The sequence below is a fragment of the Ursus americanus genome, chromosome 15, assembly GCF_024610735.1.
Source record: "Ursus americanus isolate L20-20 chromosome 15, mUrsAme1.1.p, whole genome shotgun sequence".
In the NCBI taxonomy this organism is placed as follows: Eukaryota; Metazoa; Chordata; class Mammalia; order Carnivora; family Ursidae; genus Ursus; species Ursus americanus.
Genome location: NC_142141.1, coordinates 18344689 through 18466584, shown reverse-complemented (window position 1 = coordinate 18466584; position 121896 = coordinate 18344689). Strand labels below are relative to the sequence as shown.

The 121896-nt window shown below is 46.3% G+C and overlaps 2 protein-coding genes across 3 annotated transcripts; one reads left to right on the top strand and one right to left on the bottom strand.

The window, feature by feature from the left end:
- The first annotated feature begins 1524 nt into the window (after positions 1–1524).
- NIPAL4 (NIPA like domain containing 4) lies at positions 1525–14557 on the top strand. The gene is made up of 6 exons (XM_045792143.2): positions 1525–1657; positions 4882–5121; positions 8017–8073; positions 9171–9261; positions 11236–11396; positions 12188–14557. Exons 1-6 carry the CDS (start codon positions 1621–1623, stop codon positions 12814–12816), a joined length of 1215 nt encoding a protein of 404 aa, XP_045648099.2. The 5' UTR covers positions 1525–1620; the 3' UTR covers positions 12817–14557.
- Positions 14558–16294: 1737 nt separating this feature from the next.
- On the bottom strand, positions 16295–94338 carry ADAM19 (ADAM metallopeptidase domain 19). Of its 2 annotated transcripts, XM_045791996.2 has the most exons (23): positions 94139–94338; positions 91375–91457; positions 86673–86743; positions 65311–65389; positions 59513–59589; positions 51828–52020; positions 51089–51154; positions 46313–46384; positions 42575–42741; positions 40211–40295; positions 39386–39525; positions 37267–37444; positions 34575–34664; positions 31702–31897; positions 30273–30381; positions 28327–28531; positions 27512–27589; positions 27289–27397; positions 26082–26226; positions 25135–25219; positions 24657–24881; positions 20666–20818; positions 16295–19906 (listed from the first exon to the last, which is right to left on the bottom strand). In XM_045791996.2, the coding sequence occupies exons 1-23, from the start codon at positions 94203–94205 to the stop codon at positions 19853–19855; spliced, it is 2727 nt and encodes a 908-aa protein (XP_045647952.2). In that variant the 5' UTR covers positions 94206–94338; the 3' UTR covers positions 16295–19852. The 2 variants fall into 2 exon arrangements, with proteins under 2 accessions (XP_045647952.2, XP_087723953.1); XM_087867827.1 differs by lacking the exons at positions 59513–59589; positions 65311–65389; positions 86673–86743; positions 91375–91457; positions 94139–94338 and adding an exon at positions 59166–59226.
- Positions 94339–121896: the final 27558 nt, after the last annotated feature.

The following is a 121896-nucleotide window of genomic DNA, read 5'->3' as shown; positions in this document are numbered from 1 at the left end:
TCTCATCTGTACCATGGAGACGGTCATGGTACCTACCAAATGAGATAATGTCTGTATAGGGTTTAAAGATTTTATTTATTTATTTGAGAGAGAGAGAAAGAGAGAACAAGCAGGGGGAGGAGCGGAGGGGAGGGAGAGGGAGAGGGAGAAAGAGAATCTCTCAAGTGGACTCCGTGCTGATCACGAAGCCTGAACCGGGGCTCGATTTCACAACCCTGAGTGCATGACCTGAGCCAAAACCAAGAGTAGGACACTCAACCAACTGAGCCACCCAGGCGCCCCCCCCCCCCCAGTAGGGTTTAGTACAGGGTCTGTCCCATAGTGAAGACTCCATAAGGAACTATTTTTAAAAGCTACCTCCTCCAGGAGGTCAGTGACCACGATTACGGGAACTGGCCACTGCTTTCTTGGTGGTCCCATGGCTTCACTCCCCAGGAGCGGGAGTGTATTTCTGTCTAAAATGCCAGGCGTGTTAGTGTGGCCACTGGGAACATGCACGTGATCGTCCCTCTTCCATTTCCTAGCTGGGAAAGCCGGCAAGCTACTTGATCGCTCTGTGCCTCAGTTTCCTTTCTTTGAATAATAAAAGTATGTACTGCATATGGTTGTCGTGAGGGTTAAGTGAATGGGGATTTTTCAGCACTAATGACAGTGCCTGGCCTATAGCAAGCCCTGCACAAGAGTTTTTATGGTCCAAGATAGTGCTTCTCTAATTTATTTTTACTATTACCCATAGTAGCAAATACACTTTCCATAGCCACGGTTTTTTTTTTTCATGGTGATTTGAAAGACAACAGTTTCTAGATAGTAAATCCCATTTTGTTTCTCTCATTAATATACAAGTTTCTCCAGGGACAGAGAATATGTCTAATTCATTTTGGTCTCCAATCGCTTGGAAGAAGAAATGTACTTTCCTCATTCATTATCAAGAGTCTATCATCCACTCATTCCACATGGACGTATCGACCATTTGGGGGCACTTCCTTACTATGTGCCTGTGGTGTACTAGTGCCCAGCACAGATCAGACCTATGCTGAATGAATGAATGAATGAATGAGGCCCGGAGGCAGGGAAGTAGGAAGCCAGGAAGGCAGGTGGGAAGGAAAAAACCCAGGGTCTCGGACACCACTCCCGCCTGGGAGGGCTCCAACTGGCAACAGTGCCGTTTCCAACTCCCACGTTCCCACTTCCACTTCGGCCAGAAAATGTCCCCCTCTCCCACCCCTCGGGACTCAACTCTGTCCTGGGGACGCAACTGGGTGCACTCCGGGCTTCCGGAGCGGAGGCTCCGGGGGACCCGCCCCCTTGCCTCCTACCGGGGGCGCGACGCGGTGACTCCCTTTCGGGGAGCCCGGCAGCCTCCGCATCCCGGGAGGGCGTGCGCCCCTCTGCGGGCAGCTGGAGCCCTGGGCCCCCGACCCAGGGAGTTGCCCGAGATGCCGGGTGACTCCTCCCCGGGGACCGTCCCCCTCTGGGGCGCGTCATTCTCTCCACCCCTGGGGCCGACCCCGGCAGCTTCTCGCACGCCGGCCACGCCGCGACGAGTCTCGGCCACCTGCTCCGGAGCCGGGGAGCCCGGGGCGCCAGCCGCCCGCGCGTCGGTCCGTGCGCGCAGGGCCCATGGAGCTGCGGGCCAGCAACGCCAGCTGCCAGAACGGTGCGTGCGGGCCCCCCAGGGGCCCCGGGTGCGCCCTGCGCTTCGCGCCTTCCCTTCCCCGCCGCGCCTTTCCCTCTCGTCCTCTCCTGCGGTGGCCCAAACAGGGGAGGGCTGGGCCAGCGCGACTTGTGGTCAGGCCCGTCTTGGGGGGAGGAGCAGGGATCTGGCTGACTTCCCCTTCCTCCAGAGCTGGGGAGCTGAGAGGGGGATCCGGAGGAACGCGGACGCGTGGGGAGGGAGGAGGCGGAGGCGGCGAAATTGATTGGAGCTGGTCAGCCAGAGGTGGGGCGGGGGGAGGTGGGGGTTCCCGGGGGTTTCTTAGGTATAGTTGCTTCGGGCTCTAGTACCTGCCCAGGTCTGGTTATCTCCCTGAGGCCCACCGAAGACAAGGGAGGGGGCACAGACACTCACCACCGCCCAACCCACACACACCTTGTAGGAAAAGGAGGGAAAGAACAACCCAGGAAGGGGTAAGGAAAGACCCCGAGCTCTACCGTTGAGTTCTTACCAGGACCCGGGTGGTAGACGAGGCCCTTTACCTGCGTTATCTCATTTAACTCTTAACTCTGGAGGGCGAGTAGGAATTATTACCTTGCTGTCTCCTTTCAGGAGAGAAACAAATGGAGGCTCTGAAAAGCCTGATAATTTGCTCAAGCTCCTGCGGTGGGGGAGGGGAATATAAAACTAGGGCTCTTGGATCCTCAAACCTGTACTCACACTACTATACTCGATCTCTCCATTTTCCTATCTCCTCTTGCAATGGCAGCCTGTCGCATAGCCCTGTTTCTCTAACTTCTCTTGCCCAGTGAAGTGTTCAAAGCCAGCTCTGTGGGTGTTGGCTGGCTTTGGTTTCCTGACCAACAGTGCAGTCCATTTTCAGCCTCACCTTCCCCTGGGAAAGAATATGCTCCCTGGTCCTAGCACGTTCTGGAAGAGAAGTGGGATTACCAGGCCCAACACCCCTTTGTCTAATGAGCATCCTCCTCAGATTTAGATTTTCTTTGGTCATCAGCCCTCTCTCTTTTTCTTGTTGTCCTTATGGGAAAACTTAATTCAGCGCAGGCTGCTGTGTCTTGGGGTGCTTCAGGCCTCCCCAAAACAGGTAAGCTCACCCTTTGGCTCCACCTCCTGGAGATGTACCTTCAGGAGGGCCGGTGAAGGGGGTGGGAATGGGATTGGCCTTCTTGGGAGTCACCTTCCTTGGCCCATGTCCTGGCTCTGGCTCATTTCCTGTGTTCAGGGAACTCCCCAGACTTGACTGTCAGAGCTGAGGAACAGGAGTGAGAGGTCAGACCGAATCTGAGTAGGGATGGAGATGGCTTCTTGTCTCACCTTCTCTTGATTGTGACACAGGCGTCAGGGAAACAGATCTCCTCCCATTGCACAAGACACCTGGATGTCCCCTGGTGGGTTGCAGGCCCAGCTCTGCCGCTAGGTTATTTTGAGACTCAAGCCAGTCCTTCCCCTTCCCATGGCCTCAGTTTTCCTGGCTGCAAGAGGGTTAGGCAGGCTGTCTTCTCAGGGCTCTCCCAGAGCCATTGTTCTATGCGTCTGTGGAAAGGTCAACATCGCCCTTACTTTATTCCACCGAGATGCCACTCTAAGATTCAGATACACCAATGCCAGAGCTGCATCACCTTGGACTTTGAGGCCCATCTACTGCTGGCCTGTAGTTCTCCCTGCTCTGAGGAGAAGGGCCTGGCCCAGGCTTACATCCTTGGCAGGAGCCTGGAGTTTTGTGCCCCACAGTTTGAAAAAGACCTTTTACAACCAAAAGTCACAAACTCAAATGCCTGCGGGGGCTGAGCACATAACCAAAATGACTGAAGGGAAGCAGATACGGACTCTGGGGGATTGCAAAGAACATGTCCTAAGGGGCCACCTGCTCTCAGCTGCCGTCAGTGGTCAGCTCTGGGAAGGCGTGCTCGATAAGGTAAACAGAGGCAGCTCGAAAGCTGAATTTTCATGGGAAATCTGATAGTAAATCTTAGTAATGAATTCATAGTTTAAAACAACCCTCAAGAGGCCAAACGAAACCCGAGCCTGCCCTTGCTGCCTGCTCAGGGGGCGTCAGTGGCAGTTAAGAGCATGGCTTTGGCATCACATGGACTTGGGGGACAACTTGCTTTCACTACGTACCACCAGTGTCTTACTCAGCTTACCGAACTTATCAGGGCCCCAGTTTCTTCCGCTAAAACCCTGGACATGATCACTGCGCCATTTCCATGGTAGGAATGCTCATGGAAAGCCCCAGAGTGGACGAGTGTGAGACTCCTGGCACTGGGGGATTACGTGGCTGTGCTTTACGTGGTTTTACTGAACTTGGCAGCTTAGCTGTCCTGACGGAGGGTCTGCCCCTCAGGCCCAAGTTTGTCCTATTGTCCTTGGCGTTTGTGCCAGAAGGACAAGCAAGTGTTGGTGGGCTCTGGGGCATGAGGGCTGATTCTGACTCCCAGGATCTCTAGGACTTGGAAGGCAAACTGAAGAGACGCGCCATGGGGCGTCAAGGACACCAATCCCTCTGAGGCATGAAGGAGGCCCCTGCCGCTGACCACAGGCACCGGAGGTCTTAGACGAAGGCCGGGAATGGTCGGTTCTAACCATCAGGCTGCTTCTATTTAGTTATCTTCGGGCCGAGAAGGGACTGCGTGCTCTCTAGCCTCACTCCCTCAGGTTAACTGTCAGGAGTCTCCACTGTGGCTGGAGGTGGGGGTATGGAAGTGACGAGGCCTCTTGGAGGGGAAGATCCCTGTGTGATCGCGAGATGTGGGAGGTCCAGAGGCTGGGAGGGGAAGCTAAGAAGTGTGGGAGGTTGGATTCAGTGATTCCCGAGAGCTTGGAGGACCCTGCTTGGTGTGGGGGGCATCAGTACACCTTAGTGGTTATGTGGTTGCGTTCTGGAGTCAGTCTGTGTTCTTCGGCAAGGTGCTTGACCTCTCGTGGCCTCTACTTCCCATCTGTGAAATGGGAACTCAAGGCGGTGCTTACCTGACAGACGGTATAAAAATTGGATGAGTTCATGCAAATAAGACCCCTCACCAGGAGGAAGCACTCAGTGAATGTTATCTGTTATTGTTCGGTTGAGGCCCACGGTGCGGATGGAGGCCCGCGGATGGAGGCCCGCTGCAGCTGAACCGTGGGGTCTGAAACAGTAGCCGGTCCAGTCTTTTGAAAGCATGCAGATGTCCCCAGCGTGACTCTCTTATCGTGGTCTTCCCGTCCAGGTTCCCTGATCAGCCTCTACTGCTCCTCCCACGAAGTGCTGTGCCAGATCGTCAGGGACCTCAGCCCCCAGGTGCCCAGCAATGTCACCTCTCACGGCTGGAAGGAGAGGTTCCGGCAGAACTACAGCTTCTACGTTGGTCTGGGCCTGGCCTTCCTGTCCAGCCTCCTCATCGGCAGCAGTGTCATCCTCAAGAAGAAAGGCCTTCAGCGACTGGTGGCCTCCGGGGCCACACGGGCCGGTAGGGTCCTGGCGGGGAGGGCGGGCGTGGGGTGCTAGGCAGCTGAGCCCCCAGCCAGCCCCGTGAACAGGGGGGTCCTGCGGCCGTTGGAGAGCCTGGCCTACAGGGTCAGGAAAGGCTCATCGTCAACCCCCCTGGGAATCCAATCCACCCACAGGAGACTTCCCTTTAAGATCTCACATTTCTGGAGAACTTCAAGATAAGTTAACTGGGGTACACGTAAGGAAACGTCTCAGGGCCCAGAAACCAAAACCGCAGATCTAGTCCAGTTTTATTTCTTTCCAGCTCTGGCATCCTGGGAATGCCACGACTTCCTTGCCAAATGGGACACAAATACCTCTGCCCGTAGCAGTGTCACACACTACTGTGCCTTCCTGGCCTCTCAGATGGGGGCCCCTCCCAGGCCACAAAAGAATTATTGAGTCTCTGTCCACAAGGGATTTGTTTGCTTGGAAATAAGGGGCATATCTATGAACCCATTCTGGAGAAAAGGAATCATGTGTAAAAGAGTTCGTTCATCTAATTATCATTCACTGCTTACCTGCAGTGCCAGGTCCCACGCTGGACATGGGGACCCAGCGCCCCGTAAGGCATTGAGTGGAGTGGGAGACATGGGCAACTGTTCCACAGTGTATGACATGCTCTTCATCATGGAGAAAATACAGGACGCTTTGGGAATATTTTGGAAGGGCGTGTAAAGCCCAGGCTTGGAAGGTTAGGGGAGGTTTTCTATAAGAGGTGATCTGGAAGCTGGGACCTGAACATGAGATGGCCAGGTGAAGGGTAAAAGAGGAGGACGTGGTGTTTCAGGCAGAAAGAACAGCGTGTGCAAAGGCTCAGAGGTGAGAGAGCATGAGTGATGTTAGAAGCTGAAAGTAGCTCAGGATGGCTGGAGTATGGGGCCGGGGGCGGGGGGGGGGGGCGGTAAGAGATGAGGGAAGGGCCAGATCGTGAAGGGTCTTATAAACTGGGCCGTAGAGTTTCGGTGTAGTTGTAAATGACAAAGTTTTTAGGCAGGGGAGAGACATAGTTCAGTTTACTATTTTAAAGGGTTCCTGGCTGCTGGGTGGACAATGGATTAGGGGACAAGCTTGGTACCTAGGACACCAGTTAGGGGAGAGAGACAGCTCAGAACTCAGGCCAGGGGAATTGCAGTGGGAACGGAGACTGTGGTGCAGTCCAGAGATAGCTTTCGAAGGTAGAACTTACTGGGTTTAGTGTTGAGCGGCTCCAAGGAGAGGGTAAAACAGAGTCGAGACTGACTCAGCTTTCTGACTTGAGCAACTGGGGAGAAGAGGGTGCTGTTCTCTGAGATGAAGAATGCAGGACGAGCAGGTTTATGGGATCATGATGGTCCAAGTTCAGACATGCTCAAGGTAGTGTTCTGCGGGACACTGTGCTTTGGAAGCAGAGTCCTGGGGTTCCAATTCCAGCTCTTCCATCCCTGGTGATGTGATCCTGGGCAAGGGAAGTGGTTTCTTTCTTTCTTTCTTTTTTTTTTTTTTGCCTCCTCATCTGTACAATGGGGTTGAGAACAGTTCCATCCGCTGGGATTCTTTTGAAGATAGGTAGTGTGTTTACAAAGAGGCTTGGCCCAGAGTCAGCAGGAGTACTGGCATTACTGTTATCTAAGTAGGAGGGCCCGGCAGGCCGTTTGGACCCCCAGGTCTAGAGCCAGGTGCCCTCTGAAATGGAGAGCTGTGAGGTGTGGGGAGGAAGATGGGAGCAATGGTCTTTGCTGCTCTACCCTGTACTTCTGGACAAGTGTTCAAAAGTCCACCATGTGAACTAAAAAAACACAATTCCGGGCATCATAGTGTCTCCATTTTAGTGGGAGAAATGCCAGAAAATAAATACATTAACTCAAATTATAAATAAGTATCACGAAGGAGAAGAGCTGGGTGTGATGAAAGAGAATCCCAAGGGGGAAATAAAAGAGATAAGGGGTAGAGGGAGGGCATCTTAGGAGAAGCAACATTCAAGCAAAGTCCTGAAGAATGAGTGTAGGTATAAGCCAATATCGCTAAGAAGACTGTTCCTGACATGGAAAAGCAAAGGTCTTAAGACCAAAAAGAGCTCATCGTTTTGGAGGGACTAAGCGAAAGCCTGATTGGCTAGACAGTAAGAAGAGTGGCAGGAGATGCCTTTGGACATGTGAACTTGGTCAAAGCTATGAACTGGCTTGTTTAGGAATTTGGTCTTTTATAGAGTATCTGGAAGCCATTGGCCTGTTACAAGCTGAGGAGTGACAGTATGATTCACAGTCTTTAAAGACCATCGGCTGCTATGAGGGAGAGCGTTATAAGGGATGATGGGAGTGGCACTGGATGAACTTGGGAGGCTGTTGGCTCACCCCGGGCCAGAGAGGGTAGTGCCCTGGAGTCGGGTGGCAGTGGCGGAGTGGGCCAGGCGAGATGCTTTTTGGAGAGGGCAACAGCAGGTTGGATGGAACCCAGAAGGTGAAGGAGTGGGAGAGTCGAGGGTGATTTCCTGGTTTCTGGCTTAAGCAACCAGGTACATGGAGGTACCACTGACTGAGTTTCCTTTGGTAGGTGGGTGGGTGTGGAGCATTTAAAATCAAGAGTTCTATTTAGGACAGTTTGGAATGCCTATGAGAGATCCAAGAGACGTCAGGTAAGCAATTGGACATTCATGTGGGCTGAGAAGAAAGGCTCAGTATACATACATATATGAGGTCAGGACACCAGCGTAGATGGTGTATAAAACTTTGGGAGTGGATAAAGGCACCCAGGAGGGGACCCAGAGGCACGCCCAGAGGACTAACCACAGGGCACATAGGTTGAACCCTTCAAGACTGGGGAGCGAAGGTAGAGATGGGAAAAGTGCCTGAGAAAGCATGGCAAGCTCTCACTTTGTGTCCATTCCTTTCTACAGTGGATGGCGGCTATGGCTACCTGAAGGATGCCATGTGGTGGGCTGGATTTCTCACCAGTAAGTGGGCTCTTTCCTAACAACACTGACCCATTGATGGCAGAGCTGGAGATGAAAGGAAGGGTGGATGAGGGCATTTCTATCTTCACTGTGCAAAGTGTGAATCTCAAGGGGGAAACCCTTGGCCATCTTCGTAGGTGGAACACCTTCCCTGCATTTCAGATCACATTTTCCACCCAAAGTCAGTCCTTCCTCCAGGGAACACGTGTCCCCAGAGAGGCTTGTAGAGAGCTGCTGCTAATGATAGAGGTGTCGTTTCTCAACTTCCCTTGAAACAGAGAGAGTCATCACTGCCAGTTGGAGTCTCTTGGGGCTCCTCCGCCAGTTTTCCCATTCCCCAGGCAGTGTGTTGGCTCACTCAGAGCGTGGCTGGTCTGCCACTGAGAGTTTGCCCGGATTTGCACATTCACACATTTCCCCCGCTCACCACCCACCTTCGCTGTCTTTCAAACCCTAATTCTTTAAATGGAAAATCAGCCAGCTTTCCATTTGTGAGTCAGGTTTTGATCCCAGTCTTAACCAGGGCTATCCCATTCATCCTCTCTTTTCAAAGTGCAGACCCAGGTCATTCTCTCCCAGCAGAGACAGAAAATGCACTTGTAGGGGTCTACAAACTAGAAACTCAAATGTGGAGAATTAGGTGCGGTGGGGACGTCAGACTTTCTAACCACTTGCCCATAGTTCCTCTGGGACGGATGGCTTCACGACCCACTGGGACCTGGAGAATCAATAACTTTTCTAACTGTTCCTGTTTTGGTAATTAACACTTTCTAGAATGTACCTTATAGATACAGACCAAACATCTGCAGCCCCTGAGGTACGCTTAACTGTGGCCTGCACTAGAAGCCGAGGGGCCTCGAGAACAGCAAGGTGTCCTTCCACAAACATGTCATGTGACCTTGGACTCTGGGCCTTTAAAATGGAAGGATTTGATCAGGGGAGTCCGGGCCTGACCTTCTGATCAGATGCGCTAGGGGGAAAGCATACGATTCTGTGAATGGTTGATCACTAAATGAAGCTATCTCCACCCGGGTTAATTTGGGCTGGACCTGGTGCCTCGAAGCCACACTAGCCTGTTTTCTCCCTTCATTTCCTAGTGGCTGCTGGTGAAGTTGCCAACTTTGGGGCCTACGCATTTGCTCCTGCGACAGTCGTCACGCCTCTGGGAGCGCTGAGCGTCCTCATAAGGTTATTGTCCCCTCTCTTGCTGTCTCTGCCTCCTTCCTATTTTCAGTTTGTCGAGATCTGGAACTGCTAAGTGGGGTCGCCTGCCACTTGCAATCAGGGACCTGGGTCAGTCCCAGCTCCCAGGAAGAGGCACTGGGCTGGTCAGAGCCCCTGAGCCTCGGATGGTTTGCTGCCTCTTGTGCCAGCATCCCCTCAAATGACTGGCCACTAGAGGGGCAGGCCAAGCCCAGACCTGTTGGCAGGGCTTCCAGGGCCACCAAGTTGAACGTCTCACGTCCGCGTTTCTGGTGTGTCGAGAGGAGCAGCGTTCAAGTTGAAAAGCACGAGCTTGAGAGCAGCTTTCCCTGAGCTCTCACCTTGAGCTCTGCCTCTTAGTAGCTGCATTACCATGGGCCAGTCACTTAACTACCCTAAGCCTCAGTTTCCCCATCTGCTCAATGGGGAAGCTAATCTTCCCTACCCGAAGGCATTGCTTCAAGGACTAACTATGTAGGCTTCCCGTTGCCACATTCCTCTTGAACTAACTGCGTAGTTCCTCCGTGGGGGTCTTAGAGCCCCATGTGAAGCTGGCTGTGATTATTGGCTTAACCTGGGAGCCTTGGTAAATCCCAGCGAACCACGCCCAGTGCCCACAGTTTCCTCTGTTTTGTTTTACCCTCTTGATGACAATTTTGTAACATCGACACAATCAAAAGCAAACAGAGGGATGACTCACTTTACACAGCTGGCGGACGTAGCTGTGACGGCACTATCGCATATCTGATTAATGTACAAATTCCACTTCCCAGGAAGTTGGGAGAGGTAGGGAATCCTCCACCGTGTGACCTCTGCCTATGGAAATGCCCCAGACTCTCTTGAATGCAAATGTTTTTGGTAGTTTTAGAGGAGAGATGAAAGACATTCAAAGGAGCTTGGACATCAATCCCCTCTCTCTTGATACCTTAAACCAGAATTTTGGGGAGGAATTCAATCCTAGATCAGCTAACTGCTTTTTACCCTAAGTTCATGTTACCTTCGTAAAGAAACAGAAACCTGCCCTGCGATCACACCTGTCTTGCCCAGTTTCCCGCCCTCTTCCCTCACCTCTGCCACCGCATCTGAGGATGTGAAGGGAATGAAAATCATGTCACCAAGAAATAGCAAGAAACTGATGGTGTTTTGTCCAGGAAAGAGAAAACTCAGGGAAGTCACGGGATTCTCTTTAATAAAGTGTAGAGGGAAAAAGCATAGGTTTTATAATTTGACGGAAATTTAGGTAAAATCCTGGCCCTGCTACTTACCAGTTGTATGACCTGACCAAGTTATTTTCACTTCTAGGAGACTCCGTTTTCTCATCTATAAAATGGGGATAGTATATTTTACTTCTCCAAGTGCTGTGAGATGTTAATGAGCTATAGTAAGTAGAAAATTCCTAGCATCATACCTAGTACATGATACATGCCCAAGACGTAGTGCCCGCAGTTGTCATCGTGGTGGTTTATATTGGCATATACAAACGGAAGAAGGAATAGATCTGTTCTGTACAACTCAAGGAATAGAAATAGGACAATGAGTAGACACCACCATGTTTTTGGTAATTAGAATGAACCTACGATAGATTCCTTTGCCTTGTGAAGGGGTGAGTTGCTTGCCATCAGAAGTATACAAGCCAAGCCTGAAAGCAGCCTGTTCCTAATGTTAAGGGAAGATGTGCTCATTGGATAGAAGTTAGACAAGAATGCCTTGAAGGGCTTTTCTGACTCTTCTGTTCGGGGATCCTTTCAGTCTCTAAAGCGAAAGAAATCCACACGTATGCCGATTCCTCCAGCACACACTGTAACCCTCCCAAAAATACGTTCCTATTTCAAACGTTTTGGGGGGAGAGTACTGAGTCCTGTCTCTTCTTCTCCATGAATGCTTGCTCAGCCCCCACTTTCCTTCAGGACGCTGGGACAGGCCTGGCTGCTAATCCCTCTCTCCCATGTTCACATGCAGTGCCATCCTGTCCTCGTACTTCCTGGGAGAGAGTCTGAACCTGCTGGGGAAGCTGGGCTGTGTGATCTGTGTGGCCGGCAGCACGGTGATGGTGATACACGCCCCCGAGGAAGAGAAGGTCGCCACCGTCGTCGAGATGGCTGCCAAGATGAAAGACACAGGTAGGCTCCCAGCCCCCTTGAGCAGGAAGGCCCTGGGGGATGAACCCCGGGGAAGGTCTAACTGGGTGCTGACCATGCCAGGTGCTGCCACCTGGAGGAGAAGGAGGCGAAAGCAGGAAAGTCGGGGGGCTGGTCCTGGGGTTAGCTCACAGGCTTCCCAGCCCCCTGTATATTGATGTCATTTATTACGTGTTTATTATGTTCCAGGCACGGTTCTAAGTACGTTCTGTGCATTGTCCGGGTGTGTTCAGCTGCCATGACAACACTGCAGCCTGGGGGGCTTATAAACAACAGAAATGTATTTCATACGGTTCTGGAGGCTGAGAAGTCCAAGAGGAAGGCCCTGGTAGATTTTGTTCATAAGTGGCCATCTCTCTGTGTCCTCGTGTGGTGGAAGGGGCGAGGGAGCTCTTGGGGCCTCTCTTACAGGGACACTAATCCCGTTCATGAGGGCGCACCCTCATGACTTAATCCCCTTCCAAAGGCCTCATCACACTGGGGACTAGTGAGGGGGTGGAGGGGACGGCACAGTCTTGTAGCATGCATTTTCTCATTTAACCCCACAAATTATTAGCTGTGTTTTACAAATAGGGGAACAGCGGTCTTGCCGTTTAATTAATAACCTGCCCAAATTATTAAGAAGCTGTGACGTGGGCCTGGAACCCGCGTCTGTCTGCCTTTAGAGCCCAAGTTCTTAGCGCTATATCCCGTGACCACGGGTAGAGGGCTCCAGAAACGACCTGGTCTTCTGCAGCTCAGGTTGTCTCTCCCCACCCGCACCCCTCCCGAAGGGTACATCGTGTTTGCCGTGCTTCTGCTGGTGGTCTGCCTCATCCTCATCTTCGTCGTCGCCCCACGCTACGGACAGAGGAATATCCTCATATACATCCTCATCTGCTCTGTGATCGGGGCCTTCTCCGTGTCCGCCGTCAAGGGTCTGGGCATCACCATTAAGAACTTCTTCCAGGGGATGCCCGTGGTGCGGCACCCCCTCCCCTACATCCTGTCCCTCATCCTGGCACTTTCTCTCAGCACGCAGGTCAACTTCCTCAACAGGGCCCTGGACATTTTTAATACCTCGCTGGTGTTCCCCATCTACTATGTGTTCTTCACCACGGTGGTGGTTACCTCCTCCGTCATCCTCTTCAAGGAATGGTACAGCATGTCGGCCGTGGACATTGTAGGCACCCTCGCTGGCTTTGTCACCATCATTCTGGGTGTGTTCATGCTTCACGCCTTCAAAGACCTGGACATCAGCCAGACCAGCTTGCCCCACATGCACAAAACCCCAATCCCCTCTCCCACCCCTGAGCCCACTGCCATTAGACTAGAAGATAAGAATGTCCTTGTGGACAATATAGAACTCTCCAGCACCCCATCACCAGAAGAGAAGCCCAAAGTATTTATCATCCACTCTTAAAGCTTGGAATACATGAGTGAGAAGTGAGCTCCATGGTACAGCCTGACCTCTCCATTTCAGAGGCACCTGGTTATTTTCACCACCACAGTTACCCATGGGCTCTCTTTTCTTGAGATGTTCATTTATACCTCATCACTGTTTCCAGAAGAAAAAGCCCCACCCAGCGAGCAGTGGTGGCAGAACTTCGTGGAAACAGCCTCAGTGACCAAATACATCGGTGCCAGCAGGTCCCCGGACCTCTCTTCCCACTTGCTTCCTCGGTGCTGTCGCTGTGTTGCTGGGAAGAAGCGAGCATCTGACCCGTTGAATGTAGCACAGGCCAAGACCTTCCCAGCGATGCTGGTTGTCGGGAAGTCCTCAGCACCAGCTCTCCTGAGACTGAATCCCATTCCTCGGCCCAAGGATGAGTGCGGCGCATTCCCAGAGGCCCAGACAGCAGTTCATCTTGCCTCCCCATCCAGCGCCGACAGCTCATGTGAGACGTCCTGCTGCGTTCGCCGCTTCATCTTTGGAGACAAAAGCATGACCTCAGCTGACCTTCTCACTGTGAAAACCACCTGATGTCTCAGGGAACATTTCCACCAGCCCCATTCCCCGAGCGCTCCAGCCTGGAGGTCAGCACCTTCGTTTCCGTCCACTCTACCCCCAGCCCCGCCCCCTCCGTCCCCCTCTCTCTCTAGCCTAAGGAGTCGTCACTGAGACATTCGGGCAATTACCTTAGAACTCAAAACAAAATGGCAAGAACAACGACAACGAAAGATACTCCACAGCCAAGCCCTGCTGGCGCTGCCCGGTGTTTCGTTTTGCCTCGCTCTGGAAAGAGAACAGCGTTTGCACTGCTCTTAAAAGTAGTCTGGCTGTCAAGACAGAATTTGGCAGAATGCACTTTCCTTTTCCCCAAGGAGTCAACCAAAATATGATTTGGGGAGATGGGGAGAAAGAGGAGCAATGTCAGGATTTGGCAGAAAGCAGCCCTAGGCCCTCTAGAAACCTGGGGCTAACTTTTGTGTTTACTCTGGTGCCCAACTAAGAGCCCAGGTAGAAGGGGTGCTGGGTAATTTCTGGGCAGGTAGCCTTAGAGGCCTGAGCAGTGGGATCAGCTTTGAACTTCAGTGACCAGTGGGGTGTAGGCTTGGCGTGGGGTGCCTTCTGGCTGTTGATCAGATGGCCACCAAGCCCCCAGTGCCACTGACGAGCTCCCCGCCCTGGGAAGCAGCAGGTCATGACTGTTCCAACACCACCTCCTTTGGGGACTGCCTTTAGTCCCCTCATATTTGACCAGAAGCATTCAAAAAACCAGAGCAGCTGGAGAGAGAGATAATATCCTTCCTGTCTTCTTTCTAGCTCCAAGAGTATGGGAGTTGGTGGAAGGACCATTGGAAGGAAGTGAGAGAGCCAGTATATCTAGAAAGAGGGAAGGCTTGATCCTCAGCCCCCAGGTGGGCGCAAAGCCTCCCCTATGTAACCCCGTACCTGTGTCCTTTTTTGACGTCCCATGCCCTAAGCACAGCCAAACCCGGGCCCGACTCTTGCTGGCCTTGAAGCTCCAAAGGCTCAGCTCACCAACGGACTGGCCCCCTGCACCTCCAGCCTTGAATCCCCGGGTTTTAATGAACGTGGATGTCTGTCTGTAACTGAAATCAATGCCACATGTTGGATCTTGAGAATGGCAGTCATCTAAGGGCCCTGAGAGTATGGTCTGCAGGGTCAAGAATAAAGACTTCTGAGTGTGTTTACTCGATACTTGCGTCTTGGCCTTCTTTGGACGCGGAACAATTAAACTGGTTTGTCTGGTGCTGGGGGGCTGGTCCCCAATCTCTGGAGGGTTGTGGCTGCCAAGTGAGTCCCTGCGGTAGCTTTCGCGGCCACACCCTCACTGCAGTGGGAAAGGCCGTTTGGGAAGAGTCGGTTGACGATATTCATCCCTTGTTAATGCCTGAGCCCGTACTGGGAGCCAGGCACAGTACTAAGAGCTTCATGGGAATTCGTTAAGTCCTCACAAATCCCTAAGGTACATACATTGTTGAATCCCCATTTTATAGATGAGGAAAGGATCTCAGGGAGGTTAAGTAATTGCCCAGGGTCACACAGCCGGGATGAATCAAAGTTGCTATCTGGCTCCAAGCCTAGAGGCGTAACCACCAGACAGTGTCTCTCCAAAGAGCTAAACGAAAGCTCATATCTCTTTGTTCTTTTCTTTCCTAGTGATCTGTGCTGTCTCCCTTGTCTGGACAGAAGCCCCATGAGAGTTGGTCTTTATTTGCTGCTTATTCTCACTGCCCAACACATAGTTAGCACTCATAAAAACATTTATTGAATGAAGGAACAAAACTGTTCCAATCGTCCTTCTTTGCCCAGACTCTCTCAGGGGCCAGCTCTCGATCCAGAGCAGGTGTTCATGAACCCCTGGCATGTCCCGCAGAGCAACTCTAAAACTACCGTAGTCTCCAGTTTCTGAGCACCTGGCTTGTGCGGGGGACAGGTGGGTGCTGTCACGTGGACCATTTCCAGTGATCACGACACTTTTGAGGGTGGTGTTATTCCCACTGCGTAGCAAAAAGAAGCTCAGGGTTCTGGAATTCATCCGCTCTCATGCATCTAGTAAGCAGCAGAGACCGGCTGGCAGAGGCCACACAGCGGCAAGTTCAGATGGTGGGGGTAAGCGGGCAGGGGTGTTTGGACAAGGGCTGATGTCACAAGCAGGCATTGTAGTAGTCAAAGCATTTGTGTTTGATGCCTTTGAAATCCTTAGGCAATCTCAAAACCCTGAGAAGTTAGAAAGATAAAATCAGATACCAAAGACCTCCCAGGGCTTTTGTGAAGATTAAATGAGATCATTCACATAAAGAAAGTAGGATACAATGCCAGCATATGTTAAATACTCAGTAGATGTTACCTCCTCTCATGGTTATTATGATTCTCTCTTGGAGAACCTTAGAATTGAGATGGGGATCAAATGAGAGAATAAGGGTGAAGTCCTTTTGCGGACTAAGAGGCGCTAATGGATGGGAGCTGTTATCACACAGGGCTCTGGAGTCCAAAAGCCTACCCAACCCTAGCTTTGGCTCTGTACCTGTCCACCCAGCCCAACAGACCTGGAGCAAGTCTCTCCCCACTTTGAAGTGCATCTTACCTAGCAGTAAGATGAGGAGGTGAACACGGGATCTTGGTTGTCTCCTAAACACTATAGTGTAGCAGGAGAAGAAACATAGCAGAGAATCCCAGGATCATTCATGGCTTTAGTGACCCAAGACCTAACTGAAATAGACCATCCCGGGTCAGGTGCAAAGACAAACAGCCCCCTCGACTGGTCATGGGCAAACCCAGGCTTTTCTGCAGCTTCAGGTCTTCTGTTATGGCCTGGACGGTGGACTGCGGGCTTTGTGGGAACTCTCATGAGGAGTCCTCGTGGGATGGATCTTATCCAGGCGGAGCAGTGGGAGATTAAAGCAAACAAAAAAGAATGGCCAAACCAGACAACATTTCAAATGACAATTTATTTTAATTAAATACAAACAAGGAAAAAGGCACCATGGCCCATTCAAGTATTTTGCATAGATGTACAAATATTGTAAACAATTAATAGGAGGACAAGAGAGGAGAGGATCTGTTTTCCGTGAACGATCTCCAAATAAAAAGAAAATTCACATTGCCCCAGATCCCAGACGTACACACAGTGGATGGTGTGAGAGGATGCACAGAAGGGTGACTTGGGGGACACTGGCTTGGGTTCTGCAGAACCCCTCTTAGCAAGCTTCCCTAGGGATGGGGCACCTTTCCAGTCGGCATTCCCTTGGGTGTCCAGCAGAGCTGTTATACACATATTTAACACAATCGTGACTTTAGAACTGGTCCCCAATGTAAAATATGCAAGCCTCCCATACCCTTTGCCAAATAAGAACAAATTTGGACATAGGCAAGGGGAGGTTTTATTCAAAAAGATTAATGCAGGAGATAGCAAGGGGCTCCTGCAGTATGGAGGAGGGGCTCCCCCAATCCTGTAAGATCTGAGAACATTTCAGAGCTGGGGCAGAAAAGAGCCTTTATAGGGAGAAGTAAACAAGGCTAAAAAGAACAGATGGCAAGCAGGTACTTACAACTTGGAGCCAGGCACCTGGGATAAAACTCCCACTGAGACGGGGAGACAGGGAGATAGGGTGCTAGCTCCCTTGAGGTTTACATTTCAGAGATGGCTCCCAGGTTCTTAAGAAAAACATTTCCAGGGCTGTAAACCTGGCAGGCTAAGTTAGCTTTTAAAAAGATTTATATCCAGCTCCGTCTGAACAAAGGGCTGGTTCACTCCACCAAGCTTTAGTTGGGCTCCTCTCCTGCCTGCCCGACTCTGAACTTGGACCCACACTCAGCCTGAGCCAGCATACAGCCCTCCGCAGCAGCCCCTTCCCAAGGAGGCTGAGCGCAAGGACGCCCCAGTTGCGGTTCTCTCTAGCCAAGTCCACTCTGTCGATCAAAGAAAAGGCCCTTCCTTTCTGAGCTTTGAGATGCTCGCAGATCTTGTAGGAGCTCACCTGAACATTCTCCCTGCTGCTACAGCCCCTGCCCGGACTGCAGATTCCCTTTCCCCGCCTTGCAGTAATCCTTTCCAATAAAGTCCCTCCTAAGGCCCTATTTGCTTTTACTTGTCACCTCAAAGCAGCACTTGGGCGCAGGAGGGAAAAGGAGCACTTGGTCGCTCTTGCTCCCGGGGAGCCTAACTGGCCTGCCAAAACGGCGACTCCTGGTCCCTGAACACAGCCAGAAGTGAAACCGGAAATAGAACCGGCTGCCAAAAGTCTCCATCAAATTTTAAAAATTCAACCTTCTTCCAGTTCACAGTACAATTTTATGGGATGGAGGTGGGAATAACATAACAGAAGACAAAAACAGAAAAACAAGAAAATACAACCCAGGGCTCTTTCTGGTATGGGTGCAGGGAGGGTGGATTTCATGTTCAAAAGGCTCATGCAACCACAATGGCTGTGGCATTTTCACTTCGGAGCCTTCGACCTCCTCCTGTATGGGAGACAAGCTGCAAGTACCACAGGAACGTCTGTGAGGCACGCGGGTGGGTACGAGTGATTTTTTTTTTTTTTTTTTTTTTTTTTGCCAGGGTGTTTTCACCTTTATTTTCCTGGGACCCAACCTTGTGGCCTGGGACATCTGGAGTAACGCAATTACACGGAAGGCTGTCCTCTGACCTCATCAGGCAGCAAGGAAGGTGGAACCTGGCTATGGGGACCAGCCAGGGCCCATGTCTGGGAGACAGAGGCATGGATATCAGACTACCTGAGGGAAAAGAGCCTCATTTTCCTGAGATCTTTCTAAATCCACGCCATGTGTGTCCCCAGGTGCATTTGCCAAATCTCCCACTTGTCTAAAACCCGAGAACATCTATTGAGCACCTGTCGTATTCAGAGAATTGTAAGGGGGCCCTGGGTTGGTGGTTGGGAGTGAAAGCTCAAGCTTCTTCCTTGCGTTGAGGTTTTCAAGAGCGAACAATGGCTCACTGCAGGAGGTGGGGACGGCACAGCACCCTTCTGGGGACGGGAGACCATCACCAGAGGACATGTCCAGTGACAAGTCGTCCACTTTAGCAGAGCACCACATAGCCTTCCTTCCCGGCTCCGGGGCGGGGGTTGGGGGGGTAGTACCCATTGGAGTGGCATTTCCCCAGCTGCTCCAAGTTCTTTCTGTAAAGGTCAGATAAGGGCAGTGACCAGAAGAAAGAACACAAGGAAGTGGACGATAAAAAGCCTGGTGTGCCCAGCTCAGACTCTGTTCCGTCAAGACCGTTGACTGCTCCTTCTCTATGGATCTCTAGAGACAGGTCAGCTCTCGCTCAGAGGGCAATGATCGTGCCTCAAATCAGTGACCAGACCTAGGGACAGACGAGGGTTCTGCCCCCTTTGCTGCCATCCCTGAGGACCTACCTTAGATTTCCATCAGGGAGTAGAGGGTAAGACCTTCGCCCTGCCGAGGTCACAAACACAATGGCAAATAAAGCTTCGACGCTCTTACGACACTCTTGAGAACCACAGAGGAAATCCAGTGGCCGACACTTAAAGCAGGATTCTCACGTGTAGGTCACAAGCACCAGGTCTCCAAGAGGCTGGAACTGCTGAAAACCCACTCACCACAGCACCACACATTAGGTAGGTCTGAGCGGGGAAGAAGAAATTTCTGAGGGAGAAATCAAAAGTGCTGAGCACTTGGAAAGAGAAGAAAACAAAAGGCAACCAAGAATGATTCCGAGTTGAGAGCCGCAACCTTTGGCATTGGCTCAGAGGAGGCCCAAGCTTGGTGCTCCCTCTGCTGTCTACACTGCCCACAAATAGTACCTGTCAGAGTCAGGGGGACCCGTGTGAACAAGGGGCGGTAGGGGCTTGGGGAGGGGAAGGGACTTCTCTTGGTCACATGTGGTCACAGACCCAGGAGTGGTGACGTCAACCAAGCCCTGGGCGGGGCCACAGTGGAGGCTGGTTTGACCCCTCTCAATCTCAGAGCTAGAAGGGATGAGTAAACGTCCAGCCTCTGTCTAGCTTGGGGCCTTCGAGGAAGACAGAAGCAATGGAAAGCTCTGATGCATGCCCTCCACCATAGGACATGGATGGATGGCTTCTCCAAGCTAAGTCCTGGGCTGATGGACTGAAGAGGCCCTCTCCCGAAGCTGGCTTACCAGCTCAGACAGCCCAGACCATCGCCACTGGCACCTCTGAGGAGACAGGCCAGCCGAAGGGAGGTTGGAGAAGAAGCCACCCTTCATCCTCTTCCATGCTCTCTCCTCCCTTCCCTGGGGCAGTATATTGCACAAAACAACACTTTGATGCCGTTGGATAGTAGTCTCTCTGGGCCTCCCAGGAAGCCAAGGAGGCACTGAGTCAAAAAAGAGATTTTCAGAGATGCGGTGGTTCTGGGAGGAGGGAACGAGGGGGGGAAGGACTTGGAGGTGGCCAGACATGCTTGTTCCAGACTTCATGGCCACGGATCCTCTGGGGAGTTCAGAGTCCTCAAGGAAAGGCAGAAGCCCCTGTAGAGGGGTCTAGGTCTTCGAGCCAATCATCCCCCTGGCCCTCTGTGATCTGTATTCAGGAAACTGTGGAAAGAAAGGGAAGAGAGCAAGAGAGAGGTCAGCTAAACGCTGACCGGTGGCGTCAATGGGGGCTGTCCTCTTACTTACGACAGGTCAGAAAGACCATTGGCTGAGAAGGGTTTCCCTCAGAAGTCTGTCGCCACATCTGTGCGTCCAGACTATCAACTCCCCAGGAAGAGGCAAGGTGGGGCCCCCAACTCGAGCTGCCGCTCAACCCACAGAGTTCCCAGGCCTGGTGGGAACGGAGGGCCGTCAGCCAACTTCCTCGCCTCCTTCCTTCTGCCTCAACTCCCGGACGGCAGCCGGAAAACATCAACCCCAGGGAAGAGGAAAGAAGAGGGGCCATTTGTAAATAGCCTCCCATAGGCCGGCAGTTTCTAGAAACTAACTGCCTGGACCTTCACAGCAGCCTGATGGGGCTGACTATTGCCGCTGCTTACTGCCTCTTTCCAGAGAAGGAAGTCAAGACTCGAGAGTGATTTGCTCAGAGTCGTTCAGTGGGTGAGCTGTAGACCCAGGTTGGAAGCCACCATATTCAGACTCCCAAGCATCACCTTTCAGAGGAAACCCAAAAACTCCAACCCTAACTCACAGGGATAGTCATGCAAGCACCAAGAAACACTCAGCTTTCGTCCTTGGCTTTTGTTCTGGAAATTCACCCCTGCCAAAAGACGCGTGAATTGGTCTGTTTTCTCAACCACATTCTTGCCTCCTGAAGGCCCGTGGCCCTGGCTTACACCCTGAGGGCTTCCAAGGACTCACCTTTGGGACAGGTGCTGCCAGAGGCCGGGGCTGAAGAGGGGTAGTGGCAGTGGGCTGCAGGAGGGACGTGCCACCCGGCCTGGGGAGGCTCTTGCGGCCTGGCACCGGGTTGGCCGGGAGCGCCTTCTGCGGGGGCCGGGGCCTGGAGAAATCCTGGGGAGAGAGCCACAAGCCTCACTCAAAGGCCAGAGGGGCCTGTTTGAAAGAAAATGCTCCCAATATATTACCGATCCAAATCAGAGGAGAAAAGGGGTAGACTGCAGGGTCCTATTGAAAAACAAATTGTGTGTGCATGTGTTTACGTGCTCAGGAAAAGGCCTTTCTGGAGAGCAAGCTGGCTTTATCTGTTAAAATGAGAAATGGTCATTCTCCAATCTGATCATTCTACTTCTTACTATTTGCATAGGGGCACAAAAACGAAATTGGAAGGATGTTCCTTGCAACCCTGTTTGTGACAGCAAAGGCAATTAGAAACAACCAAAGTGTCCGTCAGTAGACAAGTTAGTAAGGTCCTATAGTGACAAATGAAATGGTATTTAAAAAGAATAAAGTAGGGCATCCAAGGTGGAATAATCGAGAGTCACTGCAAGCTGACACGCAGGTTGTAAAGGATGGTTTATGTAGAATAAGTCACCACCTTGCCCCTGCGGCCGCACAAGTGTAAGTGCAAGTGTGCAGAAGAAAGTCAGGAAGGATAAAGAGCAAACTGATAACGGAGGTTAGGGATGGGGTGTGAGTGGGGAGGGGGTCATCCAGGGGACAGTCAACTATTTTTAACATGAGCATACATGTGTGTTACTTGAGTAAATAAAAAAAAATTTTTTTTAACAGAAGAAACCACATTTTCCACATTGGTTTTCTCTGAGTGGCGCTGTTAAAGGGATTCTTCCCTTTGTGCTTTTATATCGTCTTGTCACCAACTCAATAAGGTCTTCCCCGACCTTGCTTAAAATGACAACACCCCCCACCCTGGCATTCAGCATTCCCAGACCCTTTTATCCCAATCTACTTTTTTTTTTTTTGGAGGGGGGATATACATCACTTACCCCCCTCCAAAATACCATACAACCTACTTATTTCTTCTTTTCTACCTCTCCACCCCCCAAGAGACCAGAAGCAGGGGCAGAGGTCCTTGTCTATTTGGCTCACTAAGAGAGATCAAGCTTCCAGAACAGTGCCTAGGACACAGTAAGCACCCAACACATATTAGTTGAATAAATAAATTTCTGAGGGGCACCTGGGTGGCTCACTCAGTTAAGCATCTGCCTTTGGGTCAGGTCATGATCCCAGGGTCCTGGGATAGAGCCCCACATCCGGGCTCCCTCTCCCTCTTTCCCACTCCCTGCTCACGTGCTCTCTCTCTCATGAATAAATTTTAAAAATCTTTAAAAAAATAAATTTCCGAGCTAGTCAAAATTCTTCAAATATGTATTTCTTCTTCTTCTTCTTTTTTTTGAACAGGGCAAAGAATGGACCATACCACCACGCACAGATCCCTAAGGCCATGAGGTGGGAGACAGAAGCCAATTCCAGGCGCTGGGAGTTCCAGGGCCTGCAGTGCTTGATTGTTCCCCTTCCTGAGGTCACTAGCAGACCTAACAATGGCCAAAAAGCAAGCATAGGGAGAGGGCAGGAGCAAATCAGAGAAGTGGGATTTGGGGAAAGAAGCTTCTCAGACGTCAGCAAACTGAGAACAGAAACTAAAGCTCAACGAAGAGAAGAATAGCAGACACTTGTGACCAAAAAGCCCCCAAGGACAACGCAATCCCCCACCCTTCCAGCCCAGACAGCTGCCAAATGGCGGTGTCTGCTGGAGGCCAGGCCAGAGACCTTCTGAGGGAGGCAACAGCTGGGAGCAGACGTCAGGTTGCTGTGGGGAAATGCTATGTTCCCAAGCCGCTTGCTGTGCAAAATGAGCAGGGGTGGGGGGGGCGGGTCTCTGGGTAGGAGCCTTATGGGCATGGCAGCACCGGGCGTCCCAGAGCAGTACCCTGCTACGGGCCACGTGGCAGGGACCCAGCTGGGCTCGACCAGGGGCCTCAGCCAGCACTGTTTTCCAGAGGCAGAAACAGACCCTGAGGCGCTCTGGCCCACTGCTCACCCGGGACGGCACCTCCATCAGCCAGGCTGCACGGGCCAGACACTGGGGGCGTCGGCAATTGTTCCCCAAGTCCCATCTGTTTTCTCTCGTACACGTCTCCCGTCAGCTTCGATGCAGCACTCCTGCCACCCCCTGCTCCAGGCTACCATCATCTCTGCTCTGGGAAGCATGTAAGCCTCTGCCCAGTATGTCCACGCACCCAGTCTCAGCCCCTCGGATCAGTGATTCACACTGCGGCTGGAGTGAACCTTCCATTTTTTTAAACCAGTGTTTTAAAGTTGAAGTGTCATATGCATATAAAAATGTGAATCATGAATATACAACTAGATGAATAATCACGAAGTGAACACACCTATGTAATCCCTGCTCAGGGCCTGAGAGAAGAGGAACAGTCCCAGAAACATCTGTGGGCCCCTCCCAGCCCCTGCACCCTGCTTTGGCCTACAATGTAGCCCAAAGAGCAATCCTCATAAATGGCAAAGTGGATCATGTCACCATGCCCCACCACTGCCCCTTTCCCAAGGAATGCAGAGCAAAGCCCTGACTGGAGTCTGCGGCACAGTCTAGCCCCTCCTGATTCTCCAGCCTCATCTCATAGCTCCTCCGGCCCCAGGGAGCTCCCTTTCAGCAGGTCCTGGACCAGGAACACTCTCTCCTCCCCCACCCCTCACAGCCTGCTAATTCCTACTCATCCCTCAGCCGTCAGCTTAAATGTCACCTCCTCAGGGAAGCCTTCCTAGATTTCCCAGAATAGGTCAAGTCCTCCTATAACTCTCTTTCTGAGAACCCTGAAACTCTCCTTCACAGCACTGATCCCCAGTGTAACTACACATATTGAGGTCTCTTGCCCAGCAGAATGTGAGCCCTGTGATACAGAGCCGGTGTTGGCTTCGCTCACCATTGCCTGGTAGGGAGTAGAACAGAGAATACAAAGCTTCACTACCACCTCCCCAGGGTGGTCCCATCACTGAGCTAGCAAGTGGTGGAGCAGAGATCTGGACCCTGAATGCCCCCAAGACAGGTGGTGTCTCATTCAGCTCAGGGGACCCCAAGCCCTAAACCAGGAGCTGGCACACAGGGTGGTAAATGGTCTGGAGTCAGACCTGGGTTGAAATCCTAGCTCTTCCGATTCCTATGCTACAGCCCTAAGCCCCTGGACCTCAGCATGTGACTGTATTTGGAGACAGGGACTTTGATGAGGCAATTAAGTTAAAATGAAGCCATGAGGGTGGGCCCTCAGCCAACCTGACTGGTGTTGTGAGAAGAGGAAATCTGGACACAGAGACTCCGAGGCACAAAGGAAGGACTGACAGAAGCTATCCGAGCACAGACAGGCCAGGTGAACAGGTTGCCGACAGGTGGCTCCCACCTCCCAGGGGCCCCTGCCCCTTGACCTGCCCTCGAATTAGCATCCCCCATTAGACTTCCTGACTAGTAGAAGTTACAATTTGGTGGGACAGGTGCTACGATGAGAGAAGTACAGAGGCACTGAACTCAGGCTTGGGGGAAGTGGCCTCTAGGAGGAGATCTGAGGATGAATAGGAGCTGGCCATGCAGAAAGAGGAAAGGGGGTACCAGGCAGAAGACAAAGCATTTGCCAAGACCGAGAGGAGCACAGGGAACGGATAGAAGTTCACTGGGGCAGAAGGAGTGGCCTGTCATAAAATAGGCCAACCCAGAAGGAAATCCTCTGTAGTTTGGGGGCCGCCTGGGGAGTCAGGTTCTCCACATTCGCCGGTCTCATGCTCTGTGTGCTCCCTGCATTTACCAGAACGCAGGGAAGGCGGTCCGCTCCAGACGCAGAGTCCCATCCTCACAGCCTCTGTCGCTCCCCATGGCCTGCGCCTTGAGAGCACAGCCCTCGTCCTGGGTTGCCAAGAATCCGCTTACCTGGGAGAGGATGCAGCTTGGGGCTGGGGGAACTGGCCGGCTTGGAGGAGGCCTCCTGGATGACTCCTTCCTCTCTACTTGGGACCCAGCCCCTGGGGAGTTCCTAGCAGTCCTGCTGAGGTGCACGGGCAATGGCGCAGGTGGGGACCCAAGGTGCAGATAGTCTGGAGGGGGCCGAGGAGGAGGCTGGGAGGGCTTCCGTGGGGTTTCAGGGGTGTTGGTCATCTGTATGCATAAGACAAGGAATGCCTGAGAAACAGGAATCCTCAATATACTGCAAACCCAGAGGCCAAAGGGAGGACGTGCTGACCTGTCAATTCCCCAGGTGCCCAGGGGTCAGGGACAAGAATCTCTCTCAAGCCAAGGAAGTGGCTTTTATTACCAATCCCACAGGCCCACAGAAGCTCTTAGGAAAATCCAACAGGGTCCTGGGGGATAGAAGAAATGCCTCAAAGTGCAATGATGCCAAAGCCCTTACCTTTCGCTTGCCCTGGGGTGTCTGCAGCTTAAACGTTGGGTTGGCGTGGCCAGTTCCACTGTTCTGAGACACCCTGAAGGGACAGCTAGTAACAAGAATGGGGGAGAAGGAAGAGGGAGGTGTTCATCAAGGGTCGGTGCCTGAGTTGCCTCTGGCCCAGCACAGCCAGCAAGCAGCTAAATCCCCTCCACCGAGTCTGCTCTGGACAAAGTGGGATTAGTCCCCCTGAATCCTGGCTCCCTACCTGTAGAGACACTGTATGGCCAGTGGAGAACTCTCAAGGAAAGAGAGCTGCCCTTTCCAAAACAGTTTTCCTCAGCACCTTCTCTTTACCCTTTTGAGAACTTTCTCCCTCAAGGAGATGCATGGATGTCACCATCTATCCACCAAGTCCCTTCAGGCTTCGATCCAGGTAAGCTCGGGATTTAAAATCCTCTCCAGAACAGGCGTAATTTAATAGGGGACTCAGAAGCTACACAATCCCAGGATCCAAAGGAATGAATCGCTGGGAAAGAGAAAAAAAAAAGCCTTTGTCTTGAGTGGCTGTCCAGCTACCGCTGTGACTGACTTAGGCCGGTTGGTCCATCTGGGTTGCCTCAGGTTCCTGCTCTTTGAAATGGAAATCCAGACAATTACAAAGAGGATGGCAAATTTCATCTTGTATTCCAACTTGAATTGGTGAGAGGCATTCTTCTGGTGATTCTGAAGTGACCACCGTAGAGAGTACTTCCAGTAAGATCAACTAGTAATGTTTGCCATGGTGGTAAAAAGCAGGGCAGAAGGGAAGATGGCGGCATGGACAGCTCACCTGCCTTCTCTGAATTAGACCCACTACCATCAGGGTTTTTTTTTGTGTGTGTTGTTTTTTTGTTTTTTACCAGGTTCTGCTTACAGAAAGCTTTATGACCCATAAGTAGACCCAAGTCCTTCACGGCACCCCATCATACCTGAACTGTTGCCTCAATTTGGAAGGGAGGGCTAAGGGCTTGAGTTGGCCCAGTTTGTACTTCTGTTTACAGCAGTAGTAGACCAGCAAAAGGACCGCCAGCACAAACATGGCCGTGAACACTCCGGCTATCACAGGACCAACACCTTCCAGAGACAGAACCCAAGTGAGAAATTCAGAAGCTGTTCAGGCCACAGCAGTGGAGTTCAAACACTGTATTCCTGATTCTTCTTCAGATATTTGATTTACATTTAATTTGTGTTATTTATTTTAACTAAGAAGTATAATGAAACACACACGTTAGGTACCACTGGGAAACCACTAATATTAGCTTCCACAGTCAGGTCAACTTGCTTTGCACAGACCTCATAATGAAGCTTCTCCAGCCACTTCTGTTTCATTGAAGAGTCCCTTCTGAGACAAGGAGCTCAAGATCTATTATTACTTACCACCACTTTTCAGCCCGAATATGATTTTTCTGGACACAAAGCAACCAACCCACAATGCTGAGAGGCTGAGACTGGTCTAAGATTACGAGTCTCACAAATAATCCACAGTTTCGTATCTGGCTTCATCAGCACTGACTCAGTGTTCTCACAAATGACAAATTTAAATGTACAAAATATATATACACCAGTGGCACACGACTTTTATCTGTTTTATATGTTGGGGTTTCTTCTCTAAAAGATTTCATTCAAATAAAAGTACCTTGTTGTTAAAAAAAAAAGAGAGAAAAAAAGCTTGGAAACCAAAGGGCTAGAATCTCCGTGATTTACACTAAAAACTGTACATTTTTCCACATGTCTGTCTTCATTTTAAGCTTTGTTCATCCAAGGAATCTGAACCACTATTATGTGTCCCAGGTTCATGGTTCTTTTTATGTGCTCGGAAGGGCTGGTCACCACCCCACTGTCCAAAACTAGATGGGATTAGTCAGTAACCTGTGATCTCTCTTAATCTCTCCCTCGCCCAAGGTGTGTCACCCTCCTCCGTAGAAATGATAAGAGGAAGAGCAACTGAGATGAGCCCCACACCAGCCAGCCAGCCTCGGCCGCTCTCCCTCTTAGCCGCCCCCTGCCCACCACCGCCTTTTTGTTCCCTCATCTACAAAATCATGACAGTGGAGTGGACTCACTCTCTGTCTACACCATGCCACCCACCCCTCCTCACAAGAGTGGGCAGAGGCCCTGAGCAGGCCAGACACTCACTGTCAGGGGGCATGGGCCCACTGTCGAGGCTGCCCCCCTGGCCGGGCGTGTTGCAGAAGGGCGGGGCCCAGCCCCGGAAGCAGTGGCAGTTCTGGTTGTTGTTGCAGACCTGGAGCGAGGGAAGGGCACGGGTGTCAGCCCGCCAGAGGGCTCTGCCCGCCCCCCAGGGCCCGTCCCCACCGACATGGGCGCAGAGGAGCCCCAGGACCCCGGGCACACGCACCCCGTGGCCGTTGCACTTCTTTCCGCAGCCTTCCGTCTCAAAGAAGGAGGTGTTCCTGCACTGCCCCTCGAAGCAGATCTGTAGTGAGGAGGAAACCAAACTGTCAGTCCAATGGAAGGACACTGTCTGGCCGACAGGAGGCTGCGGTTCTAAGAACATATGGGACTCAGAAATGCAACTCCGTTCCGGTTATTTATTACAGCGAAAAACTGAAAATGGCCAAAAAAGCCAGGACGGGATGATAGTTGACTAAATTCTGCCATTCCTTTCATGACCGGGGAGAAAAATAGCAAACATTATATTATTAAAATTTATATTTAATATAGTAAATGTGTTATTACGTTCTATATTAATGTGTTGGTTATATGTTAGTTACTTCACTGTTTATTAATATGCACTAATTTTAATATTATCCTTAAAAATAATGATGGTGACAGCAGTCTACTCTATGCCAGGTCCTATACCAAGGGTTTCACATGTTTTTTATAATTTTGTTCTCAGTTAACCCTGAGATAGGTGCCCTATTTTCCCTAGGCTTCTGGACTAGCATCTAGTTTATTTCATAAGTCATATAATAATGCATGATGAGGACAAAAGGGATAATAGCAAGCCCCTCTAAGTGGTTTACACGGATCCTCTCATTTAATCCTTACGACATTTCTATGGGGTGGGTCACGCTATTGCTAACATGCTTTATAAAGGAAGGCACTGAGGCTTGGGGTGGCTGGGAAGGTGGGATTGGAGCCCAGGCACCTTCCCTCCAGAGCTCACATTTGTCAGTCACTCCCTCTCCCCCGAGTGAGGCAGGGACTCACATGGTTGTAGCCACACTTGGTCCCGGTCATCACCAGGCCTGGGTCCAGCATGTCTCCCTCCTCCTCGGGACCACGGTAGACATGCGTGCCCCGGCACCGGATCTGCCTCCCGTTCAAGATGATGGTGGTGTCGATGGGTACCGCGTTGGACTCCAGCGGCCGGGCCTCAGAACTCTGACATTGGATCTTCCCACACTTGGCATCTCTGAGCCAGAGAGAGAGAAGGAGAGAGGGAGGGAGGGAAGGAGGTGGAATTAGAGGCAGGGGAAGAGCTGGGTTACAGAAGAGCTTAGGTCTTTCTCGACCAGGAGAGCAGGTTTGGATGGCGGAGGGCCAGGGAGCCACGAGTGTGCTCTAGGGACCCAGCAGGAGAGATCTCATGTGAACTTAGACTAAGGATAGGAAATAAGATCCTCGTCCCCAAGTAGATCTAGGCCAGAGAACAGGCCTGGGGAAGCCCTCTTTACTGCAGGGACAACTGCCTGACCTGAGCAACGGCCCCCTTATGCTCCATCCAGCCCCATGCACCCAAGGGCTGCAGCCAGAAGCCTGGTGTCAGCCCCAATGCCCCATTCTCCCTCACTCTTTTTTTTTTTTTTTAAGATTTTATTTATTTATTCGACAGGATAGAGACAGCCAGCTAGAGAGGGAGCACAAGCAGGGGGAGTGGGAGAGGAAGAAGCAGGCTCATACCGAAGGAGCCTGATGTGGGGCTCGATCCCATAACGCCGGGATCATGCCCTGAGCCGAAGGCAGACGCTTAACCGCTGTGCCACCCAGGCGCCCCTCTCCCTCACTCCTGAGTTCAAATGATTTTTTTTTTTAAGATTTTATTTATTTATTTGACAGAGACAGCCAGCAAGAGAGGGAGCACAAGCAGGGGGAGTGGGAGAGGAAGAAGCAGGCTCATAGCGGAGGAGCCTGATGTGGGGCTATATCCCATAACGCCGGGATCACGCCCTGAGCCGAAGGCATTAACCGCTGTGCCACCAGGCACCCCTCAAATGATTTTTGATCCCTGCCAATCCTCCCTCGTATACATTAACCCTAAATCACCATACCATCCTTCTTTACCCGGACACCAGGAAATGGCTCTCCCTGCTTCCTGTCCTGCCTCCACTGGAGTCTCATTTCTAAACTCCTCTCAACCAAAGTCCAAACTGCCCTAGTCATGCCTTCAAGGCTTTTCATGATCTGGTCCCTGCTCAGCCGTCCAGGCTCATTTCCCAGCAGTCCCCTCTCCACTGAACCCCAACATCGTACTTTAACTACATCAAACTGTTATCAGCTACACCCACCACCAGTTTTTCTCTACTTATCTATCTACTCTCCCGTGTACCTGCACCATTCCCCGTCCTGTTCTACTAGATAATTTCTCCAGATCTCACTGTAGGCCTAATTTCCCTTGGGGCACCACCTTGACCTACTAAGCCAGGTTGGGTGGCTTTCTCCACCGTTCTGTTATCACATGGTATTGTTAATTAAAAGTTCCATGGACTCGGTATCGTATCTGGTACACGGCTAACACTCAACAGATAGTACCTGGATGGGTGGGTGGATGGTGGATGAATAGATGGGTGGATGGGTGGATGGCTGGTTGAAATGAATGAATGAATGAATGAATGAATGAATGAATGAATGAACAGGCTATTTGGGTGAGGGTATAATTAGCATTCCACAGAAACGACCCAAGAGAGCTGATTCCCTGCCCAACTGTAAGATCCCAAAAGGAAGTCTGGCCAGCTTTCTAGGAAGCATTGCCATCCACACCCTCCCTTTGACTTCCTTGGACTGAATGGTATATTGTCTCACAAGGGGCCTGGAATAGGTGACTGACTCTGACAATATATTTAAAGCCCCAGGCGGCTGATCTGGGTAGGCATGAGGACGGAGCAGAAGTTGCCCTGTGACCCTTCATCTTATGGGATTAGCCCTACGGTCATCACCTCATGTTGCACTTCTTGTGTTCCCCGTTCATGTCCTTCCCACAGTTTCCAAAGGTGTCCCCTGCCACATTCACCTTCTCGAAGCAGAGATCAGGAGCAGGCCGGGCTCCTGGGTGGGCAAGAAACAGTTATCAGCACACTAGCCAACTTTAGGAGAAGTCAGAAGCCCCCAAAATGCAAAGTTAGCCCTTGGTAAAGTCATGAGGTTAGAAACATTTTGGGGGCAGGAATGGTCAGCTTTTTCTTCCTGTACCCCCACCAGGTTGTTCCACCCCCAACTTCTCGTCAAGACCTACTCATAGAAAAACGTTTTATGTCAGTTCTTTATACCTTACTGAGGTATCATATCTGCGGGAGGTGTGTGTGCTGAAGCCTTCTCCGTAATGACAAAGCCCTGTCTCATTTCAGATTTTGAAACAGGTAATATATGCACAACATTTTAAGGAAATAAAGTATGTCTTTATTTTTCTAAGTAGCCATTCCAGTTTCTACTTCCCCACAACCTGGAGAAGCAATCACGACTGACAATGTGCCTTCTAAAGGTAACTGTATCTCTCTATCTTCTAGATACAATTCTTGTATATCTTCTAGAGATAATCTACCTAATGAAGAATGGCAGCAATTCTACTCACTGTTCTGCCTCTTGCATTTTTCACTTTATTGTAGGAGATGATTTTATAAGGTACACACAGAGTTGCCTCCTTCTTTCACTTTGCTGCAGAGGGGTCCATGACATGAGTGTACCAGGATTAATATAATCGGTCCCTACTGAAGGGTATCTAGGTTGCTATTGCTATCACTAACACTGCGCCGTGAATATCCTTATAAATCTATCTTCACATACATGTGCAAATAGAAAAGGAGGATACACTCCTAAGTAGTGGAATGGACGGGTCCAACGAGAAGTTCACATGAATTTTGATATCTTCAAATCGCTTTGCATAGGGGTTGTACCTGTATGTTTCCCCACATTCTCCACACTACACTACTACCACTCTTATTGTTACAGTTATGGTATTATAATTATTATTATATTATCTTTTTCAGTCTTTGTCAATCTGATATATGAGAAATCCCATCTCACAGTAGTTATAATTTGCTTCCACTTAATATAAGTGAGGTTAAATATCTTTTCATAGCTAAGGGTCATCTGCATTTCCTTTTCTGTCTCCATGCTCTGCCCATTTTTCTATTGGATTATTCTTATCCATTTACCCACTCTGAGGATTTCAAGCATCAAGGGCCTGGGAAGAATACTGTTCACTGTCTCTCTCTCTCTGAAGGTCTACCCAGAATCAAGGGGAAGTAGAAAGGATCTGGAGATGCCATTTGGAAGCCAAGGATCTAAGCTACAACAAGGGCCTGAAGAGGGAGGCTGGCTTGGAAGCGGTGAGGCAGGAGGAGGGCCGTTCTGTAGGACAGTCCTTACCAGGCCCCCACAGTTGCTGGCACTGCTCCTGGTAGGTGAGGCACATGCCATTGTAGCAGTAGGCCTGGCCACCCTCACAGGGGGTGCCGTCCATCTGGTAGAAGTTGGTGGGGCAATGGGGAGACTTGCCCGTGCAGAATTCTGGAAGGTCGCACTGCCGTGCCTGCTCACGGCACAGGGTCCCTGGGGCCAGCAGCTGAACCGAGAAAACGAGAGGGGAAAAAACTGTCAATCTCCCACATGCCCTCAACCCTACCTGCAAAGGACCTGTGAGCATCCCTCTCATGGAACAGAGTTTCCCATGTCCATTATTCCAGAGACCTCATTAGCTTAAACCCCCATCAGCCTTCTAATGTGAATAATGACTTAGAGGTTTTCAAGGTGTTTTCACAAATGCTAACTCATTTCCTCTTCTTAGCAATTTTAAGAAGTAGGTAAGAATAATATTTATGCAACAATTCACAGTTTACTAAGTCCTTTAGTAATAATGGCTACTTTTATGGAACTCCCACTTAAGTGCCCGGGACAAATATTACCTCATTTACTTTTCATGAGAGTCCTAGGTAAGTAATTATCCCTATTTTACAGATGATGAAACCAGAGGCAGAAGAGGTTAAGCAAGGTATCAAAAGTCTGGTGGTCAGTAAGTGGCTGAAGAGCCAGGCCCACTAATATACACACACACATGTGCCTGCATATATGCACACACACACTATTCACACAACAGCCCTGAGTTTCCAAAGCACCTTAGCAATACTATATCCCCACTACTGAGCCAAGCACTGGGCTAAGTTACACATACTGATCCCATGTGAGCCTCACAATATCCATGAGGCAGATGCTGTTATTTGCCTCTTTCTGGAGCTAAAATAACCTGACCAATAGCACAACAGTGGGCAATGGTGAAGACTAGGTTTCCCATTTGAGTCCTCCAATCTCCCTGGATGGGTAGTGGGTCAGGGTTAGTAACACTCTTCCCATTTTACAGATAAGGAATCTAGACTCAGATGGTTAGTAGGCTGCCCCAAATCTCACTACAGGGCTTGAACTGCAGGTCTCAGGCTCCAAGCCTCATGTTTCTGCACGCACTTCTCTCTGGAGAATTCTTTCTCAGAACCAAACCGAACGGACCTTGTCCATGCTTAGTCTCAGGCCATGGTCCAAGCCTCAAAGGACCCCACCCAGCACAACCTCCACGGGAAGATGTCAAGTCGACCCTAGAGTCAAACCAGATGGTGAGTTTCCCCAGGCCCGTAAGGAAAGCTACATCTGAAAATAGTGCCCTCCCTACTCCCAGGAGACCCCACACCACCCACAAGGTCCCCCCAGGAGAGAAGCAGAGAATGGGCCCAGCTGGGCAGCCAGCTGAAAGCATGAGGCCTCAGTTGCAAGGGCGGGCAAGGGCCGTGTGTGGAGGAGGAAGACGCAGGTCACGTCTCTACCCCCAAGGAGCAGGATAGAGGTGGAGAGGCCACACGTGGAGCCAGCCTGCCTGAGTTCAAATCCCAGCTCCTTAACCAGCAGTGGGGCTGGGGCAGCCACTTAGCCTCTCTGGGTTAGCACAGAGGAAACAGGGATAATAACCTTCTCATGGGATTGTTCAAGGACTGCGTTCAAGCAGAGCACCTGAACAGTATCTAGCACATAACGAGCCCTTAGCAAGTGGAAGATGGAAGCACAGGTCCAGAATTCCTCCCCAAAACTGTGGGGACTTTTCAGATTTCAGGAAGCAGACATTACACATGTTTGCATACATACGTATGTATATACATTCATGCATTACGTATGTATATTATATGACCCCTTCCCCAGCAAGGTCTGGGGTTATATACTTTATAATCAAATTAATTTTTCTGCAACAAAACAGAAATATTCACTTTAAGTGTGTCTTTAAAAAAGACTATCATTATGTCAATTCAGGTAAAATTTGCCACCAAACGAGTTAAGAAATTTTGTTTCCGGTTTTTAGAATTTTTTGAATTTCAGAATTATAGATAAGAGATTGTAAAGCTATAGTAAGATTAGTAGCAATATCTTCCACATCAGTACTAGAAGTGTAGGCTCCAGAGACAGGGAAACATGGTTCAGCCCCCTCCTGACTGTGTGATCGGGGGTAAGCCACTTACCCCCTCTGAGCTCCAGTTTACTCATCTTAAAGTGAGGATGTTAATATACGTCTCATTAATATACGTCCTTTTGTGAGGATTGAATGAGATAATATATATAAAATTCTCTGCATAGTGCCTGGCATCTAATAAGAAGTCCATTAACATTAATCAGAATTATGATGATTATTGTTATGAACTCCAAATAAAATCAAGCCTACTCTCCCTGGACACTTCTTTAAAAAAAAAAAAAAGTCTTCCATGAGACAAAATCAGAGAGGGAGACAAACCATAAGAGTCTCTAAACTATAGGAAACAAACTGAGGGTTGCTGGAGGGGAGGTGGGTTGGGGGATGGGGTAACTGGGTGATAGGCATTAAGGAGGGCATGTGATGTGATGAGCACTGGGTGTTGTGTGCACCTGATGAATCACTGACCTCTACCTCTGAAACTAATAATACACTATATGTTAATTAATTGAATTTATAAATAAAGTAAAATTTTAATAAATTAATAAATAAAGTCTTCCATCTTCCAGGTGGCACAGACCTCTGGGATGATCTGAAGCCAGTGGGGCATGGTATAGAAAATAGTAAACTTCATCCAAGGGGCCAGCCCAGCTGCATGTTTCCGAAACTTTGCTGCTATCACTTCCCCGGGATGGAGCCTGAAGCCTGGCCATCAGCTCCCAGCAGAGCCCTGGGCTGTCAGGTCAGAATTCTGGGATTCTGGGGGAGTCGGCGGGGGTGGGAGGAAAAGGCCTCTTACCTTACACTGGTGACAGCAGGCGCCATGGGCACACTCGGCCCCTTCCCTCAGGGTGCAATTCGAGGCATTGCAGCATGGGTTATTACATTCCTGCAGAGACAGAGGGAAAGGCCATGAGCCTCCGGGGCAGGGAGTCCGGGAGACAGGAGTCGGGGTGGGATGAAGCCCCCCCCCCCCCACTTCCTCACCCCTGCCCCACATGCCCCTGGGGCCCAAGCTCCCCAGAAAATCTTTATAAAAAATTCACTTTATAGGTTTATTATGAAGGTCATGTACATTTATCAGAGAAAATATACAAATGCACAATCCTCAGTAACACCACAACATAGACACAACTACATTTTGAGTGTGAATATTAGCCAGGCATTTTCCCTTTCACATACGTAGATACAATTTTTTTTTTACAAAATCATAGTATCCATGCTGCTTTTTAATTTAATCGAATTTGTACATTTTCCCCTGTAGTCCTGTATTCTTCAAAAACAGGTTTAGCGTAATATTACACTATATAGGAATTCTGGGGTTTGTTTTTCTCATCCCCAATAGGACGTCCAGAGACCATGCCTTCTACTCCTGCCCCCTGCCCCCACACTCCCAGGCCTTTTATCCCAGAAGACAAGGCCATCAAAAGCAAAGGTCAGGCTGGAACAACATCTGAACACAGTTTGTATCAGTCCTGAGGCCTGCTTCCTCAGACTGCTCTCACTACCTGCTGCTCTTCCTCACTCTTCACTGGCCTAGACCTATCTGGAACAGAAGGCCTTCAGGGATTCCATGCTCTCCTCTCTTCCTTCCTGCCTTATGGGCCCTGACTCGCTGATGTACAGCATGGATTTAAAAAGATGATGAGTGTCTTTATCACTCTCCTATTATGTTCATAGGCCTATTCTAAACCATTTCTTGACAATGTGCCAGACCCCATGCATAGGTCCATCACAGCCTGTGAGGCAGGATTACTCCCATTTCACAGATGGGAAAATGGAGTTCAGACAAGTCCTCTGCTGGTCAAGGCACACACCCAGCAAGTGCTGGAGCTGAATGCGAGCCATGTCTGCCTGGGGCCTGTCCCAAGCTTACGAACCATATCATAACCTTAACTGTCCCGGTCTGGCATGTTGGAGAGATACATGGCATGCCCGACTACGGATGCCCATCCACCTGTTTCCCCTAAGAGAAGGGAAAGGACACTTTCCTTCCATTAATCTCCCATTGTCCTGGGCTCCAGGCAGACCGTGTTTCCTCCCATTTCAGGGTGTGGTTCCTTCTCTAGCTGAAATGTGCTTTCTCTCCTTGTGCTGCTCAGTAACTCCTAACTTAGCCTTCAGATATGGGGTCAGAAGCCACACTCCCGCCTGTGTGGGGCAGCTCCTTTCATACTGCAAATGCTCACAACACAACATCACTGGCCCTCCTAACCCTTTACCACAGATTGTACTCACATGTTTTTGCAATTATTTGGTCAATGTGTGTTTCCCCTCATAGATGATATGCTCCACAAGGACAGGAACCACGTCTACTTTTGCCAACATAGTGCCCCACACTCAGGAAATATTTGCTGAACATAAGCCAACCGGCCGAGCCCACTCACAGACTGCTCCCCAACTCCATGAGACCCTCCATGGTAAAAGGGACAACTCCTTCCTTTCTGATGGGTCTGGACTGATCTCTTTGAACTCATGGTGGTGGAGGTGGCAGAGACTTTAACTAGTTTTTGTTTTATTATGAAAGTTACATGTTGACATTAAAGATAAAAATCAGGGGTGCTTGGGTGGCTCAGTCAGTTGAGCATCCGACTCTTGGTTTCGGCTCCGGTCATGATCTCAGGGTCATGAGGTTGAGCCCTGCATCAGGCTCTGCATTGAGCCTGGAGCCTGCTTAAGACTCTCTCTTTTCCCCTGCTCCTCCCCTACTCTCTCTCTCTCTCTCAAAAACAAAACAAAACAAAACAAAAACAAAAAACAAAAAATCAAACCACAGAGAAGGTTATAAAATCAAATAGTCTTATACAGACCTTTAGTCTCCCCTTCACATAATTGGCTGTTTTGCATATGTTAACGTACATATTTCATCCTTCAGAAAATAGACATGAAACTATCTAGTTCTGCTTTTCACAGAACAACACACATCTGCCAAAAATGACAGCGCCACGCTGCATGCCCACCACTCATTTTGAAGATCGGAAGGAAGGAAAGAGCTTGAACACAAACAGTTCTGTTCCTTCTTCCTGCAGCAGCCCTTTCCAGACCTAACAGTACTTCCTACATCCTCTTTCAATCATCTCTTCTCAGCCTAAATAGCACAAGTGTGTTATTTTAAGCATCCTCAAGGCCCAGGTTCAAGTTCATATATCCAGCTGTGTGGCCTCCGGAATAAACTCTGTGCAGCTGGAGGACCAGGGAGGCTGTCTGTAACTCCACTGGGGAGGAGATTATGGGTCTGGGGTTAGACCAGACACTCACAAGAACTCCACCCTGACCTGGACGCCAATGGAGCCAACCTCAAACTGAAAGAGTCAATGGTCCATATTGAAGGCCTGCTCGCCACACCTGATCTGTGATGGCGTCTTTCATAGCCGTGCGTATGTGGGAGATGCCTAAGACTAAGAAAGGTTCCGTTGCATTCTCTTTGAATTTAAGATTTTGAAATCAGTGCACATTCTTCCCTTCCCACGAGCACTACCATGACACCTTACCTCTTCCTCCCCACAGTCACATTCTTCCCCATCTTCCAGGTACCCATTCCCACACCTCCGGCCTCCATACAGCGTCCTGGTGTCGGGCATATTGGAGAGACACATCCCGCCGCCTGACTGCAGATATCTGTCCAGCTCCTTCCTGTTGCATCCATTGAAGACTCTTGGAAAAGGATGCCTGGCAGAGCGTAAGGTTGGAGTTAGTTGGACATCTGAGCATTAAGCAGCCAGAACAGTCTTAATCCTGCCGCCCATGAGGCTGATTCCACCTAGACTCAGACCCCCACAGTCCCATGCACACACATTCTGTCCCCTTAGAACATCACCGATACATTATCTTACAATTCTTTCTAAGCGCCCATGATGTTCTTTTTTCCCCTCACCGTGCATGGAAGAGGTATTTGAGAATCACAAGCAGCAATTTCTGCCCTTCATAGGAAGGGGTTGAAATAAATAAAGGGTAATTGAATATGTTACAATAGGTTTCCTGAGTTTTAGAGCTGAATAAAATACTAGCCAACCCAAACTTTTCCTGAAGCTGATATTAGATGGAGATTTTCTTGGAATAGAAGACCAGGCCAAAGAAAGCCAAGATCATGGGTTTAATTGCTTCACTGGGCCAGAGATCTTATGACCTCTATTCTAAGGATACACACAGCACTCCAAACTCAACCAGCAATTCATAAATGCATAATTTTATCACAACATTATGAAAGGTCCTGAGTCTTGCTATTGGAAAAAAAGAATCAGAAGTCATACGTTCTCTACCAGCAGGTCAATAACACAATTTGGGTCTGTAAAGGAAGAGCTATCCTGTTCCCAATGCTGTAAACCAACTAAAAGTTAAACACTGGAGGGTCCCCTTCAGTTGTATGGTCTTTCACAAGGAATTTGTTGCCAACAATTTTTTAGCTACTTTAGTAGTTTTTATTTGCGTATAGTTTAAAAACAAAATGGAGTAGTAATTAATATAACTCTCAACCATATGACTATAAATATGCTTTTTAGATTGAGAGAGAAAGGGATGGACTTAACCATGAGCTCTTAGGGATGTGAGCGTGACCCATGGAGTTGTACCCCGCATGTCAGTATCATCCTTTCTATGTCACAGCCAAGAAGCGACGGACAAACACTGGACACTGGAACTCCAAGAAAGTTGCCTTTCCTCCAAGAGACACTGAAACACCATTCCCTCAGAAGCATAAGCAGGCTCTAACGGTTTGGAGTAGAGGGAACACAAACTCCCACCATGATGCCTTTCCAAAGAGTGACTCAGGTCTTGGAAGGACCCAATGCTCTTTGCTGTATGAGTTCAGATACTAAATATTAAGAGTTGTGACTAAGAGTTGTGGCTGTTACCAGAATTCTCTTTCAAAGGCTCTGGTTTAAAAAAAAATCCCCTCACAGGGGCACCTGGGTGGCTTAGTCGTTAAGCGTCTACCTTCCGCTCAGGGCGTGATCCCAGGGTCCTGGGATTGAGCCCCTCATCAGGCTCCCTGCTCTGCTGTGAGCCTGCTTCTTCCTCTCCCACTCCCCCTGCTTGTGTTCCCTCTCTTGCTGGCTGTCTCTCTCTCTGTCGAATAAATAAATAAAATCTTTAAATAAAAAAATAAAAATAAAAAAAATCCCCTCACAGATACAGGGAGATGTAGCTGGCTTGTTCTTATTCCTCGTGGTAAATGCAACCTATAAATTCCCTGAGGAGTCACTCTGTGGCCATGGATGTTCCCTGTCCTTTTCCTTGTTGTGCAGCCTATGTCAGAACTTTGAATCAGCACTGACCAAAATCCCTTGGGTTGGAGGGACTTAAGGGTTGGGGTTGTTCAAAATGGGTTCTCTTCAAAAATTCATGAAGTGAAAAAGACACATGTGGTCAGGCCAATTTTATAGCTGAAGACCCTAAGACAGAAATTAAGTATATCTAGGGTTCCACCACCACCAAACCACCCACTACAAACCTAGAGCTCCTTGCACACATTTGCTTTCTTGGTTCTCTTCCTATTTCTTTATTGTCAACCTCATTTCTCTCCAAGGCCCCCACTGGAGGATTAACAGAGGCTCCTAGGGCTAATGGAGAGGAACGCTTGGGTTGTACCGTCCTCACACACTCTTGACTCACCCAGTGGCAGCCGCCATGATGCACCCGCCATCAGCCGCACTGGCCGAGCAACAATCCGCAGAATCATGGCTCATTCCGAAGTTGTGGCCCATCTCGTGGGCCATGGTGGCAGCCACGCCAATGGCATTCTCAGAGTGGTCCTGCCCAAGGAGAGAGTTCAGGTCAAGAAGACAGCTCTCCCTACTCCCTGTTTCTGTCTTTTCTTAGCCAGGCCTCACAGCTGTCCACCGATTCCATGATCAGCGCACACAGACTCCGTGATGAAAGCCTGTGCTTTTAACCGTCATGCTACATCTGTGGATAAATACAGGATAAAGGGGTGGACAGACAGATGGAGAGCAGACCGCCCTGACATCTACTTCACGGGTTAGAAACGAATAATCAACACAGTCCCACAAAGCCAGAGAGAATTTCAAAAGAAGGCAGTAATTTCCTAACCATGACTTTGAGACAAGCTCTTGTTTCACAATGATATGCATGATAACATAAACCAAGGATGAAAAATATTTTTTTATCTCTATTATCCTACTATTCTCCAGACCCTGGTCTGGAACACATGAGAGATCCAGTGACATCACTAGATGTAATGTAATCACTTCCAGGGGTCTCCTGAGCTTGAAAATTGGGGATAAACTATAATAAATGAAAATTCCCCCTTGGGTACCTCCATCTCTTAGAACTTACTGACTTCATTTTAAACAACTGCCCTACTTGATGTCAAGGTTTTTTCCTTGCAATAATAAATATTAATTTTTTTTTTCACAAGATGACCTCCTATCCTGTGAGGCAGTTTTCTGCCTTCTGCACAGAGAAGTGGCGACTCACCATGTTGACTCCTCCAGACTGGTACACGGAGCACATGGCCATGAGGGGGGCCAGCCCGATGGTAGTGCCGTGGAAAGACATGCCCCTGCAGGAAGGAACAAGAGAAGGTCATTCAGATGGCAGCTGTGAGGGCTCTTCCGCTGTGCCCGGGAGCAGGTGGCCATCATGGTGTTCCTTGACCCCGCTGACATTCCCAGATCATTCCCAAGGAGAGAGACCCTGGCGTTCTAGGCCAAATGGACAACTTCCAGGTCACCACACCTCTCACTTCCTCTCACCTACTCTCTCACTGCTCCAGAGAAACAGAAAGGGCGAAAGGTCACTTTTTCCCACAGTATGCCCAGAGCTCCATTCCCTGGAAGGAAATGGGCAGGGCTCATAAAGCTGCCTCCCATTCCTGCTGCAGAGGAAAAGGCCAGAGGGAGGGGCTGAGGGAAGAGTGGCACAGGCTCTGATGCTGCGGTGACTCATGACCACTTCTGCCAGCTGCCAGGGTCCCGGGCCACAAGCCGGGCTCTGTGGTATGCATGTTGGGGGCGGGGCGGGGGTACTGGGCAGCAGCTGTGGGGGCTGATGCTTCATTTCCACATCATTGTGGGCCCAAGGAAACAGATGTGTCCCATCAGGAACCTCACCAAGTGCAGCCGGGTGCAAAGATGAGCTGTTTCTGCCTTTGTTTGGCAATTGTGATGCAAATCTGCCAACAGCCCCCTACATTCGCGCAGTTCAATCCACCCTCTCTCAGCCGCATCCATCCAGGGCGGGGGAGAGGGGCTGAGTAAAACAGTACTCTCCCGCATGCCACTAACATGGGATTTATTTAAAGGATCTATCTACATGGAAATTCATGATGCAGTGCTTTCACAGCTCCCTGTTTGTCTTCTCATCTAGAACACGAGACCTCTGAGAGCCAAGATGGCCTTATTTATTGGGTGGTCACCAGAACTTAGCATAGTATCTGACACATAGGGGCACTTAATAAATGTTTGCTGAATTGAAGGCAGATTCTTCTTCAGAGAAACAACAGTCTGCAAGAGGACACATAAAATATACGCAAATCTCCATGAAGCCCCACAGGTTGTTTGATACACTTAGTCATGGCCTTGAGGAAGTCCTACTAGACACCTGGACTCAAGGTCTTGCCCAAAGCAGGACACCAGGCTTCCAAATTTTGGGGCAAAACCCAAAAACTTCCTAGGTGAATGTACCGTTGCGAAATACACATAGCCCAGATTTTTGGTACAGTTATTTCCCCATTTCTTTAAAGATTTTTTTTTATTTGAGAGAGAGAGAGTACACACAAGCAGGGGGAGCAGCAGAGGGGCAGGGAGAAGCAGGGTTCCCACGTGGGGTTCCCAGGACCATGGGATCAGGGCCTTAGCCAAAGGCAGATGCTTAACCAACTGAGCCACCCAGGCGCCCCTCCCCATTTCTTTTATTTTTTTTTCTTTTAAGATTTTTTTTTTGACAGAGAGAGACAGCTAAAGAGGGAACACAGCAGGGGGAGTAGGAGAAGGAGAAGCTGGCTCCCTGCTCAGCAGGCTCTATCCCAGAACCCCACTGATCATGACCTGAGCCGAAGGCAGATGCTTAATGACTGAGGCACCCAAGTGTCCCTCCCCATATCTTTTAAAGAGTGAACAAATGTTTAATGATTCAGAAAGACTTTTTAGGGAACAAAAGGAAAATAGTTTTACTATGTATGTGCCTTTTGTAATAACTGCCTCAGAATACCTTTGGAAATCAACACTAAAAATACCAGATATTCACCCCCTCATCCCCCGGGGGACTTCAGGTGCCATCATGACCCCCAACACTATCTATTCTTTTCTCTCTGGGATTGAAGAAATTCTGGCACAACTCCCTCCACCCCCAAATTCTCCCTGCCTCCCAACACATGGTTCCGGCACTATTTGCCACTCGAACTGGCTCAGGCTCTCAGCGCTGATCTAAGGAGGCTACTGCTTTGGGAGATGAGCATGTGTCCTACAACCAGGCACCACCAAGACCAAAATGAGGCCCTCAGAAAGTCTGTTTGAAAGCAGCCCCTGACGGTCGGTCACTTCCCAAACACACACCCAACTGTTTCAGATGTTCAACAGAATAGGTGTTAAGTCTCAGCTTCTCATCTAGACTGTCAACGCTTCCTGGGGTTGTTATGACTCTTAGGGTTTTAGTATTTTCCTGGGTGCACTGGGGCAGAGCACATGTCTGAGAGCTAAGGGATTATTTGGACCAGAGAGGCGGGATAGCTGGTCCCACCCACACTGAGCCCCGGGGGGGAAAGGGCAGGGAGGGCACACACAGCAGGCAGGGGCTGGGCAGCCAGGCCCGAGGAGACACACATGCACAAAGGCCACGTACGTGATTAACTGTGCGTTGTCATGGTTCTTCTGGGCGAGCAGCTTGCGCCTCCAGCTGAGAAATGACCAGAGAGTAGAGTAGGGGTTCTCTGAGACTTCACACATATTCCCATGCGTCCAGACTTCCAAGCCCACGAGGGCAATCCGGATGTTCAAGGATCGGTAGAACTGAAAGTGCACACGAGAGCCACAGCATCATCTGTCAGCACCACCTGACGTTTACGTGCCCCTTCCTAGCCCCAGCACTCGGAGCAGGTGCCGGATTGCTCGTTGGCACGTGCCTCCCAGGGCAGGGAGGCCACAGGGGCTCCTAGTCACATGCCTCAGGAGGGAGCAGTGAGATCCTGAGAAAGATGCGCAACGTTCTGGAAGCAGAGCTGGGGTAACTTAGCTAAGAGGAAAGAACGCTGAGACGGAACAGGACACAGACTTGCTTCCAAACGCGGGCAGGGCTGGCATGTGCAAGACAGGATCAATGTTGTTTCTAAACTGCTCCTAAAGTGGGATGTGGCCAGTAGGTACGACAGACGGGAAGACCCATTTCATTTTAAAATAGAAAACCAAAAACAAAAACCGTTGTAACTAAAGTGAGTCCTAAGTGAGCTCAGAGCTACGCTTTGCTGTTGTCTGTGGTAAGAACCCTGGGCCGAGCCGTCAGGTACAATCTCTCTCCCAGGTCCTTACACGGTACTTATCTCGTTTGTACCTGTCTAAAAAGTTAGACAAAATTCCTCTTGTATGCTCAGGCGGAATTTACATACCATAAAATCCACCCAGTTGGGGTGGACAGCTCACTATTTTTAGTAAATTTCCCAAGATGTAAAATGACCACAACAATCCAGCTAGAGAGTATGTTCCTCATACCAAGAAGTACCTCGTGCTCATTTACAGTCTTCCCATGTTCGCCCCCAGACCCAGATGATCTCTAATCTACTTCCTGCCGCTACAGATTTACCTTTTCTAGACGTTTCCTCCCTCTTACGGGAATTACACAGTATGGGGTCTCTGTGTCTGGCTTCTGTCACTTAGCACATTTTGAGATTCATCCACCTCCTGGCCTATGCATCAGTTTGTCATTCTTTTTATTGCTAAATAGTATTTCGCTGTCTGGATATGCCCAATTGCATTTGGATGCATTACCGGGTGAAGTCACCTACTCATTTTGGAGGTAAACGGGTATAAATGGTATGCGAGTAGATGGACACGCTTATTCTCAAAAGTCTCCTTTCCCGTCACTGGAGGTGTTTGGACTTTGTCACGAATGGCATGGACAGGTAGCCAGCACGAGACTGCAAAGGTCCCAGATCACCTCTAGAGTTCTGTCCAGCCCAGAGATCCTGAAATTCTATAAAGGAGACCTGGCTCTCAGGTTCCTTCAGACTAGAGCTACACCTGACCTTTGTGACGTGGTGTCCTTCCTCTCATACACATATCACCAAGAAGAGGGTTTTCTTTAAAGCTAAGTACCACTGGAAGGTATACGTTCAACAGATTCTTCGACTGGCCTACCCTAGAGATTACTGAGGCAGGGACTCTGAAAACAAAACCGCACGGAAACCCAGGTCACATAAGTAGAAGATACCATCTTAATCCAAAATTGGCAGGTACGGCAGCAGCTAAAAACAACAATTGTAACATCAACGTTTATCGAGCACATTCTATGTCCCAAGCATGGACGCTTAGAAAAGCTCAGTAACTTGCCCAAAGTCTCAGCAGGAGGACAGTGGAGCCGGGAGTAAGGCCCAGAGGATCGGATCAGATCTCAGAGCCACTCGAGGCCCTCACTGCTTCACTGCTGACGTATTTACACATCCAGAGAATCCTCTTGCCCCCAAGAAGGGTGTAAGGTGGGTTCCAGATTCGGTGAAATAGCCACTGATTGCAAAGGAAATGTTGATTTTCCCGTTTTGTGCCAGGTCAGTCATTACAGAAAATAAAGGGTTTGGATTCCAATTCGAACTTGCTTCACGAGGGAGCTTTTAAGGACTTAAACTTGGCTTTTTCACAGTTCAGGAAAAACATTTTGGATTGGGTTCATGATTCAGCAAATTAGTGCAGTTCATTCCAGTTTTAGTTCAACAACAGTTCAGTTCAAGTAGCTGGGTCAGCAAGCCTCAGAGAAGTGGGTTTGCCTTCTTCCACCCCAGCCAGAGTGACTAAAATTAGCTGCTCAGGAGAAAACCAAGACCGCTCCACAGAAGGGACGAGCTAAGCAAGACTAGGGGCTTCACAGAAGGGCTGGGGTGCAGCGTCACCTCTCTTCCACTTTTCATCAGCGCCCTTGGTTCTACCACACAGACCCGCTGGAGAGTTCGCAAACGGGAGGCCCAGCCAAGCTTCCCACCTGCTGGGTCTCCAGAACAATAGTGAGAGCAGGGTCTGCCTCCTGTATACCCCCCAGGAAATGAGGTTTTCTTGTTTTCCCAGATGTTGAGTGTTTAGGATGTAGGATCATTTAAATGTTATTGTTGAGTGAACTGAGGGCTAGAGAGAGGACTGAGCTGTGTCCCTGGAGGCTTTCCTTCCAGGAAATGCTGATGACTGACTTTCACCTGTCACTGACCACTCACCAGTGTTTCCAGAGCCATCTAGGGTGAAACAAAAACGCAGACCACAGACTCTCCCACCTGATGACTTCAGAACACTATTGAATTTGCTTATAAATCCATAAAAACAAAAACAAAAAAACCTAAGTTTTCTTCTCTATCTTCTAATGTTTGGAAAAAAATAATTTCCCTTTTAGACCTGGGATCCACGAATCCCTAACAGGCCCAGAGGCAAGCTGCAGAAGTGCTGTGAACACCCTGAAATTGTACAATAAATGTTTTCAGATACTCTAAGAGACCTGTGACCTTAAACAAATGAAAATCTATTTTTAAAAACTGTTTACTACTAGCCTATCAAGAGAGTACTGTAATTTAAGGTTATCTATTCTACTGCATTTTGAGTATAACAAATACCTTTTTCATATAAACAGCATATTTCCAAGTCCCAGACCAGCCTGCTCTAGTAAAATTCAAGAATTTGGGTATTTCCTAAGGGCATGTTTTAAAAGGGCCTGATCAGGAAACTTAACCATTCACACGGTCTTTCTAAGAGATAAATAACTTTAGAACCATTTTATAGATGGAGACTATACAGATTGGCCCAAAACAAACCACTCAACTTTGAAGGCTCTGTACCTTTCCCATGCTGACCTACCTCAATTCTCCCCTAAGTCAGGACACTTCTGGGCTTTATACCTGGAAGGAACCTTAGAGAACCTTCAAGCAGTCTTAAACTGGGCTCTGCATGTCCTAGGTTCCCTGGCAGCCATTTGCAGGGGTGAGGGGAAGGAGCAAGAGGACAACACTCTTGATCCTCACCCCTGCTTTGGTTAGAGAGTCTGTTTTTATCTGACTTTTATATTAGACATAGGCATAAGATGTCATTTAAAAGAAGGGTTCCACCAGAAAAACACAAATTTTGAAAGCCATTAATTTAAGCCAGCCCCTCTACTTTGTAAATTTAAACGTAACAAAACAAAACTGCAACCCAAAGAAGGTAAGTTCCCTGGCTAAGCTCATGTAGTCGAGGGGTTTGTCATGAGCACCCTGAGCCTCTACGGCATTGCTATTCTGTCTCAGAAACTGGCTGGGGTGACTGATCCATGAGGCAGCTCCGGTGCCATGCGATCTCCTGTCCTGTGGCCCCTCTGAGGTGCTGGCGCCTTTCCCACAAAGTACACACCTGGTCTCACCTTATCAACGTAATTGGCGATCTCCATGAGCTTGTGTTTGGTGGCGTCCTGGTCCCGCCGATTCTTCTGAAACTAAATGGAGCAAGCAGAGTTAGGTGAGGCCCCAGAACCCCTTTCTGGACCCCTCCTGTGCCCCACCTCTTGTCTTTCAATTAGATTTTATTTTCTCCAGACTTCTATGAGCAGTTATTTTTATGCAATTTCCTCTCCTCCCACACCCTCACCAGTGTCAGCTCAGGGAGGGCAGAACCTGGGTCACATTCATCACGGCATCCCCAGCTGCCAGCTCCGTGCCAGGCACACCGTAGACATGTAATAGCTGTATGGTAAACTGAAGTCTCTTCCTCCAGCCATGGAAGTCAAATCTGTTCTCCTGTCCTCCAAATTACCAGGTTTCCTGCGGTCTCTCACTGGGACTCAGAAGTGGGACCAATCTGATCCTTGCTTTGGTCATCACTCCAACATGAAGCCATCATCACAGGGATCGCACGAGGCCTCCCTACATGTGATCAATCAACACTGATTGTCTGAATGTCTGCCATGTGCACAGCATTATGCGTGGCACTAGGTACGAAACCGTGTGTGAGATCCTGGTAATGGCCCACAGGACCGTGCATTAAACCAGAAAGAGAGGGGCAGCTGGGTGGTTCAGTTGGTTGAGCGTCTGACTCTTGGTTTCTGCTCAGGTCATGATCTCAGGGTCGTGAGATCAAGCCCTGCATCAGGCTCTGCGCTCAGCAGGACTCTGCTGGGAATTCTCTCCCTCTTCCTCTCCCCTCCCCCTGCTTGCTCACGTGCTCTCTCTCTCTCTAAAATAATCTTAAAAAAAACAAAAAACAAAAAACGGAAAGAGAGCCAGAAATAACAAGAATGGCAGATTCTGTATTTAAGGAATGCACAATTAAAATGGGCACATAAATAGCTGTGGGAGGCCGCGTGAATGACACACATCGGTGCTGGCAATCGTAAGGCCTTGGCAAACAGGCTGCGTCTGGCATGCCATTTGGATCGATTGGCAGTGCCTTCTACAGTGAGAAGACGACTGAGACAGCATGGGGGTCAGCAGGAAAGAGTGCTGTGCTCGATTGCAAATATCTGCCATGGGTACCAGTACATAGCCTCACATTTACCATTCCTGCCTGAAAGGGAATAGATCTCTTTCAGCTGCCACGATGAAGGAAAGCTTCACAGTGTAAAGATAAAATCTGTTACAAGTGCACCCTAAGTTTGCAAATGATGGGCATGTCCTGTATGCTGCCATTGTTCCAGGGAATCTGGATACCTATCTGATTACTTTGTACACGCTACCATGGGACTTCAACTCCGACCCTTCACATCGTTCCTCCACTGAATCCCACAAAAATGTTCAAGCAAGAATCACAAAGAACAGCGAGAAAACACCCTGGGGTATCTGTTGGGATGAGGGTGTGTCTGGCCATGGATTCAGGGGAGAAAACCGCCGTTTCTGTTCTCCCACTGCTTTTGGACTTCCTTAGGCTTCTTCGGAACTGTGGCTCATCAGAACTGTCAATCATCGCACTTCACCATTGCTTTCTAGAGGGCAATTCGACGCAAAGGCCTATGACTTGGACCTAATTATGACTTGTGAATCCTGACGTTTCTCTTTATAGAGTCATCCCATTTCTAAGTTGGTCTCACTGCAGAGAAAGGGTTGCAACATTTACTGAATATTTATTAGAACGTCAGAGTCAGAGTTCATTGTTTTTCAAATACATTAATCCTGTCTTTAAACAACTGCCTGACAACACCACGGTAGTTGAAGTAATGTACCATGTTGCACAGAAGAGCCTCAAGCAGGAGTAGCAAACTTTCTAGAAATGGCCAGACTGTCAATATTTGAGGTTTTGCAGGCATATCATGTCCCCTCTACGCCGCTCTGCCACTGCAGTTCAAAAGCAGCCACAGACAACACACAGCAGGAAGCACTGGTGTCAGTAGCTCTATTTACAAAAACATGTGGTGGGCTGGCTTAGGCCACCGGCCAGAGTTTGCAGATACCTGATCAAAAGAAAGAAGTATCTCAACCTTACACTTTCTAGGGTGACACAGGAAGTAAAACGTGGTATATAACACCTGGCCTTCTCCAACTACCCCACTTGCTGTCCGGAGCATGACAGCGCTCTGCAGGCCTGTTTTTACAACTATCCCATGTCCTACAACATCCCATCTCGCTCTTTCCCTGCTTAGATTTCCCATTTCACTTGCAGAATGAATAAACGGAGAACTGCCCCAGGCCCTCCCACCTAGGCCCAGGGAGTGAGCGGCCGCTTCGTGATTTTTACTGCAATAACTCCCTCTCCGGGTGCCTCTGCTTCCTGCACCGAGTTCAGGGCCCAGAGAAGGAGCCTGGCCTGTCTCAGCGCCAGGTTGTAAATCACAGATAAGGCAGCCCTCCCCTTCCCCGTCTTCCCAACCTCTCATTAATTAATTGTCAGGAATACATTTCTGCCTGCAGAAGATGAGAGGCCACTGGAAAAGGGAGTCAGGGAGAGGTGGTGTGGGGAGGTGGAAGATTTGTCAGCCTGTGAACCATCTGGCTGATTACATCCCTCTCCCGTGAATCACTCAAAGCCCAGGACCCTGAGAAATGAGCACATTCCCGATCCACAGGCTGCACGAATCACACCCTGTCGGCAATGCCTATGGGGCTGGGGCTGGAGGCTCTCTCCTCTGGAACAGGAAGACGGCCCTAGACCACATCACAGTCCTAGAGGCAACTTGGGGGCCACTTTTCCTCTTGGGGTTCTGCTGGGACCCCGAAGGTCACGAGACTGAAGATACCCAATCCCTAACCCACCCCCACTACTTCAGCTTCCAGAGTTTCACACCCAGTAGGTTTTAGAACCTTCCAGCAAGATGCTACTGGGGAGAGTGCAGGGCCGAAGGGGAGGATCACCCCACCTTTACATTAGAGCAGGAGCTTTGGGGGTCCTAGGAGCTTTATCTGAACCAACGATTCTGTGGCTAAAAAAAAAAAAAAACAAAAAAAACACAAAAGAAATGTTCAAGACTATGTATGAGATGATCTTAAGATCATCTAACAAAAGCTTAAATGGAAAAATGTTCTGGAGTCAGAGGAACTCAGCTTTTTTCCAGCAGCCCTCTCACCGCAAGGCAGTCCTGCTGGGCAGGGCCAGCGTCGTTACCTCTCCGCATGACCACGGAGCTCAGGCTTTTAAATCAGCTTTAGATTTAGCTCCCCACACCGCTCCCCCATCCTACACACACACACCAGTCTTTGGAAAGGAAAACAAAAGAGAGAGAGAAAAAAAAAGGAAAGGCTCCTGGAAAGACCAATACCTACATCAGTTGCAAAGCTAAATTCTTCCCAAAGCAGAACATGATGTTCCCTCGGCCTGAAATGCCCTTCACCTCCACTCTTCTGCCCAGGTAACAACTCCTTGCCCTTTAAGGCAGCTCAAGGCCACCTGCTCCTGCCACTAATGATCTTCTGGCCCGAAGCCTAGTGTTCTTTCCACGACCCTCACTGCCCCAGGATCCGTGCTTTGGGACTGTGGACTAGGTAAAGCTGCCTTGGGATGAGGTCTTTTTGGGGATCTGGTAACGGCAGCATCTGGAGGGGGCACGAGACAGGCGGAGCTCTGACGAGTTCTGTACCAGGGGAGCCCCAGGCGAGGCGGCAGCATTAGACCATGGTGAGTGCTCAGTTCGTTGTGACTGTCCCTGCCCAGCTGTGTTTAGTTGTGGTTGAGTCACTACACAAAGTGAGAATTGGAGGTGAAACATGGTTAGTGTAGGCAAATATGGGCTCTGGAACCTGAACCCCCTCTTCCAGTTTCAGCTTCAACATCATCCCTGTGGAGTTTCCCCAATTCCCAAAACCATGCCAGCCCTCTCACGATCTTTGCTCTAATCCCCTGTAAAGATCCATCCTGGCCGTCACCACACTTGAGTTTTTGTGCCGCTACTCTAAACTTTGATGTCAGGGACAGGTCTGGGCTCATCTCCTGGGGTCAAGCACTGTGCTTGACACATAAGAGAGAATCAAGATATCACTGATGAACAAATGAAAGAGTGAGAGAGATGAATGCTCATCAAATCTTAGAAGCCAAGGCCCCTGAGAATCTGGCTGATTTGAGAAATATAGAATTAAAGGGTAAACAGCTATTCCTTAGGTCAGTAGTTCTCAAACTTGCCTGTGTCCAGAATCACCCAGAGGGCTTGTTAAAATAGGGATTCCTGGCCCCTGGCCCCATAGATTAGGACTCAGCAGGTCTGGAGTGGGGCCCAAGAATTTGTACTTCACAAGTTCCCAGGGGCTGCTGATGCTTTGGGAACCATGGTTCTCATTTGGCACCAAGGGGGTTATAAAAATGGACCCACACATAGGCAGGAAAATTGTATTCAATCAGATGACTGAGAATATACTTATTATCTTTGCAAAAAAAAATTTTTTTTGAAATTTCTATGGAGAATTTATGGGTTCCCTAAGAATAAGCACCAAAACCGAAAGGTACTCAGATTCAATTTAAGAAATGTTAATCTAAATAACGCTGGTTGCCCTGATTTTCTATCTAATTAATGTATTGAGCCAGCAGAGATTTTTTCCTTGATTTTTTTCCCCAACTATGTTTGAAATAGCAAAAAGAGCCCTCGGTCAGATTTAAGGCCCAAATCACACGACACACTGGAGAAAGATGAATGTTTCAGCATTTCCCCAAAGTGGGTGAAAGCCTGGAATGGAAGCTATCGAGAGAGTAGTTTTTCCGCTAAAACCCATTGCCTCCCCCTTACCTCTGCATAATCAGCCACGAGGTAAAGCTCCACGTACTTCATGGAGTGTAAATCTTCCCGTTTCATCTAAGAAAGAGATATAAACAGATCAGAGCTGTAGAAATGGTGGGCATGGCCTCATTTCAAAACAACTGCTAAGAAATGGTGCTAGTTAATAAGCAGTGGACCTCCTCACTAACTTTACATTTGATGCTGGCTACGGTCCCATTACCCTCACTACACCTTCCGCCCGCCATCTTGGTTATCGCTGGGGCTGCTCTGGGACTATGAGTCCAGTCCTTTATACTCAAAAAATTATGAGCTGGCTGGCAAGTACAGGGGCCAACATACTGTGAGGGAACATGCTGACAATCAAGTTCCCAAAAAGCATTTAAACCACATACCTCTATTTTCAGTATACATAAATACAAGCACTTTGTGCATATGGTTAAGTGGTTATTCCAAAAGGGGAGGCATATTTTTTTTCTCACATTTTAAAGTTTCTGAAATAAGCATCTCAGGGTATTTTAAATGTCATAGTGTTTTTCCCAAAAGTTTTTCCCAAAAGCAGTTATTCCATCCAAACAAGGGTATCTCACACAACAGTGAAAAAGATAGTAACTTAGAATTAAAAAAAAAATAAAGGTTATTTCCTCGTTCCTGGCCATCTCCTTTAATTTAGAAATACTCCTGGATCCAAAGTAAGGATCCGCAGAGGGGAAAAACCTACCCCCAGGTTGACGCCTGCATTGAGACTCACCCTGCGAGGTCGTTTCCTGGTCTGGTTGGTATAATGAAGGACCCAGTCCCTGGTGGTGGACTTGGAGTACTCGACCCCACAGTTCCCCAGGGGCAGCTTGAGATGTTCAGATCTGTAAATAAGGTGGTGGCCCTCGCTGTCAGGGAGGGGCTCGATGATGTAGCTGAGGTTACTGCTCACCATGATCAGTCCTCTGTCAACGGGAGAAACAGAATCTCTGGTCAAAGATTGTAGTCCTGGAAAAGTCTCTTGCTCAGGCCTCAGTTTCTCCATACGTGAAATGACACAGTTGGTTTTGATCATTGGTGCTTAACTTTACTGTGGGGTCACGCACCGTTGGGTGAGAATCTGATGCAAACTCAGACTTCCTCTCCAGAGAAATCTGCACATGTATATGAAAGGTGGTACACAATTTCAGGTACTAAAAGCTTATTATGAAGAAGCTCAAAGGTTCTAAAAAGGCTCACCAGGGACAGTTCATAATATAAAGGATGGTAAGACCAGGATTCCAAAAAGCTTCCCAAACTCAAACATGGCATATGACAAATCAAAAGTTGAAACTTATAGACTCAGAAAAAGATAGTCTGGTGACTGGAAAGGAAACCAGTGGCCTGGGGGTGAGAAAACCCAAGTTCTGGTCTTCCCTCTAAATGTTAAGCTGTCAAATGATCTTCAATGAATCTCTTAAAAAAAAAAATCACTCAGTTTTCCCCCTGTGTAAATGCAAATGACAATTTACTAATTTAACAGGGCTCCAGATGATTAAATGGAAAGATTTTTGTGTACAGAAGAAACCAAAGCCAGAGGCATCACTGACGGCTTTCCTACCAGCCCCAGTCAGGCTGCTCTTCACTGAAGTGATGACCACAACCAAGGATGGGAAACTACTCTTGGCTCTTGGTTACAGATACAAGCACTGAACTCAGAATAAGCACATGTATTCATTCATTCTACTCTTCCACTCACTGAACTCGCAATCTGTACTAGATGTGGTGTAGACATGATCGCTGTCCTCGAGTCATTCACAGCTTCATCAGAGGACAGTCATTCATTCCACAAGTGTTCCCTGAGCTCCTGCTATGTGCCAGGCATCAAACTAGTTGCTGAGGACGGAGAAGAGAACAAGACAGATGAAGCGCCTGCCCCCATACAGCTTAGACTCTGAACCTGGGAATAAATCACTAGAGTATGTAACAGAGACAGCAAAAAGATTTCATCGCCCCAAACACTGATGGACTGGACACAGCTGCCTGGGAGCATGACATCAATGAGGCTTCCGAGAGAAAGAGTGCATTGACCTATTCTTGGTCGCTATCCCAAATAATCCATGGAAGGGTGAGTACAGGCCCGTGTAGCAGGCATCTGCCATCCTTGATGTAGCCAAGGAATGCACTCAGTCAGGGCTCCAGGGGAGGAAGAAGCCCAGTAATAAGTCCCAGGGCACCAGCAGCATTTCATGGGCTCCAAAACCTCAGGCCTTCATCTGTCCAGAAAGTTCAAAAGGCTAAAGTATCTCCAAGTCACTCTTTGCCACTTCAAACTGGCAGGACCTCTCTCTGGCTGCCCCAGTTTCCACCTCTGCCCCTACCCCCTCGAGTCCCCACCCAGGTTTTGCCCTTTGGGAAGAGCCTGTGATGCCTGTGGGAGAGACAGCGCCAGGCTCTGATCAGCAGCAGCCTTCCTGGAATCCATCCCTGGCTGACCTCATTCCGGTGCCAGGGAGCCTGACGACTTCCTGGCTGCCTCACCCAGGCTGACACAGCAATCTGGGACCAGCCCCGTGGCAGGACACCCAAGGTACTCCCTGAACAGCTGGGGGTGGGAGAGGGGTGAAGAGCAAGGGTCACATCCGCTCTCGAGTCCAGACAGGAAAGGGCAGAGGTCAGAGCCACCGCGGGCATCCTGTTCCCAAGCTTTCTTCTCATCTCGGCTGACCAAGGCCCCTCCCATGACCTCAGTTTCCCCCAATGCTCCAAACATTGGAAACAGAGGGCTTGACAGCAAGTCGGATGATGGTTTTGTGCCCATCAGGTTGTGGCTGCGAAGATAACACCCAGTGAGTGGAAAGTTCCACACAGGAACCAGGAAGGTTCCAGTGTGTTGACCCAAGCCTCTGGGTCAAACAGAACAGAGGTCAAGGCAAAGCTTGGTACATGGTGAATAAGAGTAATCACGGTGGCTATATAGAGGCTTTGCTATGGTCCGGGCACTGTGCTGAGAATTTTCTTCTTCACACTAACATTCCTGATCCCCGTTGTACAAATAAGAACCCTAAGGCTAGGTGAAGTTAATAAACCGACCCAAAGTCGCACCGGTAGTAAGAACTCAAGCTGTCTGGTTCCAGGTCCCACAACCTGAACCACGCCCTCGCACTGCATCTGTCACAACAGCGCTGTAGAGTGGATCAGAAAGATATCCCGGGTTTACAGATGGCTACAACCGACTGTTAACTCTCCACGGAGGTGCGATCGCCTGTCGGAAGTAAGACAGCAGTCTGCTGGGAGATAACAAGACAAAGGAGGCATTTAGTCTGCTTTTCATTGTTAGGGGCCATTTTTTGTGAGTTAACTACATGCCAGGCACGGTGCTTAACAATCATCATTCTTTTTTTCTTTTCTCAGTGTTATAAAGCACCATCATGAGTCCCATTTTACAGATGAGGAAACTGAGCCCCAGGGAGGTTCCATCACAAGGTCTGCTGGGTATTTGGAGCCAAAGATTTAGGGTCTGGCAGTCTCAGGGCCGTCTGCCTCCATCACTGAGTTCCAACCTTGCAGGTCCAAGAGCTCCAGGATCAGAGCTCCCAGAGTTCCCTAGTAGACTGTTCTGCAGGGTATATTAACACTACAGATGTAGGACCCTCAGATTCTGTGGCTGGAGCACCTACACCGCGAACAAGCCCCGTGGTAATTCCCTGCACAGGCACACTCCGGAAGTCTGGCTTAGCCCGTCTTTTCACAAAGGTCCAGACGACTCTGGTTCAGGGAGTGGGCAGATAATAGGGCTCAGAAGGACACTGAGAACTCGTGGCCGCTCCCCTCCCCTCCCCCTACTGTGCTTCCTGGTAACTTGCCCCCCTGGCACAGCTGCAACCCTCCCAGATTGCCTGCTTTGGAGGAGAAGCTGGCACAGGCCCCATGACTTCACAGTGAGCACCAGCTTTGACAATGGTGGGCGTAGGAGGGGATTTCTTAGAATCTAGTTGCTGTGGCCCTCCCCTATCACCACCCCCAAATCCTGCTAGCTGCTCTCCCCTGAGCACCCACAGGTCATTTATCTTTCCAGGAGCCTCAGTTGATTTAATTTGCTAAATGTAAGCCGTGGCAGAGCTCTGCCAAGGGGCACGGGAGGGGGGCCCAGGAGGCTGGGTGGCTGGGACCTCACATGCTAGCTCCATTCCACTCTCCACTCTATTGCTCATTGTTGAGAGCTTGATATAAATGAAATTATAAAGAGGAACCCTGGCAGGGCAGGACAGGCAGACAGCAGCGAGTGAAGCGTGCTTAACTCTTGACTGACCATGGGACTCACCCAAATGCACCCTTGAAGGACCTAGCCAAGAAGTGCTTCCTAGGAATGTGTCCATTCCTAGGGGAATGTGAACCTAAGGGGACACATCCCATGTCCCTACGTCCAGAGCTGCTCTAAGAGGTACTCCCCTTCTTTCTCTTCCTTCCCCACCCCGCCCCAATCTGCATCCAATGAGAAGGGGGTAGCTGGGGGCACCAAAGGCAGCACAGAAGGAAGAAGGCACATAGGTGACGCGCTCCCTAGGGAATGGGGCGGCAAGGGACAAGTGGAGAGTGTAAGCTCAGGAGGGAGACACACCTGGGTTCAAATTCGGGCTCTGCGGTCGACTAGCATTGTGCTGGGCAGCTCACACCGTGGCTGTGATAACTGACTGAAGTAATAGGGAGCCATTCTGTAGCCATCCAGCACACATATATGGAATCTCTGATGTGCCAGGAACTGTTTTAGGCTCTAGGGAGGCAATATGACCGAAAAGAGTCCCTGCTCTCAAAGAGGCTGCACTCATCCCCTAATGTAAATCCACCAATGATGTCACGACCGTTCCCACTTTATAGGCGAGAAAACCGACCCTGGAGAACTAGGTTTTAGAGCAAGACTGGTTTGACTCCAGAATCTACTACACCTGTCATGACTTAGCGGAACCGCCCCACGCGGGCTTACTCTGTGCCGGACACAGAGGCAGTGTTTATTCTGTGTTCTTCAGAAGGAAGGCCAGGTATTCAAAGGCGGAAGGCCATGCCCCTCCCTGGCAAAGGGGCAGACAGGGATGGCCTGCTGCGGGTGTACGAACCACCTCCTCCTGCCCCAGGCACCCACCTCCCTGGGACCGTGCACGCTCGGCAGCACGGAACTTCCAACGCTCAATAGTCCTTCGAGTGACCTGATCTATTTTCTTTTTCAGATGAGAGGAACCAAAGCCCAGAGAACAAGGAGCTTGCAAGGTTACCCAGCGAGTTAATGTTAGAGCTGGGGGCAGATACCAGTCTTCTGGTGAACAGGCTCCTCATTCCCCAGTGGGGCCCTGACACAAGCCCCCACCCCCACCGCCCACTCACAGCCCCTGCACCATGAGCACTGTTTGTAAAACTGACGAAGGCCCACGGGGGACGCCAGTCCAGCCGAGGCAAAGAGAAGGAGAAAATGATTCGGGGAAGGCAAAGCTCAGAGATCACATCGCCAGGAGGTGTGGAGCTAGGTCTCAAACTCAGGTGTCTTGACTCTAAATTCTGAGCTCCTTCCAGGCCATCATGCACACATTCTTACACATTCTCTCGCGTTCATTTCCAATCTCATGGTCTCTCTCCTGCCCTCTCTCACAGATCTGAGTCCTGGGACGAGGAGTCAGGTATAACCGCAGTGAATGTGGGTCCCAGAGTTTTGAGGACAGAGCTGCTATCACATGATTTATTGTTTATCCTTGAAAGACCTTCTATGTAATTAAACTTGCCGGACATTCGTAGATAAGACACTATGCAGCCATTCGAAGAATGAGACAGATCTATGTGCGCCTAAGACATAATGTTAAGTGAGTGAAAACTTACAAGACGTTATGTATCGGGTAATCTTACTCGGATTAAGAAACGTCATGGCTACATACGATTATGTCTTTCAGTTATGTGTATCCCCAACAGTGGTTATATAGATGGGGAATGCAACTGGCTGGGACAGTGGGAGGGGATAAGGAACTTTCACTTCTTTTAACTTGACACTTCTAGATTATTTGAATGTTTAACACATTAGTTATGCAATAATAATTTTCCATAAGCATTTTCGTTAAAAATAAACAACTTACCAGGAGGTAAAAAAAAAAAATGTTTTACTGCAATCCATACCTCTCTTGCTCACAGAGAGTGAGCTGGGGACACATACACAAACATACACAGGCACACCGTGTCTCCTAGAACCCACAAGTTCACTCACGTTCCCTTCATCCCAGTACTGCCTAGATTTCTTCACAAATAACCGTCCTTCCTTACATTGATCCTATCTGTTACTCTGCAAAGCATTTGTGCATGCAAGAAGTCAGGTAGACATTAGAGGATGAGTTGTTGATCAGAGATAGACTGGGGGAGCCCGGATACCCACCATCCCTAGTGAAATGGTATGCCACATCTTTTTACTGGTGTATTTTATAAGTATCCATAGCTGCTGTGCAATTCTTAAAGGTGTCAGCGGCCCAAATATTATAAAACACAATATTACCTACCAACTTTCTTTTTTTGCAAGAAATATTTCTAAAAGGATAAACAAGAAACTGGTAACACAATGACTGCCTCGGGGGCAGGGGGAAGACCTGGAAATCCTGGGTGAGAAAGAACCCTATCTTTCATTGTACCCTCTCTTTTACACTATTTGAGTTTGTTTTTCCTCTGATCATGTATTACTGCTTCAATTAAAGTCACCCAAACACAGCTTTGGAGAGAAGAGGGGGGCCCCACAACAATCTGGAAACTCTGGAAACTCAGGGGAACTCCTCTGTATTTGTATTATCAGCCTGAAGATTCCATTTGGTATAAATCCTACCTGTTTTCTCCAATCACAAGGAGCACGTTCCCAGGAGAGAAGCACCATCACTATGGGGACTCGCCCACGGAGGCACGGCATTATGAGCCTTGGGGAGGGACTCGAGGGCTCCATGGGTTTCAAGTCTGCTGCTGCTGCAGCTGCTCCTTCCCTAGGGTCCGAGTGAGACATCTGGTATACGTCTCTGGCTCTTAAGCCAGCCGGGCCCACAGATGCCCTTAAGTTCTTAAGGTGTGGAGTGAGAAGGCTGGGAAAGTAAGATGAGTGGACTGCAGAGGGAAGCATGCAAAACACAGACACATGGACGGCTCACCCGGTTTCCCCCTGTCAGCACGGCTGCGGGAATGATTTACGAGAGGCCAAGCCAAGTTCCCACTGCTCCAGACCACGGACACAGAGGAAGAGGCAGAGAGAAGCAAGGCACACCTGCACGCTCCCTTTCTTCCTTCTTGGGACAGACATTGTTTACTTGCAGACTGCAGGTGGTGGTGGCTGGGCCTGTAAACACCACTGGGAGACCAGTTGGCTTGGCTCAACCAGGTCATCTGAGCAGGGGATTTGGAGCCACCGTTATGGTCTCCCAGCCAAAACTTGTTTCCTGCTTAATTCCCTCCGGCAGACGCACCACGAAGCCTTACAGAGGAGACATGGCCCAGTCTATAAACAAACACATGGGATCTGCAGCACGAGGGGCCTTGTACCTGCATGTGAGCCTGGGTGAAGCCTTAGCACGGCCTCACTGTCACAGGATGATAATAACCCTGCATGTCTGTAGAGTGCTGTAGCTAACCTAACCCTTAACATTCTCTACCACGCCTCTCATCCTGAAAATTACCTTGCTTCTCGCTTCTCTTCCTCCCTCCTCTTCTCACTAGATGCCCATTTCCTTTTTTACTGCCAGCTAGTTCTTCTACCCGAGGAGAGCAAAGGAGAAGTGGGGACAAGCACTCACGCTCATTTCAAGTGTGTGAGCCATGACTTCTATTTTCTATATTCTCATGTTCTGACAGCTGGGGCCTTGCCCTTCTCAGGATTAGCCAATTCCTAGGGATGGTAAACAACTTTCAAATGCAGGCTCTCACCCTCTTGGCCAGTCCCCCTGCCCTGATCACCCCAGGGTCAGGTGGAAGACAACTTAGGAGCAGCCCCTATGCCCCAGGTCTCACTTCAAACGGGCCAATCCGAAACCAGCTAACCTTGCCTTGCCTGTTTCTTCCTGTAGAAACCACAGCAAAGACTTCTGCCCACATCCCCTCACCCCACACACCCTGAACGCCCCACAACCTGAACCGTATGCTTCCTTAGGTGCTGTGCCCCCTCCTCTTGGGATCTTGAGTACAGCAAACTATTTTTTCAATGACAGTCATCTCCTGATCTTCTGGCTTCACCATACCTAAATAATAATGAAATCTCAAGTTCCTCAAGAATAAAAAAGCTCAATCTCAGTGAATTTGTAGATAATCTGGGATTTCCCTGGTCTCTCCCAAGCTCAGTTCTTCTTAGAACTGGCTCACATACACTCTCAATGGGCAGCGTCTCAGGGTCTCTACCCAAGGCCAGCACTGCTTGTCCTAAAAATTCCATGCCTGGGGCAAGTGCCAGGCACCCACAGCACTGACAGGGCCCCTTACCTCACTCCCCGGCAGGTGCTGAGTGTCACGCTGGACTCTTCTGCCTTCCTCACCGTCCCGTGGTAAAAGCAGTGGTTCTAGCAAGGAGAAAAGGAGGGGTAGTCAGGCGAAAGGACACTGATAAGTACAGCAATGTTCATGTCTTGTGAAGGTCAGGAATGATTATATACGTCCTAACTTACAATCTGCAAAGAGCTTTCCAAGTCACCATTTTATTTGATCCTTGTAATAGTCCTGGGAAGTGGGACAGAGCAGATGTCATCATCCCCAGTGAACAGATGAAGAAGCCGAGATTCAGAGAAGCAGAAAGGTTTGTTGAAGGTCTCCCTGCTAGTCAGAGAAGCCGGGACTTCAGGTCTAGTTCAGGGGTCTTGCCATGACACGTGGCCCTAGGCAAGGCTGGCTTCTGAAGAGCCTGCCTCCTTGCTAGTAGACTCATCTCTGGGACCCCCTGCAGAGTTGAGATGCTGTCCTCCCAGAACCTCAGAATGTGATCTTTTTTGGAATAGGGTCTTCACAGATGGCATTAAATTAAGATGAAGTCATACTGGACCCATGTCCTTAGAAAAAGAGGGGAGGACACAGAGACCCCGAGAGAGAGAGAGAGAAGACGCCATTGGAAGATGGCAGCCGAGATTAGGGTGAGGCAGCTACAAGCCGGGGAGCCCCACAGACTACTAGGAGCTGCCAGAAGCTGGAAGAGGCAAGGAAGCCCCATTCCCTAGAGACTACAGAGGAAGCCTGGCCCTGCTGACACCTTGATTTTGGACTTCCAGCCTCCGGAACTGTGTCTTACATCCCCAAGTTCACTGTGCTTTGCGACAACAGCCCTGGGAAACAGAGAGCTCCCCCACTTCCCCACCTCCCCTGAATCCCTGCGTGTCTGGATCAGAGCCGATTTGGCAGCCGCATGCATGGACGCATGGAGTTCTGATGCTGTTCTCACATCGGCGTGTCTCACAGCCATCTGGTCTTCCCGACCTGGCTGGACTCCTCATGACCACGCCAGCTGCCGAGCGCCGCTCCGGGCCAGGCCCCCGGCTAGGCCTGGGAGACACAACAAGGGGCGAACAGGCACAGCTCCAGCCTTCCTGGGCCTTAGCATCTCGTGAGAGCCAATCTTAATTAAAAAGCCATACAAAGATCTAATTACAGACTCTGAAGAGAGGCTTGAAATAAAAGTTGGAGGTGCCAGCAGACTGTATCAGAAGTAGGGGGACCAGAGCATCTAAGAGGCCAACCGGGACACAGCGGGGAGCACTGAGGCACCAACCAGACCAAAAGGCGCAGCCCAGGACTGTCCCCAACACACAAGGGGCACACTCCTACAAACGTCTCCCCACATAGTTCAAGGGAGCTCAGCTGCTCAGAACAGAGAGAAGGAAAAGTCCCCAGAGCAGAGCCAGGTTCTGCAGAGGTGTTAGGAAGGGGATGAGCTATGAGCTGCAGACATGGGAGCTTTCTCTTTTCCCCCCAACGCCCAGGTAGGGCCAATCAGAAATTGCAGGCATCTGCCTATGGAAGAGTCCAAGCGAATCATCACTGGGATGATGCTTGCTTGTAGTCAGTTGTTCCTCAATCCCCAGCCAGTAGGGACGTGACCCAGGACGCAGCAGACCCATTCGTCTGAATTCTCTGGCCCCACCTTCCGCCAGCTCTGGGCAGTGGTGTGGCCTGATGATTAAATTCAGGCGTTTTGGCATGGCCAGGCCAGATTACATGCACGCTCCCTCACCTGCCAGTGATGGAAGCAGTCCCACAACCTCTCTCAGACCTCCAGCATCCTGGGTCTCTACCTCGAGAGGTGGTTGTGCGAATACTCTACATCAAGGACCCTGGCCCACAGGGGCAGGCAACGAACCTCAGTGATCATGACACGGGCATTCAAGTCTCCTTGTCAAAGGCAGAAGGTGGCCTCGAGGGAGCTGGAAGCCCACCAAGGGCCTGAATCCTCAGTCGTCCTGCACCAGTCCTGCGTCCTATGCAGCTGAACCGCGCAGCCAGACCACAGGCTACGCGCCAGGCCGGCCCTCAGCTCAGGGTCAGTGTCCGGACCACCGGTGCCCCTTCTCCTGGCAACAACCCGCTGGCCAGCAGTGTGGCTCGGCTCCTCCACCCAGGCAAGCTCAGGCAGTCAGGAGGAGGGACTGGCAGCAGGCCCCCTCTTTGCATCGAACTCTCCTGGCCTTCCAACAAACCAGATCCCGACCTTCAGAGAAGCACGGAGGAAAGCCACCACGCCGGCACCTATGAAGCAAGGGGAGGCAGGCCCAGCCCTCCTTCCAGCCAGGATTCCATCTGCTTGCAGATGCCAGCCTGTCGCACGGATCTCTCCCTCCCCCCAGATTCCAAGACCCGGAGACGCATCATCAAACGCCCAGGTTCTGAACTGATCCTCAGAACTCAGCCATGGGGCCACGAACTCCACAACTGGGATCTTTCACAGGTGCAAGAGGGGGCCAGGCCCACATGCAGTAAATGGGGTTCGCAGGGGTTGGAATGATGGAGAGTCAAAAAGCTCAGAAATGAGGTCAGCTACAGTTTCAAAAATCCAGGTACCTCTACAAATCAAGAGAATTCAAATCCAGGGATGTGTGTGAAGAACCCCTGGGCTTCCTCCCATCCTTGGAGTGATGTGTTCACTGAGTGCTCTCGGAAATAGCTTGACAACGGACTTTTGTAACATGCCTTAAATTGACCGAGGGCTTTCACACACGCCGTGTGGGCTAGCGATACTTGCCAGTGACTGTTGTAATCAATGGGGGCTAACATCCGTGCAGCCCTGACTACTGGATAAAAAAGCTAATGGAGATTTTTTCCTTTAATTCTAACAACCTCATAGCCTTATGAGGTAGGTATTATTACTCCCATTTTTTAAAAAAGGGAACTTAAAGGTGGGAGAGGTTTCCAGTTACTCACAAGGTCACACAGCCAGGTGGAGACAAACCACAGCAGCCTAACTCTAGACTCGACAGCCTCTCTGAGCAAAAGCAGTCCCAGGAAAGTGCATAGGACTGGACTGGTCACAGCCCTACTCTCTACAGCACCAACAGGGACTTAATCCTAGTCTAAGCCTTGCCACTCACTGGTTATCTGAACGTCAACATGTTCCTTTCTCTCTTCTTCTCTCAAAATCATCATGAGTAAAATGTGGTGCTGGGAGAGATGTTTATAAATTCCCACAAAATTGGTGATTCATCTTACCCTTCTATAGCTCTGAGAGTCACATCTTAATACATCCAATTTTCTGATGAAGAAACTCAACACCAGTGTGGTCAAAAGGGTTGGTTAAGGTCACATAGCTAGTTAAAGCCAAGTCTACAAGCCTGGCTTCAGACCCCAAATCTGTAACTCCTACAGGCCCGGAGGATGAGTTTAATGGTTCCCAGGGTTCCCAGGGTTCCCAGTAACCCTGGCCAAGACTGGGAGGGAGTGGCCCTCCACACTGGGGTCAGGCACAGCTAAATGGTATATTCTATTCTCGTTTCTTTTTGAAGTCCTCAGCTCCCAGATAAGAAAGCTGAGTAGGAGCTCCATGAGGCTGGGTGGGGGCTTTGCAAGAGTCCAATAGGAGGGGATGTACAAAAATAACGGGTCGTCCCATACTAGAGCTAGGATGTGCTTCGGTCAATAAGACCTTTAGGAAGGAGGGGCACTCTGGGGGTGGGGGGAAGTTCTCATCCACTCCTTTGTTTCTGAAAGGCCCTCACAGCATCTCTGCCTAATGCTGAGAGCACAAAGAACAAGTAAATGAACAGTCATGAAGTCATCGCATTCCTTCTCAGCTTCTCGGTCTGAGGGGGCCACCCAAGGGGGCTTTCACAGCAGGAAGTATGAGCTCATGGCAAACTTGTGCACTGAGACCCATTCTTGAGCTGCGGGTGGAGAAGTGCAAGAGCCAAACTCAGAGGACAGTGCTTTGTGAGGTCCTGGGGCTTTCGAGGCATGCTTGCCCCCTCCCTGCCTCCCTAGAGGCAGAGAGCAGAGGTCTCAATGACGGAGGAAGTTTCGACCAAGGGGCACTGAAGAAAGTATGGAGCCACACCTGAATGCCCCCCAGAGATGAGAAGACATGGCCAGCTTGCCCTCTGTGGGTACCGGCCACACTGCTAACTCCTCCCCACTCCAGAAAGGTCTTGGTGAAGCAGACAGCATGGATGGAACACAGCTCCTCAGCTACCTGGTTACTATGCTCCAGACCTCTCAGATCTACCAAAACTTAGCGATCCTGTGTCCCTTCCCCGTCCAAGGCTAATCTGATAAACTAACCTGAGCTTTTGCTGACGGAAAGTGGCTGTCGTTGTCTTTTGGACATCTGCACTCTAGCAGGGATATTTTAAAGATGGGCCACGTAGGAATCTCTGATTCCACGAGAAGCTGCCAGAGGAGCACTGAGGCAAAGGGACCTATCCTGCTGCCCTGTATACCACATTTCCACATCTGCATGCCACCAATGTCCATGACGTCCTGCCCGAAAGGCAGAAAACCACTGTCGCCCCTGCTGGAGTCCGTCTTCCCTCCTTCTACCCCATCTCATCTGCGCAGTCTGAGAAGGATCACTCTCATCTTGGGCACTGCTGACATTTAGGGCCAGATACTTCTCTGTTGTGGAGGAACTGCCTTGTGCATTGTAGGACACTTGGCAGCATCCCTGGCTTCTACCCACTAGATGCCAGCAGCATCCACCTCCCAGCTGTGACAGTCAAAACTGTCTCCAGACACTGCCAAATGTCCCCTCCTTTGTTGGCTGAGATGGTTAAACAAATAGAAATTTTTAGGGTAACTGCATCTGGTTAAAATTGATAGAAATCATCATGAAATATATTTTCTTTGCACTACGGTAGTTACCCACCCACGCATTAACAAAAGTTTAAGTAAAAGAAACGATTTAAGCAAAATCACTCCTAGCTGAGAACCACTGCTCTGATCCCACCAATGCTAACAGGTCCCCCAGTAGGAAAAGTTAGCAAACCATGAAATGGGTAGAATTCACTTCCTTAAATGCCCACCAGTGGGGTGTGGTGAAGCAAACTAAAATGCATCCATCTGACAAACCATTTGAAAGACTTTTTTTTTAACATTTTATTTATTTGAGAGAGAGAGCATGCTCGAAAGTAGGAGGAGGGAGAGGGACAAGAGGACTCCCAGCTGAGCACAGAGCCGAATGCAGGGCTTGATCTCACGACCCTGAGATCACGACCTGAGCTGAAATCAGGAGTTAGATGCTTAACCAACTGAGCCCCCCCCAGCTACCCTTGAAAGACCATTTTTTACATGACAAATCTTTGTGCAAATATCCAAACTCAAAAACACCTTTGAGGGAAAAAAAAAAATCCAATATGAAGATGGCAGCAAAACAAGAAAATCTGCATAACCTAAAATCACATTAAAAAGGCAGACTACAAAACCTTATCCATCCATATGGAAAAGGATCAATTAAACATCTAATTAAGTGAAATGGCAGGATTACTGGTAATTCATTTCTCTCACTTAGACTTTTGTTAATATGTGGGTGATTAACATACAACAAAGAAAATGCATGCTTCGTAATGACTGATACCAATTTTAATCAGATGCAATTACCTAAAATACTGTTTGGCCATTGTAGCCAGCAGAGGAGAGGGCGCCCTTATGAAACAACAAATTCGCATAATGGTTCTCCTGCTTGCGCCCTTGGTCTTGGGTCAGGGCAAACAGTCCCTTCGGGGGAGGGGGGCAGTCTCCACAATGCGTCTCCTCACTCCCCAGGGGTGGGGCCAGGAGAGGCCACCTGTAGATCTCTGTTGACCTGAACTTACCTCAGATTTCAGAGTGGTGGTTTGAGGGTTGCCACTTGGAGTATAATGGGTTTCCGTGTAGGCTGGAGCAAAAAGGTGTCTGCAAAGAATAGACACAGACATTTGTCTCTTTAGGTGATGGCCTCCACCCTCCTGGAAACAGCAGCCAGTCATTCTAAATGACCCAGGAAGAACCACCCACCCATCTCCTGCGCTGAAGAAAATAAGCCATCATAAGGGCCTAAGGAATGAAAAGAAAACCATGAGGAAGTTGATTAATTTTGTATTCAATGGGTTCATCACTTAGTTTGGACACAACCAGATGAAGGAGACAAAACTAAAGCATGGTTGCAACTTTTTTGGGTCCTAGGAATACACACATGCAAACACATACTCAGAATTTCCCAAGGTCTATGGACTCTATTTCGTACCCTCGTTGATAACACTAGCACTGCATTCGCCAGCTTTGAGTATCAGCATGCCAAGTTTTCTTCAAGGGAAACCCTCTTTCCTGTTGCATATTTTGGTGAGATTGTCAATCAAGGTGTCCTACCTGGCCCTGGCCAAGGGTGGCCCATGATCCAAGCTAAGCCAATGGAGTGACATTGCAAAAACTGAACAGATGGTAGCAATTCATCTGGTCCTTTGTTCTTGCTGCGTGGATTCCCGGCACGGCCTTTGCCTGCCTTTTCTGAGACCTAGTGGTTCAGATTTCCTGAGACCTGGTAGATCTGTGCGTTACAATACAATAAATTCTTTTTTCTTTTCTTTTCTTTTCTTTTCCTTTCTTTTCTTTTCTTTTCTTTTCTTTTCTTTTCTTTTCTTTTCTTCTTTTCTTTTCTTTTCTAAAATTGGACATTGGTTTCTCTCTTGCCACAGACCCCTTGAGGCTGCGGTTAAGAATCTCTCACCAAAGGTAAGACAACACCAAACAAGGGTCCTAGAATTCCTCTAAAAGTTCAAAGAAAAATAAAAGAGCCAAATGGATGTTTCAACTAGCTCAGCCACGTTAAAAGAAAAATGCACCTGTAGAAAGTTGAGGTCCAGGGGCAAAAATGGAAGAGAAACTGGGAGTCCAACAAAAAAAAGAATTAAGTGGATCTATATATACTAACATGGAAAAAATGCCTAAAAAAGCAGTTAGATAAAAAAACAATAAATTTCAGGAAAATACATATTTTAAAAATCCCTTTTATAATAAAAACTAATAACAATACACTCCAGTGTACTGAAAACAACTGGAGAAGCAAGTGTCCGTTGTTAATGGTGGTTATCTCAGGGGATTGCAGATAGTTCACAATATAAGTTGCAAGCTTCCAAAGATTGGTTGATTTTTAAAAAATAATTATCATGTATTTATTTTGAAAACTGAAAACCTAATCTGAAACTGCTTTTAAAAAGAAGAAAATATAGACTGGAGTCAGCAATGAGAGCCAAGGGCATCGGCAGAGACCACCCTGGTTTTGGAAGAGGTGACATTTCCCAGCAAGACAGGGTCAGTTGAAGAGGGTCTCCAAAGTCAGTTTCAGCTGTAAGTTCTGGGACTCCTGACTTTCAGATTTGCCTCCACTCCCAGAGTGCAGCCAGAAGGCAAATGTCACAATAATTGTCTCTTATACTATGTCAAGCCCTTCAACATCAGGCTTGGACAAGAAGAAAAGAAACTCAGTAAGAAAATGTAAAACTAAAGCAAAGTACAAAACCCAGCTTGTGTAGAGAAACTCTCATTCGCATGGGAACTTCGGGTCAGGAGCTCACTTGGCAGGTTCCGTCTCCCAGCCCACATCTTTCTCCTTAGCATCTAACAAGCCAAGGATCCAAGAAGGAGTCACCCTTTTGTCTGAGGGAGACAAACTGTAAGCCCCAGCAGGACTGAGGCCAAGCTCTTTTGCTCACCAGTATTTAACACCGACTTAATGAAAGAATGACTGAACCAGATTTGAATGAATGAGTGAGTGAATGAGTTGTTCAGCATTAGGAGACTGGAGCATGGTTTGGAGTCTGAGGGAATGGAGTTTCTATTCCAGCTGTGACATCTACTGTGTCTGTGGCCAGGAGTGAGTTACTTGACCTCTCTGGACCTTTGTCCCCACTTCTGCAAATATGAGGAGAATATGCCTACCTGATAGGGCTGTATTAAGAGTATAATGACACAATCCATGAAAAGGGCTTAACACCAGGCGCCTGGCATCACAGAGTGAGCTCAGTAAAGGTCAGCAGTCATCATCGTTGCTTTCACCAGGGATTATGATGGAAGAACCCAGAAAAACGGATGGAATCTACCTATTTCCCCCCAACTCTCCCCAGCCATGAATTCTCCAATTGATCACTTGAGAGAGGTGAAAAAGCAATTAACTTATTCCGGCAGCTCCGTTTCCTGGGTCTGCTTTCACAGACGGCATTATGGACAGCTAGGCATGGGTTCAGAGTTTAATGGTCTATCCCAGTGCCAGTGCGAGATCTGAATCTTCCCACAGGAAATGCACTCCTGGCAAATACGTTCTTAACCTCTTTTTGAGTCTTAGGGGGGAAAAATCAGTCATTCAGTGATATTAAGATGCTCCAAAGAGAACATTCTAGATTGAACCTCAGAAGTGTCCACCTTCTTGTCAGTCCCTGGCCATGTCTTCAGAAGGGTAAGCATCTTTCTGTAGCTTCTTATTCTGGGGATCTGACACCATCATCATAGGACTCTCAGAGCCTCAGGGTTAAAAGGGACTTTTGTAATCATTTAGCCAAACTCACTAGACTGTGGGCTCCCTAAGAACAAGGGTACAGGTGTTTTGTTCAAGGTTTCTCCCCACATCCTAACACCTCCCAGATAGGCAATACATGTTTATTCTGTGACTAAGTGGATGAATGGATAGATGAATGAATGAATGGATGGATGAATGAATGAATGGATGGGTGAATGAATGAATGAACAGTGAACCTTCTACCTTGTGTAGGAATCTGCCAGATGGCCATTCAGTATTGGACCTCTCCAGTGACTTGGAGCTCATGAGACCACCCACTTCATTTTAGAACACATTTAGTAGTTAGAGAAAGTTCTTATATTGAACCAAATCTACCTTTCTGTAGCTGGCACCCACTGGCCTCATTCTGTCTTCTGAATCCACCTAGAACAATCCGCTTCCTTTTCTATCTACCTACCATTTCAGGACCGGCAGCATCAGCATCACCTAGGAATTAGTTAAAAATGTAGGTCGTCTGGCCGGACCCCAAATGTACTGGGGCAGAGAGAAACTCACCCATCCATTGTAATAACTCTCTAAGTGATCGTGATGCAGAACTACCACCCTAGACCACAAGCTAGCAAGTTATTTTTAAGGCAGGCACACCTCAGAAGTCTCGAAGTGTCTCACTCTCCAAGCCCCCATCACCTTCCTGCCTCTACCACATCCTGGATCATTCTGAACTTGAAAAACCCAGAAAAGTTCCATCAAAACAGTTCACACATATTTAAGTGTTAAACCATTTAACACACCTATGTACAACCCACCTATGAGGTAGGTCCTAATCCTTTCCCCGTTGTGTGATTGAGGACCCTGGGAGCTCAGACATTTAACTTGTCCAAGTTCTTCCAGCACGATGTCAGCGCCAGGTTTCAGACCCCAGTCTGTTGGCCCTGACCATACTCTTAAGCACTTTTCTGCTCTGTTTTTCTTAGAAAGTGGAAGCGTTAAAAAAAAGCACTTCCAGGAACCAGTAGTCCAAACCACAATTTGATGGTAATGATAGTAGCCCTCAGGACAAACGGGATGTCACAAAAATGTCATGAGCTGTTAGATACGCACATATGCAGAGAAAAATATGGGTAAAGCACGCGGTAGGAGAAAGAGGATGAATGCATAAGAACTTCAGAGCGAGTTTTTTGAAACGACAACCCTTTCCCTAAATGGGGTTGCAGATGTCGGCCAGGAAGGTCTTCCTTTCCAGAAGCAAAAGGAAGGGTCATGTTTCATCACCACCCTTTGTGCAATTTTACCAATAGACAAAACACCACTTTCAAATCCACCCAAGCCAGGCCCACCTATGCCCGTGTGTCCAGGTGGTACTGGGCAGTGCTGTCGGGACTCAGAGAGGGGGCCACGGGGCCACTGAGCAGCCCAGCTTGGCCCATCCGCCCCTTCTTCAGCCACATCTTGTTCTCATCTCCTCCCGGACAAGGGGCTGGCTCAGCACATCAGCAGGAAGCCATCTCTCACCACTGGAGTGTATTAGGATTTTCAGGAAACAAGTTGTGAGTGATGTGCGTCCAGGAAGGGAGAAGGACTGTCCAAGATTTCCCACCCCACCCCCTCCTTTTTCTGGCTTTGATGGAAAAGCAGTTTCTACGAAATGCTCCCCTGCCTCATGCACACACACGCTCCAGGCTCACAAGCACCCAAGGCAGGCAGAGACTCTATCCCAATGCTAATAGCAGCCAGCATGGAAATGATCGATTTGGGCAAGACTCAGGTTGCTCAGGCCCCAAAGCCCTCCAGCAAAACCTGCATCTTCCGAACCCAGCTGGGAAAAGAAGCTGCCCCCCAAATACTAGACATAAGATTGCTCTCCAGGGAAAGACAATAGAGTTGCCTGTGGCGGCCCGGGCCCTGTGAGTAGGTGCAGCCAGACCCCAAAGCACACTACAGTCTGAAACAGCCTTGACCCTTCTGCCCTAAGGCTCAGCACCTTCAAAACCAGAACAATCCTTTTAAGGATTATTTACTATCAGACAAATTTCTAACGCCTCTCTAAAACTTCAATCTCTAAAACTCCCTCTGGGGAGAGAAGCAGCAGGGCTCAAACAAGCATCTTCTCTGAGCTCAACCCTCCTTCCTCTGCCTGAGATAAGCATCCGGTGAAGACAAAGAGATAACAATTTCCAAACCACCTTGAGAAACAATCTAGGCAGCCATGCTCAGCACGGGTCGGCACTACTTAGCTCATCCCACCGTGGCTACTTTTCACACACCTCCTCCCCCCAGAGATTGTTCCATCTAGGTCTTTCAAGAGTATCCTGGCGCTTAAACACTGGTGATGCGTGGGGAGGGACAGCCTCTCCCTGGAGGATCTTCGCCCTTCCCACTCGTGCTGATGCTAACGCAAGCCTCTGTCATCTCTCGCTCAGGCTCTCCATGCCGTCGTCTGGGACTTAGACCAGTCACTGCACAACACCCGGAAACACTGTGAAAAAATATAAAATCCCAGGCCCCATCCCGGCCCCACTGAGAATTATATTCTCTAGAGAAGGACTAAGAAATCTGTATTTTTAATAGTTTTTCCAGGTGATGCATTTTCAGGCTCTGGGAATTCTCCTACTCCACTGGATCGATGTTAACATTTTAAATTCTTTTCCCCGTTTCTAGGCTCTTGATCACCCTCCCGCACCTGAAGATGATACCAGCACAGCACAGAGGGAAAGTCTGGGCTCAGAAAGCTTCGGTTTGAGTAACAGTTGCACTGCTCTCCAGATGACTGTCAGTTGAAACCCTAGAAATGAGGCAAAAGACAACCACGCTTGCTTTCAATTTCTCAGAGCTGGTAGGCTGGAGAGGCCAGGCTAAGGGTCTCTGGACTCCGGACTCCGTGGGGGGGAGATGCCGCTTTGAAAGACTACAGTTAATTAAGGCAGCTCTCCTACAACCCTGTAAAATCAGCCCTTACCTTGTAAAACGCTAATGAGGTACGATAGAGATGCAAATGATTTCTACCCAGTGGAAAAGATAATTCTGAAGGTTATGGTTTCATTTCCCCTAAAATGATATTAACCAGTTTTATATCGAACTTAGCGATCTTATCTCAACTTTCATTTTCTCACTATTAAAAAAATACATGCGTACATACATGTTTCCCTTCTCCGACTTTTAAACCAGTTTTATCTTTCTGGCTCCACCATGAGGAGATAATTCAAACTTTGACAAGTGCTCACTGGTATTTGTATGAGAACTAGTTCTTTTCACTTGAGCCACCTAAATCACCTCGTGTCCTTGACCAAAAATCACAGAGTAATAATTACTATCTTACAGCACCATTGAAAGGATCAAATGAGAAAATAACATCCGAACACTAGTTCGGACACGTTAAGTTCTGGGGAGCTTGGGCAAGTCAGTGAACCTCTCTGTGCCTGTTTTCTCATCTATAAAATGCGAAGAATTTTAGAATCTTTGTCAAAGGGTTGCTGTCAAAAGAGTATGAAACTTTGTCAAGTAAAATCAACAAATGTGAAAGAACTCTTTGTAAAGTATAAAGTATTTGTGTTCTAAAATCATGGTTATCATTTTCTCTAGGAATAGCTAGATGCACATGTGGCAAAATCCTGATAATTGGTAAATCCAGATAATGGGTATCTGAGGGTTCATAATACTAGTCTCTCTCTTTATGGGTCTTAATTTTTTTTTTTTTTTAAGTAGGCTCCACGCCAACACAGGGCTTGAACTCATGACCCTGAGATCAAGACCTGAGCTGAGATCAAGAGTCAGATGCTCAACCAACTGAGCCACCAAGGCGCCCCTGGTTATTAATATTTTTTAACTAGCTAGGGGGACATTTTGCCAATCACAAGCTATTTGGCCTTAGTCCCCCTTTCTATCAAGTGGAAATAGTCCAGGACAGGGAGGCACTGGAAGGGCTTTTGAAAAGCAGAAAGTGCTGTTCTAATGTAGTGGCCAATGTTTGCCCATATTTGGGACAAAATAACAAATTCAGTAAGTATTATTTTGTTTTCTTTTGTTTTCGAAGAAGGAGAAAATAAAGGGGAGAAGAGACAGCTGTTTCAGAATCAAGATTTCCAAACCATGAGCCCGGAGTGTTCATTCCACCTCTGACTCCAGAGGAATGGAAACAAACCAACATGCCAAAAGCATGGCCCTAAAGCCAAATAAGGACTGACAAGTCCAGGGGCCCACAGGCAGAGGCATTCCTTTTTGAGGGAACAGAAAGGCCAAAGAAAGAGGAACTTTAAACATCGGTCCTAATCTAAAGAGTGGGGATCTCCCCCTATCCCAAGGACTTCCTTGAACAAGTATCATTCTTGCCAGAGGACCAGCCCCAGAAGCAACACTTTGAGGCAAGATGGCGCCACCCATAATCCTGGCAAAAGGCCGAAGCTACATGGCATGTTTTCTTTAACCTTTTATTAAGGAAGTTTCCAAACAACGCATTAAATCAACACTCCTTTTCACCAACCACTTCCCATTACATCTTCTCCCAGTCCGCACAAGACCTGGCATCCTTCCGACCAGCTCCTGGTCCTATGTTTTGCTTTTATATACCAGCGGATGTTTGGATGAGCACTGTTTACTCCTTTGACCAGCAGGGTCTTTATTTAATCCTCTTCATGCCTCCCTCCTGGCTAACTCCACAAAAATGAGTAACCTCTCTGAGCAAACGGCTGATTTCTTGGGATCAGGGAGCTTAATTGTCCGGAACCTGAGGTAAGGGACCTCAAAATGACTCACCCAAGAGTTTACAGGTTTGTTCTGCAGTGTCCTGAAAAGCCCATTATGAGTGTTTATTGGAACTAGATAAGAACAGTTAAAGGAAGAAGGAGGAGGAGGAGAACAAGAACCACCACCACCACCACAACCGTTAAAGGAAATGGGGTATGATCTCTATTTCTTAGAAAAATTTAAAAAACGAAAACATTGTCTGATAGCAGCCTCCGTTGTCCCATATCGTTTCCATAAAGGTTTTTTTTTGGCGGGGGGGACGATCAATATATAAGTTGCAGAGCTGACTGCAACAAAAGCATCTTTATTTGCCACCCTCTCTGTCCAATACTTCCCCTCAATCCACTCTTACAGAAGAACTTGAAAAAGAGCGAAAGCAACTCACCCAACATCACACAGTTATACTTTGTTTCTACACCCATCAGTCTAAATAAACAGAAGTAAGCGAAATGTCAGTGGTAGCTAATCCAAGAGTTCGGCCGTCCAGACACTCGCAGAAGGCAGAGAGGAAGGATGTTAGTGCAATCTCATCAATAATTGCTTATTAAACTGCATCACGGTACAAACCGCGGGGCATAGGGCCGCAGGAAGGCCGAATTCCTCCTGGCCTGAGTTCACCACGTATTTGTTCTGGGTCATCGGCCAAGCTGCCGTACCCCTCCCCAGCCTCAGGCTCTGCATCTGTGAACCCACTTACTCGGCGCAGGAATACTGACTGAGGCCAGTGGTGCGCCAGGCACCGTGCTGGGATGCTAGGGGATGGGAGTGAAGCAAGCGGTTTTTCTGCCCTCTACCCAGCACCTGCATCTGCCGCCATGACGCTCAGAGGAGGCAGAAGGGGGGCAGAAGATGCCACCCCCAACGATGCCACTTTAGCATAAAGATGATTTTGCACTGAAGGCAACTGAGAAGCAGATACAAAAAACAAAACAAAACAAAAACCTCTCGGCCCTCCCCCTATTTGCCTAAAAGTAAGATAAAATTTTCAAAGGCGTCCCTCCTCCCCTCTCTACCAGGAAGGACAAAAGGTGATCAGTAATCGCGGGAGACAACTTCAGGCCCTATCTGCCCAGAGAAGATACCAGAGGAATCCACACAACAACTTTTACCGACTAGCCTTTGTCTCCCATTAGTTTCCCATCTATTTACCTCCCCACAGTTTACCATCTTTGGAAGCCTAGCTGCTTTCCTCTGTCCTGTCATTTCTCTACAGATTTATCGTTCTTTGGGAAAGATGCTACGTAAGCCTGAATCCTAATTCTTTGAGTTACTACTCATTTTTCCCTGGGTATCTCTTACGTACACGTTAATAAACTTCTGTTTGTTTTTCTCTTGTTAATCTGTCTTTTGTTACAGAGTTCCCAGCCAAGAACTTAGAAAGGTAGAGAGAAAATTATTTTTCCTTTCCTACAAGGTCAGCTGTGAAAGCACTTGGCAAACACGAACAGACCACACAGAAGGTGGGTATGACCATCTGGTCCCTGGGGGCCAAGTCACGGTTAAACAGCCCGTCTTCCTTCCTTCCTGGAATTGCTGCAAACCAGTTAGGCAACCAGCTTCCAAGTACCCCGAACGCGCTGCCTAAACAGCTCTGGAGGAAGGGTGCTTAAGCATCAGTGTTTATGTGTGTGTGTGTCCGTGTGCGTGAGTTGAGGACAGAGAGGAAGAGTGAAGTAAAGGAATAGGAACTAAGGGTCCTTACTCAACAGTTCTGATTTCCTTTCCCCAGCCGTATTCCCACCGCCACATAACTGAAAGGCTAGTTCAATCTTTGTACTCTTACTCAAACCCCAAATTTAGCATCAAGAAGTCAAGAGATAAAGCGCTTCTAGAATACAAGGAGCCTGCTATCTTTCCCAACACTTAGATCACCTCTTTCCCTAGCGTTCCAGTCTCCCTTCCAAAGGAATCCCTTTCCATGACTTGCCTTTCCTTTCAGGGGAGGAGGGGAACTTGGAAAAAGAAACCATGCCTGATATAATGCAGCCATTATAGCCCCTTGGCCCATCTGGACCTCTCTCCGGGGAGACTGATGCAAGAGGAGAAAATGTGGAAGCTGCCAGTTTTCTGCAAATCTGTAACCTCAGGGGAGAAAGATGGAAAGCGGGCAGTGGGGCACATGGGAGCTATGGAAGGGACTGGAAAAGAGCCATAAGTACAGAAGTCATAAAGACCCCATTTCTCCTTAAACTGGCTGAGGAAAGCCTGGCCCAGCTCCACCCACTCAATGATATCATTGTTTTCAACAAAAGCGGGTTTGAGAACCCCCAGAGAGGCCCCCAGTGAGGCCTCAGCTGCTAGAACAGGCTGAGGTCTCACCAGCTCCTGGGAGATTAAGTGCTTAGAATTGCAGATAAGAAGGCAAAACTATGTAAAAGCCCAAATTACAGAGATAACCAGGGTAAGGACAGACGTTGCTTCTGCCCGGCCTTTTAGGGTCATGGAAAGAGAACAGGACACTACTCTACACATAGATATTATCTGTGGATCCCCACCACGATCCTGCAAAGTTGGTGACTGGGGATTATTATTTTCATCTAATGAGAAAATTAAAGACCTGAAAAAAAAGTGGCTTTGTCTGAGGTCCCAGCACAAGCTAAGAACAAACCCAGGGACTGGCAGCCCTGTCCTGCTACCTACTCATGCAGGAAACTCAGACTGGCCCTTGAATCCATCCCCTCCCTCAGCCCATAGTCAACCCATCTTCCAGTCTCCATGATTCCACCCTGTAAACACCTCTGTAATGCATCCCCTTCTCTCCGTATCAGCTACGTCTTCCCGAAATTCGACCACCATAATTTCTCACTCAGATTATAATAAAACTTTTGAGTGGGTCTTAGTACTTCACTAGGCTTGCCCCTTCCAATCCACCCTACACTTCAGTTGAAGTAGTCCTTTCTCAAATGCACTTTGGAGGCAATTACTATCTGACTTTCAAAATATTCTTCAGTTCCCCATTGTTCTCAAGTTAAACAGCTAACCCATTTAGGGAGCCGCGAGGCCCTTCAAGGATTCACCCCTGTCAACCTGGCCAACCTCATCTCTCACCATCTCCTCAGCCCCCCTCCCTCTCTGCTCTAACCGGAAAGAAGGTCTTACATCTTCACATGTTAATCTTGCCGTTGGGCCCTTGTTTCTGCCACTTGTGCAGCTTGAATATGCCAACTCTATCACCCTCCTCCCCCCACCACCCTACTTCTTCCTTACTTCACTTCCTCCCAGAAGCCGCCCCTTCTCCCCGATCCAGGGTAAGTTCCCCTTCCCCAAGGCCCACAGTGCCCTCTACGTCCTCCACTACAGCTCTACCTTGTTCTGTACTAGTTTAATTCCTCATCTCCTCCACTAAGCTCTAAGCCCCATGACAGCAGAGACTGTGTTTTGCTTGCCACTGCTTGCCTGGGAATACCCACGACCTAGCCTAACACCTGCCACAGGGTTGGCACTCACGATATTTGTTAAACGAAGGAAGAGAAGGAAGGAAAGACAAGAAGGTAAGAGTTCCCAATGACTAGTCCAAAGCTCAAGCTCAGTACAATAGAGACTCTCATCAGAAAAGCCAGTGATTTGGGGCGCCTGGTTGGCTCAGTCAGTAGAGCACGCGATTCTTGATCTCAGGGTCATGAGTTCAAGCCCCATGTTGGGCATGGAGCCTACTTAAAAAAAAAAAAAAAAAAAAGTCAGGGATTCTCTGACCCAATGTCTGCCCCCAGCTGAGTTAGAGCAAGACCTACAACTTGCCCCAGGGTGCCCAAGGGCCTATTTATTTAGTATTGAAGCTGTCAGCTAAAGGTCTGTGTATGGCACTAAGTTCTACACAGAGAAAGAGTAAGCTCATTTTCTTAAAATCATAATACTTCCTGGGTGAAGTGTAAATGCACTTTCATTCTCAGGACAGAGGCTCCAGTATTGACCTCCTCCTCCCTTAGATTTTCCTTGGGATAATCACACTCCATTGCCAAAGCACAAAGGTTAGGGAGTGGAAATAACTTCCAACTTCTAGGGAGTCTAGGTGAAGAGCCTAAAGGCATCTTGGAAGCTAGGGAGAAAATAGAGGTCTTGAAGGTGGGACTCCCACACTTCTCCCAAGTCCAAAAGGATATCCATACATCCCTCTGCATCCCGCCTGCCATGCCCCACTTCTCAAGAGGCTTTCCCCCATCCCTAAGTTGTGAAGAAGGCACTTCTGTCTTACTCTCAGCCCCCTGCAGTCCATGGCTCCACAGCTCCATCCACTAGGTATACCCCTATCTATTGGACTCAGACTGAATTTTCTTCAATGGGGAGATATGGGGAAGAGCTTCTTCTCATCCCATGTGTGAAAAAATACAGCTTAGCTTTAGAGTGTTCCTCAAGCCTCTTTCCTAGAAGTACCCCATCTACCTCCCTGAAACAGTTTCAATGCCCATCAATACGGGGTAATTGCATTAATTGTGGCTTCTTTATTATTACCGAATCTGGATGATGGGTATATGGGGATTCATTATTTTATTCTACTTCTGTGAGCATTCGATAATTTTTCATTATAAGAAATTTTCAAAGTTAGTTATGACATACACGTACAATGTAATATCATACAGCCATTAAAAATCGTCACATAAAAAATCATCTGATAAATTTACATGGAAATGTGTCTATCATATGCTCTCACATTCTGCTGTCTGACTGTAAAATGGTACAGCCTTCGGGGGTAGAAGCTGCGGAGTGAGAGGTACAACTGATGAAAATTTAAACCATTTTAAACATATATGCTAAATGACCTTGCAACTCGATCTGTAGGTATCAAGCCTACAGACATGCTTGCAAATGTTCTTAAAGATAATGTGATTACTGCAGCATTATTTGTAATAGCAAGAAATTGAAAACTTAATTGTCCATTAATAGGGAAATTAATACATTTTGATCCATCCATTTAGTGGTGTTCTATGGCACCATTAAAAAGAATGTGACAGACCTATAAATATGCTAATATGGAAAGATATTGAAGATAAATAATAAAAAAGCCAATTACAGAATAGCACATAAGGCATAATCTTGTTTTTCTGAAAGTCTATTACTTGTGTAATTTTTTTTCTAGAATTTAATATCAAACTTTTCACACACTCCAAAAATTTCTTGTGTAAAATTTTTTAAATGATTTGATGATTGTCCGTGCTCTATTTCTAATTGAAAAAGAAAATACACATAAAACTGAGGCTATAGTACAACCCCATTTGAGTCAGTTCACACGGAAATTTACAAAGGGTTAAAAAAAAAAAACCCTACGTAAAACATTAAGTCTGGGGTAAATGCTCCCACACTGGATGCCGGCAATCGTTGTTATCTTAAGGTAAACAACCTGATTGGCAAAGGGATCCTCAAACTCAAGAAATCAACTCCTGACTTCCTCCAAGGGCACTGCTTCCCTTTGCTCTGACCAGGGTCCATCTAAGGCCAGCTGACAGCTTCCTCCCATTCATTTTAGCCCGTGCTCCCGCTGAAGGGCCGCCAGGAGAAATAAGCTTGAGACAAAAGAAAACCATGGACATCCTTCCTGGCTACACATGCAGCCCTGGCTGTGGGTCCCTGGAAGGAGAGCAAGCCGGAACCGGCGAACACATCCCGACCTCCTTATCGGACAGCTCAGCGTCTTGCCAAGGGAGCCATTGGGCACTGATTGTGCAGGCACAGAGAAGATGTACAGTTTGGCTGGCTGGAGAGCCCTGCAAAGCTATATTTGTGAGATACAGTGAGGTCAAACTGGCTGTAGCTGGACAGCAGGAGTGACTTTCCTCTCACGGGCCATGGGTTTTAAGGTCAACTCTTCCAAATTACATTTGGAAACCAACTCAGGGGAATTCCCTCTTCCTTCATTCTTAACTGTTTTTCCGACCGTGCAAAATACAAATCATAGCGACTATTTATTGCACTTTCTTGGTGCACCAGGCACTGTGCACGTCCTTTCGGAGCATTACGTTATTGAATTCACACAACATCCAGCGAGGTGGCCACTATTATTAGCCCCATCAAGTGGGTAAGGAAACAGATTCACAAAGGTGAAGCGACTTGCCAAAGCTTACATCACCAGTGGGTGCAAGGAGCCAGGCTCTGAATCCATCCCCACCTGGATGACACTACTACCATACGCCGAAGTCCAGATCCTAATCATGGCCTAGGACAGTTAGAAGGAAAGGGAAGAGGGAGGGGAGGATGGGGGAGTAATGCCAGTTTAACCAAGACAGAGTACTGAGCAACAGCCACAGCTAAGAGCCTGGGCTTCAGAGTCAAACAGATCTAAGCTTCACGTCCTGGCTCTGCCTTTCCCACCCAGAGGCCCTTGAGCAAGTCACACTGCTCCAAGCCTCAGGTCCCCGTCTGCCAAATAAGGTCAATACAAGTACCTCCACCTCAGAGCTGCTGTGAGGATTCACTTAGATGAACCAGGTAGAGACCTCAGAACAGGGCCCGCTATGTAGGCTTCGTCTACATGCTAATAGCGACAATTACCATAATTGTTGACAGCATTATTAATATGTGACTATCATTCCTCAGCCAGAAGTTACCTGAAGGCAGACTGAGCATCCGAGAACATGACCGGAACTTAGGAAACGCTGATAAGTGATAACCACACACACGATTTCTCAATATGTTTTTCTCCTTTCACCTCATACTTGAAGACAGTCACAGCAGCCACATGAAATACTATGCATTACCAAAACATTTCAGAAATCATTTGTTCTTGCTTTTGCGTTAATAAAAGTTAGTGTGTATTGAAACGTGCTTGTTATGTGCTGGGCATTGTACTGAGCACATCCTAATACATTACTGCTAAACTTCATGGAGTGTATTTGTTTCCTGTGGTTGCTTTCTATTAATGCAGACTTCGTGGCTTTAAACAACAGGAAATTAGTCTCTCCCGGTTCTGGAGGCCAGAAGAATGACAAGATTCTTACTGAGCCAAAATCACGGTGTCAGCAGGACTGCACTCCCTCTGAGAGATGCCACTCCTGGCCTCGTCGGGCTCCCGTGGTTGCCTGCCTTCTGTGGCTTGTGGCCACGTCACTCCAGTCTCTGCCTCTATGGTCACACTGCCTTCTCCTGTCTATGATCAAGCCTCCCTCTGCCTCCCTCTTATAAATATAATTGTGATTTCACTGAAGACCCACCTAGATAATTCAGGATAATCTGCCCTTCTCAAGACCCTTAACTTAATCACACTCACACAGACTCTTTTTTGCCATATAAGGTAACATATTCTCCCGTCCCAGGGATTAGAATGTGAATATCTTGGGGAGGGGGGCCTTTTTCAACTTAGCCCACCCTGCAATGAAGGTATTAATATCTACTTTCTAGCATATGGTAGAAGATAGTAAGAAGGTAGATCTGAGTGTATGCCTGGATCTGGCTAACACTGGGCAAAATATGTAAACTCCTAACACCTGAGTTTCCTCATTTATAAAATGTGAATAACAGTCACAGCCCCTTCGAAGGGCTGCCATGAGGAGGCCATAGAGCAGTACTGAGGTGTCTCTGCACAATGACTGGCTCTCGGTACATGCTCGCTAAGGAGTGAATATTATTATGAATACAGATGAAGAATTATTCAGAAGGCAGGTGACTTGCCAAAGGCCACCTAACCAGGAACTGTCAGTGCCTGGAACTCAATTGGGTCTCTCTGGCACCAAAGCCTCAGCCTGTTCTACTCTATGGATTACGGTGTTTCGGGTTTCTGTGCTCACAGCCTTCAGAATCAACACATCTAGGTTATTTCAATTCCAGACACTCCTTGACACCGTCTTCTGGCAAATGTATAGCCACATCCCTCCGGATCAGCACTCTGAATTGCTGAAACTGAATTTATGCAATGGACCCTAAGACAGCAATATCATATCTCCGGTGATTTAGAAATAATAACCCTGCTTATGTGAGAATTTGGTTTGCAAAAAGATCACATCAGATTGGCTGGCAGTCCATTTGGTCTGCAGCTCCAGCAGTTCTGGACAACATGGGAAGTGTAGGTGAAATCAATCCCAGTCTGCAAAGCTACAGTTGGAAACTACATCTCAAACAGGACCACGAGGTGTTTCTGGGGCAAGGTGCCTAGCACAGTGCTTGGAATTTGCATCCGCTCATGCATTCACTGCCTCAGAGTCAACATGGCAGGGTTAATTTGGTTCCTGATGCTTGAGAAAACGTTTGAAGTAAATCTCAGACACTCACAGGCAGCTCTCATCAAATTCTGGTGTCCCCACCCATCCACTCAACCATTTCCTCGGCACCGGGTTCCCTGGGTTACACGATCTTCACTGCAGGGAATGGGGAGCCCAGCTGCGTGCCGAGTTTGGAAAAACATTTTGAATGCTTTAGATCTGCCAAATACTTGGTTAAAGAATGATATCCTCTAATTTCTTAAGCCATGTGTATTTTAAGTGAAATGTAATCCATATGTCTGTTGACTCATTCCGATGCGACTCAGTGAGCGCGGGTTACCAAGAACATCGGGATAGCGTGTAAGCCTTTCTTAAGCTTTGCTTTGATTCAGGAAATTGAATTTTGCCAACAACAAATGAAGCTCCTGACAAGAGAGCGTCAAACAGAGCTGTCCTTTATCCTAGATAAGATGTTAAAGACTACTCCCAACTCAAGAGGAAGCTGGGAAGGTGGAGGCGGCAGAGCGTGCCACGGCCTGGGTGTATTCAGGATTTTCCTCTGATCAGCTACATATTTCTACCAGGCTTCCTTGGAAGAGAAGTGGAGCACTAAGAGGTGGTAACTAATCCAGCTTGTCTCTTGCTAAAAAACTCCTTTCTTGCTTGCTAACTCTCCCCTTCTCCAGTCCTCCAGTATTATACAATTCAAATAGAGTTGAGGGAATAAGGAGACAGGGCACTAGATCACTCCTTTAGCAGTGATCTAGTGACTGTTGATTTTCCAGGTTGTCTCTTGATTTCCAGGACAACAAAAGCAGTCTCCTTCCCAGTGGCATCTCTGAAGGACTATTAAGAAATTAGAGAGATGAGGAGAGATTAACATCAGAAAGTAATGGTGGAGGCTACAATCACTGAGCCCCTAAAAGTCCAAATTCTGCCTTGAGAGTTACTGTTCTCCTGAGGTCTGGCGGTAGACATACACACAAAAGAAAACAAATGTCCACTCTTATTAGCTAGACTCGTGCAAATAGGATCTCCCTTTAGTTAGCTGGGCTGGCGCACAACGAATGGAGTGAGACCAAAAGATATGTCTCTCTTTCGCAAGCCAAAATCTGAATCTTATCATCATTTGGACTCAAGGAAGGACAGTATACCGAGGAAATTAAGAGTTCCAGAATGTGCTCAAGAGACCAGCAGAAGAGCAGTGCATGGCCAAAGGTCCTCCGGGCAGAGTGCCCACTAGCTGAGCTGCTCGTGTGCTTTTGAAGGTGACCTTGTAACCGAGTGATCCTGCCCTCGAGTAATGCCGCCCAGTGAGCATCCTGCAAGCTGATTCAACAGTTCAGTGGTCCCTCCTTGGGAAAAAGTACAGAAAGGAGAAGGGAGTGAGCCAGAGCCTACATTTCCTAGAGCTGTTCATATCCCTAGACGTTTACAGCTAAGGAAGATTCCATTTGATTTCAGCAAACAAATCTTTGTCCAGTACGGCTTCTGGGTTGATATGGCAGTCCTCAGGGCATGGGGGAAATTATATGCAGAAAAAATATTATGGATTTGTGGCTTGTGGAAATAGCAGCCTATAATTTCTTCCCTATCATTTCCCTTCCTGTGTTTATGTTGCCTAAGTGGCGAGTCCTGAGCTAGCAGTTCATCCTCAACTTCAAGGTCCGTGGTTTTGTGGCATTTGCCTTTATCCCAGTGCCCTATTTTCAAGAATGTCCCTATAACTGGAGAGCAAACTTCCTGGGGTCGGGAGTTCTTTTCCATTTTTCTACTTACACCATGTCCTTTAAATAGGTAGTGCAAGAAAAAGCTCTTAGAGGCCAATGGGGCAAAATCCCCATTTCACAGATGAAGAACGTTGAGACCCAGGAGAGCCAGCTGGCTTGTTGATCACCTCGACATCATCGGTCTCTGAGCTCAGTACTCTCTCCACGTACCGCACTGCCTCGATCACAAGTAAGGCTCTCCTAACAACAGCTGTGCACCAATCTTTGCAAATCATGTGTACGTGTGTGAGTAAATGTAAAGCAACATAATAGAAGGTAGAATACTACCTTCAGACATACAGTTGAGTCTTAAAAAACAAGTATGGAATAAGATATATAGTATAATCTCACTTCTGCTCCTCCCTCCCCAACAAAAATAACAGCTGGTACGTGAGCTTCTGTACAATTGCGTTTATGAGTATCCAGGGTATGCCCCCCAAATTGCTAATGATGGATTCTCCTTGAGGGTGGGAGACTTTCACTCTTTTACTTATCATTTTTTGGTATTGCTACATGTTTTACAATGAGCATGTATTACTTTTGCAGTTAAAAAATCGTGAGCAAGAAATAATAGTAGCTGCCCTTCACTGAGTGTGGACTAAAGCCAGGCAGCGTGCTGGCTTTCCACACACCATCTCATTTCATCCTCCCCATGGCTCATGGCATGGCCTACCTTTATATCCCAGAAAGGGATATAAGGATAGGGAAACTGAGACTTAAAGAAAACATACAGCTAGTAAGTGGCAGAGCCAGGATCTGAACCTAGGACTGTCAGACATGAACGCCATATTGACATCAGCCTTACAACGCCACTCGTTTTTGCCTGTACTCGATAAACGGTGTGCGTCTCCCATGGGAATGCCATCCATTTATCTTCAGCTGCTTCACAGCAGGAAAAGGCTGCCGGTTGTCATGTTATTGAATTAAGACAACTTGGGGTGTCTGCTTCCTGCACCGAAGGCCCATTTGCTACGTGCCCGCTCTCCTGGCCCACCCCCTGCTCCTCCATTCTCACCATTCTTGGCAACCTCTCCATGGGCGAATTCCACTAAAGGCCCGCTCACTGCTATTTTGGGCCATGCATTAGCACGCGGGCTTTGACTTGATGGGAGAAGGCCAGACACCTCAGGATGATGAAAAATAAATTAGAAATGTCCTCTCCCTTCCCTCACAAGTCCCAGAAGCCCTTGCCCACAGCCCTTGCGCTGAGAGGCCTGAGAATCCAATGTATGGGAAAACGTATGGGGGGGTGAGCTGTGGAGAAAGGGAAGCTTCATAACCTACTGGGGGCTTTGAACTTGGTTGTTGCTTCTCCTTGGAATTGTCATCTCAAAGCCGTCCACGTGACTCACGTCCTCACCTCCTTCAGGTCTTGACTCCAATATCAATTCACCACCAAGGCCTTTCCTGACCACCATTCTCGAAAGCTCCTCCCTCCTGAACCCTCCCCCGTGCCTTCCACTATGGTTCCTCCACAGTGCGTGTCTTTGGACATACCACAGTTCACTTGTTCATTTGTTTACTGTTCCTGCCACTAGAATATAAGCTCCGTAAGGGCAGAACTGTTCTGTACACAGCCGGGTCTCCAGTACTGACACGGGGGCCAGCCATGCTACGGATGCATAACAGATGAATAACAATGAATGAATCCGTTGAGGAAATTAAAAAGCAGAGCTTGAGAAGTCACCTGGCGCAGAGCTTAGCTTCCCCTCAAGTATCATGGGATTACAAAAACCTGAACGCAGCGATTTGAAATATCAGAAAAGCCTCACTCCCCCACCCCCCACCCCCCACCCCTGAGCTGTTTTGAATCTGGACTCACAAGCACCATGAATGAGAAGGCCTGGGGAAATAAACACACTAGGAAGTCGTGTGCAGTTAAGAGTTCCGCTTGCTAACACATGTTCAAAAACAAAAAGCCCAATTTAGATGAAAATAGCAGGAAGCCGTCCCCCAGGGATACCTGGTGAGGTCATACTGCTTGGCTCTGCTGCTTCCATTTTTGTCAAGTCTCCTGCCTTCTGCCCGCTCAAGGAGGCCAGGAACCACAGGCAGCCCCCCGCTGCTCACTGGGAAACCAAAAGGCGGCCTGGAGCAGCAGACAATAGAACTACATGAGGGCTCTGCTCTGGAAGTTCTCAGTGCGGGACCATAAAAATCACCACCGTGGCTGATCAGTCACCGTGTGCTCCAGAAGCACCTTGTGCACACGGCCTCATTCACAACCACCCTGTGGGGTTAGCATGACTATCCTTACTTTATAGATGAGGACAGCGAACTTACGTAAGCTGCAGCCATCTGCCCCAGGTCACACAGCTAGGAGCTAAACCTGGCCTTCTCCAGACCCAAGCCAAGAACACAAATGATCCCAGCCTCACCTCTCTCAATTACTTGCTGTGCGACCTTAGACAAGTGCCTGCCCAATGCTCTCTGATTCAAAGTTTCTACAACCACCTGTAAGACCGCTGTACCCTGTTTTCTAAGACATCTCCCTGCTCGAACTTCCTATGGCCTCTTGCACAGGTTCCAAAACATGAGGGAAGGATGAGTCCCGGGATCTCATTTACCCATGACACACACACCCCCATCTCTTGGACTGCCCAGAGGAGGCTGAAGGGTCAAATGGTCCACTGGAGGCCAAATAGGACGGATTAGGCTCAGGGGCCAAAACTGGACATTCGGACTGGAGCTAGAGGGCTGGGGCCACAAGAAATGAAAGCAGGCTCCTGAGAGACCGACAAGAAGAGATCCTCCAAAGGCATTTCCTGCAGGACCAGAGGAAGACAACACAAGGAGAAATCCCAAGCAGGCAGAGCCTACGCCTTCTGGGGACATAGCCAGCCAATTCTGTTCCAGGCAAATGGGACAAAAGGAACCCATTCTTGGGGTGGCTTTCACTGCCAGGAAGAAAGCAGCAAAAATGACTGAGATGCCCAACACTCCAGCTTCCCGGAGGCCACCATCTACTGGAGGCAGAGGAAAGATGTGGCCGAAGCCCATTGCTGTGCACGCTGCTTCGGGCATGCTTTTACCACACTTCCAACACCACTCACCCTCCTGTGCAAGGATCCAAAAGCCCAAATTTAGAATAATTTATGTTCTTGCCTTCTACCCAAGCTTAGCAGCCCTTCCCGTCCTTCTGGATACGGGAAGGTCCCTATCCATCCCTTTCTTGGCAGTGATGCGTCTGATTACTCATCTGCTTCCAGGGGACTCCAGAGGCTGCCAAGAGGAGGCAGGCAGTTCTCTGAGCCATGCAGCCTTATCTGCAAGGTCTGCGAGGCAGAACTAGTTAGTGGGAAAATACCAGAGGCCTCAGCATCCCCAGCCAAGTAAGGAGAGCTCTCAAGTGGCCAAGCAGATTGGGAACGGCCGACGAGCAGCCATGCATCATATCTATTCACCAGCTCGATAACATGAATCAAGATACAACGGCGCTTGATGGCAAATCAATGTGGGAATATTCCTGAGCCAGGCAGCCACCCGAGATGAATGAGGTTAGGAAGATGGAGGAATCAGCCTGAGGAAGCTGGGAGACTGCTGACCATGCCCTTATTGGCAGAATCTCAGACTTAGCTGACCCAGAACAAATGGAGCGGCCGCGTTTGAGGCGCCAAATCCCACAACACTCCACCCTGCCTCTCTCTGTGCTTTCTGCAATTTTCCTCTAATCTCCTTCACTTCCTGCCATGCGCCGTGCTGGGGCTAGTAAGTCAGCTGCCAAAGTCCTCCCTTCCATCCCTCCCTTCGTCACACACACACACACACACACACACACACACACACACACACAACCCTGTGTGCCTGCAGTGAACTCTAGGAGGCCCCGGAAATAGAGGAAATTCAAGGAAGACGTTAAACGGCCCAGTAATTTCACAGCAAGTCAAGAGATCGTGGATATGCTGTCTTTGCAAGACACTCCCCGCAAAGAAACGACAGATCCAGCGCTCGGTGATTTCACAAACTGCTTCCTTCCAAAACAGCGGCACCTGCATCCGGCATTGACATGGAGGTGAATTGTTTCATTATGGATAAATGAGGAGTCCACTTACTCATTCTTCTCCAGGTCCAAGATGAATTCTCGCCCCTCGGCCGTTACCCTGAGCTCAGCTTTGAGTGGATGCTAAAAGCAACAACAGAAGAATGTCAGTTCCTAAAAGCAGGGGATGAGGCTCCCAGGGATCTAGCACAGGGCTCTGACATTGATCCACAGGAAGTGAACGAGAAAGGGTCAATTGCATTTCCAGCCCAAACATGAAATGACTTCAGCCCCCAAAGGACCAGGTGCCCCTCCCCCAACCGCCGCCACCTCACATACAAAGGAAAGAAACTCCAAGCCGAAATGTGGTGTTAAGTGCTTCCATGCACGTCTGGTCAAGGCAAACCCTCGACAATACGATCTTCAACAGTCAGTTTTCTGTGCAGTCAGATCTGGATTCAAGGGCCGGCTCTCACACTGCACTTGTGAGCATGTTACTGAAGCTCCCTACGGCTCAGTTTCCTTGTTTGTAAAATGGATAATAACAGTCAGGCTTATGGGACTCTTGTAGGGATTAAGTGACATAGTAAATGTAAATAATTCATCCCAGAGCCTGGCACAGAGAAAACCCAATGATACTTGTTGGCTATTATCTAAAATACCGGGAGAACCCTCTTCCGAGTGAGTTCGTATTTTATTTCATTCTGGCTCACAGTTTGGATACCCCCCAACCATTTCAGAGGAGACAACTAGGAAAACCTCTAACTAAAGTTTTGTAGGTCCAAAAAAAGGTATATTTTACACATGAGAGAAACTTGGCCAAATGAGCAGCACACCCAGAAGAGATCATTTGAGATATCATACAAATGGCCAATAAGCATGAAAAACGTGTTCAACATCGCCGGTAATTGCTCCCCACCAAAAAGCAAAATTTTTTAAAGACACCTTTAAAAAAAAATCACAGTGACAGAGATTTTTTAAAACCCATAAATCACAATGAGCATACTGAAAGTAGGCACTCTCATACCCTACCAGTAAGAATTTAAATTGATATCAACTCAGTGGAAAATAATTTGACAGATGGACAAATTTAAATGTTTAGACCCTCTGACTCAGTGACACAACACTCTATCTGAAGAGAACAAATGGGAACGTAGGCAAAGTTTTAGACACAGGGATGCTCAGTACTTATAATAATGACTAATGAAATATAACTTGAATGTCCAAAAATAGAAGAATAGTTAAATAAATGATCAATCATATGACAAAACCCTCAACAGTCAGTAAAAATGATGACTTTAATTTTTAAACTATCAAGAAAGTATACATGATAATTATTAAGCACACAAAGACTCAAAACAACACTGTATATTTTATTTAAATATACTTTTGTAGAAAGAAATAAGTCAAAAGGTTACCATAGTGACCTCTCCGCAGTAGGACCATGGGTTAATTTTATTTTCTTTGTGCATCTTTCCATGTTTTTAGAATTGCTTTTATATTTTAAGTAAGGGACTTCTCATCTCTTTTTACCTTATTATTGTGGAAAATTATGCAACTAATGAATCATTGAACACTACAACAAAAACTTATGATGTACTATATGCTGGCTGACAGAACATAATAGAAAAATAAAAATTTTAAAAAATTTTTAAAAAGAAGGGAAAAAAATTCAAGTCATAATAAATGTCCTTGCTTCAACAATTCAACTTCAGGTGGTTGAACTCATTTTGAAGGGAAAAGTTATTTATTTGAAATGAGATATTTACATATTTGAGCGTATTAGAAACAGAATCAATTCTCTTGTGTGTTTTAAATACATGTTCTCTAACTTGGGACCAAGGAACTGATAAATTCCTAAAGTTGTCCCCAAAGCTTAGTTTCAGCATCGGCGAAAAAGGGCCCACTGCTTTGCCACCTCTAGTTGGGGGCCTTCCTCTTCCAAGCACATTCCTCTTTTTATCTGACCCGAACTGCACTTCCCCTTAGGGTCCCAGGCACTGGGCATCCCTGAGACATTCAGGCCACAAGGGCTCCAATGAGATTTGAACATTCTGATCCAGGAAGCTTGGGCAACCCTGTCCTTTGCTATTTTTGTACTAATTCATCCTATTGACTTCTCTTAAAAAGGGACATTTCAAAACCATGGGGAGAGGAAGTTAGGTGGTTGTTTACCCAATAACTTTCACTAAGGGATCCACATCTCTGTTTCTGATGCCCTGATTCAGCTCTGATAACACCTGTTCTGGGTGCTGATCCTTTGCCACTTAACCCTGGGATATTCCATATTTACCCTGTCCAGTGACATTAAGCATCAGGGACACAGGTCCAAGCAGGCATCTGAGGAAAAGTGCACAGCAACAGAGCTGTCGCGATTCCCTTACTCAAGGAGTGGATGTCCACGTGACAGTTCACACAAAAAAGGAAAGTTGACACAAATCAAAGCACTGTCACCTCTCCTCCAAAGAGACACAAGCTGCAACATGAGTACAAATATTTACAAGTGGGTGATCCAAAAATATCTCTCTCTGGTGTGGAAGATGCTCAGACACTGATATTTAAAATATGTTGTCTCTTGTTTCCAGGGGACATTGCAAGCAAAACAATGAAACAGCTCTATCAGGATCCATGCATTGTCCTTGGCCAGCTTTACTCGGCTTTCCCTTTGCAGCTCCACTCTGTGTTAGGAAGGGGTAACCTCACCTCTCCTAGGACGTGGAGGGAGCCGACCTGCTGGTTATACTTACCACAGGGAAAGGTTAAAATTCCTTTCTCTAGGGGTAGATTAAATAGACCTTCAGCTTCACAGGGTATCAAAATCTGTCCTGTGTATGTTCACCCTGCCTTAAGATCTAGTATAATACTTACTATACAGCAAGGGTTTCAATTAATGTTTGATGAATGAATTGTTACCTAAATGAGAATAAGAGGCCCGACTGAAACTTACCTTCTGCTCTCTCTCTGACATTCATTCATTCGTTCATTCAACACATACTTATGGGACCAGGCACTGTGCCCACTATTCCTACAAAATACAATGACCCAGATTCCGGGCAGACAATGGCTAGGAATGAAGACAGGGTCTGGAGCTCTACTTTGTCTCTCAGGCCCTTCCTAAGGATGCCGGGCATCCCACATCTGGAAGGAACAAAGAATCTCTACAGAAAATATCAGATCCATTCCTTGAGCAATAATAGATATGTTGGACTATCCAAGATCCTAATTTTTTAAAAATAAACCTGCTCTACGATGGCCATCTATCAATCTGTCTAGATTCTTCCTGAAGCTATTTTCAGCCTTTCCTACTTTTTGATGAAATGAAGTCCATGCATTTTTGTCCTTAGGATTAAATGTCACTTACTTTCATTTCTCCCAAATTTTTTGCTGGAAGTTCCCTTAATAAATTCAAGCTGAAGCATTTTTGGACATTGGTGTATTACCCTACCCATAGCTTCAAGGATTCCGGGCATTTCTCCTCTCCATTTACCTTTCCACAAAGTCTGAAATCTTTCCTGATACAGCTCTCTCTCCATTCTCTCCTACAATAATCTTGCTTTTTTATATGCTGCCCAATAAATCATGGACCCTTTGTTCCCCAAAGGACCTTATTTTTTTTTAATAAGAATTTTTTATTATGTTATGTTAGTCACCATACAGTACATGCTTAGTTTTTGATGTGTTCCTTGATTCATTGTTTGCATATAACACCCAGTGCTCCATGCAATATGTGCCCTCTTTAGTACCCATCACTGGCCTATTCCAATCCTCCACCCTCCTCCCCTCTGAAGCCCTCAGTTTGTTTCTCAGAGTTCATAGTCTCTAGTGGTTCATTCCCCCTTCTGTTTACCCCCCTTCATTCTTCCCTTCCTTCTCCTACCGATCTTCCTGCTATTTCTTATGTTCCATAAATGAGTGAAACCATATGATAATTGTCTTACTCTGCTTGACTTATTTCACTTAGCATAATCTCCTCCAGCCACGTCCATGTTGCTGCAAATGTTGGGTAATCATTCTTTCTGGACCTAATTGACTATTGCTTCTCTCCAGCCCTCTTTACTCCTATTCCCTTGAAGCCCTGTTTTATAAATGAGGAATCTGAAGTTCAGAAAGTAGAAAGTCCCATAGCTGGTTACGGGCACACAGCAATTGTCTTCCTTTCTAGCTCTTTCATGTCTCACTTGAACCGTAAAGACCAGAACCACAAAGAATATCCTGGATGTACAGGTCCTCTTTGCATAACAGGATCATGTTTTCTGTCTTACTCTCAATCCCCTTGATCAAGCCTGTGCATTTTGCTTGTGCCATGGCCCAAGCAGCCTATTTATTGCATTTTAAGATATATTCCCCAGTACTAGATTCCTTCCCTGTCTCTTAAAAATAGCTTGAATTATTATTTTTCTCTCCAAGTACATTATCTTATCAATAAAGTAAAGCATGTATTATATAAAGTAAAAATAACAGTGACAACATTTAATCAATTCCATTTGAGAGCTGGTGATTTTTGTGACACATATTTGCACTTAGCTTGTGTCAACATTAATAATTTTCATTTCCTCAACTAATAGCATTTGGAAGTGTTCTAGAAGTTTGTCACACAATGAAGGAAAGTCCCATCTGGGATTTTTCAAAACCAATGCACAGAGAGGGGAGTGCAGGCCAGAAACAGAACTAATAGCAATGACTGGCCTTCCAGGAAAGTTGAGAAGGTGGCCCCGCATCTCACAGAATGTACTTGTCAGCTCCTGCCTCTGAAAATGAGATGTTTTGTGTCTTACCTTTTCTTTTGTGGGGCTTTCAGTCTTCCACTGAGGTATTATCCATTCATGTTGTAGCTGGGGGCTGCCTTCCACATTTCCTCCTGCCAATACAAGATACACAACCATTGGAATTCCAAAACTCTGCACCCTAGCTAAGCTAGGCATGCACTGCCAACCGGAAAAAAAAAAACCCTTATTGGGTCATTAGGATACCTGCAGGATGCCAGGCTCTTGGCACTTACTATGGGTCAGGCACTTTGCTAACTGTTGGCCATATCATGGTAAACAGGGATAACAAGGTCTCTGAACTCCTCACAGGTCACCTTCTAGAGTTGGGAGATGCACAGCACACAAATATTCTCAAATGGTCTAACAGGGTCACAGAATAAAGAGAACCGAAGAAGAGGCACCTATTTTAGACAGGATGTTTAACAAAGATGTCGTTTGAGACCTAAGAGACCAGAAGAAGGCAGCTGTGAAAAGCCCTGGGGGAAGAGCGGCCCAGAGAGAAGGATCAGCAAGTGCAATGGTCCTGCCTGAGCCGAAGGTGACTTGGCCCGTTTAAGGAACAAGCAGAAGATAGAGGTAGTTAGAATCTAGTAAATGAGCAGGGAAGCTGTTAGGAGACGTGGTCAGCAAGACAGCCATGGGTCTGATATCACAGAGGCCATGACAAGTGCCTGGATTTTATTATAAATAGACTTGGAAGGCACTGGAGGGTTTAGACACAGAGCAATATGATCTGTATTCAGTTTTTCAAAGATCATTCTGCCTGCTGGGTGGAGATTGGGGGGTAACGTGGGGGAGGGGTGGGCGTAAGAATAGAAGTAAGAAGGCAAGGCTGCAGACCTGGTGAGAGATGATGGTGGTTCAGACTAAAATGACCTCAGTAGAGAGGAATGAAGTGGTTGGATTCTGGGTATGCTCTGGAAGTTTTCCCCCCGAGCTTCAGTTTGCTCATGTGTAATATGAAGACAATGATACCCGCCTGCCTATCTCACAGCAGTACTGGGGAGAGTCACCATGAAACTGCTCCCACATCCACAAAGCATCATCACATTACCCTGAGCTTCCTAATGGCAAGTCTGCATTTGTAGATCACTTCCCACTTTCCAAATCACTATCACCCTCAGTTCTCCTTCCTCCGCAAGACAAGGTAGGTAGCAGGATTTCTATCTTCCAAGAATGGGGAGCCGAACGTTGTTTGCGGAAAGACTTGTTCTAGATACCGCAAACCTCAAACACTTTTTGCAGATAATCTTAATAAAGTGGTAATTCCCCAAGACCTAGACAAATTAGTCTCCACAAGAAGGGGCCAAATCCATAGGACTCCTGGGGTGGTGGTGAAGACTTCAAATTCTATTCTTTCTACACCAATCACATCGATCACATAGGATACAATGAGTGGTATGAAAGGTGGCTACAGTTGTTCCGAGTGGCAGGATTATGAGTGATTAATGTTCCTTTCAGAGTACTGATATAAAGTATTCTCAATCAAAATATATCTGAAAAATAATCTCATTAGACAAGCATTAGTTTCATTGTACTGGTAAAAATCAGAAGCAAGGCATTCATTTATTCATAATGTGTTTCCTGAATGCTTAATTGTCTACCAAGTACTATGCCAGGTGCTTGATATTCATGGGGGAACCAGAGAGGCATAGCCCTGCTCTGGTGCCTCTGATAAGTCTAGATTCTTTACAACAAAAAGGAATTCTGATATTTAATGGAATGTTTAAAGGAATGAAATTATCTTTATGATTGCAAAACAGAATACTGAAAGCAAGGCTAACTAATAGAGGAATACAATACACCTTAAGAAAAATTGTTCAAAAACTTGCAAATGAGGCAAAAAGCAAGCAGGATGTCCTTTCAATGTCACATTGGAGCATTGTTTAACAGGCCCTCCCATAGATCACCACATTTTTCTAAGGGAATGCACCTTGGTTTGACTTTTTTAATTTACCACAAATTTAAAAACCATACTCTGTGAAGTTACATATTAACTGTAGATTTTTGTCTGGTAGAGATGCAAACGACTTCGGTATGGTAGAAAGAGAACTAAGAATTAAGGTTGGTTGACCCTATGGGGGCATTGACCACTTCTGTATCTGTCCCAGCACACGACTTCAACATTGTCCCTGATGCTTGTACCACCCGTTCCTCTCACGCTTTGAACCAGCTTTACCATTCTACTCACTGCTCCATTAATGAATTGAAGGAGTCTTTGCCACCCATTCATCCTATATTTGTATGAGTCATGTTTTTTTAACTTTTTGAAAATTACACTTCTGCGATTTCTTGATGTAATCTACAGTCATTAAAATCATGTTTTTGGAGAATGAAACGATGTGGGCTCATAATGTGAAGTGGAGAATGCAAGGCACAAAGCTGTACATATGGTATGGTGCCGATTTTATCAATATATATTTATAGGAACACACACACACAAAGACTGGAGAGAAGAGGGAGAGACTAGGAAAGCAGCGGAAAGAGAAGCCAAAAGCAAAAAAAAAAAAAAACAGTGGAAAGAGAGAACGAGGCACAGGGAGGCAAGCCACGGCAGGGACCGGCTGTTTTCTGCCTGCTCTGGGTCTCCCGGACCCCCACCACCGCCCACGGGGCGCACAACGTGGGAACAAAGCCCGGGCTCCCAGGCTGGGGGGCCGCGGGGAAGCAGCCCCGCGGAGTTGCAGGGGGCGACCCCCAGGTCTTCGGGCCACCCAGCCCACCCGCCTCCATCCTCCCCCAGCCACCTCCCCCCGCGCGCCCCGCCACTTACTTCTGGTCCACCCCGGCAGGGCGAGCGCCAGCAGGCAGAGCCGGACGGCGCCCACGCCCCCGGGCATGGTGGCAGCGGCCCCTCGCGCGCTCCGCGTTCACAAGCACGCGGCCATGCCAGCCCCCCGGCCAGGCGGCGGCGCGTCTGGAACCCACTGCTCGCCCAGCGCCTCCCAGCCCGGCTCCCAGCCATCGACAGCGACGCTCCGCCCTCAGCTCCGCAGGGCTCCGCCGCGGGGTGGAGGAGGGGACGCGCCCGCCAGGAGGGGGCGGGAGGGACCGCCGGGAAGGAGCCCGGGGGACCCTTGGGAGCCGGGTCGGCTCAGGTGATGGGGAGCAGCGGAGGGAGAGTCCGAGCCCGCGGAGGGGCAGGCTTCCCGGTGGGCGCGGCCTGGGGAGGGTCGGGGGCTCGGGCTTCTAGGAGTTAAACTGGACCCCTCTCTGCACCCCTGTAGCGGCTCGTTTCCTCTGTCCCGCACTGTGCTAGACGTCTTGGGTGACACCCAGGGGCTACTCACCCAGCACCGTGCCCCCAAGGCCGCTACTCTAGGAGGCAGGCTCTGAAAGAGTTAACTGAACCACCAGGCACAAAGAACTAAGTGCTATATGGAGTTGTTTTCTGAGCAGGACACAAATCAAGGAGCCATTCCTCTGACTGGGAGGAGGAGGGTGGTGGAGAGAGGATTCCCAGTGGAGAAGACATCTGAGCTCTGGAGGAAGAGAAATGGAGCACCAGGCAGAGAAAACGGAGTAGACAAATATACTAGGGCAGGAAAGCCCACGGGCTGTATTGGGGGGAAAATAGAATTAGGTATAGTTAGAATTTAGGGCTTTGGAAGGAAATGAAGGGAGATGAGGCCTGAAAATAATCATAAAGACCTCACTTACTGAGGAGTTACTATCTGCTAGAATTTTTTAAAAAATGGTAACTAAGGCGTATACAGCCCTTTATAAGTGCTGGAAACTGTCCTCGGTGCTTTGCATACATTAACTTAATTAATTAATCAATCAATCAATCAATCTAGGAAAAGAACTCATTTATTGTCCTTTAAAATGTACTGGGGACTCTGGATACATCTTCTCTTAATTAGCCCAGTAATCCCTGGGGTAAGTACTATTATCCTGTTTCAGAGATGAGAAAACCAAACCTGAATGGCTAAGTAATTTGTGCAAGGTCACACAACTAATGTCAGAGTCTGGATTCAAGCCCACATCTGTATAATTCAGAGCCTGATGCAGCACACTTTATTTTACAGATGGATAATAATAACCAGAAAAGTGGCTTGCCTAAGATCCCTTAGCAAGTTTTGGCAAATCCTGGTTCTAGAAACCAAGCTTCAGACCTCTTGTCATCTGTTGCTTTCACTGAGCCTCTTTCTTCAAACCCAGGTTTGCACAACTCAACAAAATACTGTGTATTGGGAAGGACAAGACATTCCTGAAGATGGTGAGTAGGTAGGTGGGTCTGTCAAAACCATTGCGCACCCATGGGATCAATAAGATACGGTCTTGCCACTGATGTATTTAGAAGCTGTATTAGTCTGCTCAAGCCGCCATAACAAAATACCACAGACCGGATGGCTCAAACAACGAAACTTATTTTTTCACAGTTCTAGAGGCTAGAAGTGCAAGATCAAGGTGCTAGCCTGGTGGTTTTCTGGTAAGCCTTCTCTTCCTGGCTTGTAGACGGCCACAGTCTCACTGAGTCTTCGCATGGTGTCTTCTGTGCTTGTGTGGAGAGAGCAACCTCTTCTCTCTCCCTTCTTGTAAAGACACTAATTCCACCAGGTCAGAGCCCCACCCTTATGATCGCATTTGATCTTTATTACCTCTGTATAGGCGCAGTCTCCAAAAAGTCACCCTGGGGGTTAGGGCTCCAACATGGGAATTTGAGGGAGACACACAGTCCATTAACATTTTTCTTTGACCCCACCCCCCAAAATTCATGTCCTCATTGTACAGAAAATACATTCATGCTATCCCAACAACCCCAAAAGTCTTAACCCATTCTAGCATCAATTCCAAGTCCAAAGTCTCATCGAAATATCACCTAAAACAGATACGGATTAAAACTCCAAGATTTATCCTGAGGCAAAGTTCCTCTCCACCTGGACACCAGACAATTTATGTGTTTCCAAAATACAGGCATAGGATAAACATTCCCATCTCAAGAGGGAGAAATCCTAAAGAGGAAAGGCATGACAGGTTCCAGACAAATCCAAAACCTAGCAAGGCAAATGGCACCAAATCTTAAAGTTCTAGGAAAATCCTCTAGCTGAATGTTCTGTGGTCCGGGCCCACTGGGGCAGTAGTGTCATCTCCGTTGCCGTAGGCAGTAGCCCTACCTCCTCCCTCTGGACAGCAGCCCCACCCTGTGGCATTTTGCTTCAGCCCTGCATCTGAAGCACATGGCAGGGATGGCCCAGCTCCCTGAAACCAAGGGGAGGCCCTACCCTCTGAACCTGAGAAGGAAAATAGCCTTGCCCTCTGGGCTGAGTGCCCTAGGCATATAGTGGGAACGGCAGCGCTGATGATCTCTGAATCACCTTCAGGGTTATTCTTCCCTTCTCTTGAAGGATAAAGCATATTCACAGCCAAATAGCTCAGCTGTCCTGTCTGTAGAATCCCAGAAGTCCAACAGCCGTCCTTTGTTTTGTCCCTTCTCTGTTCCCTTTGGTCCAAACTGGCCATGTCTCTCCTAGTATAAATCCCATCTCTATTCCTGGTTTCTGCTGAGATGTCTGATGAACTGCATGGGTGACCTTCTTATAAAGTGGTTGGCCAAGCACACCCTCAGTATCCTCCCTAAAACATGCATTCTTGGGGTTTTTTTGCCACATGGGTGGGCTGAGAATTTCCCAAATCTTCAAACTGTGGTTCCGTTTTGCTTAGCAGTCCCTTCCATTTATCCCTCTCCTCTCATGTTTTATTATAAACCACAAGGAGAAGCCAGGCCACACCTTCAACACTTTGCTTAGAAATCTCTTTAGTTAAATATCGAAATTTATCACTTGCAATTTCCACTTTCTGCAAAACACTACAACACGATTCAGCCAAGTTCTTTGCCACTTCACGATTAGGATCACCTCTCTGCCAGTTTCCATTGCCATGTTCTGCATTTCCATGTGAGGCCTCACCAGAATCACCTTTAACATTCACAGTTCTATAAACATTCTGACCATGATGATGTGTGTCTTCTTTAAAATAATCGATGCTTTCTTTAACAACTCCTCTTTTCTTCCTCAGCCTTCAGTACAACTGTCTTTAACATTCAGTGTCTACCAACAGTCCCTTTAAGGCAACGTTGGTATTTTTCCCAGCATGCACATATCCAGCTACTGCCTATTACCCAGGTCCAAAGACACTTCCACATTTTTAGGCTTTTGTTACAGCAACAACCTCGCCCCCCACTTATTGGAACCAAAATCTGTATTAGTCTGCCAGGGCAGCCATAACAGAATACCACAGACTGGGTGACTTAAACAACAGAAATGTATTTTCTCATAGTTCTGGAAGCTGGAAGTCCAAGATCAAGGTGTCGGCAGAGTTGATTTCTGGTAAGACCTCTCTTCCTGGCTTGTAGACAGCTGCCTTCTGCTGTGTCCTCCTGTGGCCTTTTCTCTGTGTGTGTGCAGAGAGAGCAAGCTCTGGTCTTCCTCTTCTGATAAGGACACTAATCCTACCAGATCAGGGCCCCACCCTATGACTTCATTTAATCTTTTTTACCTCCTTATAGGCCCTGTCTCCAAATATAGTCATATTGCAGATTAGGGCTTCAACATATGGATGGGGGTTGTGGGTGGGGGGAAGATATAATTCATTCCATAACAGGGGCTTCTGCCTGAGAACCATGAGACTAGAATTCTAGTCCCAGCTCTCTCCCACCAGCTCCGTGACTTTGGATAATTCACTTCATTGTGGGCGGGAGTTTCTAACCAATGACCTGGGAATGGTAATGGCTGTCCTAACCTATTTCACCCAGGAGCATGAGAAGCTGTTGAGATAATGGCAGTGAAAGTGCTCTGCCTGGTTAAAAAAAAAAAAAAAAAAAAACCACAGGTGCCAAGTCTCACTGATTCTATGGACAGTATGCTTGCAAAAGGCGTACAAACTCCATACATGAAATTTGCTTCCATTTTTGGCACTCAATGATCAATATTTAATCAGCATGTGCCCCAGAAAATTGGGCAGTAGCTCCTAAGAGAAAAAGTCATGTGGTTCCTACACCGACCAAGTAGTGAGAGAGTTCCCAGTTCTGCCTCTCATCCACTGCCCTCCATACTTATACACAGACACAAACATACAAACAACTTTTAACCCCATGGAAGCCTTTCCATTTGTTTGTAAAGAATGTGTTTGTTGTTTTTAAAGAATACTACATCTCTATGTAATCTTTAAAATACTCTTGACATTTAACCTAGTAATTACATTTCTGGGGAACTATCCTAAAAAAATAATCTATAAGATTTATGGACCAGAATGTTAATAGTGGTGTTATTTATAATAGTGAAAATATTAGAAACGACCTAAATATCCAACTGTGAAGGAACAGTTAATAAATTGTAGAATATCTACATGATGGATTATTATACATCCATTTAAAATAATGTTTATGAAGAGTTCATGCTCTGATGTTAAGTGAAAAAAAGCAGGCTCCAAAATTACATTTAAGTATGATCTCAGCTATATAAATAAAAGACATTTTTTAAAAGATCAGCACATTTGGAAATGTGCCAAAATGCTAGCAATATTTACCTCTGGGTGGTGAGACTAAGGATGGAAGAAGAGTTTTTTGTTTCATTTGGTTTCTTGGGTTCTGTTTATCTTTTTTTTTTTTGCCTCTTCCATTTTTTTATAATAATTACATATTACTTTAGTAATAGGGGTGGGTGGGTAAATAGCAAGCACAGGAAAGGATCACAAGGGGAATAATGGTTTACCCGGTGTCTCACACAGAGAGTTTTGCATGCTTGACTCTTTCCTCTGATGTTAGGGAAATTGAGGTAGAGTTGGAACAACCAGTTCCAAGTTTGGGGAGTTCAGGTGACCCAGGTCACTGTTCCTCTCTAGCTACAGTATACTGTCGCGGTTAGGAGGTGGCCATCATACCAGGGCTTAAATCCTTTTGCTATCCTTTATAGCCGAGTGACCATGGGCAAATCAACTTTTCTATGATGGCTCCTAACTCATAGGGTTTTTGTGAGGCTTAAATGGGTGCTTAGAATAACACCTCTCACAAAGTAAGCGGTCAATAAACACTAGCTTTTATTATCCTCGTTCTACTGCTGTTAAGTACAGGGGTAAGGAGTGTATTCCTAATGCTTAGCTTGTCCTTTTAATTGTATAATGTGTGAAGAGTCTAATTATATACTGGTTCTTAAAATAATATCAAAGATAATGACCATGTTATACTGTAATTTTCTTTCTCTTACCCCGCTCCCACTACATTGTGAGCCCTTTGTGAATAGGAGGTGCACCTGATTCGCTCTCATCCCCCCAACATCTGGAAGACACAATAAATATTTGATTAAATAAATTATAAATCAAATAATTAATAATTATTATTTCATTCTGGCTCAGCACACTTCCAAGTTGCTCTTAGGAGAACTGTCTCCATTGGCCCTTACTATGGTAATAATATTCGCCAAGTGATAACTTTGCTTTGTAAACCATTTTCCCCAGCAACTTAGCTCTTTTTTTAAAGTCTGGTTTATTTGAGTATGATTTACATATGTTAACATTCTCCATTTTTTTAGTGTACCCGACTATGAGTTTTGACAAATACATACAATCAAATCACCACTTCCACAATAAGGATCACTTCAAAAACTTCACTCTGGTTTCCGTCAGTCCCAATCACTAGCAATTACTGATCTGTTTTATGTCCCCATAGCATTGCCTTTCCCAGAATATCACATAAATGGAACTATCCAGAATTTAGCATGAGTCTGGCTTCTTTCATTCACTAAAATGTATTTAAGATTCATCCATATTGTTGCATGTATCAGTAGTTCCCATCTCTTTATTATTCCGTAGTATTTCATTGTGCGAATGTACCACAGTTACTTTATCCATTTGCCGGTCGAAGGACATTGGGTGTTTCCAGTTTTTGACAATTATGAATAAAGTCACTATAAATATTCAATTTTTATGTGAACATTAGTTTTCATTTCTCTAGGGTAAATAATTAGGAGTGACCGTGCTAGGTCTTGTGGTTAAATATATGTTTCACTTCATAAGAAACTACAAGAAGTATTTTTCAAAGTGATTTAACGGTTTTGCTTTCCCATCAGCAATAGATGAGAGTTCCAGGTACTCTGCGTCCTCATCAGAACTTGGTATCATAAGTTCTTTCAATTTGAGCCATTCTAACAAATGTGTATTTTCCCAGCAACACTCTTGCAATTCAAATACTGTCTGATGGAGCAAGGTTAGGATTATTGGACACATTCTGACGGAATGAATTAAAGCCTAAAGAGGTCTTTTACTCAAGTCCCTTGGTTATGTTCAAGATTTTAGTCTTTAGTTCCTTTTTTGGCCCCAGTAATCCACAAGAGAAACAAATCCCCCCAAACCCTGGGAAACCCATAAAACTCTTTGAATCACTCATTCAACAAAATTTCTTAAGCACTTATTACGAGCCTAGCATTTGCTAGAATCTACAAATACAAAGATTTCTAAATCCAGGTCTCCACTATAATAATTAGGGTAGGAGGAGGTGAGGGAAAAGAGGGATGGGAGTAGGAACTGACAAGTAAATGAAACGATAGTTACAGAGGATGATCAAGTTTCCTGATGTGTGTCTTGGGTCCTTTGATTTCTCAACAACAGCTACTGCCCCAGGATTGTGGATAAAAAAATAACAATAATCATCATGATCGTGTATTGAACACCTCAAAGGGTAGCAAGCCCAGTGCCTATATGATCTCATTTAGTGCCCATAACGGTCCCACAAGACATGTAAAGTCAAACCACATAGAATTGTTGATTTTGTAGGTCAGAAAGAGTCAAACTTTGGCAATATAATATGTCCACCTAATTATAATAGTTATAACTGATTGCACTAGGCTTACAGTGTGCCAGGTACATTATCACATTTTATCCTCAGGACAACCCTCCACCATAGGTACTACTGATATTCGTACTTTGAAGCTAGAGGTGGGCGGCAATGGAAGCATGTTCGTGCAGTTGCGAGGTTGGAGACAAAGCCTGAATTCAAACTGAAATATGAGAAGCTTCAGACCCTCTGAAGCCATTAGGGTCTGTAACCACTATGCTACTCTGGTATTATTACAGAAGAGCACACTGTGGCTTGAAGAGGTGAAGTTGCCTGCGGTGGCTGTGGGATCCACCATGCCCGAGTTCACAGGGCACCCCAGCTTCAAATTCCTGGCCAAATCGCCTTTTTTCCCCTCATCATTTCCTTGTCACTCTGGAAATTGGGCTGAATTCAGGCCATGCTCAGAAGCACACAGGGGTACCTCGACAGCCGGGAAGGAGATTTTGATATTTGTTTGTTCCCACACGACCCTGAAGGAAATAGTTTTTGAATTAAAAAAACTTTGTTTTTTAGAGAAGTGTAAGGTTCACAACAAAACTGAACAGAACATATAAAGAATTCACTATACTCCCCTTCCCTCCCCCCCACAACCTATGCCACTATTGACATTCCCCACCAGAGCAGAACATTTGTTCTGATTGATGTAATGAGCCTACGCTGATACGTCTTTATCCACCTGAAGTACATAGTTTACGTTAGGGTTCACTCTTGGTGTTATACACTTTACGGGTTTTGTCAAATGTGTAATGACATGTATCTAGCATGATAAATATCACACAGAGTAGTTTTGCTGCCTTAAAAATCCTCTGTGATCTGCCTATTCATCTCTCTCCCCAAACCCCAAACTGCCCATCACTGATCTTTTTACTGTCTCTCTAGTTTTGCCTTTTCTGGAGTGTCAAATAGTTGGAATCATATGATATGTGGCCTCTTTAGATTGGCTTCTTTCACTTGGCACTATCCAGTTCAGGTTCCTCCATGTCTTTTCATAGCTTGATAGCTTCTTTCTTTTTATCACTGAATAATATTCCATTGTTTTGATATAACAGCATTTATTTATCTGAAGGACATCTTGGTTGCTTCTCAGTTTGGGCAATTATGAATAAATATGCTATATACCACGTACAGGTTTTTGTGTGGACATAAGTTTGCAATTCATTTCCGGGAGCATGATTGTTGGACTGTATGTTAAGAGTATGTTTAATTTTAAAAACAAAAATAAATAAAAAATAAAAGTATGTTTAAAAAGTCACTGCATGCCCAAGGTCATCTAGGTTTTCCCCAATATTACCCTCCAGGAGTTTTATAGTTTTGCGTTTACATAGTCTGTGATACATTTTTAGCTAATTTTTGTGAAGAATGTAAGGCTTTTGTCTAAATTCCCTCCCCCCTTTTTTTGTATGTGGTTGTTCAGTTGTACTAGTGTCACTTGTGGAAAGGAAAAATCTTTGCTCCACTGTGTTGCACTTTGTTCCTTTGTCAAAGATTAGTTGACTACATTCATGTGGGTCTATTTCTGGGAAATTTATTCTGTTTCATTGGTCTATTTTTGTATTCTTTTGTCAATACCACACTGTCTTGATTAGTGTAGCTTTGTAGTAAATCCTGAAGTTGAGTAGCATCCAACTTTGTTCTCCTTCAGTATTGTGTTGGCCATGCTAGGTTTTTTGCCTCTTTATGTAAACTTTAGAATGACTTTGTCAATATCCATTACATGTTGAGATTTTGATAAGGATTCCGTTGAATCTATAGATTAAGTTGGGAAGAACCGATATCTTTTTTTTTATGTTATGTTAGTCACCATACAGTACATCATTAGTTTTTGATGTAGCGTTCCATGATTCATTGTTTGTGTATAACATCCAGTGCTCCGTGCAGTACATGCCCTCCTTACTGATATCTTGACAATAATGAATTTTCTATCCATGAACATGGAATATCTCTCCATTTATTTAGTTCTTTGATTGCATTCATCAGAGTTTATAGTTTTCCTCATATAGATCCTGTACATATTTTGTTAAATTTATGCCTAAGTATTTCATTTTGGGGGTATTAGTATAAATGATGTTGCATTTTTTATTTCAAATTCCACTTGTTCATTGCTAGTATAAAGGAAAGTGGTTGACTTTTGTGTATTAACCTTGTAAATTTTGCAACCCTGCAAAAATTACCTATTAGTTCCAGGAGTTTTTTGTTTTGTTTTGTTTTTTAGTTTTTTTTGGTCAATCTTTCAGATTTTTTACATAGATGATTATATTATCTGCAAATGAAAATAACTTTATTTTTTCCTTTCCAATCTGTACATCTTTTATTTTCTTTTTTTATTGCATTAGCTAGAACTTCCAGCATGATATTGCAAAGGAGTGTTGAGAAGTTGCATCCTTGCCTTGTACCTCATGTTATTGGAAAATGTTCAAGTTGCTCACCATTAAGTGTGATGTTAGCTGTAGGTTTTTTGTAGATAGACTTTATCAAGTTAAGAAAATTCCCTTCTACTCCTAGTTTACTGAGAATTTCTATCCTGAATGGGTGTTGGATTTTGTCAAATGCTTTTTCTGTATCTATTGATATGATCAATGGATTTTTCTTTTTTAGCCTGTTGATGTGTAGACTATATTAATTGATTTTTAAGTGTTGAACCAGTCTTGCATACTTGAGACAACCCCATTTGATCATTGTATATAATTCTCTTCGTATATTGTTGGATTCAATCTGCTAATATCTTATTGAGAATTTTTGCATCAATGGTCATGAGAGATTTTGATCTGTAGTTTTCTTTTCTTGTTAATGTCTTTACCTGGTTTTGGTATAAGGGTAATGCTGGCCTCATATAATGAGTTAGGAAGGGTTCCTTCTGTTTCTATCCTCTGAAACAGGTTGTAGAGAATTGGTATAATTTCATCCTTAAATATTTAGTAGAATTTACTGGTGAATCCATGGGTGTGGTGCTTTCTGTTTTGGAAGGTTATTAATTATTGATACAATTTCTTTAATGGTTATAGGCCTATTCACTTTGTCTATTTGTTCTTGTGTCAGTTTTGGCAAATTGGGTCTTTCAAGGAACTGGTCCATTTCATCTCGGTTATCAAATGTGTGGGTATAGAGTTGTTCTTGTATTACTTTATTATCTTTTTAATGTCCACAGAGTCTGTACCGATGTCCCCTCTTTCACTTCTGGTATTAGTAATGTGTCTTCTGTCTTTTTTTCATAGTTAACCTGGCTAGAGGCTTATCGATTTATTGATCTTTTCAAAGAACCAGCTTTTGGTTTAATTGACTTTCCATATTGATATCTTGTTTTCAATTTCATTGATTTCTGCTCTAATTTTTATTATTTATTTTCTTCAGCTTACTTTGGATTTAATTTACCCTTCTTTTTCTAGTGTCATAAGATGGAAGCTTAAATTATTAATTTTTTATTTTTCTTCCTTCTAATATACACATTCAATAAATTTCCATTTAATCACCGTGTTCATTGTATCTCACAAATTTGATGAGCTGTTTTTTTCATTTCATTTAACCCAAAATAGTTTTAAATTTTCTTGAGATTTTTTCTTTGACCATGTGTTATTTAGAAGTATACTATTTAATCTTCATGTATTTTGAAATTTTCCATTTATCCTTTTATTATTGCTTTCTAATTTAATTTCACTGTGGTCTGAGTGTTGTTATAGTATGATTTCTATTCTTTTTTAATTCGGTAAGGTGTGTTTTATGGCTCTGAATGTGATCTATAGTGAAGAATGTTCTATGTGATCTTGAGGAAAATATGTATTCTGCTATAGTTGGATAAACTAGTCTATAGATGTCAATTATATCTAGCTGATTGATGGTGTTGTTGAGCCCATCTATTTCCTTACTGATTTTCTGCCTGCTGACTCTGTCCATTTGTGATAAAGGGGTGTTGAAGTTTCCAACTATGATAGTGGTTCATCTATTTCTCTTTGAAATTCTATTAGTTTTTGCTTCACATACTTTAATGCTCTATTGTTAGGCACAAACACATTAAGGATTGTTATGTCTTCTTGGAATATTGACCCCTTTAACATTATGTAATGCTCTACTTTTCCCTAATAACTATCCTTGCTTCCATATCTGCTCTCTCTGATCTTAATATAGATGCTCTTATTTTCATTTCAATAGTGTTGTCATGGTATATTTTTCTGCATCCATTAACTTTTAATGTATACATGTCTTATATTTGAAATGGGTCTCTTGTATACAAGATATAATTGAGTCTTTTTTTAATTCACTCTGACAGTCTCTCATTTTTTAATTGGTTCATTTAGACTATTGATATTCCAAGAGCTTATTGATACAGTTGGATTAATATCTATCATATTTGTTACTGATTTCTATTTGTTGTCCTTGTTCTTTGTTCTTATTTTTGTCTCTCACTCTTTTTCTGCCTTTTGTGGGCTCTTTGAACATCTTATATGACTCCATTTTCTCTCTTAACAAATTGATTACACTTCCTTTTTAAAACTTTTTTTTAGTGGTTGTTCTAGAGTTTGCAATATACATTTACAACTAATCCAAGTCCACTTTCAAATAACACTATACCACATCAAGGGTAGTGTGAGTACCTTATAATAACAAAATAATCTCAATTCCTCCCTTCTGTCCCTTGTATCACCGCTTTTATTCATACCACTTATATATAAGCATATATATGCTAATGCTTTGTTCTGAGGTGGTGATGATGCTGTTGATTAGAAAGCACATTTTGAGAACCACTGCTCTTGGATGTCATTAAAAGGAATTGCAATTATCCTTTTGCCTCATTGCCAAATTTTAGATAGATAATTTTTCTCAACAGTTCCCAGCATTTAAAAAAAACCTCAGGAGTTTTTCGTTTTTTGTTTTTTTAATCCAGGATCATGACCCTGGTTTCTTTTGAAATATTAAAAGGGTGAACAAAAGCACATCTAAATTCTCCCGTGATGAAAATTGGCAGACAATATGAGCTGCTCCTTTTAGGGAGAACGTTTGTTCTCCATTTTTGTCACAGTCACCACCACCCGCAGCCCACATCGCTCATTTATTTTATAGCTATTTGATTTTGCTATTCCTGCAAAAGATGGCAGAGATATAAAGCAGAATTCTGAGGAGGAACATCAGCATAGCTGGCTAATCCTATCTAATTAATTCAGGCATCCATGCTGGCTTCACAGAAGTGCAACCCAGGCAGTTGCACAGGACCCCATTCTCAGAAGGGCCCCATACTTGGCTTAATTCTTTGATGTTGCTATCTTGAAATTCTTAATAATTTTTGGACATTTTGTATGGGAATACACAAATCATGTGGCTGTTGCCACAGCCACCTCACACGTAATGGTAACCTTCTCATCACCAGATTGCTAAGGAGGGGAGAAAGGTAATTCTGAGGGGCACCTGGGTGGTGTAGCCGTTAAGCGTCTGCCTTCGGTTCAGGGCATGATCCCGGCGTTCTGGGATCGAGCCCCACATCAGGCTCCTCTGCTGGGAGCCTGCTTCTTCCTCTCCCACTCCCCCTGCTTGTGTTCCCTCTCTCACTGGTTGTCTCTGTCAAATAAATAAAATCTTAAAAAGAAAGAAAGAAAGAAAGAAAGAAAGAAAGAAAGAAAGAAGAAAGAAAGAAAGCTAATTCCAAAATCAGAGATCTGAGGGGACACTTTAGAAACCACCTTATTCAGCAGACGGGTTAATTATTTCATTTTATAGCTAGCGCTACCAAGGTCCAGAAAGAGGGAATTGACTTCCTCAAGGTCATGGACAAACCCTGAAAAAGGAGCCAAATTGGAAGTCTAAAGTGATGAGTCTGCAAGGCAATGAACACTAGGCTGCCAGTGAGTTTACGCATCTGATGTACCTCTGCATACCAATGAGAAAATTCCTATTTGTCACTTAGCTCAGTCAACTTTAGCTTGATCTGATTGAAGCAGGTGAAGCAGGTGGATAAAACAGAAGGATGGGGGCAGAAGACTTAGATCAAGAAAACTGTATTAACGGACTTAGTTTAGGATAAGGACTGGCAAGGAGGAAAATGTTATATATGAACTCCACCCCTATGTTTGCTATAAAGGGCAGACCTCCACCTAAAACCCAAATAAACTGCAAAGGGCGAAGGCATTCAGGGAATGCCAATATACCGCCTGAATAAAAATGGCAATCAAGATTCAGGGAAGCACTTAATTTTAGCTGGCCTCACTTAGCTGGAAAATAGCTCAATTACTTGTAGGTCTCAGCTGCCTGGTTTGGGTTAATGGCTGCATATACCCCATGAGAGAGCTGAGTCCCTGCAGCTCATCAAGTGGTAAGTTGGACTGGGAGTTAGGCAAGTAATTAGCCCCAGGTGGTCTTGCACCTGTGCACATCTGCACTTAGGGTTTGGACGGGGAAGAGCCTCCTCTCCTACCCATCCAACCACTCAGAGACAGTCAAAGAACCAAGGCCTGGGTGTAAAACTCCAACCCCATACCCACTGTGCTTGGCTCAATAATGGGTTTATGGCCCTGAGCTGGCACAATGAGCATCCCCTCCCCAAGACTCTTGACAGCCCTATCAAAAAGTTACTTCCTTTTCTTCTGAGATGGTTAGCAACTTAAGCTTGGGGCTGTGTGGGTAGTTTTTTGCTACTGTGTCAGGAAAGAACCTGTCCAAAAATGAAGTCAAATAGTGGCAAGAAATAGAAAGAGACAAGGGCCTAACAATATTATTTGAACCTGTTGGTCCAGTCATGTCCGAAGTAAATCTATCCCTTGAATTTCTCAATTACATGAGCCAAAAAAAAAATCGTTTTGTTGTTTAAGTCTATCTAACTGCATCTGAGCCACCCTGTGGCTGAAAATGTCTCATTAACATAAAGGCTTTCTCCTTCCTGGGCACTGTGCTAGGTAGGTGCTGGGGTTAAAATAGTGGGCAAGACATATGTCATTCCTATCTCCGTGGTACTTAGAATTCAGTGAGAGGATGGTAATAAACAAGCAACTACACAAATAAATCAAATATAATAATTTTGCATGGGGATTTGTAAACAAGAGAAGCTAAGACAGAATAAGAGGAGGAGTACTTTAGACAGCGTGGTTGGGGAAGGCTCTTAGTTGAGTGTTTTTTAAAGCTGGGAGTTAAAGGGGGACAAGATTTCTGGGCAGAGCAAACACGACCTGCTCTTAGGCTTGAAAAGACCTGATTCATTCAAGGAATTGAAAGAAGTCCCTCATTGATTCATCTGTTGACCTATTCAAATGTCAATTAATCAGTGGCATGATGCTAGGCACAGGGAGACAAAGATAAATAAAAGCAGTCCCTGACAAGTTGGCAAGATATATTGTAAGTTGTAAAAATGTCCAAACTATTTGATTTAGCAATTCCACTTCTAGGAATTTTGTCAAAAGAGAAAAAAAAGATATATCTGCAAAAATACAGCTATAATGATGTTCATTGCAGCATTTTTTCAACTTTGTACAGATGTACAATATACATGCATGTATTGAGTGAACGTGTGATAAGTATACTGCTCAACTGTTCTCGCAACATGAACACAGCCATGTGAATGGTACCCAGATCAAGAAAGAAGACATGCCTAGCGATCCAGAAGCCCTCTTTTGCCCCTTTCTACTCACAGAAGCCCTTTCCACCAAGGGGAACCATTAGCTTGTCTTCTAACAGTATAGATTAATTTTACTCTTTTTGTACTTTATAAAAATGGAATCACACAGTATGTGGTTTACATTGTGGGGAGTGTGGGAAGAAGGAGGAAGGTTGGAATGTCCTGGCTTCTTTTACTAACACTATGTTTGTGAGATTTCACTATATTGTTTATGTAGTTATAAGTTGCTTATTCTGTATAGTAGTCCATTATTGGAATATACCACAAGTTACTTATTTATTCTGCAATTTTTGGACATTTGGGTAGTTTCCAGACTAAGACTGTTATAAACGGTGCTATTGTCAACATATTTTGGTTAAGATATATCTGTATTTCTCTGGGGTATCTACCTGGGAGTGACAATGTGGAGTCATCATATATGATCGACTTTAGTAGAAAGAGCTACATACTTTAACAAAATGATTGTACCTGTTTACATCCCCACCAACTTTGTAAGAGTTCTGGTTTCTTCACATCCTTGATGAAACTTTCAAAAATTGTTAGCCATCTGGTGGGTGTGTTGGTATCGAGGTGTGGTTTCAATTTTCGTTTCCTGATGATTAAAGAGGTTGAAAACTTCTTCATACAATTATTGGTCATTGGATAACCTCTTTTCTGAAAAGTCTGTTCAAGTCTGCTTCCCATTTTTCTATTGAATAGGCCTTTCATTATTCGTTTCTTTAAACAACCTGGCTACAAGCCATTGGTCAGATACATGCACGCAAATACCTTCTTCCACTTTATAAGGTAGCTTTTTACTCACTTTTGATGAAAAGAAATTCTTAATATTGTCGAATTTATCCATTTCTTATGTTTAGTACTTTTTGAATCCTATTCAAGAGATTTTGTACTACCCCAGGATCAGAAAAATGTTCTTGCTCTAAAAGCTTTGCTGTTTTCATTTTACTGTTAGATCTGCAATCTATCGGAAACTGATTTTGTTTAGGGTGTGAAGTAAAGGTCGAGGAAATTTTTCCATATGGCCGTGGTTCCCAAACTATGTACCAAGTCACCCTTGGAAGCCATGTGAATTCACAGGGTGCCAAGAGATATTTTACATTTTTGAGAGAAGCACAATGACAATCTGTTGGATACCATACAAACTATTAACTTGGAGTAGTTTACAGTTTCAACTTTAAATCATACTACATTCTCTTCAATGACATCATATTTTTGCAAAGCTGGGTTTTTTGAAGTTGCTGTGATAAAAATAAATACCCCTTGAAATCAGGAGGTGTGAAATGGTGTTCAATATGATTCAAGGCCCAATAAGCCCTACGGTGCCCAACAAGAGTGTAAATCCATTAGCAAATATTGTGATTGTTTAAAAATAAAATAGAATACTCTTTTCCTTTCAAATTATAAGTACTGTTTTTTTCAGATGATTACTAAATTGTTAGGATATAAATATTTACTAAATTGTTTGGATCTAACTGCTTAATAAAAAAATGTTAGGTATTTTTTCTGGGCTAGAGGTGCCATGAAAAAAGTTATCGAGGTATTATAGGTGCCATGTATCAAGAAAGTTTGGGAAACCTCACTGAGGCAGAGTCTAGGGCAGCCCCTATGATTCCCACACTGGTGTTTATGTTCTTGTATGATCCCTTCCTCATGAGTGTGGACCATGGCAGAATGTATGTGATTACAGGTACATGATTAGGTTCCTTAAAATTGGAACACCCAACTAGGGAGGAGTCTCTCTCTGAGGTACTCCACGGAAAGAGGCATGCAGCAAGGAGGTCGAGGGTGGCCTCAAGCCAACAGTCAGGAGAAAACTGAGGCTCTTGGGGAGCCTAGGTGGTTCTGTTGGTTAAGCAACCAAATCTTGATTTTGGCTCAGGTCATGATCTCAGGGTTGTGGGATGGAGCCCTGCTTCAGGCTCCATGCTCAGTGGGGAGTCTGCTTGAGATTCTCTCTCCCTCTGCTCCTCCCCCCACCCCACTTTCTCTTTCTCTGTCTAAAATAAATTAATAAATCTTTAAACAACAACAACAGCAACTGAGGCTCTCATTTTGGTAGCCCGCAAGGAATTGAATTCTGCCAATAACTACAAGAATTTGATTGCAGATCCTTCCCCAGTTGAACCTCTGACAATACTGCAACCCTAGCTGACACCTTGATTGTAGCTTTGTGAGACCCTAAAGCAGAGGGCCTGATTAAGCCATGCCTAAATTCTTGTCTACAGAAACTTTAAGATAACATGTCACATTGGATTAAAGTACAAGTTTGTGGTAATATTGTGACCCAGCAATAGGTAACTTACACACCTGCCATATGGATATCTCATTGATCAGTATCGTTCAATGAAAAGACCACTCTTTGCAGTGTCATCTTTGGCATAAATCAGACACTGCATTTTTTTTATAATAATGAGAAGTAAAAACCACTAAACTTCAAATAGAGTTTTGATGAATAGCCCATGATACATTTTCCACCTGATTAAAAATAATTGATGGCCAAGAAAAATCATGAGGAAAAACAGCTAATTACACGGAAAAGTTTCCACAGTATATCACTTAAGCGAAAAAAAAAAAAAGAGTTATAAAGTCGTATGTTCAATTATATTCTCCCTGTGCAAAATGTGAGTTTTGTGTGTATCTGTATTATAAAAAGACTGTTAAAATGTCTTTGGGAGGAGCCCCTGCGTGGCTCAGTTAGTTAAGCATCTGACTCTTGGTTTTGGCTCAGGTTGTGATCTCAGGGTCATGGATCGAGTCCCAAGTTGGGCTCCACATTTAGTGTAGAATTTGCCTGAGATTCTCTCTCCCTCTCCCTCCCCCTCTGCCCTTCCTCTTTCTCTCTCAAATAAATAAATAAATAATCTTTAAAAAAATGTCTTTGGGAGAGGGAGGATTACAAGTGTTTTACAACCTTTTTGTGTTTTAAAATTTTTCAACAGCAAATTGTCCACCACTTTCCTACAATATATTCTCTTTGTAGACACACAAAGTAATACACACACATATTTTAAATCAAAGAACAGTCCCTGTCTTAAGGGAATTTACAGTATGGTAGGAGACATGCTATAGACAAATTAGAGTGCTGTGAAGATAGACATTGTATATTCATGACCATTTGGAGGCCCAACTTGAACTATCTTAACACGAAAGGCTCACAGACTGTGACTGGCCTTGCTTGGATTATATACCATATCCTTGAATCAACTGCAGTATCCAGAATGTGGGGTTCTAGGTCTGGATCAGGAACCTACCCTATGAGCCCTGCCTATCATTAGCACCTCATCGAGTGTGGTGGTGGTGGGGTGGAAGGGACTTCTAACGAAAACAGGGTGCCATAACCAGAAGAAAAAAGCAGATGTGGCAGTGAAAGACCAAACAAGAAGCAAAGACACAGCAGAAGTGACACTTAACCTGAGTGTTCAAAGGTGAGGAGGTATTTCCAAGCAGCTGGGGTCAGGAGGGCATTTGAGGAGGATGGAGGGAAGTGGTATGAATAGTGGTAAAAGGAGAGAGAGAGATAGAAACCAGATCCTCCAGGCTAAGCTGTTGAGTATTCATTCTGAGGGTAACGGGGAGCCCCAAAGGGATTGAAGGCAAGGACAGATGTGTTTGATAACTTTTGTTTTCCCTGCAAGGTACAATGCCCAACAAATACTATCACAAGCAAGAATAGTAATAATATTTTCTGTCTCTTGCATGAGACTCCATGAACTCTCCGGTGACTGTGAGGAGGATAGTTAGAGGAATCTTTGACAATAGCCTCCACTAAACTACTGTGTTTCCATGTTTTTGGCCATGACCCTCAGTAAGAAATACTTTTTATAACACCATTCAACTGAATTTCACTGAATTGTTTAATCAAACAAACAAACAAAAACACTGCTATGGACTATCAACTCCATGATGGCAGCGACCATGACAGTATGACTCTTTTGATTATCACTATACCTTCTATGTCTGGCACAATGCTTGTCCCATGGTGCGCCCATAATATTACTATTATTACCAAGTACGTTTTCACAGAGTGGATGGGTGGGTGGATTGATAAATGATTTAAGATGCCTTGCTAACTACAAAGAGTTATATGGATGCAAACAATTGGTCTTAGCAACCAACTCAGAGCTGTGTTTATGAGACTGTGTGTTACACAGATCACCAGAGCAGGCAGTGGGAGGGGATGCTGAGGGCAGGGCAGAGTTGGGATTTAATGCCAACAGTGGGTGGTGCCCCGTGTACCACATTGGAATGATTCATACTCCTTCCTGGGCCAGGGTCCTTCTCCATAACCCTGCTTCCTCTTTTACAGACTGTGAGTAATTTCAATGGTATATGGGGACCATGATTCAGAGAATGCAGATGAGAGGGTTTCCTTTGCTGGCCCAAGAATTCCATCTCAAAGAGAGCACAACAAATACACAAGTTAGTATATTTCTCTGAATAGGGACCTGGGTTTAAAAAGTCACTGTTGGGGGCACTCGGGTGGCTCAGTCGTCAAGCATCTGCCTTTGGCTCAGGGCGTGATCCCGGCATTCTGGGATCAAGCCCCACATCAGGCTCCTCTGCTGGGAGCCTGCTTCTTCCTTTCCCACTCCCCCTGCTTGTGTTCCCTCTCTCGCTAGCTGTCTCTCTCTGTCAAATAAATAAAATAAAATCTTAAAAAAAAAAGTCACTGTTGTAGATATCTTGAAAGTGCATTTGGCTCAGTAGGGTCACCAAGGATCACTTAAGCCTGTCATTCTTCCCTGTGTCTTGAAGATTATTGATCAGTATCAGTTGCAAAGCCCTTCCCATGCCTTCTCTGTAACCAAGTTCTCTACATAGAAAGCCAAGCCAAGGAAACGACTTTAAAAGAAGCAGTTTGCCCAAAGATTAGCAGTGCTAACTGGAGCTGAGCAATAACTTCCTCCCAGTGTCAATATTCCTGCAGGTTTGAGGATTAAGATCCCATTTGAAGAAGGGCTTGTCAGAAGAAATAATGATTTTCTGTCTTTTTCAAAGAGCCAGAAACCTTCATGATGGACAAAGTCATCATTAAAGATCTTTAGTTTAGGACTGCACTAATAGCTTAATAGTTATAGACGACTGAGAAGGGGTGGGGGGAGGATTTCCAATACCAATCACAGGGAGCCTTTTTCATTCAACAAGCAAGTCAAGAGTTGAAACCATGTCCTTAAGAGGCCTTAAGCTTCAAGATTAAGAGACTTTGGGAACTGGCAGAACAGTGTTGGATTTGTCTTTCCCCTGTATGTGTCTTTAAAGTAATCACTTTGGTCAAGTTAAAGTACACGCCTTCCCTGAGCCTCAAACTCCTCAGCTATAAAATTTCAAAAGCATTTGAGGATTAGAAAAAAAATATGGAAAAGCAATTAACACTGTACCTAGCACATAAATGTCAAATAAATAGTTCTCATGGTGATGATGATGATGGTGGTGATGATGGTAATCTGTATTAATATTATTTTGTTCTAAAGGAATATGAAGAAATATAATATAAAGCTCATATTCAAAATTCAGTTGGGAAAGATGAGTTGGATTCCCAAATAAACACAGTACCAAGCAGTATTTGAGAATAACTAGCGCATTTCTATCTTCCTCCCTTTATACAAGCTGTTTCATCTACTGGAAAAGACTTCTCCCACCATGTTCACCTTTTCAAACATATCCAGATTTCATTTCAGAAGCTTTTATATAGAATAAAATAGAGGGGCTCTCCTTGGTTACTCAAGTCAAGCAAGCTCTCCTCTAAGCTCTCCTGTGTCCCACACACTTGTGTGATTGTCCCCCTGTAACCTTTCACTGCTTTCTACTGAACTAACTTGAGTGAGTTTCTGCATCTGCAACCGAAAAAGCTTCGATTAGGATACCACCAAGGAGTGTGCTTTTAAACTTTTTAGGGTGAGGGTGTTGAAAACAGGAGGACTGAAGCAAACCAAGCAGAAAGTGGGATGTGGAAGCCATGGGTTGATCATCAAAGGTGGTTCAGAATCCATGAGATCTCTGTGGAGGGAAAAAGAGATGATAGAAAAGACTGGAAACATGACTGATTTCAAGAAGAACTTAGATAGATTTTTGTCCCAATAAATGAAATCACACTACCATTGAGTACCTAGTGTGTGTAGCCAGCACAATCTAGACACTGGGGAGAATGCAAAGAAGAGCAAACACAACCTCTGCCTTTCAGAAAATCACAGTTCCACCTACAGTTTCTACTGAGTACAGATGAAGCATAAGGATTTTCTCTCAGGGGTCTTAAAGCCTGACATGGAGGAATAGGATGAGTTCATACCAACTATATGCAAACACGCTTTATAAATTGAAAAATAGCTTTGTAAGTATAATTGATGTTAGTATTCAGACCAGGAACAAAAGCAGTTCACAGTCATGACCTACTATGCCAAGCACAATGACAAATCTTTTATACATATTCTTTGAAGGAAAATAAAGTGCCCCAGAAGTAGGTACTATTATCCCATTTTACAGATAAAGAAATGAAGCCTCAGAGAGTTTAAGTCTTTGTCCAAGGTCATGAAGCTAGTGAGTAGCAGGACCAGAAGTCAACTCACATTTATATAACAATTGGATATCTATATATAAAAAAAGGAATTTTGGCTTTTACCTCACATTATATACAGATATTACTTCAAAATAAATCATAGAGCTAAAAGCAAAAGCTAAAACTACAAACTTCTAGAAGAAATCATAGGAGAAAATATTCACAACCTTGAGGTAGGCAAAGATTTCATGGACAGGACACAAAAGTTTAAACCATAAAAGGAAAAACTGATAAATTAGACTTCACCAAACCAAACCAAACAAAACATTACTGCACTTTGAAGGACACTACTAAGAAACTGAAGTGGCAAGCCACATATGGAGAAAATATTTGCAAAGCAAATATCAGATAAAGGACTTGTAACCGGAATATAAAAAGAACTCTGAGAAGTCAATAAAGAGAAGATAGTTCAATTAAAGAAAAATGGGCAGAAGATTTGAACAGACCCTTCAAAAAAGGTGATATATGAATGGCCAACAAGCACATGAAAAGATAGTCAACATGATTAGTTAGAAGGGAAATGCAAATTAAAAGCACTGTGAGATGCTACTTGATACCACTGAGAATGACTAAACTTAAAGGGACTGATAATACCAAACATTGGTGAGGGTGTGAAGCAACTGAAACTTTCAGATACCCCACTTTAGAAAACAGTTTGGCAGGTGTTTATTAAGTTAAACACACACTTATTCTATGACCCAGCAATTCCACTCCAAGATATTCACCTAAGAGAAAGGAACACATATACCCCAAAAAGATTTTTATATGAATGTGTAGAACAACTTCATTCATGATAATCAAAAGAAGCAAACTCAGAGGGCTAGACAGATTGTGGTATATCCACGCAATAGTATATTACTCAGCAGTGCAAAAGAACTGTTGATGCATGCAATAACACTGGTGAATCTCAAAAATGTTATGCCTAGTGAAGGAAGTCATGACCAAGAGAGTACATACCCTATGATCCAATTTATGTGAAATTCAGAAAATGTCAAAACTAAGTTGCGGTGATAGAAAGTAGATCAGTGGTGGCTGGGGGGAGGGGATTGGCTAGAAGGAGCAGATAAGAATTTTTTTGAGGTGAAGGGGGGTGTTTTACATCCTGATTGTGGTGATGGTTATATGGGTGCCCACATTCATCAAAATGTATCGAGCTGTATGTGCACTTAAAATGAGTACATATTATTTTATGTAAATTATATCTCCAAAAATAATTTTTTCTAAAGGAGAGAGCCTTGAAACATGGTGAACTGTTCCACAGATGCTGTGGCAGGGAGAGGTCCTCCACCAGTAGACATGCTGTGGAAGACGTTGAAGTAGACAAGGGCTGGAAACCTTCAGAGAATATTTTGGTTTATAAAATCATTCTCTGCTTTGCCAAGACCTTTCAGGCTCTTAGAGGTTGCAATCCCTTCTCGGGTCCTATCAGACACCAAGTGCTGGACTGACATGAACAGGGTTGTCCAGAGAACAACAATAGGGAGAGAGGGGCCCATTTTTCCTACTTGGCTCCCTGGAACCTAAGACAGATGATCTGACTTGCTCTGGTTTCTCCGTAAAAACCCTCAGGCATCTCTCCTCCTCTCACCTCACATCCCCGTCTCACTTCCTTAGCAACCTCTCTCTCTGGCTGTCACTCACCAGGTCCCTGTGGCAGCACAGAGACTGTACGTAGCCCCCAACTCCCAAGCCCTTTGCTTTCTCCAGAGAAACCACAGGAAACACTGGATGGAATAAATCTCACCAGTCACAAGTATTCAGACATTCTTGTAAGTGCTGTTCTTTTAAAAAGCTGGAAAGTTGGGTTGAGGAGTTTGGGGCTATTATTAGCACCAAACACTATAAAAAGGAAATGCCACTGATAATCTTGGGTGGCTATATTTTTATATGGGATAATTCAAGTTTCCTTCTTTGAGTTCCCAGTCATAAGAAATCCTTAATAAAAATATTACCTCAGGTCATACCCTCAAACCCAGCTTAAACATTGCTGAAATCCAGGGCTATTCCAGTCAGGACTGACTAGGAGAACTAAGATTGCGTTTTTAGCCTATTTTTATGGCTGTTCCCTTCTGAGTTGCTCAGGTCTGTCCTACCAGAGGAAAATAATCAATCAGCCCACATACAAATATTTACTTGTAGTGACTATGTGGAGGCAGCACGGCAAAGGGGTTGGTATGCAGGTCAGACTGAACCACGCTTGGTCCCATGGAACATCAGGCAAGTTACTCAACCCTTCTGAACTTCCCCTACAAGGTGGGTTGTTGTCAAGGCTATGAGTTCATGCCTGATGCCCGGCACTTGGTAAATGTTCAGTAAATGTTAATTCACTATTATGTGTTTAGTCATGTATCTTACCCAGGGAACTGCAAAAGTATGGTTTTACCTTTGGAAATTCTACACTCTTTCTTGATGAACAAAGTATACTGACAGGAGAATAAAAGAAGAATAGAAATAATGAGATCTTATGTTGGTAAAGTTGCTAAAACAGAACGTACTTCAGAGACACTGCTGGCCTCCCTCTCCCAGCTCTATTGGAGAGCAATTTGTCAATGTGTCAGGAGCCTTTAAAATGTGCTTGCCCTTAAGAAAACAATTAAGCTTGTGAGCAAAGATTTAGAGTGGATATTAGAGTAGCAAAGTACTGGTAATAGTCTAAATTTCTAACAACAGAAGTTCCATGAATATTTAGACATTGCAATTGATGAGCATTTACTCAAACCAGGTCACAAAACAATATGTACAACATGGGTCCAATCAAGGGTATGACCTGAAGCATTGCTTTCATTAAGAATTTCTTGTGATCAGGAACTCTGAAAAGGAAACTTGATTTACTCCCACATAAAAATATAGATATATAGGTAAAGGTACACATACATGTAGAAAAGGTCTATAGACCATGGCTTTAACGCAATAGTTTTATGTGTAAGTGCTGCTTTTGAGTGGGTTTTTTGTTTTGTTTATTTGTATTTCTAGAGAGATCTATTGCTTTTATATTAGGAAAAAAAGCCCTCAAAATTTAGAGAAACAGTGTGATGAATCTAGGAAAACAGAACAAATACAGCACAATAGGTAAGTAAGCAGTGACCTATATTTTGCTCGACATTTCTAAGAATTCTAGCCCCTTTATTTCGCTTTCCACAAATAACACTGATTCACTGTGTGACTTTCGGCAGGTTCTTCCCCTCTGACCCCCAGTTTTCCACGTGTAAAATGCACGAGTTGGGCTAGATCGGGGATGGCAAAGACTTTGATCTTGAGTGTCAGCTCGTATCATTGCCAGATACTGCCTGGACCACCTCTGTGATGAGAGGGAATGTTTGAAAGCAGGCTAGAGCTAACAATGTCTGTCATGGACACAAGCATGAGGAATGACATAGGAGGACCATGCAGTTCCTATACATAGACTAGATAACTTTAAGGTCTCTCAGGACTCTATGAGCCTGGGGCATCTTCCAGCAAAAATATTCATCTGAGTTTGGAAAGCCACAGGGGTTGGGGGTACCTAACCCCATGTATTCACTTCCATCTTATTTTATGGGGCCCAAGACATAATTTGGGTTTTATTGAAGAAGAAAATAATCATGGCCTTTGTGTCTCCATTGTATTTGCATCCAACACCTTCCATCCCAAGAACAAGGAATAAATCTGCAGCTGTTGTTTCAACGTCTTCAATCCGAAATAATTTGAAAACCACAGCTGTTAGAGGCATAAACCTGACTCTGGCTTTGTCCTTGGTCCATGTCTCATGTTTCACAGAATTCTCTAAAAGCCACACCTCTGGGAGTTGAGTCAGAGAAGGCCACTTCTGTCAATCATCACCCTCCCAGGATCAGAAGTGCTGAGTGCTTATTTCCAAGGGGACTTTCCAGTATGAAGTAGAGCCCGTTCCTGTGGAACCAAGCTCCTGAGAGGGGTGCTGATGTTCCTAAAGTCATACGATGGGTTCAACTACCACCCCGCTTTTCCCACTAGCAAGCAGACATGGATAATACGGTAAACATCAGCATCTGGCTGCCAGCAGGTTGGCTATTTGGAGGAGGGGGCAGACTGGAGGGCTTTACTGCATCTCAAGTTAACCACACTAATCTACCCTAGCTTCCACAGAGAACAGCAGGCTATATTCAGGGATCTCAGCAACAGCTGTGCCTTCCAAACCAAGATGCTGTTCAGAAAGATGATCCGAATGTAGGCTACGTGTTTCAGCAGGAGTTGGTGGGACTTTCCTACTCAAATGGCCTTTTGTGTGCTTCTAGAAGATGGGGCATTAACCTCACACGTGGCTGACCCATGATGGATGACTTGGCATTCTCAATTTACATTTGGCTGGTGGTCAGAACTGAACTGTCAAAATGCCTGGGTATCTGATGGACAGTGCCTGGCTTGTTCAGACTTGTTTCTGATGAAGTGGGTGGATCCTGCGGCTTTTGCTCCAGCCAGATTTGATAAGCTAAACAAGGCTGGACTGTTACAAAGGCTGACTTCAGTGTTCCCCTTAGGGCAGCAGAATTCAGTGTCCTGAATCAGTGGCTTCTATTATCAACTTCATTTATATTCAGCATCTTTACCTACTTCTGGGTCTTCACTGACATTTACCCACTTGTTGCAAGTGTGGTTCTGCCCAAGACTGGGGCATCAGGAGCACACGGCCTGTGCTCACGTTGTTTCTACTCAGCTCCATAAAGTCACCTGCTGGGGTCTTGTTGCCTTTGTAGTAAGACACTTTGCAAGTGCAAAGTGCTTCCGGATTCATCAGTGCTCTGGATCATCTTCTCGGGGCAAGGGGAGTCAGAAGTTGACCTGCTCTACTCCTATTTTTCACGGGCCTGCGCCATTATATGAGAAAGTTCAACACTCCCAGGCTGGAGCTAGGAGGGGTTTCACCGCCTCCCTTCTCCTTCAAACTAGAGTGGAGAAGGGGCTACTAAAGACTTTAGAATGATTCAAACATCTTGGCTCCCAACAAAAATTGTGAAGGAAACTCGGGCCAGCCCAGTACACTGACTCCTTGAGTACAACAAGGATATCACATGGAAGAAGCTAAGCTAAGTAGAAGTCTCACAAGAAGTAATGAACCCAGAATCTGGGCATCATAAACCTAACAAAGGGTACAAGGAAATGATCCTAGACAGTCTACTCCATCCTGGCAGCCCTTTACTCCATGTGGGTGCTGAGACTGACGTGTGGGCAGCTCCCCCATGAAGAAAGGGTGCCTGGGGTGAGGGTGGAGGGTGGCTGCATCTGCCATCTCGGACCCCGGATTCTATAGGAGGTCTTTGCCCTGGTCACTGACTTAGGCCACAGTAAAGCAAAGTAAGAGTAACCTCATGAGAGTGAGATATACTTTCACTTACCCTTAAACCCAGCCAGCCTTTATGCCATGGCCTAGTTCAGAGTTATCAAGAGAGCGTCTTAGAACATTGGGGAGGGTATGTGCTATGGTGAGCGCCGTGAATTGTGTAAGACTGATGAATCACAGACCCGTACCCCTGAAACAAATAATACATTATATGTTAATTAAAAAAAAAAAAGAAAGAAAGAGCCTCTTAGAAAGTTTAACTCCTTGGAACCTTCTCAAAGGTCATTTATTTTGAGCTCTGGCTCTACATTTACTTATAGGAATCTATTCTAAAGAAAGGAATTTGTTTTGGCTAAAAGGCTGCTGTCTCAGTGCTGATAATCACAATACATGCAAAAAACAATTTAAATTGCAATAGTAAGTGATTGGTTAAAGAAATTATTCTGTATCTATATGAGGAAACCATTCAAAGTTGTATTCTAGATTAGTACCTCCTGGTGTAAGAACAACCCACCACCTAAGAAATATTCTGATCAAAGCTTTAAATCTAACTACTAATTGATAGAAAATTTAGGGGGCAAAGGAACATGCTAAATGACATCAAGATGATACAATCAGCAAGATTCATAATGTAAGCACTTTACAAAACAAACCTAGCTTCTTCTTTAACAAAAAAACAAAACAAACAAAATGACACTAGAATACATAAAGAAAAAGAGACTTAGGAAATATCTGAAACAAATGCAGTAAGTAGACCTTGCTTAAAGCCTGTTTGAAACATGTAATTACAACAACAACGAAAAAAAGTCATTTACGAGACAATTGGGAAAGCTGAACACTGGATATTTGATGGTACTCATGAATGATTGCAATTAGCTAAAAGACTCCTAATCTTGGGGCACCTGGGTGGCACAGTCAGTTGAGCATCCGACTCTTGGTTTTGGCTCAGATTGTGATCTCAGGGTTCTGAGATCGAGCCCCACATCATGCTCTGAGCTCAGTGTGGAGCCTGCTTCGGATTCTCTCTCCCTTTGCTCCTCCCACTCGTGCTTTCTCTTTCTCTCTCAAACAAATAAATCTTTTAAAAAAAGAGAATCCATGAGAGACTATAGACTCTGGGAAACAAACTGAGGGCTTCAGATGGGAGGGGGGTGGGAGACTGGGATAGGCCGGTGATGGGTATTAAGGAGGGCACATATTGCATGGAGCACTGGGTATTATACACAAACAATGAATCATGGAACACTACATCAAAAACT

Bases quoted from the DNA above. Each gene is read 5' to 3' on its own strand.
- NIPAL4 (XM_045792143.2), top strand. From the start codon at position 1,621: ATGGAGCTGCGGGCCAGCAACGCCAGCTGCCAGAACG. The intron at 8,074-9,170 runs GTAAGTGGGCTC...TTCATTTCCTAG, and splicing joins GTGGGCTGGATTTCTCACCA to TGGCTGCTGGTGAAGTTGCC. The intron at 11,397-12,187 runs GTAGGCTCCCAG...CCCCTCCCGAAG, and splicing joins TGCCAAGATGAAAGACACAG to GGTACATCGTGTTTGCCGTG.
- ADAM19 (XM_045791996.2), bottom strand. From the start codon at position 94,205: ATGCCCGGGGGCGTGGGCGCCGTCCGGCTCTGCCTGCTGGCGCTCGCC. The intron at 27,398-27,511 runs GTGCGTGTGCCC...CCCTCGCTCCAG, and splicing joins AGAAGTGCAACGGCCACGGG to GTCTGCAACAACAACCAGAA. The intron at 25,220-26,081 runs GTATGATGGGGT...TCTTGTTACTAG, and splicing joins AAATTGAGGCAACAGTTCAG to CTGTCCCTTCAGGGTGTCTC.